The 129297-nt window shown below is 57.7% G+C and overlaps 5 protein-coding genes across 8 annotated transcripts in view; 4 read left to right on the top strand and 1 right to left on the bottom strand.

The window, feature by feature from the left end:
* Positions 1 to 3036: 3036 nt before the first annotated feature.
* Positions 3037 to 15640, top strand: LOC123036114 (bactericidal permeability-increasing protein-like). The gene is made up of 13 exons (XM_044455118.1): positions 3037 to 3190; positions 5952 to 6066; positions 6371 to 6499; positions 7161 to 7316; positions 8522 to 8585; positions 8832 to 8892; positions 9012 to 9103; positions 9826 to 10002; positions 13399 to 13566; positions 13692 to 13780; positions 14490 to 14532; positions 15447 to 15491; positions 15632 to 15640. Exons 1-13 carry the CDS (start codon positions 3037 to 3039, stop codon positions 15638 to 15640), a joined length of 1302 nt encoding a protein of 433 aa, XP_044311053.1.
* Positions 15641 to 21970: 6330 nt separating this feature from the next.
* Positions 21971 to 34657, top strand: LOC123036081. Its single transcript, XM_044454976.1, has 5 exons — positions 21971 to 22062; positions 24212 to 24308; positions 29936 to 30097; positions 30413 to 30544; positions 34207 to 34657. Exons 2-5 carry the CDS (start codon positions 24212 to 24214, stop codon positions 34341 to 34343), a joined length of 528 nt encoding a protein of 175 aa, XP_044310911.1. The 5' UTR covers positions 21971 to 22062; the 3' UTR covers positions 34344 to 34657.
* Positions 34658 to 36627: 1970 nt separating this feature from the next.
* Positions 36628 to 78966, bottom strand: BCL2L1 (BCL2 like 1). 2 transcript variants are annotated; one of them, XM_044454975.1, is made up of 4 exons: positions 78946 to 78966; positions 73430 to 74100; positions 38121 to 38286; positions 36628 to 38074 (listed from the first exon to the last, which is right to left on the bottom strand). In XM_044454975.1, exons 2-3 carry the CDS (start codon positions 73973 to 73975, stop codon positions 38149 to 38151), a joined length of 684 nt encoding a protein of 227 aa, XP_044310910.1. In that variant the 5' UTR covers positions 73976 to 74100; positions 78946 to 78966; the 3' UTR covers positions 36628 to 38074; positions 38121 to 38148. The 2 variants fall into 2 exon arrangements, with proteins under 2 accessions (XP_044310910.1, XP_044310909.1); XM_044454974.1 differs by lacking the exon at positions 78946 to 78966 and adding an exon at positions 75372 to 75424.
* A 4522-nt stretch (positions 78967 to 83488) lies between these two features.
* TPX2 (TPX2 microtubule nucleation factor) lies at positions 83489 to 110988 on the top strand. Of its 3 annotated transcripts, none has more exons than XM_044455771.1 (17): positions 83489 to 83554; positions 93126 to 93277; positions 94722 to 94841; positions 95556 to 95676; positions 97114 to 97242; positions 98349 to 98438; positions 98612 to 98745; positions 100743 to 100903; positions 102479 to 102650; positions 103984 to 104131; positions 104280 to 104493; positions 105895 to 105999; positions 106351 to 106527; positions 108322 to 108468; positions 109238 to 109349; positions 110059 to 110225; positions 110597 to 110988. In XM_044455771.1, exons 2-17 carry the CDS (start codon positions 93181 to 93183, stop codon positions 110705 to 110707), a joined length of 2205 nt encoding a protein of 734 aa, XP_044311706.1. In that variant the 5' UTR covers positions 83489 to 83554; positions 93126 to 93180; the 3' UTR covers positions 110708 to 110988. The 3 variants fall into 3 exon arrangements, with proteins under 3 accessions (XP_044311706.1, XP_044311705.1, XP_044311707.1); XM_044455770.1 differs by having other exon boundaries at positions 110038 to 110225; XM_044455772.1 differs by lacking the exons at positions 83489 to 83554; positions 93126 to 93277; positions 94722 to 94841; positions 95556 to 95676; positions 97114 to 97242 and adding an exon at positions 98124 to 98171 and having other exon boundaries at positions 110038 to 110225.
* A 17928-nt stretch (positions 110989 to 128916) lies between these two features.
* The window catches only part of MYLK2 (myosin light chain kinase 2), a 13958-nt gene continuing 13577 nt past the window's right edge, over positions 128917 to 129297 (top strand). Inside the window, exon 1 of the mRNA XM_044455117.1 lies at positions 128917 to 128928. Within this exon, the coding sequence (XP_044311052.1) occupies positions 128917 to 128928 (12 nt within the window). The remainder of the gene's footprint in view (positions 128929 to 129297) is intronic.

Here is a 129297-nt window from a genome sequence, read left to right as displayed (position 1 = left end):
GGGGGGAGCCAGGTTGGGGAAGGTTGGGGAAGAAGACCATGGGCTAGATAAATCCAGCGCCACGTGCCTTTACGGCCGCTTGCTTGCATTCCCTTCACGACTGCACTGCAGGCTTAATTTCTGAAATGCACCATGCTTTAATGCGCCGCTTCCTGTCCCAGAACCTGGAAGCTGCTCAGCCCGACTTGGGGAGTTTCTGGGAAGGGCTTTGCAGAAGCTGCGTGCCAGCCACCAGCTCGGACGGCTTTTAAAGGGGCCTGGGCAAATTCCTTGAGGAGAAGGCTGTCAGTGATATGCTGCCTCCAGGGTCCAAGGTGGTTTCATGCCTACAAACCCCAGTTGCTGGGGAACATGGGAGGGTTACACCCCTGTCCTGCTGGTGGACTTCTCATCAGTGAAATGGATTGGACTCCCTTGGATCTGATCTGGTGTGGCTGCAATGTTCTCATGCTCTGCACATGGTCAGAGGTTATATCACATCACTTTGTAGCACTGGAAACAAATTCAACCAGCCTTTCACAGCCTGGTGGCCTTTTCCAGATGTTCAGGACTTCAGCTGTCCTCCCTACCGATCATTTTGGCCAGTGGTAGAAATACTGGGAGCTGCAGCCCAAAACATCTGGAGCAGGCACCAGGGAAAGTTTGCATTAAAAACCTTCTCTTCGTTAGTGCAAGTTCTTTTAATTTGGGAGTAGGAACTGGTTTGGGTTTTGAGAGGCTGAAGCGATTGAGTTGCTACGTAGCACCGTAAAATACATGCACAAAAGCAGAGTAAGGGTCCCTACGTTTTGACAATGCTTGATTTATGCGCTTTTCCTAAAAATGCAAAAGAATCAACCGGTTTGAAGATAGCTTGTTTCTCAGGCTTGCTAAACCGAGCACCTTTCCTCTCTGGGTGCAGCTTCTGTCCTCTCATCTGTTTAGCAATAATTATCACATCTCTGTGCATGAGAAGCTCTTGCTTAGGTTGATCTCTAGGCTAGCTGGATCTTAATGTCTGATATTAATTTATTATGTAGGATTTAAAAATAAATTAAGCCAGGTTTTAATATTTTTAGTGTATAATTTTTGTATAATTTTGTATGTTTTTGTTTTTGTTGTGAGCCGCCCCGAGGCTTTGTTGTGATGGGGGCGGCATAGAAATGTAATAAATAAATAAATAAATATTAAAGCCAGATTGGTCCCTTAGGAACTGCACAAGAGGAAATGCATCCCCAAAAAAGAGAACAGAACAAGACAGGGTTGCACAGAACTAGGACACACTCATTCATGCACATTGATTCATATTTAGAAATAATTAATATTATTATATTAACAATGAGAATGATCTAGGGATCTTCTGCATGAGGTGTTTATTCTGTGCCTGTCATTCCCTACTTGCGGTTGTTTATGGGTTCTGGAGTTGAAGATGTGACCCCTGGTTTCACTTCTGTGTCGAAAGAACTCGTTCGGCTCCTTTTGTTTCACTGCTGTTCTGGGCTGTCAAGTTGTCTCTGACTTGTGGTGATCCTGAGGATGAAGCCCCTGCAAGGTTCCCATCCAGGACCGCCCCGCTCAGCGCTTCTAAGTTCAAGGCTGCAGCTGCCCTGATGGCATCCATCCATTTCTTATCTGCTCTTCCTTTTCTTCTCCTCTCCTCAACTTTCCCTAGCATAAATGTTTTCTCCAGGGAGTTTTGCTTTCCCATGATATGCCCAAAGCACAGCAGCTGTAGTTCCTTCTTTTTTGCTTCTAGGGAAAGCGCCGGCTTGTTTTGGTCACGCTCCCTCCTGTTTGCCTTTCCGTCTGTCCAGATGTTTGTTTAGAGAAGGGAAAATGCTGTGTTCAGTGTGCAAATGACAGAAAGGTTCCCTGAGAGTATTTGCCCGATTTCGCTATCCCAGAGATCTCGGTGCTGTCACAAAACCAAAAGCAAGCACAGCGATTGCCCAGCACAGCTCACACCCTGCAGAGGGAGAGATCTTTTCTGTATGAGACAGATCATCCTCCGCATCTTTTTCTGGTTTCGAGTTCCAGGTGCCGCACAAAGAGCATTTCCTTTCCCGCTTCCCGCTACGGAACCCCAAGGTGGCACTGTGCAATAGCAAAATAGCCCAAATGCAAAAGCATCTGCTTTCACTTGGAGAAGAAAATATGGCATTTTCTCTGCTTTATATAAGCTTGTCAAAAGTGCTAGTCTGATGAAGAAAAAGTCAGGCTGGAGTGTTATGAAGTTCTTTGAAGCAGGGCCATCTTCACGCATGGGCCTGATGGGCCCTTGCCCGTGGGCCCCACGCTAATCTGTCCATGTTAACCCTTGGAAAATTGGAAAACTTCCCAAATTAACAGTAGTTGTAGTTGTCGTAGGGGCCCCAGAACAGTGCTTTGCCCGAGGCCCATAATGCTGTTAAGACGGCCCTGCTCTGAAGGACCCATAAACAAGGAGTGAGTAGAAATGGCAACTGCGTGCGAAATGCCTCGTGTGGGAAACTCCTGGGTCCCGGGGCCCCTGAACCCTCCCACGCAGTTGACTGCCCAGGCCCTAACTGTTGGGGGGCAACAGGTCCCGTGGCTTGCAAGCTTTGGACCAGAATCCGGGAGGGCTGCTTTTTTGCAAATGCAAAATAAGGGAACCAGAGTGCCTGGTTTTAAAAGAGAACCCAGTCAGAGTCTGCATTAAGGGATCCTGGGGGCACTGAGAGAACGCTGCCACAGGGTCTTTTAGGCAGGCCAGGGAAGGAAACAGCGGAGGAGGTGTTGCTTCAGATGTCTCAGAGGGCAGACACAGAGCAAAGACTTGAAAATCTAAATGCTTCAGACCCTTCACAGGGGCACTGTGGCTGACAACACCAAGTTCCAGAGCTAACTGAGTCCTAGGAACATGTTCAGGGTGATATTGAGATGGAATATGAAATCTGGGAAGTCTTCCAATGAGGAAGTGTTGTAACAATGGGCGTCTGCCATTGCCCACCCGCCATCAATCGGAAAAGTGGATGTTCTAATCATGAAAAAGAGGTTAAAACTCTTGAGGCCCTAAATGACTGACAATATTTGGTTATGGCATTGGACCAGGTGACCTGCGGACACCCCCTGCACCTGCAGAAGATGCTCCAGCTCCTTGCCCTGCTGCTCTTGGCCCCCTGCGTCCTGCAGGCTGCAGGCACCAACGGTGGTGTGAAAGTTCGAGTGACCCAGAAGGGGCTGGAATATGGTGAGTGTCGTGCGACCTTCTCCCCGATCCCTCGCCATGTCCTATGAGCGTTTTGGCCCAGGCGACTTGTGGGGTCTCGTTCGGGGGAGAGACTTGCGCCTCCCTTCCCCTCTTGCATCCACAGAAGGCCCGGCATTTCTTGGTGAGATACCTGCCCGTCTAGGGGCCACCTTCCTTCCTTGGGGCAAGGCTTGCCTCTTCCTGCAGGAGTGGCTTCCTGAGCGCCTCTGCCCTCGAGGAGCCTTTCCTGCTTCCCCACCAGGTGTTAAGCCCCGGTCTGGATAGACCTGCAGGCCCTTGGCCTCTTTCTGCTGGGCTCTTCCCGGCTCCTTGCCAAGAAGCCGGGGCAGGGGGCTGAAGAACAGATCCTCTGCTGTCTCTGCTCGGGACACGCAGCACCTCCCTCTCTTTCTCCCAGCCCCTTCTCTCCCCCTCCTTTCCCCCTGTTGTTCCTGGGTTGAACAGCCTGCTCCTGGAGCTTCACTCTCCCCCAGCAGGGTCCCCCTAACCTTGCTGGCCGAGGCCCCACCAGGCAGACCTTCATTCTGCCTTTTTCCTCAGACCCAGTTCCTTGGGTGTCTTCAGCCAGAGCCAGAGGACGGCGTGGCCCAGTGAAACCTGGCAGCCTCTTACACTCCCCTTCAATGTCCCCAACTATGAATTGCACGTGTGAATGGGCAGCAAAGCCAAGCGTGTCCTTAAGCTCAAAGTTTAAAAATTGGCCAATTTCAAATTTAGCAAAATGTTCTTGTAGCTGTGGACCTGAGCTGTGTGAATGACTGGGCTCAGAAAATACGATGAGCTTGGATGATCACTGAACTGTAGTTTATTGTTGAAATGTGGGTTGTGGTGATGTCTGAACCCAACTGCAGTTACAAGCCATGGCTGGTTAACCACAAACAACCCATGCAGAGAAGCCATGGATTGTTCTTGGGTTATACACTGCGGGTTGTTCAGCATGGATTGTTATCTTGGCTGTAGCTCCTGAAGCTTCACTGTGGGGGAGAGTGAAGCGCCAGGAGCAGGCTGTTCAATCCAGGACAGACAACACGAGAACCCACTTTTGGCAGTAACCCATGATTCAACTACCCTCAGTCCTTATTCAGCTCTTGAGTGTGTTGTCCAAGAACAGTCACAGGGGGTAAACATCTTTGGAGATGGAACCAAGCTTCCTTCCCCAAGCTGGTGCCAAAAGGTACCTGTTTGGAAGGCTGAATTCCTCCAGACAGACCCACATCTTCGAAATCCTTCGTTACTTCTGCAATTCAAAGTAGCTGTAAGTGGTTACAAAAGGGGTGAAATTACAGCTTCAGGGTAATTCCCCATCATCCAATCACCCTTATCTTAAAACCAACGGTTTTAATCCCAGGGTCCTGGTCCAGCCAAGGCACCTCACTTCAGATTCTAGGAAACTCAGGAAGGAACAAAATCACCTTTGTCCAAGATGATTTTGACAAAATTCAATGATGAAATACGGATGCAGAATTTAAGCAAGCAAAATAAAGTTTGCACTGGCCTTCTCTGTGGCTGTTTTGATTCCCTGAATAGGCCAGGGGGCTTTGCGGGCCTGCAAGGGTACCTGGCCAAGCCATGCATCAATTCCTCTTCCCAAGTCAAGAGGAGTGTCTCTTGCCATGGATTTTACAGTGTTCCTCTCTCAGACTGTTTCAGGGTCTGTCCGTATACCCTGGGAAGCTGTGAGGCTGGCAGCTGCTCAAAGGGAACAGATTTGGTTCTCGCAGCATCAGGAACTCCTATTTAAGGAACATCCTTGGGAAAGCAGCTTCTGGCAACGATTGCTGGTGCTCTTCCTGACAAGCCAAAGGCCATAAGAGCTTGGCGGGGCTTCAGGAAACGACCTTGACTCTGGCACTGGGAGTGCTCACATTGCTACCTGTTAATACCCCCTCACCATTCTTCCCGCAGGCCTCACCCTGCACACCTCCGGTCCTTAAATAGCACCAAAGACGATTTCCCTGATCTGCTGCTGTAACTGTGATAACAAATGCAGAGAAACGGAGACTTTATTCCCTCCTGAGGGCAGTCCTTGCATGCCCTTGGCAGACCCTCTGGTCCCCGCTTTAAAGTTGCAACTCACACCTGAGCTCTTTGTGCTAGAGGGACAGTCCCATTACTCTGAGTGAAACGGGCAACCAAACCAGGATTGCATGACCTGCCAGCATCTTTTTATCTAGAGCTTCTTTTCCAGGTTTCCTTGAGGGATTATCTCCTAATCCTCTATTTAGTCCCCTTCGTTCTTTTCTGCCTGCATCCCAGCTTGATTCGGAGGTTTCCTGAAATGGCTTTTGGGATTGGTAAACTCACTGCTTGCTGCAGTGTCGAGTTCGGTGCAGAGCTCCCGTCTCTCTGGTTTCCTTTCAGGTTCCAGGGCTCATGTATGCATTATAGATCAAAATGATGCAGAGGGCATGCAGAATCCCCCTTCTGCTGCAATTTGATCAGGGCCCGTGTTTTCCCACGTAAGGAGGGAGTGTGGAAAGGGCACTCGGGAGAGTCTCAGGGACCTCCATGCCGCCTGCAGTGCCTCCGTGGCCAGGGCTGGGTTGCTCCTGGGCTGCCAGTGGGGAAATAAGGCCAGAGGAAGGAAGGAAGGAAGGAAGGAAGGAAGGAAGGAAGGAAGGAAGGAAGGAAGGTGAGGTGGCTGCAGTCGTATCAAGATGCTCCTGGTAGATACGCCCTTGTTGCCCCGAAAGCGACCACCTGGCACCCCCTGATCTCACCCTCCGTTGACTTTTGACAGGAAAGGAAGTTGGGCTGGAGAGGCTGAAGCAGATGCTGAAGAAGGGGAAGATCCAAGATGTGAGCGGCTCTTACAATGTACCGATCCTCGGGAGTGTGGATTACTCTATCACGGGGTAAGAGGCAGCGCGGTCCCGCCCTCGTCTTGGGTCCCTGGGTCAGGCTGTGCCAAGCTGCAAAGCTTCCCCGCTGGCCCCCTCCGCTCGGACCCACCTGTCAGGGCAGGACCTGGGGCTCTGCTGCAGCTCACGGGAGAGCAGGGAACGGCCCTGGAGCTGCGGACCGCTCCGGAGGCCAGCCGAGACCAAGGCCGCCCCTGCTCCCGTGCGGAGGCAGCCCGTCTGCTCGCCTTCGCTCTCAAGCCTTTCCCGGACCGTTTTATGGACGCGTGACAGGTGCTTCTCTTGTGCTTTGCTTTAGGATCCGGGTGGACGAGCTGCAGGTGAGCAACTCAACCGCTGCCTTCTCGGAGGGGACAGGCCTAAGCCTTGCGATCGGAAGTGCCCAGGTCGTGCTCAGCGGCAGCTGGAAGGTGGCCTCTGTGCTGGGGTAAGGCTCGACCCGCGACTGGGGGCAGTTCCGAGCAGGCAGGCGGTGCTGGGGGCCAGCATGCAGAGATGGAGCACGGTCCAGGCATGCCGGCACTCTGCTAGGAGAGGAGCGGTCCGGAACCCAGTGCGTACTGCCAAGGGGCTGGCTGTGCGAGTCCCCCGAGTATTGGCTGGCTGGCTGCATTTCCATCCTGCCTTTCCTCCAAGGAGCCCGAGGTGCATCCCTCGTCTTCCACCTCCTTATTCCCTCCTCGCAACAACCCTGCGAGGCAGGCTAGGCTGAGTCTGGGCCTGGCCCAAAGCTGCTCAGTGAACCTCATGGCCAAAGGGGGATTCGAACCCAGGTCTCTCAAGCCCGACACTCTCACCACTATACCAAGTGGGCTTCTTGGGCACGAGGGCAGATGGGATTCCCATCCAGTCCAGGACCTGGATGCCAGACCCGTTGGACCGAGGGAGCCAGGGGCCTTGGGCTGCTGTGGCCAGGAGGACTGCTCCATCAGCCCCGTGAACAGAGTCTGCCTGGAGACACTCCCAGGCTCTCCCAGGCCACCGTTGCCTGCACGGGACACGCTCCAGCCGGCCACCGTTGCTCTCCCTGCTCTGCTCAGGCACTGCAAGTGCAAGCGGCGTTCAACAGCCAGCCTCTTTCCCCACAGAAGCGATCGCGGCCTGCTTAACATCAGTGTCCGAGGGCTGTCCGTCTCCACCCTCCTGGGCGTGGACAGGGATGGCAGAGGACGGCCGAGTGTGTGGTGTGCCCAGTGCGATTCCGGGATTGAGGACTTCAGCCTGACGTTCTATGGGAGAACCAGGTACGCAGACCCTGCCGGCCAGGGGTGAGAACATGGAAGGCCCCACATCCATTCCGGGAGAGCATCCCAGTGCCATTAATTGCTATTATTTTATTGATTTCTAATGGAAGCTCTCAAGACAATACAGGAACACACATTTCACAACAATGCACAGGCCACAAATACAACACAACACAATATATTTTTCAGTATTTAACTTTCTGAAACAAGTTAACAGCTAAAGCCATTTCAATGCAAACTAAGTCTCTTGAAACAGCAGACAGAGATGCCCCGTCATGCCATTAAATATCATGAAATGCTTCTAAGCGCCTGGGACTAGAAGGCAGCAATGAAGGCACCATGTGGAGAAAGCCTTCTGGAATCCAGAAAGGCTCTCTCGGTTGCTGTCACCTTCCGGATTTCCCTCGGAGGAAGGCTGGCCGGGGTGTGTGGGCAGATGTGGGACTCTGTCACTTACTGCAGCCCCGATCCATGTACCCCCTCCTGTCTTAGGCCAGGGGGTGGCCGGCTTGCCCCCGTCCCTTCACTGCAGCCAAGAGTAGCTCGCTCGATTTTCAGTGGGGCACGCAGAGCCCAGTGGGTGGCCTGCGTGCAGGAAGTCTGGGGCTCAGTCCTCAGTACTGTCTGCTGGATGTCTGGGAGCAGGTGCTGAGGAGACCTCTTCTCGATGGGGAGGAGAGCAGCTTCCCGTCAGGGCACAGGGACAGCGCGGCTCCCAGCGTCGGAGGTCAAATCACGCCTTCACAGGCAGCAGGCCGAGTGGCACGGATGCAAACGCATCAGGCTGCTGGGAGGCACGCTGGACCCAGGGTGTAAACTCGCTCTCTGTGCCTGGTTTGAGCAGCCACCCCAACCTGGCACCCGCCAGCTGCCTTGGACTACAATGCCCAGCATTCAACACATCCGGTGGGCACCAGGTTGGGGAAGGCTGCCCAATCCCCAAGCGATTTGCTGGTGGTACGGAAGATGCAGGACCTCTTTGTAAGGCCAGGAAGCACGAAGAGCTCGGTTTCGACATAAGCAGGCGCATGGCAAAGTCCTGACGTTTTGGGGTGACTTTCCAAAACGCCCCCCCGGAAGGCTCGCTCAAGCACCCCCGGGTGATGATGAACCGGTGGTGCCCCCTGCTGTTCGCCCGAAGAGAGGGCCTTCGGGTTGCTGGCCGCAGTCTTCCTCGGCTGATGTTTGCTCCTCCTTCCCTGCAGCTGGCTCTACAACACCCTCGCCTCTGCTCTCAGGGGGACCCTGAAATCCGAAGCCAACAGACAGGTGAGATCCGGAGCTTCTCATCTCGCTCCCTCTTCCTAGAACACACCCTTTGCATGGGTGCCTTTCTGCACTGGCCGCCCAAGCCCTGGCCCAGGAAAGGCATATTTTGGGGGATCAAGCCCCAAGCGTGTGGCTCCAGGCTCAATCCACCATGGCCGGGGAGACCTTCAGCTAGAGGAGTGTCCCCCATAAATGGCCACCCCGCTCTCTGTCCTTCGTAATGTTCTGGGTTCTGTCCCCTTCCAGATATGCTCTGAGATCCGGAAAGGAACGGACAAGCTGGCATGGGACCTACAGACCATGGATGGTAAGCATGCATGCCCAGGCCTGCAAATTCCAGAAGGGGTTCCCGACCCTGGGAAGTGACTGCCAGGCAGAAAGGGTTCCCGACCCTGCTGAGCCCGCCTCTCTCCCGTCCTCCCGCAGTCTTGGCCCAGATGGACCCCTTTGTGGGGATTGACTATTCCTTGGTCAGCAAGCCGCTCTTTGGGACGGATGGGTGCAAGGTGGAGCTCAAGGTAACCGGGGAGGCAGGAATCCGGTGGATCTTTTCAGCGGGTCTGTGCATCAGTGAAGGCTTTTCCCCCCTTTCCCCCTCCCTTTCTCCGGGGCTCGTGGAAGGATGAGCTCCCGCCATGCAGAGTCCGAAGGAAAAAGGGCGAGGAGCAGGCAGAAGCCTTCCCCAGCATGGGTGGACTACAACTCCCAGCATCTCCCAGCAGCATGGCTGGTTGGAGATGCTGGGAGCTATAGTCAAGCCCACCCCCCCCTTTGGATGCTTGCAGGGGGCTTCCACGGGCCCAGTGCAGCTCCCCGCGGGGGGAATGCCAGGCACCGACCGGCCGAGCCGCATTCCGGCCATGCAGTCGGCTGCCCAGGGACCAACTGTGCAGGGACCCCTTCCCACCCCCAGCAGCTCCTCCTGCATCTTCTAGGGTGGCCCTTCAGGTAGAGGACTGTGCCCTGCAAGTGGCTCCCCTCCTGTTTGACCTTCCTGATGCCTGGGCTGTGTTCACTTCCATCTCTGTTCTGAGCACCAAAAAGGAACTGGCAAGCTTGTCCCAAGGGGCACAGTACGACCCTTTGGGCTGGGAGTCGGTTCCTTCCGGCAGATTTGGAAGGGCCCGTCCAGCCTTTCAGCCCCCCGGGGCATGCCACTGGGTGGCCTTCCTGAGGAAGGGGCTGATCCGGCGGTGAGCGTCTCCGCTAAGCCAGCGTTCTTCCTGCCCTTGCTCTTCAGGGAGAGGTTTTCGCCATGGAAAGCTCTCGCAGGCACCCTTTCCTGCCCGCCCCTTTTGCCCTGCCTGACCAGTTCGACTCCATGCTGGTCGTGGGCCTCACGGAGTCCGTGGCCAGCTCGGCGGCTGCTGCGTACTTCAGTGCCGGAGCGCTTCGTGTGAATTTCACGGACAGCATGGTAAGGCCGCACGGAGAGAACGGGCCCAGTTCAAGGTGTTGGTGATGACCTATAAAGCCCTAAACGGCTTGGGTCCTGGCTACCTGAAGGAGCGCTTGCATCCATATATGCCCGACCGCCCCTTGAGATGAGCGGGAGAGGCCCTTCTCCGGGAACCCTCCGTGAAAGAAATTAGGAGGGTGGGTACCCGGAGGAGGGCTTTCTCTGCGGTGGCGCCCAATCTATGGAATGTGCTCCCCAGAGAGGTCCGCCTGGCACCGTCGCTATTTGTTTCTCGGCGCCAGGCGAAGACCTTTTTATTTAAGTGTCATTTTAATTGTTAACAGTATTTATTTTATCTGGCCAGGGCGACTTCTTTTATATTGTTATTTATTTTATAATGTTATTTTTATATTGTCACTTTAGTAGTTTTCTTCATATTGTGAGCCGCCCCGAGGCTTCGGCGAATGGGGTGGCATATAAATGTCTTAATAAATAAATAAATAAATGGAGGCAGAACTCCGCTGGATCTGACGTGGGCAACGATGTCCCCAGGAAGCCCCATGTGCCACAGCACCCTCCTGCCCATGTCCCCCAGCCCACTGCTGGGGCAATAGATAGCCAGAAATCACTGACAGCCGGATTCCAGCTCCCCCTCCCCACAGCTGGCGCCGCTGCTTCTGGGGGAAGCAGAAGATGCCGACCTGCCGCAGGCACGGACGTCCGGTCGAGCAGGGACCAGACGGCTTCGGTCCAGGGTCGGGGCAGGGACCGATTGGCTCCTCAGCTTGGGCGGCAAGAGGGCTGAGCTGGCCCGGGATCCCCCTTGGCCTCTGCTATGGTCAGGCTATTTTCCTGGCCTCTCCGGTCTCAGCTGGGTGGGGCAGCCGCCGAGAAGCTGACGGGGCACCTCTGCAGGAACGAGCAGAGCGTTGTTCCGGCCGCAGCTTAGCGAGGCTTACCTCCAGAAACTGCCGGGCATGAGGTTCTGAGCCAGGAATTTGCAAAATAGCAGTGCCTCTGAGCATATGCAGAAGGGTCTGCTCCCCCTTGGTTCTATGTACCCTGCTAGAAGGCGAGGCTTTGGGGTGGGGTCCTTGCACTGCAGGGGTAGAACATGGCTGAAAGATGGAGACAGGGACTGGGAAGGCTTCTGTCCCAGTCTGGCCCTGCCAAGAGCTCAGGAGTTGACCTTAGGCAAGTGAGCATCTCTCGGCCTCAGTTAGCCCATCTGTGTTATGGGAAGAAAAAGACTGAGCTACCTTTACTTTTGTTTCAGATCCCAAAAAGTTCCCTGATCCATCTGAACACCAGGGATGTTGGCTTGTTCTTGCCAGAGGTGAGTTGAGAAATGTGAAGGCCTCCAGGATAAACACAATGTGTGTCTCCTCTCTCTCTGGCCTTGAATGGAAAAACCAAAATAGGGAATGCATGAATTATTTCCTCTTTTAGAATGTGGGGGATGATAGAAAGCAGCGAGTTAAAATAACATTGCTGCAGCCAATTCACACAGCTGCAGATCTCCCAGATCCAAGATTCATCTGCGGCGATGCCCGTGATGCTTCTGCGTTTGGGTGGAATACTAATCTGGCAATCTTCTTATGGCTTATTAATGCAACCGTCTCGCCAGACGCTGCTCTTCATCTTTTGCTGCTGCTCACACATTTATTCTGGAAGTCTGTGAGCATCTCACCTGTGGCAAGGTGCTTCCACAACATATTAATTTTACTTTATTTATCTTCATTTATCGTATTTATATTCTACCTCATATGATTCATTTCATTTCTATACTGACCCGTAGCCAAAGCTCTCTGAGTGGTTTACAGCAATTCATAAAAACAAACCAATAAAATGCAATACAACTATCATAAAATCAAAGCAGCATTAAAATGAATTTAAAATAGCTGAAACATATTTTAATGACCTTGTAAAAGGAAAAAGGAGAGCCATGTGGGGTGGGCAGTATTGTATTGTATTATAATAGCCTATCTATTTCTTATGTTTCTATCCTACCATTGTTTTCCTCCTGCAAGGATCCCAAGGTGGCTTATGTAAGCCTTTACCTTCTCTCCATTTTATGCTCACAGCAACCCTGTGAGGTAGGCCGGGCTGAGGACCAGGGACTAGCTCAAGGTCAGCCAGTGAGCTCTGCGGCTGAATGAGCTTGGGCCTGGCCCTCCCAGGTCCTAATCCAACACTGCAACCCCCATGCGCCCCCTTCCTCACAGTCTTGGGCCCCTCTTGCTTCTCATCCTTGCGAATATGTGCTTTCCAGCCTCACTAGACTACATTTCTCATGATCCTTGACCACTAAAGATGCTGGCTGGGGCAGATGAGGGTTGGAGCACACAAGGTACCCCACAACAAGTTAAAAAAGGGATATTTGAAAACAGTGCTTTCTTTGTAAGAAAAAAGGTGCCGGAACTCATGAAATTATTCACCTTTTGCATGTAGTCAATCACTGTACACACACCCACACACGTCAGTTGTGTAACAAAACATAACGGTCACCGCCCGTAGTAAGCACTCAGCGCGCGACCACACGACCGATCACAAGCTGAGCAGCACCACAAGCTGAGCAGCGCCATCACAACCAGTGCGGACGAAGTGCGCACACATCGGATTCGACACACAAGCAGCCCGCATGCACCGTTTTAATGATTTTGCCGCCGACCTGCTATGCTTGACAGGGCGAGTCAAATCCACATGGACCAAACATCAAATTTTCAAAAGTTACTTATAAAACTTGGAAAATCTGTTGGAAAAAAGTGCCGGAACTCTGTTCCGGTGCGTTCTATGACAAAAAAAGCACTGTTTGAACATTCACACAACATCATCAAGGAGAAAACCACATGGAAGTTTGGTCCCTCTATTTTTGGACTCCAGTTCTGATTAGGAAAATAAAAGTGCTTAGGGACATATTGCTTAGTAGGCTGGCATAAAATATTAAAAATATTAATATTATATAATATTAAACCATTACAAATATGGTTTCAGAATGCTCTCTTTGCATTTGATGTGTGCAGCAATGTCAGGGGACATTCCCCATGTACTGCTTCTCCATAGTCACATAGCAGAATTTTTGTAACGATTTCTTTCCACATGGAGCCGAAGGCTCAAAGATGCACGTCCATCACCGGATTGCTGGGAGAATATGGAGGGAGGGATTCTGCCTGCCATTCTGGGCTCTTTGGACAGAGGGTGGGCTAAAACGGTGAAAAATAGTTTTCTTAAAAATAGACCAGGATCCACCCACAGGCTGGCTGGCATGAAAGATCCTGCCCTGTGCCAGATGTGTAGAAATAGCGATAAAACAATATGAGCCACGGATATCGAAAGCTTGACGAACCCTCGGCACTGCCCGATGCATGTGTCCGCTCCACTCCTTCCCGACGCGCTGCTTTCTCCCCTTCCCAGCTGAAGAAGCGGTTCCCAAACATGCCCATGGAGGTCCGCGTTGCTGCCCGGAAGCAGCCGCTGCTGAGCATCCATCCTGAAGGTGTGCGGGCGCAGGTCTTTGGGTCCGCAGAGGCCTCCGTCATCCTTCCGAATGGCAGCCTGGCCTCTGCGCTCCTGCTCGATATCGTAAGTGCCTGCTCTGGGGGTGGGGGCTGCGGGGGCCTTGCTTGGAGGGGCCTCTGGCCTGATCCAGCAAAGCTCTCCTTCTCCTGAGGAGAAATCCAACCAGCCGGTTCTCCTTTGGCCAACAGGACAGCAACCTCACGGCACAGCTCTTCCTGGAGCCGGTCAAGTCCCGAAACTCCATTGGCAAAGTCAGCGGCTCACTGGTCCTCGAAGAGTGAGTTCCTCTGCGCTCGGGGTTCCTCCCGCACCCCGGAATCAGCTGCCCTAGGCCAGGGGAACAATCACCCGGTGCTCAGTGCAGCGTCGGCCAGCGTTCCCCGCTCTTTACGGAGCACCTCCACAAAGCGGTCCTTCTTCTTGTCTTCCATCCCATGTCAAATATCAGAAAATCCCATTTACGGGGAAAGAATGGAAAAGGAGAAAAAACTCCTAGTACAACCGTCTTGGATCTGATGCCTTCCAAATGTTCCGGACAACAACTCCCCAACGCCTGCTCAGGATGGCTGTGGCCGATGGGAGTTGTAGTCCAAATGCCCTGGAGGGCACCAGGATGGGGGAGTCAGTTTTGGTTTTTTGACAAGGTTTTAATATTTGCGACAAAGTTTTCAACTGCACGAGGATCCAGAGTAGCTCCACGGGCACCTCCCCGGAAAACAAGGAAAGGCTTTGTCCTTTTGGGCTCCTGGCTGCAAACCCTGTGCAAGATGGCACGGCATGGGCACAACTTCCCAGGTGAAGGTCACCTGGGCCACAGCCTCCTGCTGCAGACACACCTTTGTGGTGAGCACCTTCCACGCGTTGCAGTGAGTGGTCTGGGGCTGCGGAAAGATGGAAGCTCCCAGTCCCGACTTCGCAAAAACAGCTTCCCCCAAAAAGCACAGCGAGGGCTCACTTGGCATTTTCTCTCTCTGTGTGTCCAACAGTTTTCACCTGTCCCAGGTGTGGTCCAGCGTCGGAGATATCAAGGTGAGTCAAACAGAGCATGAAAGAGGAGGGAAATGGGGTGAGTTTGGATCGTGGAGAGTTGTGCTGGGGACCCTGTCGTGAGGTCGCGTCACCCTCCGTTTGAGTATTCCTAGTGCAATGCTAAACTCGCCTCTGCCCCCCAGTTTGGGTCTTGTGGCAGGGGGACGAGGGTACCTTTGCCCCTCTGCTCCCCAGCGCCACGCCTCTGCTCTGGGGCAGGGGCCCAGTTGGACAGGCTATTGGCCACCGCGACCCCACATGGCTGGTGGCTCCCCCCCCCGGGCCAAGACCCCCCCACACACCCCACAGTCCAGGAGTCATTCCGATGGCAGCTGGCCCCTATTTCAGCACCGGCCCGGGAAAAAGCATTACCTGGGGAGCTGGGAGGGAAAGGCGCAGGAATGCTGGAGGGGGCAGCTGCTCGCCGGAGGGCGGGAGGCTGCTGGGACCCATGTCTACCTAGCGGGTTTTAGCCACCTGGGTAGGAAGTGCTGCCTCTCCCTGGGGGGAGACAGGCCGTAGCGACCTGCCTTGCTGCAGATGTTATCTTAAGAAATAGCGCAGCCTTTCTTCCCAGTTTCTAGCTGCTCCGTTCAGGGAGTTTCTCGTTGCTGCAAACTGAACGGCTTAGCACAGGCTCCCTTTGGTCCCCCCAGCAGGATCTTTGCCACCCTGAAGCTGGCGGGGGTCCGTGGAGGGACATCTGGGGCTGGCTGGGGGGTCCACGAGGAGGGGGAACGAGCCGATGCCACGGCCGCTGCACCCAGCGGCTCTTTGGCTGTCCAGCAAGCAAGGGGCAGCAGCCACGACGGGGGAGAGGCGGCCCCCTGTCTTGCTCGGCCCCACGGAAGGGCCGGCGTTGCCCCTCGCCCTGTCTCCCCGCTGCCTGCCTGAACTGCCGTTCTCTCGTCCAGGGGACGTTTCTGGACAAGATCCTGAAGATGGCTGTGCACTTGGCGGTACCACGGATCAACAGTGAGTCCAGAACAGCGTCCACCCCCATGCGCATGCCCCCCCCGTTCTGCTTCTGGGTGGGAGCGCCCTCCCCCTTCCTGAGGCCCCCACTGGCCTCTCATGACCCTCCTTTGTTCTTCTTTAGAGCGCCTGAAGAAAGGGGTTCTCCTCCCCTACATCCCCAACGTCAGCTTGCTGAACCCCAAAGTCACAATGCACAAGGTGAGCCCCCCGATGGGAGAGGCGCGGCAGCTGCCCCCTAGCTGTGGCATGACTCTGTGCTGAGCGGCTGCATTTTGCACATGCTCAGAGGCACTGTCCGGAAAGCCTGAAGATGCAGAGCAGTGCTGGGGAAATTTCCCTGTGCAGAGGGGAGGGGGAATCAATAAGGAGGCACAGCTGGACCCAGAGCCGAATGGGACCAGAGTTTGGATGGTCAGGCACCGCAGGGCACATGGTCCCACGCTCTCTCTGCCACAAAATCTGCTTTTTGCATAATATTCAGTGTGAATTTGCGGCAAAAGAGGCTTCAGGGTGTGTCCAGAGGGGCTTTTATCATGCCATCCATGTGCCTCATTTATGGACTTGATGGAAGGTCTGGACACCACCGTCTTGCATTTCTAACCCTCCTGGGTTTTCCCACTGCCTCTTCCACCTTTCTTCTTACAACTGGAAGTCACAAGGAGGAAAAATGGGAAGAGGTCGTGCTAGGAGCCACCCATGTGGAAGTGCTGGTAGGCACAGCCGAGCAAAGCAAAAGCACGGAGCAGGAACAGGGATGGAGTCTGGGGGGATCGGGGCCCCATGGGTGAGGCAGGTCCCACCCGCGAGTCCAGCTTGGGGATTGCTTTTAATCTGCTTTTAATCATTTGACCATTTGAAGACTCCTTGCCTACATTAAGACCCCTCACATGTTTATAACCTCAGATTTACCACGTCAGATTTTAAAATACAACGCAACTGTCATGAACATGCTGAAAAACAGAAAATATAATGTGTCTCGGGAAAAAACATTTCAAATCCAAGGATAAATGAGGCCTTGGAGAGTTGTGCCACCTGCATCGCATCCCCTCCTATCGGATAAACATCGTTGGTCATTATCTCCCTTCAGGGTGTTCCGATCGGGGTCAGACCCTGTGGATCAGAAAGGCACTCTGCTTTCTCCCAAGTGAAAAGGGGAATCTTTAAATATACAGCAATGCTCCACAGAGCGAGATAAGGGAATTGGCAATCACGTGCAGAGCACGCTGCCTTCTCCTTTATCCGGTTTACGGCTTGACTGGATTAGTTGGGGTGGGGGACAAGGCCTGGCATGTCCCAGCTAACTCTTGGAAGTTTAGCCTGGGCAGTTCACGAATTCAGAGAGCTGAGAGGTCTTTGGTGGTTCCTCTGGCCAGATCTCAGCTGGCGCTTCCGGATGGAGGGCTCCTCACGCCAACCAGTCGGAAAATGGCAGCCCCGTTCGCACCATCGCCACGGCTTACACAAGCTATTGTGGTTTGCCTAAGCCACGGCCCCCGCCGGGCCCCATTGCAAATCTCAACCCAACAACAGGTCATTCGATCTTTTCCTCTTTTCCTTCGCAATGGGTTTTTTTGTCCCAAAAAGGGTCAGGGGAGACAGAAGGCACAGCGAGGAAATGAGGGAGGATTGCAAATAGAAAACAACCACATCTGGAAACACCCACTGCATAACCTTCTGTGAATGGGGCAGGCAAATGCTAGAGAATAAATGCTTTCCAGGGCATTAAAACCAGTTGGGAAATAGAAAACAGGAACGGGAGCGGATGCAGAATGGGACCCGTGAGACCAAGGGCTGCAGTCAGTGCCTCACCCAGGCTAGACCGCCAAGTGCCCAACATCTGCTTTAAGGGTAAACAAAGAGGAAAGGAAATCGCCGCAACCTTGACGTGAGGCGCGAAAGCGATAAAGGCACAGGGAGTTTCCAAGGCCTCCTTCCCCGAGGCTTCGCAACCAGTGCAGGAATTTGGCTGCATGACCAAGAAGGAAGGTCCGGCCGAGCTGTCAGTGGTGCTGTAGGCCCTTTGGGATAATCTCAGTCAAGCTGCCTTCAAGGCCACACTCAACTTTGGGAAATTTGTCACCATTCTTGCAGGATAGCCTGTCTTACCCCGTGCGCGATTTCACGACATTAAACCGCTTCGTGAACAAACAACACAAGGGCAGCCACCCCTCTTTTAGACGAAATGTCAGAAAGGACTTCCGAAATGAATTATTATTATTATTATTATTATTATTAGAACATTTCTATGCCGCCCCTTGCCGAAGCCTCGAGGCGGCTTACAACACAATAAAATACAATACAAAAATAACAATATAAAATTAAAATTAATAATATAAAATAAATAAAAAATATAAACGATATAAAAGAAGTTAGAAAAGTTATAAAAGAAAAGAAGTTGCCCTGGCCAGATAAATAAGTAAATATTGTTAACAATTAAAATGATGTTTAAATAAAAAGGTCTTCACCTGGCGCCAAAAAACAAATAACGACGGCGCCAGGTGGACCTCTCTGGGGAGCACATTCCACAGATAGGGCGCCACCGCAGAGAAAGCCCTCCTCCGGGTACTCACCCTAATAATTTCTTTCACGGAGGGTTCCCGGAGAAGGGCCTCTCCTGCAGATCTCAAGGGGAGATCTCAAATATAAAGAAACTTGGTGGCAAAGCAGTCTAGAGATGTGTTGTAAACAGCCCAGAGAGTTTGGGCGATCGGGATTGTTATTATTCCATAATGATATTATTAATAATAGAGATGATGTGTGACAGAGAAATGGTGCAGAAGCCTTCACATCTTGCATTTCCCCTACAGGGATTCATGGTCTTAACAACAGACGTGCAGCAGCCGTTATAATAGCTGTGAGGAGCGCTAAAAAACCCAGGCGACAAAATTTATTTACCCCCTGCTCGAGGGTGGAGAACTTCCAAGCCCAGGTCTCACCTACTTGGGAAGATTCCCAGTCCAGACTACGCCCATCCCAGGACCATCTCCGGAACATCCTCCAGGATGGAGGCCGTGCCCCCTTTGACCTCGTCAACACAGGGCTTCCGGGGCTGCTGGCTCGGTCACTGGCTACGTGGCACTGGGGGAACTGCCCTTTGCTATGGCATCTTTTGCTGACAAATGGCATGTGTCCATCATCCACAAGTTAAAATGGAGACGTCTCTGCCCATCAGAGGAAACTGCATGAAAGGGCAGAGGCTAGCAGGAGGCTGTGATGGTTTCTCGGGGGGGGGGCTACCTGTGAGACCCCCCAACCAAAGGGCACACTCCTCCTCCCAGCCCTCATGGAAGATGCTTTGTGAGCGCTGCAAAACTCTTCCAGGATTCATTGGAGGCCAGTATTGCTAGTGGTGAAGCGCCCGCTGTCCGATGTTGTTTAAAAGTTGGGGAAATGCCAGCTCCGGGTTTCCTCAAACGCAGGGATTCACGTCTCCTTCTAAGCAGAGTCATCCGTCCTCTGGGCCTCTTCAAGCTGTAGGTGTGTGTGTGTGGCAGGGATCACCTGCAGTTGCACACTGACAGTCCCTGCAAGCACAAGAGGACCTGTGGATATATAGCGGGTTAGTCCAACATGGGATTAGAATCCTGCAGCAAATAGGATTTGGGATAGCATCCTGCAGCAAAAAGTTGCAGTCATTCAGGGCTTTCTTCCACTCCAAGACTGTCCCTTCCTTTCCCCACCCTGATTTTTCTGTCCTCCAGTTTGCCAGCGGATGCGCTCTGACTCCACAGAGCTGTTCTGGACTTTCCCTTGGAGGTTTTTCCCCCCAGACTCTTTTTAACTTCTGCAAGCCTCTTCTTACCTCCTCCTTGTGTGACTAGTGGTGTTTCCGCTGCATGTAGTTCCACACTCAGAAAATTAACTCACTCTTGGTATAGAGTCATCAGATTTCATCGAACAGTTCCCAAAACAAAGCATTAGTACCACGGAGACAAATCATCTTGGGGTGTGCGTAAAAAGTTTAATTGCTGTTCCGGCCTCCCCCTCCCTAGGAAATCAGCTCCCTCCATAGCACAGGCCTTTCTCCTAGAGGGTCTTCTCCAACCTGGGGGAGCCGCATCCCTCTCCAGCAGCACGGTCAACGATGGCAGGACTCAGCCCCCCAAGGCATGTGGGGGTGACAGAAAGCCCCTCTCAGACATTCTCTGGTGAGGTCCATGGCCTAAACTCATGACGCAATTCCTCGTTTGCGAGCACTGTGAACCAGGAAGGATTTTATTGTTGCCAATAAAGCTTGCCTTTTAAATGTCTGTTCTTCACTTGCCTTGGTACAGCGCATCTCCTGTGATGAAAAGGGTCTAGTCCCCCCCACACCTTCCCCAACCTGGTGCCCTCCAGATGCATTGAACTGGTGTTTGGCCATACTGGCTGGGAATGCTGGCTGTTGTAGTCCAAACCTTTGCTTTGTAAGCCGCCCCGAATAAATTAAAAAAAACCCTCTGGAAAGAGCCAGGTTGCGGAAGGTTGTGCAGCACTATGAAACGGGATTCTGTGAGCAGGCCTTCCGTTCAAGCCCAGCCTTCTTCGGTTCAAAATCCAGTGTGATATACTGGGAAGATCTCTTCCCGAGGCCCTCTGGCAAATGGTGCCAATGAGCGTGTGCAGGCAGTTCAATTTCTAGTAGCCTGGCGGAAAACTGGATGCTGCAGTTGTGATGCGCCTGCAGGCTGGCTCTCCCTGCAGGAAGAAGGAAGGACTGGGGGTCTAGAAATGGGCCAGAAATGCCTGTCTGCTCCCCGCTACTCCTGAAGCTTGTGGCATCGATCAAATTCAGGTCACATAGTATGGCTCCCGCTTAGGAAGCACCAAAGCAGAGAATGCCGATTGGCTTGACATGGACACCTGCAAGGATATATTTACCAGCGCAGATTCAGAAGGCATCATGGCATGCATTGCTGCAAGAGAAATGCCTGCACTTTGCAGAGTGGGAACGGCCGAGGGTGGCCAGGAGTCTCTTTGGCAGGGGGTGGTCCTCTCTTTGAAGGGCTGTCCAGTCCAACTCCAGTGGAAAGAGAAAGCGACCCGAGACCTGCAGCCCATCCGCAGGTAGCACTCGGGCAGCCAACTGAAGGAGTGGGCACACAGGTGAGCTGATCTCAGACTTCCAGGTTTTTCTCTTTAAATTCTAGTACTTTCTAGATGTACACCTGTGCAGGTACATTGCCGCACCTGCATGTGATGCCAGTTGGCATCCCTTTTTGGCAACCCGTAAGCGGCCACCTTTACCCTCTTCAGCTGGCCCAGCACTGCTGGCCCACAGAATTTTCCAGTCCATATTCTTAAGCCGAGGGAGAGCAGTCCGTAGAGCAGAGACGGTCATGTGCTCCAGTCCAGCTTGGATTTGGGGGATGCGAAAGTTCGCAAGAGCAACTGCCCCGCTAGCTCGGCAGATCAGGTTGGTGTGGCCACGGCCCAAGGCGAATGACGCCCGGCAAGGGTAGATGACCAAATGACCGCTGGGGTTTTCCTGCTTGCCTGGGACTGCAGAACCGGGCCTGGCCTTGGCCAGTCTAGCCGGCCCCGACTCAAGCCTCTATGGGCCCTTGGACAAGACGTCCCAAGACACCTCAGGCAGGCACCTGCTCACCACCACGGCCGCCACTGTGTCTCGGCCCACCAGGGAGCAACCTGGCCGGCCGGGCACCTCCTGCTGACCACTGCCATGGCCCAGGCAGGAAAAGACGATAATTCAGGAACCTGATGCTGCCTCCAGGGCCAGAGGTTGGGGAACATGGGCATGGGGGTGCCTCTGCATTTGTGTCCTGCTCACCAGTATCTGGGGAGGCCATGCTGGGCGAGATGGGCCCCATCCACTCCAACAGGGCTCTCTGGATGTCCCCCAGTCTCCTTGAGGTGTGCCTGGGCTGCAGCCACCCTGCTGCAGTCCTGGAGCCAGGGGGCCACCGCTGTGCATGGCAGACACGCCTGTCCCGCCAGGTTCAGAGAGGGGAGGGCTGGGCCAGGCGCCCAGTGCGAGGCGCCCGGCCTGGAGAACGCGCAGGCACCGTCCTTTTCTCAGCAGCCCCTCGCCTCGGTGTTGCGTCTGTGCAATGGGCATGAACTGGACGGATGCAAAGCTCTCTGGACGGGAGGGGCGACCAGGGAAGCAGCAGGCACGGCGGGCCGCTCTGCCTCTGCCCCCCCCCCCCCGTCCTGCCCCAGAATCGGCAGCTGCTCCGAGGACTCTTAGCATGGAGCGCCGGTCCGTGCGCGCAAGGAACGGGGCGGGCTTGGCCCCCCGGCTTGGCACTCTGCGCCTCGGGGGGGGGGCTGCTCCTGCTCTCGCAGGCGGCGGGAGGGGGCTCTGCAAAGGGGCCGCGGGACCCCCTCCCCGCTTCCAGGCGCCCGAGGGTGGGGGGGGAGGGGCGGACAGGCGGCGGCCCGGTCCACCCCCCGCCCGCTCCTGGCGCTGCCCGCGCGGGGTCCTCGCCGCAATAAGAGTCCCCGGCCGCCGCCGAGCGCTGGCCGCCCGCCAGGCTCCGAGCAGAGCTGCCCGCGCTCGCCGCCTCTGCCGCGTTCCCCGCCTGGGCGCCGCTCCTTCCCCGCCGCACGGTAAGTCCCGTCCCGCCGGCCCGCTCGGGCTCTGCCCGGGACCCGCCGGGCGCGGCTGCCGCGGGACAAGCCGGCGGGGGGAGCCGCCCCACTGCTGCCGAGCGCCCCGGCTGGAGAACTTCCTCGCTCGCCGGCGGGCCTGCGGGGGAAAGCCAGGCTGGCCGCAGCGGGCGGACTCCGTCGGCTCCGCACCGAAGTTTGGCTTCCACGCCCCCCCCAGCCCGGGGCGCGCGCGGCCCCCCAGCCCCATTCGGACCCCCCCGCCCGCGGCGCAAGGCGCTCGCTCGCGCGCACCCGAAGCTCCCCAGGCCCCGCGTGGCAGAGGCGCCTCCCGGGCCGGGGGCTCCCCGAGGGTCCCGCCCGGCGCGGCCCCTGCTCGGGGGCTTTTCCCTGCGGCTGGAGGTCAGAGAGGACGGCTCGCCCCCTCCAGCCACTTCCGGCGGCCGCAGCCACCTTGCCGAGGGCCCCGTGGCCGCCTGCCAGCTGGTGGACAGAGCCGGGCCCGGGTCCGGGCCCGGGCGGCGGCCGGGGGCAGTCGCCCCTCCAGCCCCGGGGAAGCGACCCGCTGTGGGTCTGCGGCCGCCTGGCCCAGGCGCACACGCACCAGCTCCGGGGGTGCCCGGGGCGCCGGACCCTGAGCTCCCCAGGGGCCTTGCCTCCTTCCCCTGGCCCGCTTCTCTCCTCTCCCCGCAAAGCAGCCATTTGGTGGGTCTGCTCGTTGCACTGCCAGAAAGTGGGGGTGCCGCTCTTGAGGGCCAGTTTCTGGCAGCCGGAGGTCAACGCCACGCTTGCCTGGCGCACTGGCTGCTTTGGCATTGCCTCGCGGCCCACCCGCTTTGCCCTTGGCCTGTCCCACGCCTAGGGCGCCGCCGGCAAGTTTCTCCAAGGGCGCCTGGACCTTGGGGGCGAGGTTCCCTGGAGCGGCCCAGCCGCCTTCCCGGGAAGCAGCCTCCTTCTCGGAGGCCAGCTGGAAAGGAGGCGCGGGGGCCAGAGTCGGTCGGGTCGCAGCAGCTCGGCCAAGCCAGGGCCTGCCGCTGGGTGCTCGGCCCGGCCTGCCTCCCCTTCCCGGGAGCCGGCGTGCTTGCTTCCCCTGCAGCGGGCCTCCAGACGTGTGGGCCTGAAATGCCCCCAGCGCCCGGCATGGCCTGCTGCGGAGGACGCTGGCCGGGCAGCCCAGAGACGGTGCGCGGCAGCCACTTTGGAACAGATCGGGGGCCCGTCCGGAATCAGTTTCACGCAGTGACCCCGCTGGGAGAGGGAGAAAAGGGCTCAAGCCCCAGCTCAGCTCCAGAGTTCAGCAGCCACCGACTCTCAGCCCAGCCTACCTCACAGGGTTATTGCTGTGAGGATGGAATGGAGAGAGCGGGGGACCCGTGTTCGTCGCCTCGGGTTCCTCACTAGCGGAAGAATGGCAGGATAGAAATGCCGTGTAATATTATTGTACGGTTTTAATTGTTATGAGGCACGTACACGGCTTTTGCTAAGGGCAGAACAGAAATGAAATGAAGTGGAAAAATAGATGCTTACATCCCCAAACGGACCAAGGTTCATTTTGTTCTGCATTCCAGCCCCTGCGTGGCGGGGCCATTTCCCCCAGAAGGCACCGACCGCGTAGCCTGCTAATTGGGTTTTTGCATGGCCTTGTTAATCCCCCATCGCTACTCCCTGTTTCATAGCAAAAGTGAGACCCAAAGTGGACGCAGTGAGCTTTTGTAAATGAAGCAGTCACTGTGTGTTCATCAAGCCATGTTCGTGTTCGTTGACGGATTCTTTGGACAATGCCATGACCCTCCAGTTTCCTTCCATTTTTTCAGGAGAGCTTCCTCAGTTTATATCAGAATGGGGAAAAGGAATATTAGTTTTGAAAGCAAAGGAAAGCATATTTTTGTACCTGCATAACGGCTTTAGCACAGTGCCTTTTAGAGGTTATATGGGGAAAGCAAAACAGGAAGAGAGCTTTGCATGGCGCTTGGATCTCCACCCTGGGTCAGAAGGGAAGTGGCGGACGGCTTCGGGCAGCAGAGCTCAACAGGCGAGCGAGTTTCCAGTGGCCGTCGCCTGCTTGGCCAGCGCATCGGGTCTCTGCCTCCGTGGCACTGCGGCCCCCACACCCGCTTGACAGAGGCGTGTCTCTGCTTGGGCCCTGCAGATGCTATCGGTGCCATCCCTGCGTGTCGGCCTCCTGGCCAGGAAAGGGATCCTGGGAGCGGCCAGCATCCGAGCAGCCCATGGCCACGGCGGACACGGTAAGAGAACAGCCCCCCAGCCCGTCCTCTCCTTCGCTCATCCAGGGGCAGCCATGGCCTCCTTCTAAAGAAGACCCCCGTCCTGACAGTCGGCTCCCTTAAGGGACTTAATGGCAGAGAGAAAGAGAAAGGAAGATCGCGCGAGCAGGACCTGTCACAAAATGTTGCAGCGCAGGTGCGCCTGCTCAAGCCAGCCAGCCAGCCAGCCATACCCTCGCCCAGGATACTCCGTTCCCTCAGCCAGACCAGTTTTCCTGCCCACTCCATTGGGTCGGCCAGAGACTGGTCAGTGCAGATGGCGCTCTTTTGAGGGTTCCCCCTCTTAGAGCCCTTCCCAAGAAGTTTGTGCTTCTGCAAAGCTTTCCTGAGACGCCCCACTCTTGTGCACGGATGATTCAATTCGCCTGACATTTGTCAGATGGCCATGTGTCCTCCCTGACGGAAGGCAGTCCTCTGTTTGAAGCCCAGGTCCTGCGCAAAGTTAAACCACCATGAAGGGGGAAAGCTGCTCTTTCAGCCATGCTTAGTATTTCTAAATCTGCTTCTATAGGTGCATGTTTCAACACGCATATGCTGTGCAAATCCGCATCCCCTTTTGGGAGAGGTATTAGTGGCAACCCTAGAATGAGTTTGCTCTTCTGAGCTGTGATCTCTCTTTCAGAAATTGAGCATATGAGGCAAAACTTCCCCTCGAACCCCAAAGAGGCTTTTTTCCTTGTGTGTCCCCCAGATACGTTTTCCCGCTCTTGCAACAGAACCTGTGATGGTCTGTAACAGGTCTTGTGTCATCCCAGGATTAGTCTAGGAGTGACTCCGGTTTGATACTTTAAACTTTGCTATTTGCTACATTGCATCTGACTTCTTAAAAAACTGTTAAAGGTTGGGATACTGGCCCCTCTATTTAGAAAAAGAGTCCTGGACTAGGCATACAAATAGGTTTTCCCGGAAAAAAGAAAACAACTAAGAAGGATAGCTGATTTTGTGGAAATAGGGGCTCTTCCTGAGATGGGAAGATCGCATGCTAAATTCTCCAAACTGAAGCTCCTATGTCTCCTATTAGGAATTAGATACAAAAGCCCTCAAGCATCAGCGATCTGCTTATAACCAGATCTTCATATTATCCTCGGGTTGTTAAAAGCGCCATCAGGTGCAATCCAGTGCAAGGCCTCCAAGTTACAGGCTTTTCTGTCCGTGCTTGCATGGGATCGCACCCTTAATGTCCGCGTCACTTTGCCCCACTGGATGTGCACCTGTCTGACGAAAATCACCTGAAAAAGTGAAAGTGCCTTCAACCATGAAGGCAAGTCAGCAGCCCCTGCTGGTGCAAATGAAAATGAAATCGACCCGAGTCCCTTTCCGTATCCAGGAACACACAATTAATTGGATTAACTCGCCAGAAGGCGCCCTGTGGGTTGGACGGTTGCTTGTTTTTTCCCGACTGCAGTGGGCTAACTGGTGGCAATCCTGCTGGAAGGATTCTCCTTTGCAAAGGTGCGGATCCTTGATTTAGACCCCAAAGTGAGCGGCTGCTTCCCGCAGGCCGGCTCGAGGCTGCCGGTTCCCGGCCAGTCGCTTGGGCCCCCTTGGATGATGGAGCGATGCTGCACCCAGTACCTGTCCTTTCTTCACGGTCCCCAAGCAAAAAAGAGGAAAGGAGGGAATGAGCTAGCATCGAGCAAGGTGGGGGGGGTAGAGCACTTTGCACCCCTGGGGTGCCTGGTTCCAGCCTCTCAGTGCAGGATCCTCTTGGAGATTCCAGAAAGCCGGCAGGCCTCTGGAGGGGCCGAGGTTTTTTCAATCCCAGGGGCTCGAACTGGGCTTGCTGACGAGGGAGTTGACTGATAAACAGCATACCTTGTGTCAAGAGGCAGCGAACGCAGGTATGCCGGGGGTGCACATTCACAAGAGCATCATGGTTCATTCAGACATCCAGGAAGTACATGCAGCTTGTAGGTAGCTCCAAAAGGAGCCAGCGAGATGGAGCCTGGATGGGAGGCGTGCGGAGCAGGAGGGGGGAGGGGGAGGAGTTTGCCAGAGTCACTACGGCCAAGGAACAAGGCCATGCTGTGGCTGATGGGAATAGGGGAAGCTGACGTGCGTGGCAAGCCAGTCAGCTTGACGAGCAAACACCTGCTCATTATTTCTCACGGTGCTGCCCTTTGTCTGTCTTCCCTGCCAAGAAGCGTCAGCCGCAAGGACTGAAACCAAGCTGAAAGGACAGAAGACACCAGCAGCTTCCTGCTGCCAGCCCGTGCCAGTGATACTAGCTAGAGGAGCCAAGGGTCTGGCTCCTTTTGCAGCCTCTTCCTAAGCACATGAAGTAAGAGGCACAGAAAACCAAGCAGCCAACAGAAAAGCCAGTTAGGCTGTGATGACACAATATAATTAGGGGCACGAGCTACGCCGGTAATAATAGAGTTCAGGCAGCTCCAAAAGACAACAGAGAAAACACTGCGCATGCAGATCCAGCCCCCACCCCCGAGGACTGGCTTCCATAGCGAGGCCCACGCCTGGAAAGGTGGACGATGTGGACGTTGCTGGTCCACACGCTGCCATTCCCGTGTCCCGTTCGGATCCTCAGCAACGTTGCATTAAAATGTGCCAGAGTGACACTGCCCTCTCACAACTGCTGATAACGATCAATGGTTCAAAGTACCCGGTGGTGGCAGTGCTGTGTGTGGCCAGGTGGCCTGCCTGACTGAAGAAAGGACTGTCCAAACCGAGGCTGGTTTAAAGGCCAAGGGGCCTCCGTGGAAGTCTTGGATTTGCCCGTCAATCGTTGCCACCTGGGCAGCGGCTGGCCACGGCTTCCTACACCTCTGCCAGGTGGATGGCATCCTTACCTGAACCATACTGTCCTTTCTGCATTCCCCCCGTGCGTCTGCATTAGCACATGCAGATGCTCCGCAAACCCTGCTTGGTGTGCCTGTTGCAGCGGTAGTTGCTTCGAGTGGATGAGGCAGTTCTCTTTCACTCCCGGTTCGCCTGTGCAGAGGGGGGGCAGTCGCTCCTGGACCTTGAGAAGGACCCTCTGAGATCCCCCAGGGCCAAAGGGCACCTGTGAGGATGGAGCAGAGACACGCGCCGGGCGGCCCATGAAGAGCTGCAGTGCCTGTGGGACCAGGATGAGGCGCGCCCCCCACTTGTGGGTTCCAGGGCCAAGCCAGCCTTCATTCCATCCTGCCCGTGCTTCGTCGCGTAAGCAACAAAGAGTTTTGTGATGCAAGAAAGACACTCGTATGCATGTTAGACAGAGCTGCTGGGGCATGCTGGGAGTTGTAGTCCTTTGCTCTCTAAACATGCATAGTGACACACTTTCATTGTTGCACAAGTTTTCATGGACTGTGGACGGGCTTCATGAGAGGCAAAAAGGGGCATCCTAAACGTTGCGAAATGGAAAGAGATGCAAAAGGTCCGGTTTGTGACAAGGCTCAACCGAAGGCACAGGCACTGGGGCCCTTCACAAAACCCTGCCGGTGCCCGTGGAAATTGCACGGCTGGGGCGAAACATGTTATTACGGCCTTTACGGGGTTAAAATCCACGTTCTCGATCCAGGCCACACACAAGGGACGTGCGTTTCTTGAACAGCCGCCGGTTCATGCCGGGGTCTCCACTGCAGGGTGTTCAGGAACGGCTCCTTTTAGCGGAAGGACAAGAGACGGGGACGAGTCTGGCTAATTGCTCTGGACAGTCGGACTGGGTGCCCAGCTGGGCCTAGCAAGGGATACCTGTTGCCTCTGAAGCGTGGATGGACCACACGCCCCAGGCCTTAACGCCACCAAGGCGTTCAGCCTTACTCTCCCCCAGACACGAGGTGTTCAAGGACAGGCTGGACGTGCACACGGTGGGCATGTCGTGAGCGGAGCCGGCGGGTGCTGGGGGTCAGACTAGATGGCCCGGGAGACCCCTTCCGACTCGCCCTGTTCCTATGTTTCTATGGCTCGATTCCAGAAAGGAGGCCGCAGCCAAGAGGCCACAGGAGCTGGGCAGGGCTGTAAGGGAGGGCTTTCATTCCTGGGGTTGCCCTAAGTCAGAGACGACCTGACGGTATGTCACAGAAACAACTCTCTTTCCACAGAGCAGGAGGGCTGGCGTGGCCGAAGGCTGCTTTCAGGCCAGAATGGAGAGGCCCTGTGAGAAAGGCTTACGAGTCTCTCACACCCCCCAGAAGCCTGCTTTTTGCTGGTGGTTTTTGGTTTTTTGGAAAATTTAACTGAACTCTGGAGGAAGCTGGAGGATGCCCCATAATTTCTTAACATTTCTACACTGCCTTCTCTTCCAGGAAGCCCTCAAGGTGGTGTGCAACCATTCTAAACAGTGAAGCCTTAAAGCAAGAACAACGAGAACATTAAAAACAGTAAAGATGCCTATTTTAGGGGGCAAAATTGAAGCGATGCACCTTGTCACATCTTTTCTAAAGGCCAAGAGCGTGGGGGTCAACCACAGTTCTGTGGGGAGAGCATTCCGTTGCTTGGGGGCAACACGTGGGAAAAGGCCTTCCTTTCAGGCTTGCTGGGGAAGCGCTGCCCTGTCCATAAGGTCCCCAGGTTGTTACCTCTCTGCCCAAGGCCCAATCTAGTGGTTGCCGATACCTGAGTTTGTGTTTTTACGATTCTGTTTTATGGCTCTCCTTTATTGTTTGAACTGTTTCAGTTTTGCTGTGATTTATTTTTGTTCCCTTTTCTTTTTTTCCTTTTTTTGGCCTCCTTGAGATTCATTCTCTCAGAGCAAGGCCAGAGACACGGATCCAGGCAGATAAGTGTTAGGAAAAAGAACTGCTGTGCCAGATCCTAATGCTCCCTCTGATGCCAGTGACCCTTGGCCAGGAGAGCTGGAAGGGGTCACAGGGCTGCCAGGCCGTGTGGGGCCCGGCAGGCTGCTGCTCCTGGGAAGCTTCTCGGTTCTGAAACCAGCGCGTGACCTGCCCGGCCCCCTCCCAGCCCCCAGGGTCCGTGGCGTGCCTCCTGGTGTCCAGCGAGCTCCGCAAACGGAGAGTCGCATCAGGAAGGACTTCCACTGCCCCTCCTGAGCAGACCAGCTTCACAGAGTGCTGCACGTGTCCTGGCATTCATTTGACGAGTAAATTGGCTGCCCCCTTAAAGACTTGTAAGCGGAAACAGGGCGGCCACCCTGCAGTGGCCTCCCTGCATCAGCAGGTGAACAGACCGGAGACCTTGGGCACGCCTCCCTATGCTGGGATCGCTTGTTATCCACAGCGCATGCGTGCACGCGTGCACACGCAATGCCCGTTTGCCAGCGGCAAACTGCGGTGTCGGTACTCTCCATGACGGCCCCCGTCCCCCGGAGGGACCCGAAGGCAGGCAGCCCCGTGGCTCCTGATTGGGGCCGGAGCCCTTTCCACCTCCCTCTGGACGCCCACCCGCTGCAGAGCAGGCCACCCCAAAAGACCCCATGCCAGCGCCAAGAATAGAGGGGACTCGGTCTTCCCACACCGGTGCTGCAGGGGGCGCAGCTGAGCCCGGGGGAGCGAGGAGTCCTGAGGCCCCGGAGGGCCGCGTGCACGCCTGCCGGCCCTGCTGCCGCTGCTGCTCGCGCGGGGCCGTGCCGTGCCGTGCCGTGCCGTGCCGTGCTGAGGCTGCCCCTCGCTCTCTCCCTCTTGCTCCAGTCGTGGCCCAAGAGGACTTCTCGGTGAGCCACTACTACGACAGGCGCATCCAGCCGTTTCCGGACGTGCCCTACTGCAAGGAGCTGGATTCGGCCCAGAAGGCGCTCAAGGAGAAGGAGAAGGGCTCCTGGACGCAGCTGACCGATGAGGAAAAGGTGGCCTGTAGGTCGTGGCAAGACCCCCTCTTTGCACCTGGGTGTGGGGGGCCCCCGGGGGGCTGGGAGGGAGCCGGGGCTTGCCGCTGGGCCGGGGCAACCACAGAAGTGACCCTTCGGGGCAGCATGTCCGGGGGACAGAACTGGTGCAGCCTTGCCCCACTGGAAGACGTTTGCCCCCCGAGGCTGCCCTTGTGAGTCTGCCACCCCCGCCCAGGAGCCCCGAGCCGCCAGCCCACATGTGTGGATCCAGCCAAGGTTGGGGCGGGGGCGGAGGGGGCGAGAGGCCCTGCCGGACCCTGACGCTGCCTTTGCCTTGCAGTGTACCGGCTGAAGTTCCACCAGACCTTTGCCGAGATGAACAGGCGCAGCAGCGAGTGGAAGACCGTGGTTGGGGGCGTCGCCTTCGTCCTGGGACTCACGGGGTTACTCATGTGGTGGCAGCACGTCTACGGTATGGAGGAGGGGGAGGCGGCCGTGCGGGGGTCCCGGCCCCGCCATAGGCCCGCCCCTCGAGGCCGGGGGCCCTGTGCCTGCCAGACCGGCATGGTGGGCAGAAATGGCCGCCGTGTCCCTTGCCCCCCGGCACGGTGCTGGGCCACGGATGCCTCTGCATCAGACGAGCCGCTTTCTCTACCGGGATGGGAGCCCACGGCAGCCCCCGGGTTCTCCAGGCCCATGTGCCCCCTCCCCTGGCTGGGCGGCTTTGCGCCCATGCCGGAAGGGCTGAAGCACCCCTTCGAGGGCTTGGCGAGCCTTAGTGGCAGTGAGCACCTTAAGCCAACATGGGGGGCGGGATTTGGGTCCCCCACGGAATCAGAGAATAGTACAGCTGGAAGGGGCCGAGGGGGCCACTGCGTCCAATCCCTGCTCAGTGCAGGACTCCAGTTCAAGCATCCCCAGCAGAGGGCTGTCCAGCTGCCTCGTGGATGCCTCCAGGGCGAGAGCCCACCTCCGCCCCAGGCCTTGGGTCCTGCTGCCGAACTGCTCCAACAGTCGGGAAGCCCTTCCTGCTGTCCAGCTGCCTCGCTCTTGAGCGCGTTGCCCTGTGCCCTGCATTCTGGGGTTATCCTCCCTCTGCCGGGGTCTGCTGATGAATGGGCTGGGCCGTGGCGACACCCTGCTCCTTGCCCCGGGAGGGGGGGCTACCCCCTTCCCAAGGCTCTGCCACAGCACTTGGAGCCACGACCGGCACAAAGCGGTCTTGATTTTGCCAGCTTCTGCCCCACTTCCACCTGCCCCAGGCTTTGGCCAGACGTGCAGGTGCAGCAGAATGGACCACTTTGGACTGCCGTTTCCAACAGATACCTTATTTTAATGCTCCAGGAAGTGAATGCTCCATGATCTCTGCAAGGAGAAAGTTAGCACATCAGGGGAAAGGTTCACTCTTTCCTGCCATGCTAGCTTTCCATGCAGGGAAGTCCCCGCTCCGATTTTTCACAGGCAAATGCAAAGCCCGGGATGGGATCTAAATCTACCTGGGTGGCATCAGGGGAGGGAGGTGGCTTTAGCCTGCCCTGTTATGGGAGGGTCTCCACCCGCTCGGCCGCTGGGCTCGGCCTCGGCTGCGTCGCTTCTGTCTCAGAGGACAGCGACGGGGCAAGAATGGTCCTCGGCATTTCGAAGCGCAAACACCCCATGAACGCAGCCAGGCTAGGGGATGCTGAGCCCCGCACAGGGCTGAGCATTTGGTGGAGCACTTCCACCCCACGACAAAACAGCCGGGAACGTCAGCCGCAGCCGGTCTGTTCCCGGCACACGGCTGTGCCGGAAGGCGTTCTCCAGCAGGGGGCGCCCGCGCCCATTCCCAGCGCAGCCCTCTGCCCACGGCTGATGTTCCTGGACCTTTGGGGAGTAAACAAGCTGCAGCCAGTCATGGCAGCTCGAGCTCCTGAGCGCCGGGGCGGGAGGAACAAAGGGGCCGCTGTTTTGCTCACCCTGGTCCGGTGCCCACGGAGCTGTTTTCTTGGATTTGCAGTAGCAGCCCATCTGTCAAGCGAGGGGGTGGGGAGGGAGAGCTGGGGAAGGAGGAGAGAGGGCCAGCTCCGCTCCTTGGCTTTGCAGGAAGGATCGCTCGGGCTGGGCTTTTCTCTGCTCTGGTGCGTGGCCAGCCCAGAGGCCTGTCGGCCCGGCTGCTCCTCCCTGCGGACAGCCAGCGCCGCGGAAAAGCTCTTCGGGCCCTCGCCCAGTTCGCCTGGTGGACGCAGGATGCAGGAGAGCCGTGATGCAGAGTCGTGCTCTCTGTGACTTGACGTGTTCGACGGCCCTGTGGAGCGTCTGGGCTCGATCGCTTTGCGGCCGTCTCAGCAAATGGGTTGTAGGAGGGCTGGGTTCCTTCATCAACAGGAGGGGAACGCTCTGATCGAGGAAGCGGATCACTTTGCCCTGAGATGACGTGGGGGGCCCTCGACATGGGCTAGACTATTGGCCAAGCCGATTGGGGTTGATGGGAGTTGCAGTCCAACCACCAACCAAGCGGAGGGGTGCAAAATGGATTGAGTGGGTGATTCTGCAGCGAGCCTAGCCTTGCACCCGCTTGGGACTCCCTGCTGCTCTGGCCTACAGCTCCCAGCCTCCCTCCCCCCTCGCTAAACTGGCCAAAGATCTGGAGGGCTGCAAGGTGCACACCCCAGTCCTCCCACCGAGCGGGAATTCGCTCTCCTCAGAAGCGGCTTGAGCTTCGCAGCCCTGAAATGCCCGTGCTCCGCTCTGTGCTTCCAGTTAGAGGTGGGCCTCGGCCCCCTTCCCTGATCTACTGTGGGTCCACTGGATGCCTAAGATTAAGTTCAGGAAACCCCTTTCAAAGCAGCCCACGAGCCTAACACCGCCCGCGAGGGCTGGCCTGAGTTCGTCTAGCCCAGCCCACCGGGCCTGGGGCAGGGAGGGGGCTCTGGCAGCCCTGCCTTGGGAAGACGCTTTCGGCAGACGGCGGGAAGCTTGAGGCTGGGACCTGCACGTGCCCAGTGCCTGCCGCGTTGGGCACCCGTGGGGTGGTTCTTCCGTAAGAGCCCTCAGGGTAGCTCCCATCGCCTGGTTCTCCACTCGGAGCCCCGAAGGCAGGGTGGAATTCCAGCGGTCTTCCACACCAGGGTGCCCTGTGGGAGCCTTGGATGCCACTCCCAGCATGTTGCTGGGGGATGCTGGAACTTGCAAGCCAACGATCCTGGAGGCTGTCAAGTGGGAGGAAGCAAGCCAGTCTGGTGTGTGCAAATGTGAGCACACACAGGTTGTGCGTTGCCCGTGACGGGCAGTCCAGTGAGAGCGCACGGCTGGGGAATGGCGAAACGCCAGCCAGGCCTTTGGCTGCAGCCCCACTGTGAGGGGCGCCCCCGGGGCGGGGCGGGGGCAGAGAGGGCCTCGTTCCACAGGTTGCCAGCATGGGTGCTTGGCTTCAAGCTCCAGGCTTCAGCTTCCCACCCTCCTTTGAGATGTGCCCATCAGAGATTGCGACTCGCCCCCAGGTGACCTGGGCGGCCAAGGAAGGAGCTGAGCATGACTCTGGGGGCACTGCCTGCTTGGGGTGCCCCCCCCCCCTGAATTGAAAGGAGGCACCTTCTGCTCCCAGCGCAGGCTGCCTTCTAGAATGCCCAGGAGCAACCTCTGTGCAGGAGGTCAGGGGGGACCGGCTGAGCAAGGCATCCCCCAGCCTCGAGCCAGGACTCCTGCTGCGGGGGCACCACAGGAGGTGCTTCAGCTGCCTCCATGAAGGGCAGCTCTCTCTCATCCAGTGCCCTCCAGGTGTGCTGGACCACACCCCCCATGGCTGGCTGGGGGATGCTGGGAGTTGTCACCCGACGTATCTGCAAGGCGCCAGGTTGGAGAAGGTTGCAGGAGCCCTCCCACCACTTGCCCAAGGTGGGGATTTTCCGCTCACAGGAGCCTTTCACGTCCATTTGTTACGACCCCCGGCCCAGTCAAGGCCACCCTGCGGCCTTTGCGAATGCCCTCGCTGTTCCTCCATCCCAGCAGGGAGATCCCGTGACCGGGTGCCCCACAAGTCGCATGCTCTCCTTCGTGTCCTCCCTGCCCCCTGGCTGGGACATCCGGAGGCGGCTTCCCGCACCCCGTTCCCTTCCCAGGTCCCTGCCTCACCGGGCCTCTCTGCTTTGCCTGCAGTGTATCCCCCCAAGCCGCACACGATGGAGGATGACTGGAAAGCCATGCAGCTCAAGCGGATGCTGGACTTGCGCATGAACCCCGTAGAGGGCCTCTCCTCCAAGTGGGACTACGAGAAGAACGAGTGGAAGAAGTAGGTGCGAGCAGGCGGCCCCTCACGACTGCGTCCGGGGCAGCGCCGGCTATCTCGTGGGCACCAGCCGGGACCCCCCCCCTCCTGCCCCCGCAGCCCCGCTTGGGCCCTCTTCCGTGACCCAAACCTCCCAGAGCGTCCCGTGTGGCCTTGCCCGAGTCTCGCCTGCCCGGTCCTGGAGGCAGCGGCCCGGCGTGCCCAGGAGATAGCCGTTCCGCAGCAGATGGGTTTTGATGCAAACCCTTTCCAGGGCCTTTCCCTAGTACCTGTGACGTGTGTCCGATCACTTCCTGCACACAATAAAACACGCTGAATTCAGGCAGTGTGTTGCGCCTCTTTTCAGTAGCCCGAGAGCAGAGGAGAGTAGCCATCTCGGCTCTGACCACATTCCTCGCCGGGCAGCTCCTCCCATGAACATTCGTGCCCTGCCCGGCGTCGAAGGCAGGTTGCCCCGGCCCCGTCCCACCTGGCAGCACCTGTACAAGGTCTCAGCACCCCTGCTGGAGATCCTTTCAGGCCAGAGCAGGGGTACAGCAGGCCCTCCGGGGTCCCCAAGTGTCTGCCCAGCATCTCCTAGATGCTCCCCATATTATGACTCCCAACTTCTGCACCTTCCCGCACCTTTTCCAGAGGCCAAAACGCCTATCTGAAGGCCGAGTTGCTGACAGGAAGGGCTTTAAGCTACGACACGCTCGCTCTTTTGGCCTTCCTGCCCCTTCTCCTCAGCCCTGCCCTCTCGGTCCCTGCAAACAGCCAGGGCGGTGCTGGAGACGGTGCCCACGCGCAGAAAGCACAAGCGCATTCCTGAGCATGGCGGCGAGAGGTGGGCTGTGGCTTGGGTGCACATCTGCCAGCCTCTGAGGCCTCGTGCCTGGCCATGCGGGGGCCCCTAAGAGCACCCTTCAGAGCAGCCGTCCCGAGGAAGCATTCCCTTTCCTCAAGAGGGGCTTCCCGGCACGGACCTCCTGTCCGGGGCAAGCAGGCCCTGATCACGGAGGCGCTGCCCAGAGGTGGCCGCCCGGCGGTTGCGGGATGCCTCTCCCAACCCATTTTTGGCCAGGGTGCGGCCACTTCGGCATCCTTGGGTTTCTCAGCTTTTATCTTTCCCCCACAAGCGCCCCTCTACATGTAAAACTGGGTATGATTCTGTATCATCAGTGCCTGCTGATGGGTTACAGAAAGCCTTGGGTTACAGAAAAGCTCACCCTGCAGAAAAGAGGAGACCCAAGAACCAGACGGGGCCTGCAACTCAAACACCACAGTTTTATTAGCAGAATTCAACTTCCACCTTCAAATCAAACTTCTTTTCCTAATAAGAGGGTCGGTGTGGGGGCCTGAACACAAGCAGGTGGGTGGGAGGGTGGGCCGAAGGGCAGCCATCCCCGCGCGAAAGGGCGCGAGACGGGCCTCCGCGTCGGGGATCCGCCTGCCCTCGGCCTGGCCCACCGTGCGTTCCCCCCTCTTCTGCTGGGGCTGGTTCACGGCCGGGAGAATGATGCGGAGCCTGGCAGGGCAGCGGAGCACACATAAATACAGACATACAGTTAACAAAAATAGTATTATCGTATTCACAACTGAATAAAAACTACTCTCCAATATATACAGCTGAGCCTGTACAGGGCGGGGAGGGGCGGGGGCGCAGGTGAGCCGCCAGGCCCTCGGAGCCCCCCCGGGCGAGCCACCGGCACGCGTGTGCCACGAGGGGTGGCGCGGCGTGGCTGGCTGCCTGGGGGGCGGCCCGGGTGCTCGGGACGGGCACGGGAGGGCGGGCCACCAGTGCTGCCAGCCCCGCCGCGGGCCCCCTTCCCTTGGCTGCTGCAGAGGCCAAGGGGGGCACAGGCGGGCACGTCCTCCCTCGCAGGGGTCTCTCCCCCCTCCAGCCCGGCCCGAGAGCGGCTCGCGGCCCTGCAGCAGGCGGCCCTGTGGGAGCGGCCGCCACCCGGTTGCCTCCAGAGGCCCTCCCTCGACCGCCCAGGCCACGTGGGCCCGGCGGCCGTGGCAACGGCTGGATGGGGCCGGCAGGTAGGGCAATGCACCGGGGTGGCCCCCTCCGGCAAGGGCCAGCCTTGCGTCTGGGGCTCCCCCGTGCCCGGCACCCCCCGGCCCGAAGGCCCGCGACGATCTCGCTGCACCGCCTTCGTCCATTTCCCGAACTCCCACCCCAGGGGAACGAAGGGGGCTGCAGCACCCACCTGCTGCGGGGGGGGCGGACAGCCTGCCGTGCACCTGCCCCTGCCAAGCCCGGGGAAAGCGCAGGCGTGCCCCCCCGCCCCCCTTTCCCCCCCCCCCCCACAGCGCCTGGCCCGGCACACGCTGTTGATTTCTGCTCTTCCTGGAAGTTCCTTGGGCAGCCGCCACGGCGTGTCCCCCGGGAGCCAGCCCTGCAATTAGCAGCTGATCGTAAACACCTTCCAGGGCAGCTCGGCTCGGCTCGGCATGGCATGGCGGGCCCTCTTCTCCCCCCAGCAGCCCTGCGCTCGCTCTGCCGCCCCCGCCTGCTCCTTCCGGCAGCGAGTGGAGGGCAGGCCCGGCTGCCTCGGAGGGCACTCCGGCACGGGGCGAGGGCGGGGGGCTCTGTGTGCCAGCCCAGGGCCCGGCGGCCCCACCCGGTCGCTCCCCCGGGCTATCCCGGCCCTGGCCCTGCCCACCTCACCAGCCACGGCCACGCTCTGGCCACTGGCCCCGAATCCGGGTGCAGAGGGCGTCCACAGCAGCGTGGCGGAGGAGCGAGGGCCGCTGGAAGGGTGGCGCTCTCGCACGCCGGGGCACCGTGGCTGCCGGGGCTGCAGTGCCAGGGCTGGCAAGGCGCGAAGGGGGCACGTGGGTTCGGTGGCCAGGAGGGGGAGCGGGCGAGCAGGGGGCCTGCTGGGGTGGGGGGCCTCGAGGAGGCGGCGGCCTGCAGGCCTCTGGGGGAGCACACAGAAGCCCAGAGAGTGCTGCGGCCAGGAGCTTCTTCCCGAAAAGAGAGGCCCCCCCACCCCACAGCTCAGCCTGCCGGAGGCCTTGCACGGTCCAGGCAAGCGTGGGGCTTTGCCAGGACTGTGAAGCGCCAGGCGCCCGCGACAGGTTCCCCCGGAAGGGCACCTAACGCTTCCCAGGACATGACTCTTCCTGGGGGGGGGGGGGGGCTGTCCATGCAGGCTCTGTGCCCAAACACCCCTCTTCCCACCCCTGGGGGCGTCTGCCTCGCTGCCCCTCTCGCCCAGCCAGCCAAGCGCTGCCCAGGGGGACGAGCGAGCGCTCTGGGGAGGTGCCACTTCCCCACACCCTTCGCGGCACCCAGGCAGCGGCTGGCGCGGTCCTTGCCGGGCCTGGGGGATGCATCGAATGCGACTCTGTGTGCCTCGGGAGCGGAGCCCGGAAGACCCACTGCAGACCTGGGGGGGGACTTCCTCCCTGGCAGACGCCCCACGCAGCAGCCCCTCCCCAAGCGCCGGGCTTCTCTCGGAGGGCTTAAAAGGAGCAGTCAAACCAAACACCCAGCTGGTGAGTCGTGGTGGCTAGAAGAAGCAGGCTCCGGGGGTGGGGGGGTTGGCAGCCCAGCACCCAGAAGTGGGGGCACGGGGCAGTGACGTGGGGCTGGAGGGGTCTGGGGTGGCGGAAGGAGGCACCAGAAAGAGGTCTGTGAGTTGCTTTTGGGGGGGGAGCTGGGTCAGAGTGGGGGGTTACAATGCAAAGGCCCCTTGCCCACCCCCTGGAATGATCGCAAGGCTGACAGGCGGAACGCGGCACCCGCTCGCGGCCGGTGTGGCGGAGGCCGGCCGGCCGGGGCGGGCGGGTGGGCGGGCGGGCGAGCGGTCAGTCTCTGGCTACTTGCGGCTCAGCAGCGAGCCGAGGAGGAGCACGCCGGCCACGGTGGCCCCCGTCAAGAGCCACCTGTTGAAGCGCTCCTGCCCTTTCCTGCTCTTCGCGGCGGCATCGTTCCCATAGAGATCCACAAACCGCTCCTGAAATGAAAGGGGGGGGGGGGGGGGAGGGGGGGGGAAGGAGGGGGGGAGGGGGGGCGGGGGGGGCCGGGGGGGGGGGGGCTGATGATGAAGATGGCAGAGGGGCAGCCTTCCCCAGGGGCTCGCTGGGAGTTGGAGTCCAACAGCTCTGGAAGACAGCAGCTTGGAGAACACGGCCCTTGACTGACCGCGGAAGCCCCCCCGGACCGTCCAGCGTCTCCCCTCGGCCCCTCTTGCAGGCCTTGGATTGCCAATGGGGTCCTAACCCATTCCAGCCGGTTGCACAGGAACGCCAGGGCGCCTCTGAAGGCTCCTGACTGGCAGTTTATCCAAAGTCCTCGCTCAGACTTCCGCATTCCGTGCACTTTTCCCAATACGTTACACTGCATCGCACGCCGTGCTTCAAGTGTGTGGGAGCCAAAGCAGCGGAGGGGGCCGAGGACCGGACTGCTGGCTACCGAGCCGGAGACACATTGACACGGCCTGCCTCTCTTGCCCAGTGGCTGGGGAAGGAAATGACTTGGGAGTTTGGTTTGGGGCCCGAGTGGGGGGCTTGGTGTTGGCGGGGAAGAAGACGCTGCCGCGTCATGCCCACTGCACAAGGCACGAAACCGGGCAGCCTCCAACCCCGGCTCGAGGCAAGGTCTTCACGTGTGGACCCCGGAAGTGCGTGGCCCGTCTCCTGGCCGCTGGGGGCCTACCCGCGAGGAGCAGCCCATCACTGGGAAAGGGTGTCGACTGGAGGGGACAGAAATCACGCCCTAACGAGTGAGCACACCGCGCCTTTCCAGTGCTCCAAGCGCCCCTGCGCCTTGCCTCCCGGTATCATTGCAACCACCTGCACGCCTTCCTGCAAAGTCAAGTCAGGAGGGCTTGCTGGGGAGAGAGACCAGTGTGGACAAAGCGATCTAGGAGTCGTGGCTGGCGGGAGATTTGGATGGGGATCCTCCTGGCCCGCACCTTGCTTTTCTCTGCCCACATTACAACCTCCTTCCTGGCCGTCCTGCCTCTTAGCCCCCTTCTCCCCAAAATGTGTCTTTCTGAGTTGTAATTTCAGCCACAACTTCTTCACCCCCGGCCACTGGAGTATGTGGGAACATCCCATGCCGTCCACCGGCTCAGCCGGTCGGAACTGGAGCTGCACCACAGGCACAGTGCAAGACAGGTTCTGTGTGAGAAACCATGCGGGCAAATGCTTCCTTGCAAAAACCAGCCACAACACAGGCGTTTTCTTTAGTGCAAAGTTCAGCGTGCACCCGGTGCCTGGGGGAGCGGAGCGGAGCCCAGGCCTTGCTCCCAAGGCAGAGGACACCGCTATCCAGAGAGGGCAGGGAGGCTGCAGGCACTTGGAGCACAAGACCCATCACGAGTGGGGCCCGTGGGAGGAAAGGGCACAGGCCCAGGGCCACCACGAGACCCGGCTGGCTCACCACGAGGCTGCAAGGAAGAGAAACTGGCACTTTGTTCCGGCCTGAAGAGAGATTTGCAGGGGCAGAAGATACTCCAGACAAACAGCGCATGACCTCGGGGTTAAAGGGAGTCACACTGTCCTCCTCCTGGGCCCGGAGAGGCGGACAGAAGGCTCTTGGAGGCCTGCCTTCCGCCGGAGCTGCTCTGCAAGGCTGCACCGGTCACGCTGCAGACCACTCGCCTTCGGGAAAGGGCGGTGGGCTGAGAGAGATGCCAAGGGGCGAAGGCAGTGCGCTTTGCTGTGTGGCTTTCCGGCCTCCCCTCGGCCTCCTTGCCACGCCTTTCTGACACTTTCCTGCAAACCTTTCCAACTTGGCAGAATCCTTTTGCGGGGCGGAGAGCCCAGCGCACGGCCGGAGACTGGAGCAAACGCATGAGGACTAGGCGCAGGAGCCCAGTGGCTGTGGGCGCAGGGTTTCTGCTAATGCCACTCAAAGTAGCCAGGCCTGCAGCCCCCACCTCCAGCCGGCAAGAAGACCTCTCCCGTCTCCTGCCCGGCCTGACCATTTGCAGCCCCCAAGGTCCTTCTCAGCAGAGAGGCTCCCCCCTCCCCTCCCTGCCCTGGCGTCTTGCCTCCAAGTTCAGCCACCAGCCGAACAAGCGCAGAGCCGAGCTCCCTGTGGCCACGGGTACGTCTGTCGCGAGGCTGACGAGGACAAAGGCCGATACCCGCTCGGGGCTTTGGCCAGCCTGGGAAGGCCTCCCAGGGCAGCATTCCAGGGAGCAGGAGGACGTTGCCCAGGGTCTGTCTCCTAGGTTTTCGCTCAGCTGGGCAAGAGATCAAGCAGATTCCGTAAGAGGCGTCTTGCTTCCCAGCCCAGCCTAGACACACTGGTCCGAGTGCTAGGGCCCGGCTTTGGAAGAGGAGCCACCGGAGATCAGGGGCGGCAAACCCAGGCAGCCAACCCTGGAGCCGCAGAGCAAAGGATGGGCCGTGCAGACGGGCCAGGCCCTCCTCTCGGTGCTCTCCCCCCGCCTGGGGAATCCAGTTTCTTAACGCTGGTGGGGGTGCCAGGGGAAGCGAGAGCCCCTCTTCCACCCAACACCAAGAAGTCCCGCTCTTCCGGGAAAGTGGGGAAGGGCTACCTGGCCGGCTGCTTGCGAGGGGGTGGGCAAGAGGGCCTGCGATTCTGAGCTGCTGGCTTTTCTGCGCAAGCCGAACTGTTTCATGCGGTCTTAAAAATAAGTCTTTCCTAAGCTGCCTGCGGCACGTGGCCCCAAAGACAGATCAGCATGCAGCACCTGGGAGCGCTCACCTACCCCCATCCCGCTGCTCCAAAAGCGGAAGACGAAGAGAGCCAGGGGCCGGAGCACCTGCGGCAGGGTCTCCAGGCCCCAGCGGGACACGGCTCGGCTTTGCCTCTTGACGGATCAAGGACGGCATCACTAATTTAACTGGCTTGGAACAGGAAACCTGCGAACTCCACGCCTCCAGCCTTGCCATCTGCTCCCGCACGGAGCGCTTGGGGCAACTGCCACCCCTTTCGAAGGCCGAGCCTCGGCGGGGCTCGCGGCTTGCCTGCGGAGCGGCCACAGGCTGCGTCACGCGCTGCAAGGCCGCCGGTGACGTGCGCAGCTGCCAGGGATGGGGGTGAGGCACTCCCGGCCTTGAGATCACAGAGGGGGCCTCAGCCCGCCTTTGCGGCGCAGGAAAGGGCAGGACGGGGACAGCAAAATGACTGAGGGGCTGGAGCACCTTCCCTGTGAGGGGAGGGGAAGGCGCCTTCACCTGGGGAGTTTTCAAAAGAGGGTTTTGGCTGAGGGTGGTATAATGGATCACAGTGTGGAGAAAGCGAGTACTCCCTCCCTCCCTCCCTCACCGTGCTGGAACCTGGGGTCACCCAATGCAGGTGACCAGCAGGAGGTGGTCCTTACACCCACCAAGCTTCGCGTGGGCATGAGGAACCCGGGCTGTTTGCTGTCGGAAGATGTCGTGGTGGCCCGGATGGCTTGGGAAGAAGGGCCGCGGGGGCAGGGAAGCCAGGCCTTGGTGGCACAGTGGAGCTCCCCTTCAGGAGCTGTGTACCAAACACTGCACACAAAGTGAAGCGGAAGCACACCACTCCTGGGCCCGTGGGATGGGGCTGTGGCCGGAAGCAGGATGCTGGACGAGAGAGGAGGGCGACAAAAGTGATCCAGGGTTTGGAAACACGGCCCTGTGAGGAGAGACTGAGAGAACTGGGCATGTTTGTCCTGAGAAGAGAAGACTGAGGGGATCCCTCTAGAAGTCCTTTAAAGGCTGCCACAAAGAGGAAGGCCACGATCTCTTCTCGTAGATGCCAGAGTGTATAATCAAGTCCAGTTGTGACAGCCCAGGTTCAGGCAGATATCCAGAAAAGTTTCCTCACCGTCTGTGATAGAACAGTGGAACCAGCTGCCCAGAGAGGCGGTGGACTCTCCCACGCTGGAGACACTCAAAAAGAACCTGGACAGCCGTCTGAGTGGGGTCCTTGCCGTCCTGCAACAGCAGGGGGCTGGACCCGATGGCCTTCCTGGCCCCTTCCAACTCTGCTATTCCATGATTCTGTGGCCAGAAGGGCACCAGCAGTCCAGACTCTGAACCTTTTCCATGTTATGTTTCCACTGATGCTAAGAAACTGGACAGCCACCTGAGTGGGATGGTGTAAACTGGTGTCTTGCAACAGCACGGGGCTGGACCCGATGGCCTTCCTGGCCCCTTCCAACTCTGCTCTTCTATGATGCTACAACCACTGGCCCAGCCACGGCAGCGGCGCTTTCGGCAATCTCACACGCACCGGAACAGACACAGGGGGGCCACTGGTGCCAGCCCACCCTGCCCTGCCCTGCCCATCTGCTGCCGGTCAGCCGGCCCCACGTGGCACATGGGGCCTGCGGCACAGCTCACCCCAGTGCTCCTCCTCTTTGGCTCTTGCAGGCTTGCTGTGATCAGCACCCAGAAGCACCCCTACGAATACCGGGCATGCAGTTTGCCAGGGGCTCTGCACTGGCGCCCTCCTTGGCCGCACAGCCACCATTCCCGTTTTGCAGATGGGGAGAGGCGGAAAGTCACAGAGAAGCTCAAAGAAGTGCCTTGCGGGGTTACGATGCAGGTTTCTCCAGCCCACGGCGTGGACCCGACCTTTGCACAGGCAGCTCGCCCAGGGAAGCTGGCGAAGAAGGCGCAGTGAAAGTGCCTGCTCCCGATTTCTTGTCCCCGGCATCTGATAACCGGGGAGGGTAAAGAGCTTGCCCAGGGACACAGAACAGAAGAAGGGTCTGAATGCAGGTCCCTAAGAGCAGAAGTCTAGATTTAAAGCTGCTTCTAGAACTCCACGGTGCTGGCAATTCTCCAGCTGCTCTGTTCCAAATAAGCGCACACAAACCCCCAGGAGCACATGACACCCCACTTCCAGCCACCCTTGCCCCACAGGATGTGGGCTCAGGGTGGGCTGTTTTCTCCAACTGCCTCTCTGCCTCTCATAAACAGTTGCTCCCAGCTTCAAAACAAGGCCGCTCTCCATGGTCCAAGAATCCAAGTATCAAGAAGGCAGGATGGATGGCATCTGTCCTAGAAACCAGCCCTGGAAGCCCCCATGGGCAACCAACTTGCATGGCCCCTCCCAAATTGCTCCGTGGGTCTCCAGGGAAGGGATCTGAGGGCTGCTGGTCACCCGCAAATACCCCCCTGCCTCCCCAGCCCACTTAAGGGCAAGAGGAAAAATGAAGGTGAGCATGGAGCTTGGGTAACGCGACAGCTATGATGTGCAAAGCAGTCCCTTAGTCCCCAGGCTGTGCAGGGGCTATTTATGCCAGAAACAAGCCCCTTCCAGTGTGCTTGGGAGGGGGTAGAGAGTCTTGGGGGCACAGACTCAGACCTCTCTGCTCAAGTTTAAAACAGGAGAAAAGAAATACTTGTCAGTCACTTACGTCGATGCTTTTATCTCATGGCTACAGCTGTGGCCTACCTTTCAGGGTTGTTGCGAGGACCAACTAGCTAAGAACCACACACCAGCACCAGCCCTATTTGAAGAGGCACTTTCACCTGCCATGCCAGCTGGCAGCTGGTGCGAGTGTCGTTCAAGATTTTGCACAATCGCTCATGTCAGTGGCGGTGACTGTTCCTATCAGGGAGGGGGCAGGGGGCCTTCCAGGAGAGCCCCCCCTACGGAGGACACATGATTCCTGCGTGATGACACGCACGGGCAATTAGGAAAGCTGCTGGCAGAGACATCTGCGTCAGACTGACGCTCGAGCAAACTGGAAGAGCACAAAATGTGAAGATTACGCAGGGGATATCCTTGTTCTCTGGGTAAAAGTGCTCTTTCAGCCTTCCTCCCCCCACCCACACGGATTTGAGGCAGGGGTCTTCCCACCCATGTAAAGCCACATGGTGCAAACACGGCCTCATTTCTCGACACAGCACAGCCTGCCATCGTGGGGCTCAGAAGTGACCCCCTTGCATGGGGGGGGGGGGCGCTTCCCAGCCAACATCAGGTGGGCAGAACCATGCATGTCCCCCGCTTTCCCCCACCACAGCCTGCTCTCAGGCCGCAAGTAGGTTGGGGGCGGCACGCACAGCGTGACGTTTTGGGGCACGGAGACATGCGAGGCGGCACGTTCCCGACACATGGGCTGGGGGAAGAGAAATGAGGATGAAGCGGCAGGCGGCGAAACACCAGCGCGGAAGCAGGCAAATCCCGAGGATGGAGAGCCCTCCGTACGCAAACTGAGACGTTCCAGGGGGGAACGCGGCGCTGAGGCCGACCTCGAGCCAGGCGGTGGGAGGGCAGGAGCTGGCCCCGTGGGCGACGCAGGGCTCCCTCCGAGGCCGGCAGCCCTGCGTCTCGCGCTCTCGCCCTCACCTACAAACAGGAGGGCGGCGCTGAGGGGTCCTCCTGCGCCAGGTCTTCCCGGCAGCCATGCCAAGTGACGTGCGGCCGAGGAACCCGGGCCCTCGTGCTTAGCAGTGGAGGGTCCAGGCAAGAGAGAAAGAGGTGCGGCAGCTGGGTTTGGGGACAGCCCCCATTGGACCCGAGATCGCCCCACCTTTAAATGCAGGGGAAGTGCTGAACAGGGATGAGGAGAGGAGCAGGTGCCAGAGGTTGGAATCTGTGGAGCCGGACGGGCCCAGGGGGCACCGCGTCGTCTCCCCCCTCCCCCAGCTCAATGCAGGACTCCCAGTTCAAGCGCCCCAACAAAGGGCTGCCCACCGGCCTCCTCCTCTCCAGGGTGGGAGACCCCACCACCTTCTAGGCCACTGGCTCCGTTGTCATACTGCTCTTCCGGTCCGGAAACTGTTCCTGCCGCTCCGCCGGAACCTGGGCCCATTATTCCCTGTCCTGCCCTCTGGGGTGGTCAAGAGGAGAGCCTGGCTCTCCGCTCTGCAGCAACCCTTCAAGTGTTCGGAAAGTGCTACCGTGTCTCCCCTCCGGGCCTCTCTTTTGGAGGCTAACCTTACCCTTCTCTTCCAATCGCTTCTCACAGGCTTTGTGGCCAGTCCCCTGCTCATCCCTGTTGCCCCGCTCTGAACCCTTTCCAACTTGTCTGCATCTCCCTCAGAACTGTGGGGCCCAGACCCAGACCCAGCGCTCAAGATGGGGCCTCATCAGTGCTGAGCAGAGGAAAGCAACCCCACGCCCTCCCTGTGGTAGCTTTGCTGTTCTAAACAAAAGCAAAAGATTACGGTCCTCCAGTTACTTTTGGCTGGGGAGGCCCCACTAGTTTGAAGAGATGGGCAAACACAAGTTGAAGCCACTCTGCCAGTATGGGCAACATTTCGGCTCAGCACCTCCAGCTTCCTCTCTCGTGTTCTTCCAATCACCTGTCTTATTCTGGCCAGGCAATGAAACAATCTCATTCTGGGTTTTGCTTTCAAGAATTGTTGTTAGTTGCAAAGTCGTGTCCGACCCATCGCAGCCCCATGGACAACACTCCTCCAGGCCCTCCTGTCCCCCACCATCCCCTGGAGTCCACCCAAGCCCACACCCACTGCCCCAGTGACCCCATCCAGCCACCTCATCCTCTGCCGCCCCCTTCTTCTTTTGTCATCTATTGTTCCCAGCACCAGGGCCTTCTCCAGTGAGCTCCCAAGAATAGCTAAAAAAAAGATCGTTATGTCTTTATCGGAGATAAACCTAGAAATGCAAACCTCAGCCGAACTGCCCTCTTATTTATAGCATGGGGCATAATTCTACTGGGAAATTTTAAGAATGTTTAGGACATGAGAAGCACCTAACCTCAGATCATTAGCAGTGAACTGGGGTGGGGGATTCTCCCTGACACATTCTGGGACTGGAATTCAGATTTCAGTGTCGGTTGTTCCCCTGAAGTGGCGAGTCCGTTTCCACAACACAGCCCATTGTTAGTTCACTTTCCTTTTCAGGAACGAGGCAAGTGGTGGTGACAAGGAATGATGTTCTAGACCTTATTGACAAAGTGAAAACAAAGAGAACATAATGGGACCCTTCCAAGAGTTCTTAAAGAACTCAAACAGGAAATGGTTGATCTTCTAACCACAACGGGTATCATGATGCAATGAGGTCCTTGTGCCGGAGGACTGAAAACTAGCCAATGTGCCATGCATTTTTTTAAAGGGAGCTGGGTGATCCAGGGACTCACATGCCAGAGAGGTTAACACTTGCTCCAGGAAAACTGGTGGACAGTATTACTAAAGGCAGCGTGACTGAGCACATGGGTCTTGATGACTCGTCTCACGAATCTTTTACAGAGCTTTGAGACTGCAGGTGAACATGTGGATTGGAGTGGTCTGGCAGATGCTGTTTACGTGGAATTCCAAAAGAGTTTTGCAAAGTCTTTCACCAAAGACTCCTGAGCAAACATTACCAGCCATGGAATAAAATAAGAGAGCAGATACTGCAAAAAAGGAAAACTAAAATTATCAAGTGACTGAAGCAACCCACCTACAAGGAAATGTTATCATCACTGAACATGATAAATGCTATCATGTTTAGCTTAGAAAAACGGTAAGGAGAGACATAAAAACAGGTGCTCATAATTACGCATTGTGTGGAGAAGGCAGAGAGACTCTTCATGCGGTACAGGGTTAAGCAGTGGAACTCACTGCCACAAGAAGTCATGAGGGCTGCTGTGACAAACCCCTGTACCCTGATGCAGCTTGGCAATGCCCCCAGCGCATCTGGCACCTTGCAGTCCCCATCTGTGGGTCCTCATCTGTGGGCTGGACCACCTGAGAGCAGTCCCAGAAGGTATTGTACACTTGCACGAAGGAAGAACCAGCCTCCGCCAAGAGCTCCACTTTATGACGTTGGGCCTGACAAAGCATCAAGTATTCTGGAAGGAATGGAACTGCATTTTTCAAAGGAGGATGGCTGTGACCCAATCAAAGAAGGAATCACTTTACTAAGATCGGAAGCAGCTGAATTAACTGAATTCAGAGACCATAAAATTTTGCCCACTCCTCCTGAATAACCTTTTGACACCGTCTAACTGGGAACCAAGATGCTTTCTCTCAGATCAGCCTCTCCGTGTTCAATGAACTCTGTATATACTCTGGAACTCGAGTCTCTCCTCAGATAGGTAAGAACACGAGGAGAGCCGTACGGGCTCCTGCAGCCAGCCGCACACAGGAATTGTGCACACATGGAAACAGCTACGCTAGATGGCTTCACCTGGAATTCTGCGTGCGGCCCACGTTCCACCTCCTCCGGACAAACTCCTGTTTCAAGTCTGAACATCTGACAGTGTTAACGGACAGGGAATTCCTCTGCAGGACCACAGAAGGGCCCCGCGCTTGCAAAGCTGCTGCTTGCGTCCTTCGGCTTTTCACGAGGCTGTGCCAAGTTCTGCGTTTCAGGCTCTGGGCGAGCAAACCCGACGCGCCCCCCCCCCTTTCTTTCTGCACTGGGGCTGGGCCGAAGGGAGGTCCTTGGCGGAAGGGAGCAGGCAGTCCTGCTCTGGGGTGGACAGACCAGGGTGTGTCAACCGGGGGGCGGGTGCAACCGTCAATCAGTACTCTTTTGGGCAGAGCCCCTTCCAAGTGGGTGACCCCCAGCAGGAAAAGTCACCCTGGTCCCTGATGCGACCTCCAGCAAGTTGGAGGGCTTCCAAAGGGGAGGCAGGCAGGAGAGGGCTAGGGCTGCCCATGGCCCCTGGTCCTGATGGCCACAGGCGACCTCCAGGGTCAGAGGCGGCAAGTCCTGCATATCAGCCGCCCGCAACACGAGTCGAGTCTCGTGCCCTGTCGCCTCATTCAGTAGCAAAGGGCAAGATGCAGCCTTTATTGAATACATAAATCTGCTTGGCCATGGGAGGAAAAGAACACCGGGCCGGGAGGCCTTTGCTCCGACCTGGCATAGCTCGTCTCTGTTATGGTCTCATGACTGCATTTCTGTCATAAAAAGAGAGGGGGACCTTCCAGTCCGCAGAACGGAGGCGGCTTGCCACCTGACATCACCTGGCCCCCACCTGAGGAGGGTCTGAAAGCATCACTCAGGTGGGCGATCCACTCCATGCCCTCAGAGCTTTCCACTTAGGGGAAAGGAGGCCGTCTGAAGGGGGACGCCTTGGAAAAGGCTGGGTAGCCGGAGCTGGTCTAAGCACACCTTCAAGGTGAGGGGGCTGGCATCTAGTCCCTTTAGCCCTGAAGACGTGGACTGGCCACCTTTTCAGCCACTGATCCGCAGGAAAAAGAATCCATTTCCTCCCACTGATCCCGCCCCCTGCCCTTTTGGTAGTCGGGTGGTCCAGGATGGAAAGCAAAGTTCCTCCCAGCTGATAGAGCAGCTGCAACATCTCATTCCCTTTGTGCTGGTTCTTTTCCACTTTGCACACCTGGGTGGCAAACAACCGCCAGTGTCCAAGCACACAAGCGTTCATCGCTGCACGGAGCGGAGCCCCGCTCAGAAAATGTTGCTCCCCCCGCAGTACGATCCATAAACGCCTCTGCTGTCGCCCCAGCACCTGCAGCTGCGACGTTGCCGTCAACCCGCTCCAGCTTCATTACATGTCCTTCACGCAAGTCCAGACTAATGCCATAGGACCGATTTAACTATGCTACCACATACATGTGAAAGCACCTGAAGGTAATATACAAGGAATGGCCAAGGACTACTCTATTAAAGGTCCTGTGAGCACCCATCTCAGGACACCTAAGCAGTCATGATCGGTAACCCATGTCAAGAAGCAGCGAAATGACTAAACGACATCACCATGGTTGACAGAAGCGTCAAGTATTTTGGAAGGAAGAGGGTGGCTTTTTTTCAGTACAGGATGCATTGCGCCTAATTAAGAAAGAAACTGCTTGGCTGAGATCTGGAAGCAGCTGAGTCAAAGGTGACGTTGCGTTTTATTTTACATGCCTTTTCACGGGAGGATGGCCTGCCAGGACCACACTCAGCCTCTCATGATACAACGTCCTGATGACACATCATGAGCCATGAGACAACTAGGAAGCAACTGATCTCACAGCCACCCAACCAGGAGAGCACTGGGGGGATTGCATGCCAGAGTGGACCTGACTGTGTTTCTTTCTTTTTAAGGGAAGAAGGACATCACCCTCTTGTTTGATTAGGGTCATCTTGGAGATAGTAGAAGTGCTGCATTAAATGCTGGATCTGCCCTCCAGCACAGCGTGAAGCCAGAAGAACACCATGCGAATAAAACCCAAAGAAAAATGTTGAGCAGACAACGGAATACTGCCTTTATCCCTGTCCCCACCCCCCCGTTGCCAACGGAATCTAATATTACACATCCCTGAGCGATGGAGTCTCTCTACTGCAGCAAAAATGACCGCGGTCCTTCCATGGATGGAATGAGGACATGGGAGTCAAACCAGTTTGAATTCTCTATTTTTATGACCTCCCGCAGTTATTTATTGATGGCGGTTTGAAAAACACCCACGATATGAAGAAAACCAGTACCACACTCAGACATGATGACTCTGGTGACAAGAGTCATTATCATTAGGTAATCATACAGGGTGGCCTCTGCTGCAGAAACAAGGCTTGGACCAGCTGAGCCAGGATGATGGGAAATGCTCCATAAAGATGGTGCTGTTCTTATATGCTGGTAACAGACCCGTGTCCCTTGTTCTCAGTGGGACCAAGCCTGCATCTGCTTAGCCCTAAAACAGCCCACGGGTCGCCCAAAGGCTATTTAACCATCACCCAAACGGTGCGTCCGAGTTGTACAGGTGGGTCAACTTTGGCAGGCTGCGGCCATCTTTCAACTTGGGCCGGTCATGGGGGTTCCAGAGGAACCATTGGTGGGTGGCCAATGCCCACCGCACGGGGGACCCTTGGCTCCTCAGGACAAGAGAAGCAGCCCATCAAAGCAGGGATTTATTTATTTATTTATTTATTTATTTATTTAAAACTTTTGTATGCCGTGACCACGTGCCTCGGCATCTTGGGACGGCTCACAACACATACAATTAAAAAGAATAAAACAATAACAAATTCCATAACGTATTATATAAAAACGAAAAAGCAACTGTTAATGATAAAATATTAGTTTTTAAAATAGCAATTAAATAAAAAGGTTTTAACCTGGCACCGAAAAGAATATAAACTTGGCGCCAGGAGCACCTCTCCAGGGAACACATTCCATAATCTGGGCGCCACCAAAGAGAAGGCCCTGCTCCGGTAGTTGTTCTTTTTATCTCCTTTAAAGAGGGTTCCTGGAGTTGAGCCTCTCCCGCAGATCTTAAGGGGCATGAGGGCATGTAAAGGAAGAGGCGCTCCTTCAGGTATCCTGGTCCTAAGCCCTTCAGGGCTTTATAGGTAATAACCAGCACCTTGAATTGGGCCCGGACTTCAACTGGGAGTCAGTGTAGCTGGTAGAGGACTGGCGTTATATGAGAATAACGACCGGTCCCCGTCAGCCACCTGGCAGCTCTGTTCTGGACCAGCTGAAGTATCCGGACCGTCTTCAAGGGTAGCCCCCTGTAGAGCACATTACAGGTTTGAAGGGGAAAGCAGTCTGGGTTTGAATCTAAGACAGAGGAGAAACCAGGATTTTCTGATGTCTGCCTTTCCTTGGTGGCAAGCCCTACCTGAAACTCATTTGTGCAGTGGATGCTGGGAAATGTTACCAGGATTTCCACCAAACTCTTTTGCTCTGGAACAGCCTTCTTGCATAGCCTCCAGAGGGCACGGGTGCCTCGGATGGGAGTGCCTTGCATTGGCAAAGTCTGCTCTGTCAGCCCAACCCAGAGAGAAACCCTCTTCTGCTCAGGCCACATGATGCAACACCCTCGTGGTCACTCCCCATTCTTCCTTTGAAGTGTCAGGACACAGACACCCTCCTAGAAATGTGAACCGGCATCAAAACTGCATGTGATTTGCTTTCTGGGTGGGGCATCCAAATATTTGCAACAGCTTGGCTATTCAAAAGGAAAAAGCCAGGCTAAATGTTGTGCTTTGGCTAAGGAATCATGCACAAAATAGCTGTGCCATGCCATGCAAATATAATCCCGGAGGGCTCTAGGAAAGCACTGGCGAGGCGCATCACCGCCGCTTGCTCACTTGCTCAAAGGCGCTGTTACTCGGTGGCAGCTGTTCGTGCCGCAAGAAGCCAGTTGGTGCCTCAGCAAGCTTTGGGTCGCCACTGACCCACGTGGCTCGCAGGCGAACATGCAGCCAGACCGCCATGCAGAGAAGGGCTTTCCAAAAGACGGGACCTTTTCTGCTTTCTCTTACGGGGCTTGTGAGATGATGGCCTGCCAGGCCTTTGTCCTGGGGGGCCCTCCCAGCTGCCCCCGCCACGTCTGCAGGAAAGCGCCAGTCCTTTGTCCGCAATGGGACCAAGAGCCAATGGCAGAGGAGGTACAACCCCCCCGCCCATCCCCTGCTGTTCCCAGAACCCACCCCGCCTGCTCCCTGCACACACACTTGGCCCTGAAGAAGGTCTAAAGGAAGAGCCATCCCAGGATGAGGAACATGTCGGGAGCAAGCCTTTGCAACAAGGCTGGATGCAACAATATCACGGCTCCACTGGCTGCTGCCAGGCCTGTCACCCCCAGCCCATTGCCCCTTGCATGCCGGCAGAAACAGCGCGAGTCGGAAGGGGCCTCCCGGGCCATCCAGTCTGACCCCCGGCTCCAGCCACTCCACGTATGGCATGCCCACCATGTGCGTGTCCAGCCTGTCCTTGAGCACCCGCACCGATGGGGCCTCAACCTCCTCCCGTGGAAGCCCATTCCACGCCCTCGGGGCCCTGACTGCCAGGAAGCGCTTCCTGACATCCAAACTGAACCTGGATTCCCCGAGCTTGGCTCTGTTGCAGCGCATCCTGCCCTCCTCCACAGGGGAAAAGAGGTCACAACCCACCTCTGTGTGACACCCCCTCACTGATACCCCTTTCCCAAATGCCCCTCCCACTTCATGCTTGCTTCTCCCAGCAAACATCCTCTGGTCATTGACCAGCTTTGCTGGGGAACCACTGCAGGTGAGTTGAGCCCGATGGGGCAGCCGGGAAGGGCAGGACCCAGTCCCAGCAGCAGCCTCCGTGTGTGTGCTCAGTCGAAGGGACTCCTGGGAAGCCCCGGAGTGCCGCCAAGAGCGGATTCCGACAGCCCCGTGCAGTGCGTGACAACTGCAACCATTGCGTGACGATTTGGCAGTTGCAAACTTTCATCATCTGGCGCCAAACACGCAACATCCTTCGGCAGGAAGACTCGGCCGTGCAAGAGGTTTTTGCCTCACGGGCAGAATGCCTGACGCGCAACGGTGTCAAGGCAGAGCAGCGATGGCGGAGGAGCTGGCGCAGAGGTGTGGGGCCAGACCCGCCGCAGGAAATGGGAGGGGTGGTCCGGGTGCCCGAAGAGGAGGAGCGCCTTCTGAGGGGCACAGAGAAGAGGAGCACGAGGCACTGGGACGGAGGCACAGGGACCACGCAGAAAGGGGCCGGGAGCGTGGCGAGACGCGGCCAGAGGCCTTCCCCCTTCATCTGTGGGCTGCGCATCCTTTCTAGCCTGGAATCCCTCTCGGCTGCTTGTGCCCAGTGTCTGTTGAGCGAGGGGGGCGGGGGAGAAGACGCCCCCGGAGCACTTCAAAGCACAAAGAAGTGCTGGGGCGGAGCCAGCTGGGTTGGCTCTGCGCAAGTTTCTGATTCTACATTTCCGGCTCGTGGAAATCAAATTCCAAGAAGGCCGCCTTCTAAGAAAAGGCACGCTTGCGGGGCAGGAGATAAATGTCTTCCAGCAGCAACAGAGAGCTATCCAAGGGCCGCACGCTCTTGAGCGGTGCTGCAGCCGGGGCCTGCTTGAGCTGCGGTGCGGAAACACGCAGAGGCCGGCCGACGGCAGGCCCTTGGCGCACGCCTCAGTTCTGATTTTGGTGGGCCGGGGGGAAACACCTATTTCTGAGAATGGGCTTCTTTTGGCTCCATGCTGATTCGTCCTCTTATTTCCACCCAGCATTGGGCAATGGTTGGCCGACGTGCCCCTCTCCCAGACAAAGAGGCACTCTGTTGTCACTCAGGAAATGATGCCATACATTACAATAATGGGAAAGTGCAACTGCCGAGAAAACAACAAGGCACCACAAATCCCACACTGGGCAAGGGAGCCATAAGGACATGAGCTGCACCCCTGCCGCTGCAGCAGCGCTGGTGGTGCCCCAGTCAATGCGCACGCTTAGAGGACGGTGGTGGCGCCGCCAGGGTCATTCCTAGCGCAGGCGCTTGCACTGCTCCCCAGCAAAGCTGGCTTCATCCCAAGGCTCATGGGGATGGCTGCCTCCGCTTGCAGATTTTGAGTACTAATAAGGACAAAATCCGAGCGGCTCCGGGGCCAGAAGAAGGCTCCCCTGCCGCTCCAGTGCCCTTGCAAATGGAGCAGGAAGGGAACTGGCCATCTCTGCAAATCAGCCCTGTTATTAACCCCCTGAAAGTTACTGACCAAGACATGCTTTTCCTCGCTTTCTTTTTACACACGCGGGGGAGCCTTCCTTGTGAATAAAAAGCAGGCAAGTAAAAAATCGGGAGGCTCTTGCCAGCCTGCTCAGCACTTGTCCAGGCCATGGAGATGGTGAAGCTCCTTCCCGGGCAACTCGTAGGAAACGAAGCACGGTCCTCTTATGGATCACAGAAGCATGTGCAGGGGAGAAGAGGTCTCTCCCCACCTCCATGTGACATCCCCTCACATACCTGTGTGTCGCCAACAGATCCCCTCTGAGCCCCCTCTTCTCCAGGCTGAAGAAACCCAGCTCCCCCAGTCTCGCCTCATACCCCACCTGCAAACCGGCCACCAACCCTGTGGCCCTACGCTGCACTGACTCCAACCTGGCTATATCCTTCCTGCAATGAGGGGCCCAGAACTGAGCACAATTCTCCAGTTGCGGGCGCACCAGAGTCCTATAGAGTGGCAGTAATCCCTCTCTTGGTCTAGAAGCCACACTTCTGGCGATGCAACCAAGAGTCGCCAAGTGGTTGAAGAAAAACAGAAGGCAGAGAGCGGGAATAAATGGCAATTTCCCCTAATGGAGGGAGGGAAGCAGTGGGGTCCCACAGGGTTCTCTATGAGGACCGACGCTTTGCAACCTATTCATAAATCACTTGGCATTAGGAGTAAGTCGGGAAGGGGCCACGCCTGCTGATGACATCAAAACGACCCGGGTGGTTAAAATGAAAAGGGCCTATGAGGCGCTCCAAAGGGATCACTGCAAGCTGGGAGAAGGGGCATCAACACGGCAGCTCAACCTAAGCCAGCGTAAGCTGATACACTGGGAGCAGAAAATGTACCAATGGGATCTGAGCTAGCAGTGACCAAGCGAGAAGGGGATCTTGGGCTAGTGATGAACAGCTCAATAAAAATGCCAGTCCAAAGCCCAGATGCTGTGAAAAAGGCAAGCTCCGTGTTAGGCTTAATTAGGAACAGAATAGAAAATAGAACCCCGAGATCATACTCCCTTTATACAAATATGTGGTGTGACCACACTTAGAATATTGTGTACAATTCCGGTTACCACGCCCGAAAAAGGATATTACTGAGTTGAGAAAAGTGCAGAGAAGGGCAACCAAAGTGATCGGGGGGGCTGCACTTACTCCCCTCTGAGGAGCGGCTACAACAGCTGGGATCGTTCAGCTTAGAAAAGAGGCAAGTGAGGGGAGACATGATCCAGGTGTGGAGAAGTATTCCCGCTGTGGAGAAAGTGGAGAGGAAGTCACTCCCCACCCTCCATAATACAGAACCCAGTGGGGTCATCCCGTGAAGCCCATTGGTGGAATAGTCAGGACAGATCAAAGAAAGGACTTCTGTACACAGCATATAGTTAAGCTATGGGATTCGCTGCCACAGGGAGTGGTGCCGGCCACCAATCTGGATGGCTTTAAAAGGGGACTGGAGAGATTCACAAGGAGGGGGGAGGCTATCCGTGGCTACTAGCCTGACTGGGCAGGGGCTCCCTCCTTCCCCGGAAGCGGCCTGCCTGCACACACCAGTTGCTGGGGAGCTGGGGCAGGAGGAGGCCTTGCGCCCCTCCGGCTGGAGGGATCCTGCGGGCAGCTGGTCTGCCACCGTGTGTGCGGAGCGCTGGGCCAGAGGGAACTTTGCTCTGATCCGGCAGGGCTCTCCTTCTGTTCCCACACTCGCGCAAGCCGAGGAAGGAAACGTCTGAATGCCCGTGCTTTCACCTCCAGCCCACTCATTCCCCTCGGGAGCATTCCATGGGCTCACCTGACGGCTGCCGACGGCAATCAGGCAAGTGCTACGCGGAGAGCGTGGCCTGGCCACGTGCCCGGGCGGCCCCTCTCAGGCACAGCCGTGCACCCTCAAGTGTGGAGGGCCACTCCTGGGCTGAGTCTCGCTGCCGCCGTCTTACAGCCCCGACTCAGTGTGGGATGGAATGAGGCCGAGCGTTTACGAAACCACGGCTTATCACCCTTGCCCGCTGTGAACAGCTCAGGGCCAGGGGGTGAGCCTGCAGCTCTCGGGTAGCCTCGGACGTGTGGGGAGCGGGCGCGGAACCGATGCGCCACCGCACGATGTGGGTCGGTCGCACGCACGGGTGCCTGGCTGCACGGAGCGGTGTGTGGACACGGGAGTCCCAGGCAGGAGGAAGGGGGCGGCCCAATGGGCACGGCCAGGCTGTAGGAGCGGATGGGGCAGAGTCCGCGAGCGAGCGCCAAGGCCTTTCGCACACAGCCTCTGCCAAGGAGAGAAAACAGGCCGGCCCGGGAGCCACACCTCAGCCCTGCAACACCGGCCGCACGCCTCCCTCGGCCAGCAAGCGACAGTCTGCCTTCCTGCCCTGCACAAGCACGGACAGTGAACCTCCTCTGCTGTTGGAGGGGAATCCGGGCCTGCCTTCTTCCAAGTAATCTGGGGTGGCTCCTGCCAGGCATCCCTGCTGCCAGAAAGTGCAGCTGGGCCACCCAGCCAACGACGAAAATCCCTGACAGCACCCAGTTTGCTGGCTGGGGTTGCTAATTTCAGAATGTTATTATTTTTTTATTATTATTATTACATTTTTATACTGCCCATAGCCAAAGCTCTCTGGGCAGTATACAGCAATAATCATAGAATCATACACTCAAGTCACCCATCCCACTTCTGCCCAGGCATGACCCTGCTTAGCTTCCAAGATTAGGCAGGATCAGGCACTTCAGGCTACCGGAATGGCTCTGCCAACATACACAGATGAGCGTCCATCTCTCCGCACGGCCCCCAGGTCCCCGCCCTGGCGGGTTCCTAACCCTAACCCTAACCCTGGAGCGCAGACAGGCATGCTGGGAGCGCCCTGGTTTGCCCAGCCGGCCATGCCCACATTTCCCAGCAGGCCCTAGAACCACCCCAGGGAGGCTGGGACTCCCCCCAGCCCACCCCCCTTGTCCTGCAAGGATGAGCCAGTGCTCCCCCTGAACAGACAGGCGTCCGCCAGCCAGGAGGAGACCGGGAATAGCTGCCATGGCAAAGCCCTGGCAGCCAGGACGGCGCGGAGGGCAGGCAGCTCCACACCAGAGGGACTGGAAAAGAACAACGGGGAGCTTCCAGGAACGCCAGAAGACATGCCGGGCCCTAACCTTGGTAAACAGCTAGAGGGGGGGTTGCCCCCTCCAGGGTTCCACCTTTCCCCAAATTACAAGGTTAAGCAAGTGCAAGGCGAATCCACCCCACACTGACCAATAATCTGCCACTGCCACCCCCAGGGGGAAGAGGCCAAATTTCACTCCAGGCGGAAGCCTCAGGCAAGCGTCCACAGCAGCCTTCTTGGGGGCCGCGCCAGGTGGGGATGGCCCACCCTTCAGGGCTGTTGTAAGCATCATCGCAACAAAGAGGTGCGGACAGGGAAAAGTGCTACACAAGCATCCTTCGGTCTGTCTGGACTGCCATCCCTTTCTCCCTCTCCCCCCCCCCCGGCCGTATCACGTTGGGAGGGGGGATCCAAAGCCAGCGAGAGCCCCTTCCCCTCAAAGCTCTGCTGCTCAGCCCCAGCTGCACTCCCCAGCCCCTCCCCACACACTGAGAGGCAGGATTACAGGGGAGACACCCCAGCCCCCAGCCTGCCAGCCCTGCAGGTGCAGATGCTTCAAGGACTCCGTTTAAACTGTTATGCAAATCACCGACCTATATGAGCCCAGCTGGCGCATTTCAATGACAAAAGAGGGAATTCTGGGCTCAGCAGCCACAGAAAACAAGCCCTGAGCGGGGGCAATTAAGCGACTCGGGGCTGAAAGAGACTCAGGGCTGAAAGAGACGGGAGTCCACAAAGGGGTTAAAGCATTCAGGAGGGTGTCCCCCCCCCCCCCCGCTTTCCATTTCTCTTTCCCTGCGCCTGCCACCCAGCAGCCTGGCTCCAGCAGACCACACTGGGTCCTTCTGGCTTGGGCTTCAGGCTCCAGGCTGCCCCCGGTGCCCCGGCCCGTCCTCTTGCCCTGCGCCACGGCCCGACCCTAACAGTCCGAAGGCCAGCTGCCTGCTTTCCTAGTTCCCTGTGCCCACGCACCCGGGCTGCTCAGAATCCACTCAGGTGCCTGGGAAGGTTGCATGGGAACCGTCTTGGCGAGGCAAGGACACGCGAGCGCGCACAGGCCACCACAGGGTGAGGACTGCACAGGCACACATCCTGTTGCGTGAACAGCGCGGTGAGGGCTTGCTGGGAAGCTGCAGCGGGACTTCTTGGTTTCCCTGCTCGTGACCATGCAGCGACTTGCTCAGAAACACGACTTGTGAGGCGCATGCAGCGTGCAAGCTTTCACCTGTTCGCACGCGCGCACGCCGGCCGGCTGCAGAAGGGTGGGACGCCTGCGCCCGGGCGGGCTGGCCACTCATAAGGTCACGTGCGTGTTTGCAAATCAACCCTGATCTAACACTTTACTAGCCTTCCTGTGTACATTTATCTTCAGGGAATGTCTGTCCCTGTCTAACACCCACCCTGCGTGGTAGGACAAGAATACACCTATCCTCAGAGGCAGAACAAGGCGACAGCCTGAAACAACCCAGTGTACTCCAGATGGCCTGTACTACAACATTCATAATCCCCAACCACAGGCCATATGGGTTGGAACAGATAGGAGTGCTATTACAGAAGGTCACACAGGGAGCAGCTTGTCTGCCCTTGTATGAAGGCTTTCAAATGCAGCTTCCGTCCGTCCGTCCTTCCTTCCTCCCAGAGGGGCTTGGCACTGGAGTAAGTTTCCTCAGAAGGCTATGAGAACTAAATTCTGGGACATGGCAAAGAATATCTCTGACTGGAACCTGTCATGAAGGTTTCTGATAGGCTGGGGAGGCCTTCCCGGAATTGCAACTATTTATTTATCGTTAGTTATTTTATTAAAAGCTGTTCTAACCCGTCCACCACTAGCATCTTGGGACAGCTTACAATGAAAAACAAATGGAATAAAACAAAACATGACAGCATCCAACAATTTAAGATAATAAAACCCCAGTTTAAATCAATTAAACATTAAAATGACAGGAAAATAAAAAGGGTTTTGCCTCAAGTTGAAAAGAATATAATGTTGGCACCAGGCGAACCTCTCTGGGGAGCATATTCCATAGTCAGGGCGCCACCACAGAGAAGGCCCTCCTCCGGGTAGCCACCCTCCTAATCTTCAGGGAGGGCTCCCGGAGCAGGACCTCCACCTCAGATCTCAAGGGGTGGGAGGACACATAGGGAAGAAGGCGCTCCTTCAGGTATCCCGGACCCAAGCTGTTTAGGGCTTTGTAGGTCATCACCAGCACCTTAAATTGGGCCCGGACTTCAATCGGCAGCCAGTGTAGATGGAAGAGGACCGGCGTGGTATGTGAACACCTGCTGGTCCCCATTAACACCCTGGCAGCTCCACTCTGATCCAATTGCAGTATCTGGACTGTCTTGAAGGGCAGCCCCACATAGAGAGCATTACAATAATCCAGTAATAATAACTAGGCGCTGCAGGGCCATTCCTGTGGAGGAACACCAGCCCTTGGGTGGCTGGAAGCAATCAGGAGGCACGCAAAAATTTGAGGGTGCTTCCAGGGCTCCTGGATCTACACTGACCTTTGCCTGAGCTGAGGGGCTGCAGGCCAATGGGACACGGAGCGCACATGTCGAGCGGGAGATTAGCACCTGCCGGTGCGGGACGGTCTCCCCACTCGTGATCCCAGCTAATGCTCTTCAGAAAACATTCGCTTTTCCTCTCTGTGCTCCCCACCCGCTTTCCCAGACATATGGCGTCTGAGCCATCCTCCCTCGCCAGAGGGGCACAAAAGGAAGGCCCTCCAGCCCCCATCCTCCACAGCCCACCTGCATCTGGCAGCACTTGGGCAGACAGGCAGCGGCGGCATAAGCCTCTTACCAGTTCGAATCTCTAGACCCTTTCAACGTGTGCAGAAGCACCGATGGCCTTTGTGTTGCACTGAAGCACACGAGGACAACCCGCACAGGAGGCCACTCCCACTCAGAGGCCGCGGCTGGCTTGCCCGGGCCACCAAATCGGTCCTTGGTGGAGCTTGGCCACGAACCTCGATTCCCAGGGCCTGGTCACTCTTTAAGGTCCCACAGAGGCACTTGCTTAGGACAGGGATGGGGTGGAGCTGGAAGCCTGCGGTGATTTTAAAAGTGTGTCACTGTATGGAAATCAGGCGAGCACAGCTGCTGGTCCAAAGGCTGAGGAAAGAACAAGGAATCACACGTTTCCGTTACAGCAGAGGAAGAAGAACTCTGCCGCTTGGATGGCCAAGGAACTCTCTTCTCTGAGGCTTCCGCGAAAATCACAGCTTGGCACCTGTTGGAAAGTTGTGGCTGTGCCAGCCCCCCTTAAAAGGCAGGGGCTGTTGCCCCTTCGCTGGGCTAGCTTGCCACATTTACAGTGCCCAGTTGGGCAATGCAAGTTCAAAGGCTGCTCACCCGCAAAGCTCCGTGGACGGACTGTTAGCTACAGAGCTAATTTTGCTGCTGACGGAGGAAGCCCTTCTGGACCTGGATACCATATACCTACTCTAACCGTGGGGTCCTCTGAGCAACCCCTCCTGGTCAACCCACAGGCAGCGGAATGGCCCCCGGGGGCAGCCGGCAGCCAAGGCTTCCCAAGGGGCCTGCCCTCCCTTTGCGACACTCCCCGCACGGGATGCAGGAGACGGAAATGGTGGGAAGCTTCAGTGCCTCTGGAAAACACAACTATTCATGCAGGTTCCCCTTTGACCGGTGGAAACTGTCTTACCACCCAGTTTTATTGTTATGCAATGTAAACTGCTTGGGCAATTTGCTATATTAAAACAGAATCACAGAAGAGCAGAGTCAGAAGGGGCCATGAAGGCCATCTAGTCCAGCCCCTGCTGTCACAGGACACTAAGGTACCCCATCCCACTCAGGTGGCTGCCCAGTTTCTCCTTGAATGTCTCCAGTGTGGAGAGCCCCCCTCCTCTCCAGGCAGCTGGTCCCACTGTCGTCTTGCTCTGGTAGTGAGGAAGGACTGTGAATCAATAATTACGGTAACAGAAGATGACACAAAGGGAGAGAGGCTGATGGGGAGACAAAGGGCCAGTCTGCAGGTCACAGGGAGTCACCATGGGCTTGCTAGGTTGTTTGACCCTCAAATTACCCGATGCCTGGGTCTGCACAACAGAACAAGCTGCAGTGCCGCTCCCCTGTGGGAGACATATCCAAAATGGTGGCCAGCACACATCCTGGACCCCCGCGGGTTAACCAACTCATCACGATTCATCAAGATGCGTCCTGGACTGAGTCAAAGAGAAACCAAAGAAGAAACGCAAACATATCCAGCGACAAGTTGCGGATGGGTTCCATTTTGCAAGCTGGCGTGAACGTGAGGCCTGGATCTGACAGGCTGGAGAGCGGTCCTCCTCACAGGGCTGTTGTGAGGGGGCAAGCGGGTTCGGTGCAGCGAGCAGCGACGTGGAAGCAATCCGTCGCCAGCTTCCCCCGTGGCGGGCGTGCAGGCCGGCCGGCTGGCTGAGAGCCCTCTGCCACGGGGCCACGGGCCTCCCGCTGGTGCCGTGCTGGAGCAAGGAGCGGAGAAGTCCGGCCTCCCAGTGACACACCATCTGGCGGTCCTGCTGCCGGAGATGGCCAGAGATAGAGAAATCAGCAGCGTCATCTGCACCCAGCCATTCCTCCTCCTTGCGGCTCGCAGGAGATCCGGTGCATTCAGCTCCTCGTGAGAGAGAGACGGGGTGGGGCAGGAGGAGACGCCGCCCGAGCAACCTGCCCGCACCTCCGGCAGTGCAAGGCCATCCTCCCAGTCGCTTTCTGGGGCACAGCTGGGGAGATGCTGCTCGGGGTGGAGTGCCTGCTTTGCCTGAGGAAGGGCCCCATGCAGACGCATGGATCCTGGTGTCTGGCAAACGTGCACAAGCCACGTGAAGTGGGGGTGAGAGAGGGGTTGAACAGATTTGTCGGGGGCTGGGGGATCTGAGTTTTGCCTTTTGTTTCACTCTGCATCGATTAGATAGGTCACAGGATTCAGCTGCTTGGAATTTTGCAGGCTTTGAACCCTTTGGGCACTGAATTTCCTGACTGCCCACTGTAGGGTACACACCCCCCATTTCTGGGCATCATGAGAGATCAGACAGGAAAAATCCAGTAGGGACAACCTTTTTGGGCTCTTTGAGCCTCTGGGGGGTGCCTCGGAATAGGAATCGGTTCTCGCAGGCTGCCCGCACATTTCTACCAAGGACGGGGCGGTCTCCCCCAGAAGCTCATCAGCTCCTCTGCTGAATTCCCAAGAGTGCCAGCTGCTTCTTCCTCTTGCTCTGGGCGAGGTGAGAGTTCTTAGCATTATGAGTTGCAGGTTTTCAGGTAGACACAATCCTGCAGAATCTGTACAAGTCTTCGTGGAAGATGCTGGAAACAGTCGATTAAAGTTCACTATACAGTCACAGGCCTGTTCAACAGGCTGGGGTTCGAACAGGCTCGTCGTAAACAGACGGCACATGCTCTCTTCCTAAAAGTCTCAATGCAGGGCGTTGCAGGCCAGGGACGGCTGTGGACACTCACCCAGGAAGGCTGCTAGGAAATCTGCAGAGCGGAGCGGAGCGAGCAAGACCTACAGTACCGCAGGGCGCCTAGAGGGGCAGCACAGAGCAAAGGGGGCCTCGGCTGGGCTTTCTGGCATGGGGATCTTGAAAGATGGAAAGCAAAAAGTCTCCGGAAAGGAGGAGGCGGCGGCTCTATGGCTCCTGCTGTTACAGCCTGGGAGCAAGCCTGCAACAGGAAGGCAATGCGGGGAGACCAGGCGAGAAAGGAAGCGGGCCTTCGCACCGCCATCCCGGCCCTGTGCCCCATCCCCTCCCTTCGGGTGGAAAGAGGCTCGGCGTCCCTCCCCAGGTCTCCGAATGGACCCATCCCAGGCTCCTTGGCGCAAGCGTGTGCCGGGTCCCTTTCCGCAGGAGCTGCAGCAAGAACAGCCGGACACACGGCCCGCTGACGGCCGCACTCCACGAGAGCATCTTCTGCCACAGCGATGCTGCTCCGGGTCGCGGCTGTTGCTGCCCTGGGATGGAACCGCCCCGGTGAGGAGAAGGGCGTGTGCCGCTCTCGGCTGCCGCTTCTGTGAACTCTGCCGCGGCACCATTCCAGGCACCACCGGCGGAGAAAGAAGCAGCCAAGCTGCGAGGGTCCAGAGGAGGGCAACGGGGTGATCCGGGGACTGGAGACAAAGCCCTGCGGGGAGGGACTGAAGGGCTGGGAATGTCTGGCTTCCAGAAGAGAAGGCTGAGCCGGGACAGGATAGCACTCTGGGAGCACCTGAAAGGCTGCCATAAAGAGGAAGGCCAGGAGCTCTTCTCAGTCACCCCGGAGTTCAGGGCACGTGATAGCGGGCTCAATTCACAGGAAGCCAGGTTCCAGCTGAACATCTGGAAGAACTTCCTGGCTGTTGCAGCAGGACAACCATGGAACCAATGATCCCAGGAGGTGGTGGCTCTCCTGTACTGGAGACATTCAAGAGGCAACTGGACAGCCGCCTGAGAGGGATGGTTTACCTAGGAGCCCTGTACTCAGGAGGGACTTGGACCCAATGACCCTCTGGCCACTTCCAACTGTTCTTCTAGGATGCTACTCAGGGGTGTCAGGCCACTGAAACGCTCTCGGCCTACAGCCTCCTGAGGGCCACTTCTGCGGAAGAGGCACGGCTGCTGAACTCATCTGAAGCTCACGGACAGCTCCCTTCACGGCCACCACAATCTGCAAGTCCAACCAAGGGAGACGTACGTCCTCACGCGCCAGCCACACCCGGGAAACGCAGGCCTGCAGAGAGGAATTCTCACTATCTGGCTCACAAGTGTGGAACTCCCTTCCTGTGGAAATTCTGCTGGAGTCCAGGCCCAAAGCTTTGCTGGAATCTCTGAATGCCACAGCTTGGGTTGGGCAGAACAATAAAGTGCGCGAGATAAAACGCTTCCTCCCCACCGCTCCACACCAGCTCCGTCCCAGCCTGTAAAAACCCCACAGCGAACAGTTCTGGGCTGTAAGAGCCTGGGGGTCATATGCTGCCCAAGGCTCAGATGGACACCCCGCCGAGCCAAAGAGGACTGTTGCAAGTGCAGGATCGCAGCCTTAAGCTCTCAGAGGAGCGCAAGATAAAACGCCCCGAATTCCACTGTATTTTCAGTTGCTCCCCAAGACGAAACCTGTGAGTGGGTGAGGGTCCGATGGAAATATGAATGCATGCTGTGGCACGGTTCCGGTTGGTGGCCCCTGGCCAAGCTGCCTGCTGGAAAAAGGAGCCAGGCATGGGCTCCAGGCACGGAAGGGTTAAAGCCAGAGGCAGCTGCCACCAGGTTCACAGGGTGCACAGTGCCACTGAAACAGGCCACCTCTGCAACTCCCCGCATGCCTCAGAAGAGGAAAAACACGGCGCGGAAAGCACCTCAGGGACACTTGGGGCTGCAGCCTGGTTCACTCCCCTTTGCTTCTCCTCTTTCCAGCTCCACCTTCCCCGGAGAAAACGCAGCCGAGCACGGCTCCAGTGCCAGCCATGGGAATCCTGAGAGATGGAGCTGGCAAGGCCACGTGAGCGGCTCCCGGGAGCGAGCACGTGTAACTGCATGGATGAGCAGGCGGCGTGCGGAAGGGCTGCACCGGGTGTTCCTGCCCGGCAGCTCCCCTTCCCTTCACTAGTGCTCAGTCTGGTTAAAATAAAGCGGGAGGTAAAAATAAGCCAAACGCCTAAAAATACGAAAAACAAAAGCTTGTCACTTTCTGCGCAAAAACTGGGTCAAGCCGGCTTCCCGGCACTGCAGGCGAGCAACCTCACGAGCGCCGTGGAACCACTTCGGTGCACCCTTCCGGGCCACCCACCTGCTCCTGAGGCCCCCAGCTGCAACCATCTGTCACCCAACGGCCGTGCCCGGCGGCCGTGCCCCCCCGCCCTACCCGCCCCCCACTTCTGCTTTGCCTGTGCGGCACAGTGTGACTGCAGCCCCCACCCCACCCGCCGGCTTCCCCCTCCAAACGCAGCCGGCATGACAACAAGCACACGCCAGAGGGCCCAACCCGAGGCGGTCCTCCGGCAAGCAGGGCCCCGCTCGCGATCTCTCACCCCGCTGGGGTGCTGCCGGGAAGGCAGGCCGAGAAAGGTGACCGCTGCCGACCGGAAGTGAAGTCTGACACGGGCTCGCCAGCAGGCAGGCGCTTCTCGAGCGGTGCCCGCGCTGGCGACCATGCTTGCTTCCCAGGAGTGCCGCAGCAGTCCGGGGCTCTCCAGGGGGGCTGGACCACCACTCCCAACGCGCCTCGATCAACAGTCTGGCTGGGAGCCGGGAGTCCAGCAGACGTGCAGGTGCCCAGTTCAGACAGGCTGGCCAGCAGCTTCGAACGGCAGCTCCAGCGGGATGAACGGAGCTGCCCAGCTTCCGCTCCAGCCTCAGCTGGGCCAGGGCACTGCATCTTCTTGTGAATGCCGGCTGAGCGTGGGTTAAGGTCTACGTCAAAATGCTACGGAGGAAATCGGCCTGTGGGCAAAGCGGGGATAACGAGCACGAGCATGCCCCGGCCCGAACATCATGCCAGCCACCACGGTGCCTGATGGCCGGTGCAGGTGGTCCCATCAACCCAGCGCACACGGTTTGTGGTGGGGCTTGGAAAGTGCTCCCTCAGTGCTGCTCTGGGGAAGGGGTGGCCACCCGGAGCCCACGGTTTGGCTGGAGGCCCATCTCGCTTGCCTGGGCCAGGGCACTCTCCCCGGTAGCTCTGAGAGCTGCTGGCCCCGCACGGCCCCGCTCTCTGCAGAACAGGGAGGGAGCAGCAGGGAGAGCGGGGGGGGGGGCGCTCTACAAATGGCTCTGTAAGTAGATGGCCCCCAGTGCAGCTGAAACAGGCCTCGGGTGGCAAGTGATGCAAGAAGTCATGCCGCCAAGATCAGCCGGGCCACAGCCTCTCTCGAGACAAGACTCCACCAACTCAGGAAGGGGTGCAAACCGCCTGGCTGTGCAGTTCACTCGGCAGCAGTCGGAAGCATCGGCTTGGAGGGGCCCGACCACTCAGCCACGCTGCTGCAACGAGAACTCAGAGAGGAATCGCTGGAGACACACCGAGGAAACTGGCAGATGTGTAGCGCTCTGTGGCCCCGACCAGCCAGACCGAAAGGCCGAGGCTCCGCAATCGCCCCTGGCCACTCCCTCTGCCGCCCCCAGGCCTGAACTGGGGCAAGGCCTTCCGAGAGCCCGCAGACCCACCACTGCCGCTGCCATCACAAGGACAATCAAGACCAACTGCCTCTCTCTTGCATTTCCCCGAAGATTCACCAAATTCGTCCCCCACCCCAAGGTAAGATCTCCGGAGCGACGATCAGCACCTTCGAGAGGAGAGCCAGTCTTCCGAGCAAGAAAAAGGGCGAGAAAAGCAAAACGCAAGCAAACGCTCAGCACTGACAGTCGCGCTGCCTCCCGCCCCATGCGCCCCCGGGACTCCAGCGCACATCCACGGTCCTGTTATATAACAGCGGCTGACATCGCTTTCTGAGGCACTGCCTGGCGTGCCGGCACATGGCGCTCGCTCTCTGCGCTGTGGAGGGAACCGGAGCGCCCGCACGTGCCGCCGTGGCGTCGGGCGGCCGCCACGGATTGGCAGCCGGGACAAGGGGCCGCTCTTGCTCTGGGACCGGGCGCTGGGTTCAGGCAGCACCAGCCTGCAAAGGCCCGGATGAGGAGGGTCGGCCTGTGCAGCAAGCAGCTCTTCGTCCAGGGATATTTGTGCGCAAAAGCTCTCCCTGCCCCAGCTCTGTGGGCAGCACCAGCCAGTTGCCTTTTGCAGCAGCAGCAGCAAAACCAACAAGAACGACAACAACACCTTCATCATCATGGCCTGGGCACATGAACGTCACATGTTCTCGTTCTCATGAACTTCACAGAACTGAAGTAGAAGGAATGCGGTGCTGCTCACTGAATCTTCCTCTCTATTTACACAAAAAATAAACTAATTCACGGAGAAAATTCAGCAACCTTGCCCAGGGAAGCAAGGCCCCTGCAGAGGGCTTCCGAGCAAGCACGAGGGGGCGAGAAGCTGAGGCTCACAAAGGGCCCTTTCCACGCTCACATTCTCCAGGGCAGGAATGCTATTTGGGAAAGGAAATGGCTGGGGGAAGTCATTTCTCTGGCATTTCCTGAAGAGCTCTGCAGAAACCCCTCCCACTTCCGAATCAGCTTGAGGGGCTGCCATCCGAGGAACAGAGCCGAGTGAGCGAGGCGGAACAATCCTGTCTCTCGGCCTGCAGGACTTACCTGCCGCTTAGGGCTTGGCTGCCCATTGTCCCCTGCAGAGGTAACCGGATATTCTTGGGAAACCGAATCCGAACCTAGTGCAAAACGCACAGGGAGCCAGAAGGAGGAAAGGCAAAGGCACGGCTCCCGGGGCGAGACTCCGTCCATGGAGCAGGCCTGGCAAGGGCTGGGTTGCCAGCTGTGTTGCAACTGCCCGATCACACGGTGCTCTTGGGCAAGTCTCAGTCATGGGACGAAGGACATCTTGGGAGAACGCAGCACGCGGGAAAGCACTCCAGCCCTGATTTCCGCTGCTGAAGGGCCACGTGCGGAAGCCATTCAGAAGGGCTGCCCCGAGACCCCCTTCAGGCCTGGGACATGGACTCGCTGCACTCCCCACGCCTCCCTTGCCGGGCAGGCACATCGGCCGCAAGGGGAGGATTGTGGGGGGAACAAGTGAGGCCTTCGGTCTGGGACCGCTTTCTCCCTGGGCTGTACGAGACCCACAGTTCTTGCAGCGGTTCTCGTCCAGCAGCCTGCGCGGACACAACAGCAGCTCCTCACCTGTCCCAAGGCCCTTTTCTAAGCTGCTGCAAAGGCAAAACAAGGAACCATCCCAAGGATCCATTCCACGGGAGGTGGCTGAGGCCCCATCGGTGCGGGTGTTCAAGGACAGGCTGGACATGCACATGGCGGGCATGTCATGAGCGGAGCCGGCTGGTGCCGGAGGTCAGACTAGATGGCCCGGGAGACCCCTTCCGACTTGCTCTGTTTCTATGTTTCTATGAACCAAGCGGGTCGATGACTCCTTGCGTCACCCGAGGAAGTGCAGACACGGCTGAGCGGAGGAAGGAGGATGGTCGCCTGACAGAACAACATGACTTGGGCTTGGTGTCTTGACTCCCACAAGACCGGGAAATTGCTGACGGTGGCCGCTGGCTGGAGTCCTTTCTGGCCAAGGGCAGCCAGAGTACAAGGGAGGGGAAGGGGTCCTGGACGGAGGGCAGAATGAGCCTCCGGCAGTACGGGGGCAACAAGGCGTTCTCTTCTGGCAGCACCTGCGCCCCACAGCCCTGCACGGCTCCTTAAAGACTCACTGAGCCGACTCTCTTCCCCGGCTCCTGACTGCGGGACAGACGGCTGCCTCCCGCTAGGCCAGGCCTCGGCGAGTGGAAGAACCGGCAGCGACGTCCACGGGTGAGCCCCTCGGCGAGCCGGGGGTGCGTCCCGTCAGATCAGCCCCTTCCCAGGGCTGCAGGCAGCCCCACCTGGCTTCTGTGCCCGCGAGGGCATCCCTGCGCCGGACCAGAGAGGCGCGAAGGAGCGAGGGGCTGGAATCTGAAGTGGCTGGCTGCTGCTCCGTGCAAACTTCGCGAGTGCGGCAGGGCACGGCTAAAAGGCATGAATGCCAGAGTTCACCTTGCCACAGCGCTTGAGCAATCCTGCTCAGAGACACGCCTGGCACATTCCTTTCCACATACCACTGCAAAGGGAAACAAGAGCGTTGCCGATTTGCAAAGAAGGCATTCGGACTGACAAAACAGCACAGTCCTGTGGGTGTGCAGACCGAAACATCCAGCAGCCCCCCCTCCCCCAGATGCCCGGCCTCGGTTCCAGCTGTGCGCTTCTGAACAGCTGGTCACTTGTGCCGTGCAACACCAGAGCTGGCCGCTGCTTCCCATCCGCACCTTCTGGGAGGTTGTGCTCATTTGTGCTGCCCGCCCAAGGCAGGAGAGGGACCCGAGCCGGCACTGCTGCCTGCGGACAAGGGCCTTGGGCACGGAAGCAGTCGTGTCCCTCAGAAGGTGCGAGACCCCCTCCATGAACGGATTAGGAGGAGAGCTGAGCAGGAAGCCCGCAGTAGGACCGGGACCCCTTCCCGTGGCGTCCAACTACCCTGCTTCACCGCCAAACGTGCCTCTGCTTATCTGCAGACGGACAGCCTGGCTCTGACCTCTCGGAGGTGGATAAAGCCACAGATTTATCGCGGCAGCCCCTCTGAAGTGTGCTGCTGCCCAAGCACTCTCCCAAGACATAAACCGCTGAGCGACGCTGGGGAATGTGCACGAACACACGGAGCCTGCTCGCTGCCAGGCAGGCCTGCCAGAACTTGCAGGCCTCTCTGTGGGTCCTTCTCGCCAGCAACGCCTTCTCCACAACAGCAGCGTTGAAAGAGGCTGGCCGAGGCTGCTCCCCGGCCCCCAGGGAGCACTAATCCTGCGCTAACAAGGCCACGCTGGGCAGAGCAGGAGGGCAGCGCCGGCGGGAGGCTGGCAGAGGGCTGCCTCTGCGGACGGGGAAAAGAGGAGCCGCCTCGCGAGCCCGCCGGCTGGGGGTGGAGCAGTGGCGGCAGGGCCCCGGCCCGCCGTGGGAGGGCTCTGGGAGCGAAGGTGCCGCTTGCCCGTGGCTGCCTCCAGGCATGAGCCTGGGGCTGTGGCTTCCTGCACGGAGCTGCCCTGCCACGTTTTCCAGGGCCGCCCGGGCTCTGCAGCCTCCCAGCAGGCGCCTGTGGACCCCGGCCCGAGAGTGGCCATCGCCTTTGGCATCCACCAGTGTCCCCGCCCCGCTGTGGCTGTTTATAGGGGCTTTCTAAAAATTAAAAAGGCATTTGTGGAAAAGAAATATGGTGGATGGCTGTAGGCCAGGCTCTGCTGGAAAGTGTGCCTAGCCACTGGGCGGGGGGGGGGAGGACGGCTCCACTGGGGGTAACGTGGCACGTGCAGGGAAGGGGAGACGGACATGGTTTGTCTGCACATACCTTTTGTCCCCCTACGTACGCATGCGCAGTGATGCTTCTTTGCATATTTAATTTATTTATTCTTATACATGATTTACAAAATGCCTTATAAATACAGATCCCTCCCTATTTTACAAGGATCCTGTACGAACATTTGCACTCCATGCACGGACAGCAGGGAGCAGTCAGCCTTGCCCTGTATTTGACGAGCGTCGAGGGAGACAGGGAAGGGGCAAGACCGTCTCCCCGACTGCCCCACCTCTGGCCCACTCTATCTGCGTGACGCACGCTAACGGGGCAGGGACCCATTCCAGATGTTGGACTGCAGCTTCCATACTCCCCGGCTGGCCTGGCCATCGGCTGTTCGGGGCGATGGGAACTGTAGTCCAACAGATGTGGAAGGTGCTGGATTAGGGAACACTGGGTTACCTTGCTGGACAAACTGAGGAGGTGAAGGATTGGCCACGAATACACTGGACGGCACTTGCTTGGCCTTCCTGACCTCAGCGGCTGCTCAGAGGATTAAAAAGTAGGAAGGGAGCCAACCTGAATCCTTGGAGGAAGAATGGGATCAAGTCTTAGAAATAAGGAAACGTGAGACTCTTGTAGGGTCTTTGCAGATGTGTCCACATGGATGCCACGAACCACAGAGAGCCCGTGTGGGGTCCTGGTTAGAAGTGCAGGACTGGGACTCAGGCAGCCTGGGAGCCCACTGGGTGCTTTTGGGCCAGGCACACCCAACCTATCTCGCAGGGCTGTTGTTGCGAGGGTAAGACTGACAGGAGGAAGAGGATTATGTAAGCCACCTCGAGTTCCTCGGAAGGGAAAAAGAGGCAGGACGAAAGCAAAACACACAAATAAGACTGCCTAGCTGTGCTTCCTTCACGCGAAGTCTCCACCACCCACCCAGGGCCAGCATGACCTTTAACATCGGCCAGGCGGAGGGAGATGCTCCAACCCAGAGGAGGCCAGGCGAGATCTCAGCGGCAGCAACAGTGGCTGTGCCACCCCCCCCCCCAGCGAGACCTGCCCCCCTCCCAGTGGCTGCACAAATATTTGCCCGAACAATGCATTTGCGCTTAGACACAAAAAGGGCCGAGTCTGGTGCGCGCTGGGTGGGGGCGGGGAGGGCTCCCACCCTTCCGACAAGCAAGGGCCAGTGACTTTCCATCAGCAATTTAATCTAAATCCCCCTGGGGAGTTCGTTTACAAAATCAGATTACATTATCGCCTTGGTCTCCAGGATACAACCCAATCGTCACCAGCGCGACAGGGATGTGGAAAGCTCCATTGGATCCTGGACTAATCTGAGAAGCTGGGGGGCGTCCATCCGTCCGTCCGTCCGTCCTGTGGGCAGGGGAAGAGGAAGGTGCTAATGGGACGGGGCCAGTGGGCAAGATGGGCTTAGGAAGGAAGCGGAACTAGTCTGGTCGGTCTGGGCAGACACACCCCAGGCTGTGCCCCAGGCCAGCTGCATTCCAGGCATTCCTGAGCTGAAAAGTGGCCCCTTCCAGCGCTCCCACCTCTCACCCCGTGACCCTGGTTCAGCACCGGCCTGGCGACCCCTCTGCTGTAGCATGTGGGTGCCGCATTCACTCCCAAGTGGCTGAGGGCCCCCATCCACACGCATCCCTGCCGCTGCGCTGAGAAGGCCGCTCAGCAAAAGCGAGCTGCACGGGGCACCGGAAGCGTTTTCCAGGGGACGGCGGGATGGGTCCACTGGACCAAGCCGGGGCGAGACCCCCTCAAGCACACTGAGGGGCAGCCGGGGGCTTGCAAGCCCAGGGCCCTCTTTTCAACCAAACTCCACGGGACGGAATCTGATCCCCCTGGTTTGGGTAGCAGCCACAGTTGGGCCAACCCTCACTCTGCACTGCAGTTCCTGGAGGAGGAAAGCAGAAAGCCATAATGGGGGGGGGGGCACTTTGCCCAAGGACCTGCGGCTGGTCCCTGGGGGCTCTCAGCAGCTAGGCACAAAGAAAGCACGGGGCGACGCTTTCCAAGGAGGGAGCACGCCTCCACTTTCGCAGAATGCAAGGGGAAAGCAGGAGCTGCGCACGGGCTGAACCTGCCCCGAACGCTGGCCACGGGTCCCGCTGCCCACGACAGCTCCAGCCGGACGGGGCCCGTGGCTAGCAAAACGCCTGGTCCCTACCGGGGTGGATGTCAAGATACGGGTCTCGGTTTCCCCGCAAAGCACTCTCTAGGAGGTAGGGCAGCGCTCCATTGTGCCGGCACTGGCTTGCAGCTGCCGCACGCCAAAGGGACCTCCTGTCCAGCATGAAGAACACCACAGAGTTGCCAAAGGCGAGCGCCGGGCCCCACCCAGAAGTCACATCCTGCCAGGCCCTGGGCAGTCCCAGGACCTGCCCTTTTCCACAGCACATCAGCAAGGCACCAAAACGCGCCTCGGGAGGGCGTCTCTCTCACAGCTAGGGACAACAGGAGAAAAAAGGCAGGGTCGAGCGCAGCAATCAGCAGATTCAGTGAGCGGTGCTCTTCAGGGGCTCTTCCCCAGCCAAACGAGGCAAGGAGAGACCTACCGGAAAGAGGGCCTTTTCGAAGGTGGCGTCACACCGGTGGATCCCCCTTCTCCGCGAGGCTCACCTGGCAGGTGTGCTCTCTGGAGGAGTGGATGACGGTATTCTCACTTTCCCAGAGATTTTAGTGCCTGCAGATCTTTGCACGGTTACATCCTTCTTGCAGGTTCCGCTTCTGATTTTATCATGCGTTACTCACTGTTTGCTTTATCTTAGCTTTTTATCTGACTTGTTTTATTGTGTTATTACTTCTTCATGCTTTCAGTTTGCATACTGGCCAGAGAACATAGGTTACTGGGTAGTTTAAAAATTTAGTAAATAACCAGACTACAGTTGCCTCATGAGCCTTTCCCTGGATACTTCGGTCCCAGAAATTCACCCCCCTTACAGCGGATTGTGAACTGGATGAGAGATCAGCCTCTTGCTTCACTTCTTCATCTGCTCCCGGTTCTGCACAGGAGCTGCTGCAACCCCGGACCAGCAGTGCACTGACCCAGCCTTGCGGGTGGGGAAAGAGAAGTTCATAAGCGGGTGTGATGCTTACCGGATTAAGTCGCCATTCTTTTGTATCAGGTCACCATACAGACAGAGTGGACGAAAAGGACCCCAGAGGCTTCCCTCGGTGGTCCTTGTGTGTGGAACGTTCCAGCAGGAGTAGGTAAACGGGTGCCCTCCAGATGCTTGGACTAAAAACCCCAAAGCCCCTGCCCATTGGCTGTGCTGGCTGGGGCTGATAGGAACCGTAGCTTGGAACATCCGGCAGGCACCCGGTAGCACGGCCCTGCCTGAGGAATGAAATCCACAGGCAGGCCTGTAGGTGACCAGAAGTAAAGGACACGGCTCCATCTGACACTGGTCAACCATTCAGCTGAGAAAAGAGCTTAGTACTGTGCATCCTGTACTAGACATGAAGAACCCAAGGAACGTCTAGCCAAGCCTCCATCAGAGAGCTGGAGGCCACAGATGAAATGGATCACAGCCACAACTCCTGTTGGCCTACTCCCAGCGTCTGGCAGTCCAACATTTCATAGGCACCTTGACAGCAGAGGTGTCTTGAAGCAGAGGTGCACGCACAGATATTCCCCCTTCCCTGCGCCAAGAGGGGCAAACACGCACAAGCAACCCAAGTGGTCCAGACCGATAGCAACGCCTTCCCTGCTGAAGCCCCCCAGGAGAAAACGGCTGTGCCGGATGCTTCACTGTCACACCAGCCCCCCCCCCAAAACTGCGCCAGGTGTCGCCGCTCGCGCGAGGTCACATGCGCCGCTCTCAACATCGAGCGGTGCCCTTCCCCCACCGCTGCCAAACGCTTACCCAGCCGCCGTTCTCTTGGATCCAGGGGTCCAGGTGCTCGGTCAGGTAAGTAGCCATCCAGCTGGCAATCCGGCCCACCAACACTCTCATCTCCTTGTCGACACTCTCCACGCACAGGGCCCCTCCGAAGGAGAAAAACGCCACAATCCGCCCCCAGTTCACCCCGTCGCGGAAGAGTTCGTTCACCACCTGCTCGAAGCTCTGGTACGCGGTGCCGGGGGTGATGTGCAGCTGGGAGGTGAGGTCGCTGAAAGCCCGCCGGTACCGCAGTTCGAACTCGTCGCCAGCCTCCCTGAGCGTCTGCCTCACATCCTCCCGGGGACCGTCTTCCAGGTCTTCGAGGATGGTCAGGTGCCCCGTCGCCCCATTGACGACCGGGCTGCTGCCGGTGTGCCAAGAGGGGCTCCCGTTGAGGACGCCCCCCATCTCGTCGGCCAGCTCAGTCCTGCTTCCCTCGTCGCCTTCGATCTCATTCCAGCTGTGGCCCCGCTGAGACAGCTTGTAGGAAATGAAGTCTGTCACAAGCGCCCTGTTTCTGCTCGACATCTTTACACCTCAGGGTGTCTCAGAGAGTCCATGGCCCAAAACACGAGCCGACCTGTGCGTTTACCGGGCCAGGATGCCGCTCCTCTCCATCCTCGTGGCAACCATCCAAAGGCCAAACAGGGAAGCTTCGCGAGAGAAAGAGGACAGAGAAGGAGAGAAGGCGGTTAGAGGACCAGCCTTCACCACCACTTCCTGGCACAGAGACAGAAGCTGCATTTCACCACCGCAGGAAGCTCGAATATTCGGGAGCATCCCGATGGCCCATCCTTGAACTTAGTCTGGCCAGCACCGAGACTGCATGATCCACCGGGGTTTATTCCACACAGCTCAGGTGCCTCCTCTGGGATCCTTTGTCCCAAAGCCCTGTGCAGCAGGGCCACGATGCTCGCCACCCCCCCGTGCCCCCCACATCTGAGCTCAGCCTCTGGGAGCAAAACCAGCCCCGGCTGGAGCGATCGTGCTGCCTGCCAGTCAGAACAGAGGCTCTGAAAACCCAGGAGGACTCCTTCTGCCACCTTGATTGAGTGCTGCGGATCTGCTGCAGCAGCGAGGCATGGAGGCGCCTCCTCCTTCACGCCCCTGCATCTCCCCCTCCCCGGGATCAAAGCCCTTCCTGGTTGCTTTAAAGGGACAAGCGTCGCTCAACAATAGCTCAGGTACCGGGTGGGCGACGCTGCCGCCTCCGGTGCCGCGCCTTTCCCGAGGGTCAGGGGAACCCTGGCATGGCAACAGAGAGCAAACCGATGAGGGAAAGTATTTTTAAAAAAGAACAACTTCGAGGGCGGGCTAGTGGCTGGTTTCAGGTGTGCTCGGGCCAAGTGCCCAGGTACATCACCTTGACTTAGATTTCAAGGCCACGAGGGGTCCGGGGCGTTTTGATACGCAGCCTTTCCATTCCGCCCTGGCAAGCCAGCGCGGGTTCCACTTTTTCTCCGGAGGCAAAGTCAGAGGCGAGAGTTTCCTGCCTCGAAGTATGTTCTGCATTTGCTCGGGGAATTTATTGGCTGCTGTGGGCGATAAGCAGGCAAGGGAAAGACCGCGGAGGCTGAGCGGACCTCCGCCATCTGGGCCGCCGCCGCCGCCGCCGCCAGCCCGACAAACAGGCATGAGTCACGCGCGAGAGATTCCAAGAACTGGGAAAGCTGGGCCCGCACACGCAGCCCCCGCGCGGGACCAGGCGCAGGGCAGGCGGGCGGGCGGGCGGCCGCGCGCCCCGCGGGGTCCGACTGAGCGCGGGATCGCCCCCGGGGTGGGCCGCCCTCTCCCCGCGCCCCCTGCGCTTGCAGCGGCCACGCGCGGCGCCACGGAAGCGCCCCTTCCGCCCCGCCAGGCCGCCGGGTAACAATGGCCGGGCTCTGCCCTGCCGGGATGCCGGGAGGGAGCTGCGCGCACTTACCCCCTGGAGAGGGCGCCGACTCCCGGGTCTGCGAGCCTCGGCAGAGCGCGCCCTGCCGGAGCGAGCGCCCAGGAGGCGGGGCGGCGGCGCAGATAGGCTCCGGGCACCGCCCGCCCCCCGAGGGGTCCCGCCCCGCCCGCGGAAGCGCCCAGCGCCTGGCACCGCGGCGCGCTCCCCTGCGCTGCGCTGCGCTGCGCCGTCGCGCGGAGGGTCCCGGGCGCGCGCTCGCAAGCACGGACTCCCCGCGCTGCGGACGCGCGGGGGCCTCCTTTTGCGCCCGCCTCGGGAGGCGGGAGGGACGGGACGCCGCCTGCCTGAAACTTGCAGCATCCGCCCGAGGAACTTTTCGGGGAAGCACGTCCTTCCAAACGCCTCCCAGCAACACCCCCCGAGAGCCGTTTCTGCTCCGGCACAGAAGCGGGAATTGTGGCAGCCGCTACTTTGAGAAATAGGACACCGAACGCCAGTCCACGCTCACCTCCGGGACCCCAAGGTTTAGATAATGCCCCTTAAAATGGCTGGGCTGCTGCACGGTGTATTTTCTGCCTGGAGTTCTGCAAATGATCTGCCGGTCGGTCCGGGTGGCTTGGCAGCCCCTGCAACCTGGCGCCCTCCAGTTGTGGGGAATTTAAGCTCCCAGAATCCCCAGCCGGCATGGCCAGTGATGAGGAAAGGTGGGAGATACAATTCAAAATATTGGCAAGGCACCGAGTTGAGAAGGCGGGTGGAAAGCGGGGCCCTCTGGCAACAGGACGGGTAGTGAGCAATCCGCCATCAATTCGGCATCCCAGGGGTCAAAACGGCACTGCTGCAGGAGTGAAAACTGAATGGGCAGCAGCGCCATTTTCTCCCATGGAAGCAACCACCCGGAGCCAGCGAGTGCAGAGGTCAGACTGCCTGTGTGGCACTTCGGAGACCAGGATCCACTTCCCACCCGGCCACGAAGCTGACCAGGTGAGAGTTCTTGACCGTCAACAAATCTGCTACACACCGTTGTTGTGAGGATAAAATGAGGGGAAGGTGCCTTGCGTTCCTCACAAAAGGAAAATGACAGGGTACAACCAATATCAAACATCTCTCCACACGGCATTAAAAAATGAGGGGTGTGAGGCGTGTCATGGTCTCCCTCCGCACGGTACGGAGCCTTGCTGTCCCAGAGCAGCGCTCCTTACCCACAGCAGCGACCCAGCCGCCCACAGGATCCCTCCAGCAGGATGGGGGCAAGCCCTGCTCCTGCCCACGCCCTGGCAACTGCTGAAGGAGGCAGCTCAAAGTCATCTAGCCTGGCAGCCATCACCTCTTCTTGTGAAAGCGAATTCCATAGTGCAGGAGGACTTCCTTCTATCTGCCCTCAAACTCCCACCCATCAGCTTCCTGGGGCGACCCCAGGTTAGAGTGTTATGGGAAAGGGGGGACGTTTCTCCCTCTCCCCTTTCTCCGCACGATGCATTATTTTAAACACCTCTATGATGCCTCCCCCGACTTGGCTTTTTTCTAAGGCTGCTGAAGCTTGGTCAAGCCCCTTGATCATTTTTATGTCCTTTCGCTGTATCTTTCCCAGCTCGTGGGGCTATGCTTATCCTTTCCCAAAAACCATCCTATCTAGTAGATCTGGATGGGAGAGAGAGACTGCCTCAAGATAATCCAAGCAGAAGCTTCAGCTCACGTAGCCAGCGCTGCCTGGCCTCAGAGACGGGCTCTACTGGCAACAGCAGAGCTAATGTTTGACCTGTGCAGTCGGTCATTTTGGCCCTCTCTGCAGCCAAATAAAACTGGCGCTCCCCACTGACCCTGGCCCACCCCAGGAAGAGGCAGGGGCCCCTCCCTGGTGCCGTGCTGAAGTCCTGGAGCCTGCTCAGGAAACCGTAAGATAACTTCTGCGCCACCAAAGTTCATCAGAATGTCAAGAAAAGGCCTGATGAAGTGGGGTGTGGAAAAGCAGGGGCACCATTTTCTCCCCCCTTGCACCATGCTTGTCTCTCATCTGCCAGCGAGTATGTTTACAGAGGTGTGCCTGCAGTCTTCCTTTGCTTTTTAAATCTCAACGTACCCTGTTTGTTACAACATGTTCATGGCAAGATAAAATATGAAAACGTTGATGGGTGTATTTTTTTAAAAGATCATTAGAAGCCGGTTACTAAGCAAGGAATTAAGGAATTGCAATAAGAAGAAGATAGGTATTCAAACACACACATTGTAATATGCAAACATGAGGTGCATATTGTGTTGTAAGCCGCCCCGAGGCTTCGGCAAGGGGCGGCATAGAAATGTTATAATAATAATGATGCCTGAATAATCGCTGGAATAATTCAAGCACAGCAGTGTCCTGGAGGCCTCTGGTAGACCACTGCGGTAACCAGGATGCTGGACAAGGCGAAACTTTGGCCAAATCACCGGGCTCATCCGATGTTTGTCGGAACGATGGACCCTGCTGGGCTCAGGCAAACGGAATGCCTCTCTACCCGTTACACTTCCCTTCAGACAGGGCAGAGGAGTGCCCCTACTCCCGCTAGCCCTTCCACTCTCCAACCCACGTATCTTTATGTCCACCATGTCCTTCCACTGTTTGTTCTTCAGCTACAGCACAGCTCACTGCCATCTGCTCTCCCCACCCACCCACCCACCCAACACGCCATGTGATGTCATTTAAGAATACTTTAGGGATATGGCATGGAGAGCTTTTCAAGACAGAAAGGTCCGTTCTACTAGCTGTGGCAGACCTGCAGTATCTCTAGATACTCTGGAATACAATTTCCATCAGCCCCAGCCAGCATGGTGAAGAATGGTGTGAGCTGTCATCCAAAAAGGCTGGAGGGGTCAGGCATCGTGCAAATGGGGTGGAATTAGGGAGGCAGGCCAGAATACACGGGTTAAATCCACCAGCCAGGGCGGGAGGAGGCCTTGATCATGGCCCCCCAGTGCACAACTCTGCCAGTGCTCTCTTTGCACGCAGATTAATGCGCCATTTCTTCACGGCCGCATTCGACAGGCACTTACGGATCCCAGAGCATCCCCTTCCCGGGCAACATGGGCCCATCGTTTTGACGGAGTGGCCTGGTTTGCAGAGGGGGGTGGGCTCAGCCGTAAGAGGCGGCGCATGCCGGCTGGCACCACTCCGAACGCACAATTAGACGCCGGGCCCTTTAAGCGCTGCTGAACCCCGAATGGGCACCGCGCCCGGGCGAGATGCGCGAGGCTGAGGGCCAGGGCCGGGCCTCAGGCCACCCGGCGCGCACCACGGCCAGGCTCCCAGCCCCGGCCCGCGCTCTCACCACTGTGCCCGCTGGCCGCCAAGCGCATCCGGGGCCAGGCGCTGCAGGGCCGGCCGCCCGCCCCTCCCCCGCCCGCCCGGCGTGCTTCTCCCCAGGGCGCCGCTTCCACGCTGGCCCACCCCCACCGTCGCCGCCCCTTCCTTTCCTCCATTCATTTCCTCCCATTCAACCCCCAAATGCCAGCATAAAGTATGGCCCCGCCCCCAAGCTGAACCAATCACAGCGAGGCCAAGAGCGTGCCCAAAGTGGAGGCCTTCCCATTGGCCGTCCCTCCTGCCAATTCCGACCGGCCCCGCCCTTACCTCGGAACCTGGCGAAAAAGCCCCGCCCCTGCCCGCTTCTCCTCCCCGGCCCCGGTCACCGGCTGACTCAGGGGAAGGGAGCGGCAGACAGGAACTGTGAAGGAGAAGGCGCCGAAAAGGTTCGGTCGTTTCGGCGGCGATGGCAGCGCCTTCCCCGCGCCCGTTAGGCTGCGGTCTCTCCGCCGGTGCTGCCTTGCTCCTTCACCGGCCGGGGGAAGGGAACTGCGCATGCGTGAGCGGCCGTTCGAGCCTGCTGTGCGCACGCGCGGCTCCAAGGCAGCGAGGTTTGCGTTGATAGCGCGGAGTGCGCATGCGAAAAAATGTAAAGTGGCCAGGGAGGAGACGCTCGCCTACAGAAGGAGGGCGCTTGCGCAATGCGACGCCCGCAAACGAAGGGAAGGGCGTTGGCGCCCTCTCCTGGTTGAATGCCGGCAACACATGGGGAAAAAGCGTCTTAATTATACGGCAATTCTTAATTATGGCTGTGATGCTGATGAATCACCGTCGGAATAAAGGCGCTTTCCAGCGCAACGTCGCCAAAAGGCAGTATATAACGAATGACATCAAAAAAGTTTCCCCGTTCATTTGCATCAGGGCGCCTTAAGTTTCCCGACGGAGAAACAGCGAGACATATGCTAAAAATTCGTTAACCGCCCAGAGAGCCCTTGGGCTCTTGGGCAGGATAGAAAGGAAATAAATACATAAATAAAATAATCTACGTTTGCGATATTAGAAGCTTTATGTTTTTCTTGCTCAAAATTTAGCAAAAGGTAAATAGACTGTGCTGGAGCATAGAAAAGATGGAGGCAGAAAATTGTAAGCAACCAGCAGCAAAAGCTATTCGCTATAGATACTGGAGGTAGAATAAGCTTCTCGGTAGGGTAAACTAACAAACAGGACAGCTGGGAGGCAAAGACATTTCCCAATCTTACCAGTGACTACTGAACAACCACACACATTGAATTCAGTGGGAGTTACTTCCGTAAGAACAGCCAAGAACCATCCAGTCCTGCACTCTGTACACACGGTGGCAAAACAGCTGCCCGCTGGATCCCCCAAGCAGGACGGGTGCAAGGCCTCCTCCTGCCCAACTCCTCAGCAATGGGGGAATGGAGGCAGACCACCTCTGCAGAAGCAGGGAATGCATAGCCAGCAAGGCAGTAGCCACGGAGAGCCTCCCCCCGCCCCATGAATCTGCCCAATCCCCGTTTAAAGCCCTCCAGACGGGTAGTCATCACCTCTTCCCATGGCAGCAAATCCCACAGTTTAACTATGCACTGTGTGAAGAAGTCCTTCCTTTTATTTGTCCTAAACCTTACCCCAAACAGCTTCATGGGATGATGCTGGGTGTGAGCGTAATGGGAGAAAAATGTCTCCCCCTCCACCTTCTCCCCACCGCGCCCAATTTTAAACTCTATCATGTCTCCCTTTCCTTGCCTCCTCTCCTGGCTAAACTACGCCAGTTGTTGAACTTGTTCCTTACGGGGGAATTGCTCCACCCTCTTGATCATCTTCATTGCCCTTCTTTGCCCTTTTTCCAACTCAATAATGTCCTTTTTCAGGTAAGGCAACCCAAACTGTACATCAAATATAAGCACTGCACACCAAAGATTATATATAGGGAGTACGACCTTGGTAGTTTTATCTGTCCCAGAAAAGAAGAGCCGCTATAGATCATGTCGCAAACATATGGAGGCTAGTGGAGCACAGCAAAGAATTTGCAAAGATCACTCCATGCTTTATAAACCACAGCAAATCCCTTGACTGTGTGGACCATGGGAAGGAGGAAAGGGGCTGCCCCAGCACTTGATTGTCCTGGTGCATTGTGGACAAGAAACTACTGTTACTAAAAATATGGAGAAACGGAATGGTTGTAGGGTGTAGATTATCTTTTTATCTGTTCGATCGATATGCAGAACATATAAGGAAAGCTGTACTGGAATCAGAAGAAGGAGTGAAAGTTGGCGGAAGACGCATCAGGAATGTAAGATATGCAGGTAATACCATATTTGTGGCAGAATCAGCAATGAATTAAAATGACTCCTGGTGAAAGTGAAAGAGGAAAATGCAAAAATGGGACTGCAGCCAAACATTACGGAAAGAAAAATCATGGCTACAGAAGAATTACAGAACATTCCTGTTAACGACGGAGAAACTGGAATTGTGAAAGATTTTGCATTCCTCAGCTCAGTCATTCATTCAAACGAAGACTGCAGCAAAGACATTTGAAGAAGACTGGAAAGGACAGTGATGAAAGAACTAGAAAAGATAATCAAATGCTAAGGATGTTTCACTGGAGACCAAGCCAGGACCACATTTGGTTGTGAAAGCTGAACAGTAAGGAAAGTTGACAGGAAGACTATAGAGGCATTGAAACACGGTGCTGGAATCGAGCTTGGTGGGTGCCCTGGACCAACAGAAAGGCAACGACTGTAAGGGGGCCCTTGAATAAATCAAGGCAGAGTTTTCCCTAGAGGCAAAAATGACAAAGCTGAGATTGTCCTGATATGGGCCCCTCACGAGAAAGTACAACTCTCTGGAGAAGACCAGCCTGCCAGGGCAAGTCAAAGGCAAAAGAAGAGGAGGACCAAATGCAAGATGGATGGACCCCATCAAGGAAACCACAGCCTTGCATTTGGAAGAGCTGAGCAGGACTGTCAAGGATAAACAGTTGGAAGGCTCAGGGGGTCACCGTAAGTTGGAGATAACTTGACAGCACCTCACAACATGGAGTTTATCCTTTTCACAGCTGCCACACACTGGGTCAAAATGTCAATCAAGTGTCCGCCACAACCCCCAGATCCCTTTCTTGATCTGTCACTGCCAGCTCAGATCCCATCAGCCTATACCTGAAGTTGGGATTATTTGCAGGGATGTGCATTACTTTACACCTGCTTATATTAAACTGAGTTTGCCATTGTATTTGCAACTGGGCAGCCACCTGAGACTTGGGAGTCATGTACTGAGCAGGGGTGCAGACCCGTTGGTCCCTTCCAACTCTACTATTCTAGGGATCCATGATTTTCATGCCCTCTCTCCCATCCTGGAGAGATCCTTTGGAGCTTCTCACAATTCCTAAATAATGTAGTAGCCTCAGCAAACCTGCCCACTGCTTACTCCGAACTCCAAATAAGTGATGGATAGGTTGATAAGCATTGATCCTAAAACAGAACCCTGAGAGACCCCACTGGTTACATCCCTCCGGTTGGAGAAATTACCATTTATTCTGCTTCATCTGTCTCACACACCCTGCTTTCTACTTTCTGCTTTATCCCCACTCTTTCTAAGTAAGTGTGCCTAGGACTGCATCCATATAGCCCACCAGTTAGTTTCCGTGGGACTATGCTTTAGGCCTACTGTGGCTTGGACACCTGTGATCCCTCTTCCAAACTCCCTGGCTATAACCTGCTTCGCTCGTTCTGAACAAAATTGAATAGAATTAGATGTAATACCAGAAGGAACGCCTCTGCCCGTATCAGTGGGGATGGAAAGATTCTCCTTGTTGTGACTGTGGTGCCGCAGTGCAAACCATCAAACGTATTTTGTAAGAATGCCCAAGATGCGTGTTTCCTGGCTCCTTAGAAGATCTGCACAAAGCAACACCAGAGGCGATCGCCTGGTTAGCGGAACTATCCAATTATGAGGCAATTCCTGTACCCCTGCAGAAGTTTTGCATATATTTGTGCGGATTGTGTGTTATATATTCGCGTTTTCTCTCGTCGTGGCCTCATCCTACGCTAAATAAATAAATAAGATCCGCACAAATATATGCAAGCCTATGATGACAGCCCTCTCGTAAATTCAAGGCTGGGGCTTCTTCCACGGAGTTGATCCATGCGGTGTTCCTTCCTCGAGCTGCTGCCTTCCAGAATTCTGGAGGATCTTCTGCTATGCTGGCTGGGAATGATGGGGGTCGCACTCCAACACAACGTGGCAAGTGAGTTTCAGGGGCTGGCAAATTAAGAGCCTCCTTTTTCCGCAGTGCAACCCGAATGTCAGCCCCTGCGCGGCCCCGGCCGCTCGGCAGCTTCAGGACCACAGAATCCGCCCGAAGCGCTTGCGGACTCGCCCTCGGCCCCTTCTCCGCTCCCGTCGCCCCGCCCTCCCCCCTCGCGATGGGTCCCGCAGCCCGTCTGGAGGGCGGCTCTTGCGGGCGCCTTTGCCCCGCCCCCCGCCCCCGCCCCCGCCCCCGCCGCCGCCGCCGCCGCCGCGCTCTCTGGGACTCGTCGTTTCCTCCGAGCGTTCCTCCCAGCCCCGCCTCCCGCCCAGTCTTCCGTCGCCCAACTACGCCTCCCAGAGGCCTCCGCGAAGGAACAGCCCTCGGAGGCGGGCTCCACACCCGGCCCAGAGGGGCCTGTTCCCCGCCCGCCTCACGCGCTTCCGTCCCGCTCGCGGCCCAATCGGCACGCTCGAGGCGCCCGCCGGCCGGCCGTGATTGGCCCGTTTGGAAGCGGGGCAGAAATTTGAAATCCCTCAACGGCGGCGGCGGGCAGCGCTCGGGAGCGGAGCCGAGCCGAGCTGAGCCGGGCGGGTGGCTTGCGGCCCCGGGGCGCCTCCGTTCTCTCCTCCACTGACCCGTCCGGGGACGGCTCTGCTGGGCGCCGAGGCGGTAAGGGCAGGCCGGAGGCCCCTCGCCGGGCAGCCGCGCTCGGTCGATGCCGCGGCCGAGCTCGCGGGGTTTCCTCTCGACATGCCGGGCTCGGGAAGCGTCTGCCCCGGCCCGGCTCTTTTTATTTGCCCGTTGTTTGCCGTGTCAACTGATGTCTTTAGCGGCGAGTTGCATTTGCTGAGCGATGCTGCGCCATGTTGATGTTCGTTCGTTTCGCGGCGTGGCCGCCCTGCGACAGGGTGAGGGGCGGGATGGATGCACTTAAATAAATAGATTTTCCCGCAGAGGAGACTTGGGGGCATCCGTGAGAAGGAAGGGCCGAGGTGCAGCCCGCGGGTTTCAAAGCCGCCTGGCGAGTGCAGAGCTAACGCAGACCGCACGCTGTTCGCTCCCGGTCCGTCCCCAAACCAAGCGAAGCGAAGAACTTGACCATTAGACGCGCCGAAGCGATGCGGTGTTGTCCTCGTGGAAGTTGGTCGGGGTGTGTCTTCTTACTGCTTCATGGGGCCACCTTTACCTACGGATTGATGTTCCCATAAATGAATGTCTCTCTCCGCCTAGTGAATTCCGTCTGCGAGAAAGAGATCTAGCCCGACTGTCTTGCAGTCCTGCTTTCTGCATGCAGGGAGCTTTTCTGTATGGAAGCGCATTCATTCATAAAGGTGGGCGCGCACAGGTGAAGATTAAATCCCCAGAACCCTGGGTAAGAACTAGGCTGTGCAACCTAATCTTTAAAAAAAACTTAGAAGCAACTTTCATTCTGTTTGATGAGGCTTGCATGGCAGTCTCTGTAATCCTGTTAATATTTACTTCCTATGAGTTGAATCCTATGAGTTCAATGCGACTTATTCCCAGGCCAGTGAGAGTAGAGCTGACTTGTTCAAGTCTTGGGTGACAGGTATAGCCTGCGTTAAGATATTCCTTCTGTGGTGGAAGATACCTCTGTGAGGGTTGGAATGTTCCTGCGTTAGGTGAAAGATTGTTTTTGGATTACTTAGCCAGCATCTCGGGCAAAATTCCTTTCATAGCAGTGCCTCAGGTTCCAGTTTTGTCTTGCAGATAGTGTTAGCTTGTCATGTAAAATGTGTGGGGTAAAGATAACATGGTGGTCTTGCCCATATTCTGCCTTTTCTGCAACATGGGGAGGTAGAGATAAGAAACTAGTCCAAGGTATCCTCAAGATAGGATTGCTACTGTGTCTGCGGCTGCCCGTAAGGCTAGTCCAGAAGTTGTCAAATGCCACAGCTTGGCTGTTGTTGGAAGCCACCTTTTTCCAGCATGTGACGCCTTTGCTGTGGGAGCAGCATCCCCACCACCCAGCCAGGCTTAAGATTTTAAAACCAGTGTATGAAGTCCCAAACAATTTGGGCCTGGATGCTCGAGAGAGAGTGCCTTCTCCCCCGGCAGCTTGCCTGCTCACCGGGTTCATCAGACGGCATGTCCACAGTGGATCCACATGGACCTATGGCCAGACTGGAGCCCCCACAAGAAGAGTGCACAGAAAGCCTTCAGTGTGGCAGTTCCACTTCTTTTGCGTATATAGCAAAATGGTATTATTTGGGCTTAGACCCAGAAGATGAATGTTATTTGCTGTTCAGCATTCACTGTTTAAATTGATGGGATGGAAATCTGGCCATCCCAGAATCACCGAAAGGTTGCATCCCCTTCCCCTCACCCCTCCAGCCAGTGCTTTGATTTTCCAGTTTTGTTTAGGATTTTCTCCCCATACTAAAGTTGAAGTGCCTCTCTTCCAGTGCAGTCATGGCAAGAAAGAATACTCAGCTAAAATATGCTGGAACCTGGCCTTCCCTGTGCCTGTCTTCAACAGGAAATTATGGCCTCTAGCCAAAAAAGATTTTGCCCTCCTCATTCAAACAATCCCTCCTGTTTCTGATGCTCAAGGAACATCATTGCTTATGGAGCTGAAATGATGCTGTTTATGCAGAAGAGGGAAGCAGTTGCAATCTTGGGGAGGAGGCATGTCAGCTTTTGCATGAGTGTAAAAAAAACCTTTGGAGGAAACGCCACGAGGCAGTGGGGCCAAGGGAAATCTGAAAACAGCCCAGAGAGTGCTTTGTGTGCTCACAGGCCCTGGAGCGTCATCTGGTAGGGTGCAAGCGAGGCAAGAAATGGAGGGCCTGGCTTGCTGGACAGCAGACAGGACCACTCCGCACTGCAAATCCGGTTAGTATCCCTGCGTCGCTTAGCTTTGAAGCGACAGTATCTGTACTCCCTTTTTCTTGTGTCAGCCTGGGGGAAGAAAGTGACTTTCACCTTAGAAACACAGAAACAGAGGAGTCAGAAGGGGTCTCCCGGGCCATCTAGTCTGACCCCCGGCTCCAGCCCGCTCCGCTCACGACATGCCCACCATGTGGACGTCCAGCCTATCCTTGAACACCCTCACCGATGGGGCCTCAACCACCTCCAGTGGAAACCCATTCCATACCCTGGGGGTCCTGACTGTCAGGAAGCGCTTCCTGGCATCCAAATGGAGCCTGGGTTCCCTGAGCTTGGCTCTGTTGGAGTGCATCCTGTCTTCCTCTGCAGGGGAGAACAGGCCTCTACCCACCTCCGTGTGACCTTCTCCTTGTGCAGGCAGGCAGAGTATAGAGGGTGTTCCAGTGCACGGTGGCCTTCTGGCTCACTGCAATTTTTGCCCTTTTAAAATTGAGAGGTGGCGCCTTACACACTAGAAAGCAGTGCATGTGGTCATGGGATCCTAGAAGAGTAGAGCTGGAGGTGGCCAGAAGGCCATCAGGTCCAACCCCCCGATACTGCAGGACACTTAGTCGCATCGTCCTGTTCAGATGACTATCCAGACACTTGTGTCTTCTGTGCAGCAAAGCCAGCATTTGGGTGAATGCGGAAATATAGAACAGCTTGCGAAATAGTCACATCTTTCATGAAACAAGCAATACGGCAGTATTTTACCTGATAGTCTCTCTGTTAGACACCCTCCATCTGATCTTCGCTTCTCCAAACTCATTCAACCATCCAGTATTTGAAAAACTCCTTGGCTTGTTGTGAGATCACAACCAGGCTATACGCCCTCCCTCACTCCAGGGTTTCCATCTTAAACATTTCCACTTTTATGGATAGCATGAAGTTTCCTCCACAAAGCAACCCCAGGATCCATCGCGGCAAGCATGACTTCAATTTCGGCCATGCTCAAGATGCCTTAGAGAATGATTTGTGTTCATGGAGGGTACAGGCCACTTGCCAATGTGTTTGGGAGCCCTGGGCTGCTCTCCTGGCGGTTCCAGCACCGGGAGGAGAACGGCTGCAGACGGAAGGCTTTCGGTCATTAGAATGGCTGCTCTGTTCATCCAGGAGGAGAGGATGGGGACAAGGCGCACAACTGGGATGAATGTTATGATTCACGATTCCTAGCCGGCGTTTTCAACACGGTTTGTGCAGAGATGCATTTTGTTGCGGCAGTGAATCTGGCTGCAGCTCCCCTGCCCCCATGTCCGGCACCAAGTGTACGCAGGCGACTAGGTAAAAGCTGCCCCTGCGTTGCGAGCGGGACTCTTGGAGGCCTCTGATTCTGCCTTGCACCAAGTTCGACACATTGGCCCCAAATCCTCTGCTGTCCCTTTAACACCTATTTTTAGCCTGTCCCATCTTGATGTCTCCCAGAGCTTGTGGGGTCTGGATTACAGGGCATGCCGTGTCAGGGGCATTTATTTTTGGGCTGCTGGGAAGGGAGACACAGATATTTAACAGTGGCAGGGGAGAAGGGGCTCAAAGGCCTGGGGAGTCCTGGCACTGCTTTTATTTCTCTCATTTGACTGCCCCCGTTCCACAGATGGGTCTGTTGCAACATCAAGCACGATGGATAAGCAGAACTAGTTGGGGATCGTATTGCAGCCCAGCAAGACTTCTGGGCTGGCAGCTGCAGGCTGGCACATGGGCCTTCCGATGCTGGGCTGCCCAGATGTTCATGTTGGGGCTCCGTGGCTTTGCACTGGGAGGAGCTTTGCCCAGCGGAGAGGCATCCAACAGCAATGCGATGTGGGAGACTTGGGGGTGCTGGACATATTTTCTGTTTCTGCATCTGTATGTTAAACGTATCGTCTGCTTCTACGCCCAAGTAACACGGCTGTCCTTTCGCAACGGGTGATGGGATCTGTTTTCAACTTATTTTTCCTGCCAATGACAGTGAAAAGAAAAAAAAAATGAGGACACAGCTGTTGCAGTTCTGCCTGTATTTGAAATGACCCAAAAATCTATAGACCTCATACCGCAATATAACGATATCAGTATTTGTACACACCGAGGGGCTTAATACACGTGTTTTTAAAGTACCTGTTCGTGTCCTTCGGAGTTGCACAATCACCCAGTGGAGTAGAAGAGCCGGGGAAGTAAACAGAAGTGCCACGCTGGCGCGGAGGATGGGGCAGAGGGGGGTGACTTCTGCCCTTAGCTGTAATTCGGCCTGCAGTGCGGTTGCGTAGCCTCTGTTTACTGGTGGGGATTGTGCTCACCCTGCTGAGCACAGCTGCTGTGGGGACTGAGTGCATGTAAGTGCAGGAGAGGCCGAGTGCGGCCGCTAGCGCCTTCAGACCGTGGTGCCAGGGACCGCTGGTATCTGAACCTCACTAAGGGGCTGGGTGCCCTGGAGCATGTCGTCCTCCAACGTGGGGTGGCAGGCAGGGCTTTGCAAGAGCATCGGAATCCGGGGTGCTGAGGAAAAAGCAGCCGGGTTAATACCCTGACTGATTTTCCAGGGGCATCTGATCTAGTCCAGCGGGCTGCTCTCCTGTTCAGGCTGCTAGAGAAGCACATGCCTGCCAACCCAAGCCAAGTCAAATTCTCCTCCAGGCAGCCTTGGAGGGAAAGAGCAAAATTCAGCGGCAGGGTATATGCTCTGCGTGCAGAACCTTCCAGGTGTGTTCCCTGCCATGTCCAGGAAGGACTGGGAGAGTCCCCTTCCTGAACTCCCAGTTAACAACTGCCAGTCAGTGTTGGCAACACTGGGCTGGGTGGAGCAAGATCTGGCCTGGTATGAGGCTGCCTCCAAAGAAGTGCTTCCATACGGGAGGAGGGCTGGGCCTTGGTGGGGCTTTTGTGTGCTGCCAAGCGCCCGCCCTGGCGTGTGTGGGCTGGCGGGTTGCTTTTGCAGACTTGTTTGGGAGGACAAACTGCAGTGACTCCAAACACTGCATTTTCTTTGGGTGGGCTTTAGCGGGGCAGGTCTCCTTCTTTAGATGAAGGAATATGAAGCGGCCTTTGCAGCAGATACTCATGTCTTCAGAGTAACGGGGCAGATGGAAGGGGATGCTTGCGTCGTGGTGGGGCAGTGAATATGTGCTCTGGGCTTCCCCTTCTCTGTCAACCCACCTCTCTGGCCTGGCTGCTTCTGTCATGGCTGGTGTTTTGGAGGGAGATGGCCAGTGGTGGTGGATGAGCTAGTCCTTGACGGCTGAGACTGATGTGGAGGGAGGAGCCACCAGGTAATTTCGCCATGACCTAGGGTAGCATTCACCAACCTGGTGTCCCCCAGATAGTTAAACAACAATTCCCATTATCCAGACTGTTGTCCTGTTGGAAGATGCTGGTGAACCTTGTAGTCCAGAAACATCTGGAATGCTTGTTTGGAAAGACTGGGCTAAAAGAAGCAGTTCATGACTATTTAAGAGAATCCTAGAAGAGGAGAGTTGCAAGTGACCTCGGAGCAGGACTCCAGGCTGGCCAGCCGTCTCTTGAACGCCACCCCCTCCCTAGTCTTGGGTCCCATTGTTGTGCAGCTCTAACAGGTAATAGACTCCCATCACTGTGCTCCTTTTATTCCTTGCTCCGTTTATATTCATCTAGATGCTCTTGATGGGCGACTAAGCTTATCCTGTATTGCTGTGCAGAACCATGTATCTTTAACATGGCGTGACTCCGCTTCCTTCTCTGTTCTTCTTGAACAAGTTACATCCTTCCGTTGTTGATCGTCATGGGAGTCATCCCACCAAGTTCCAGTTATACCTCTCAGGTTGTATTCCCCCTCCTGAGTGAGAAGTTCAAGTTCAGGCTGTTTGTCTCCTATAGTCTGGGCATTACTATGTAGGCATTGAAGAGCATGTGCTTTCTCAGCTACCTGCATTTTTTGGGTGGCTGTCACCGGGCACGGCTAGAGCAGGTCTTCCGGTTGCGGTGCACAAGCCTTTGCTTGCTCTTATGGCCAAGTGCGCTTCTCTCTCCCTTATGGGATTAACTCACTGGTTCTAGTAAGAATATTCCTTCTTCAAGGTCACTTAAAGTGTCCAAAAAGACAACATTGTGTTATCCTTACAACAACTCTGGAAACGGGGTGGTTGCGGATGGGGAGGGTAGAATGCTGAGCTATTTTGGCTTCCCCGAAGCTCCCTGGTGCGAGTTCTTGGCAGCGTTGCGTTTGATGCAGCCTGCTTTGTAAGTTGACCTTACTGCTGCTCGGTGCGAGGTGACAAAAGGCTATCACCTCTTCGGTGTGCTCCTGCCCAGCCCAAAGTGGGTGACTGGGGTTCTACCCGCAAAATGCAGTCCATACCCTCAGTCCTAGAGGTTGACCCCGTGGCCTCTGACATGCTCTGCAATGGTAGGGCCATTGCTTCTGCCCCACAGGGGTGGGTTGACCTCCCTCCCCTCCCCTCCCCTCCCCTCCCCAACATTGCTTGGAAACCTTACTCTTCCCTGGGGGGGTGGGATTCCCCACATGGTCCCCCAGCGAATGTGTCGCTCCGGCTCTGGGTGCCCCACCATCTCCTCATAATGAAATGCCTGCTGTCACCCGATCTCTGAGCAAGAGGCTGGGGCACCGGCCGGCCTTGGATCCAGCCATGGCTGAAATGTGACGCCCACTCCGCTTGGCAGCTTGGCTTCTTGGGCCGAGTGGGCCAAAGGAACGTCGGTGACGCACTTCGTTTTTTTTGAGTTAGTAGTGTTGACAGAAACACGATCTGGTCAACAGGGCGAGGAAGGGGTCTAATTCCAGCCAAGCCTTGGAGCGCCATGGCTCTGGTTTGCGGCCCTCCCTTCCCACTCTCCTTGGGTATCTTGGTTTCTTGTCTCAGCTTCTCTGCAATCCTGGTAAGCTGCCTGTGGGCCGAGGCAGGTCCCCCGTTTTGCCGTCTTTGACGAGTTCAGGTGCTCCGAGAGCGCCATCCCCTTTGGTATGTGGCAGGCTCCATGCCTTGGCAAGGGGAGGGGATGGGTTATAAATTAGAGTGGCACCTGCTAATGGTGCTGTAATTTATATCTGGGCAGCCTTCCCACGTGTGAGCGAAGCTGGCGTTGTAGAAGTGCATAAATGGGCCATAATCCCGCCTGAGGCTTTAGCTGATGGAGGAGCCCGCGCACCCGGAATGCTTCCATTGAAGCCACTGCTGGGAGCCCATTGACTTAGCTCAGGCCGATGGGCTTTGTGGAAACTCTTGCTGCTGCAGTGTGCCAGTCCCAGTGGAAGATTTTGGATGTTGAAATAGGGTCGCTTGCACCAGAGAAAGTTCGGCTTGCGCCAGAGAACTTGTCTGTGCCCTAGAACAGGGCTGGACAACTTGTGGCCCTCCGGATGTTTTGACCGACAACTCCTGTCCTCTTTACCTCTGGCACAAACTGGCTAGAGCTGCTGGGAGCCATAGGCCAGAACCCCCAGGTTCCCACGTGTGGCACAGGTTCACTTCTTTCTGCACTGGCTGCGCTTCAGGGCAAGCGTAGGGAAGGGGGAGAGTGACGTTCTCCAGTGACAGAAACAGAGCGAGTCAGAAGGGGCCTCCCGGGCCATCTAGTCTGGCCTCCGGCACCAGTGATGTGATATATCTCTGCCCCAGGCCTTCCCGTGAGCAGAGGCAAAAGACTGGGGTGCCCGGAAGGTGTCTCTGCTGTGTCTTCTGCAGAGGGAGGGGAGTACAGAGGAAGCCCTGCCCACCCCCCTCCCACATACTTCTCCACCCCTCCACCAGCCGTCCACACTCCTCCACGCTGGGGGGGTTCTGAGCAGTCCTCTTGCGTGGTGCCCTGGCATCGACTGTGCCTGACTGAGTTTCCTGGGGTCGCCCACAGCCGTTCCAGTGGCCCATGGCCTAGAGAGCTGTGCAAACCTGGGCGTCCCATGACTCTCCGCTCACCCCAGGGGGCTATCGAGCCGCGTGGCCAGAGAAGGGGGACTACTCCAACTGTCTTTTCAGGAAGACGGCCCATTTTCCCCGTCGCTGCTCAGGAGAGGAGGGAAAGGGGCCCTGGGCGTCTTCTGCTGGCCCGCTGCCTGAGCAAGGAGGGGGCACGGAGGGCCCAGCACCAGCCTCTCGGGGCGTTGTGCTGGCTGGTGTGAGGAAAGACGCCCCTTCGCCTTGGTCTCTGCCCAAGGGGCAGGGCTGTGGGTTGGGTGGTGCCGACGCTGGTCTGCTTAGCTGCCCCCAGCTGGTGCGATGCCCTTGAGGACCACGTCAACGGAGGGCAGGAACCGAGTGCTTGGCTGGGCCTCCTCCCGGGGGAGACACCCCATGTGCCCCTGCCCGCAGCTGAGATGGCTGGGTGATCCCACGGGCAAGCAGAGGGGGTTGGGGCCAGCCTCAGGAGGAGGCCACTGAGGTCCCTCTGCTGGGCGTGACAGAGGCACCGAGAGGGAGAGGCGGGCCCGTCCTCGCGGCAGCGGCCAGCGTGGGGCTTCCGCCGAGCAGTGGCTTGGGCCGCCTTGGGCCAGCCGGCACCCGGGAAAGCCCGGCATGGGGCCATTCGCTGCCACCTTCCCCTGGGTGCCTCAGCCCATGCTCTTGCTGATGCCAAGAGAGCGGGCCTGCTCATGAGCAATCCTGCTGTCCCAGCATCCGCCACCATTCGCTTAAGAAAGGAAAGAAAGGTACTGAAAGCTTCTGACACACTAGTTTCATTTTCACAACCCAAGGATCTGTGTGTGATTTGCTGACAATCACAACCATCTCCGCACAGTTGGATCCTCCGCCAATTAAGTTGGTGACCTTCACTGCTGCTGCCGCCCCTCTTCTTTTGTTCCATTTCAGTCTGAGATATTTGTTGTCGAAACACACGCACGTGTATTCTCGCATGCTTGCTAGCGAAAATCTTCTGGAAAACCAGATTTTCAGAAAAGCTGACAATTTCCCTTGAGAAAAAGAGAGCCCTGGGCCATCCCGCCGCACTGCTGTGAGGCAGCAGCCTGACCGCACGTACTGGGGATATTAATGCTCCACCCCAATCCAGTGCGCTCACAGGGTTCCCTTCATCGAGTAATGCTCCAGGTGCACACCAAACCTGATGCATGGGAAGTGCCTGTTTTGCGGAAGGTGCCCTGCACGAGGCTGGCATTGCCCGTGCGTCAGGGAGAGGCGTTTCTGCTCCTGGCGCTCCGTTCCTTGCTGGAGAACACTCCGGGGCTCAGGCTTCCGTTCTGGTCTCGTCTCTTTCCTGGAGTTTGTGGTTGAACGGTACGCCCGCTGCGGTCATCCTGGCATGGGCGTCGGATGCACAATGTCCAGTCTCAACCACAGATCATTGACTGGCTTCGCCAGAACTATGGGAGGTGAATGAGCGGGCATCTGCAAGATACGTGCCATGCTAAGGATCCTGTAAAAATCTCGTTTCTCAGGACTCTTCTCCAAAAGCGCCAGGAAGGGACCTGCTTCGGCAGAGGAGGGGGCAAAATGTCTCAGGAGGCGTATTCCTATGACGTCCCCTACACTGGTGTCGACTTCAATGACATGGATGACGATGCGTCCGTCGGCGTTGACGCTTGGTTTGGTGAGTGTGCTCGCCGGGTAAAGGTGGGCACTGTTCCTGGTGGGTGTGGGGTTGCCACCCTGCTGACCGGGGGCTTTAGAGGCTTGGGAGGCCCATCTGTAAGTCCTTCCCTCCTGCTGTATGATGTTCGGGGAGTGATGTCATGGAGCACGCCGTCTCTGAGTGCCCGAGGTGCGTGGCGCGTCATAGCGACAGGGGCACTTCTTGGAGGGGGTGGGTTATGCACGTGCTGATCCCTCCTTTGGTGAGGGCTGTTTGCACCACACCCAGCCTGTCTTTGCTAACATCGAGCATAATCTTCCAACCGCTGTCAAAAGATGGCCAAGCCTCTGCAGACGAGCTGCTGCCAGAAATGTCTGTGCCATGTGCTGCGGGCCCGGCCGCCTTTGCTGCTGCCACCGCTCAGGCCACCGGAGCCCCCATGACGCAGCAGCTCCGGCTTGGGAACAGCCGAGGGTCTGCTGCTTTGCAGGTGCACAAGGCCTGGATTGATAGCCGTAAGACAGCCGAGACAGGCTGTCCAGTACCCTGTTTCAGTGATATATTGTGCAATGCTAAATATGTAAGATTTCTTCAGTGTCACGTATCCGGGTGAGACATAAATCTTTCAAATACCTTGAAATAGAAGTGTGCTTTTAAAGAAAGGCTCTCGGTGGGAGATCCTGATCGGTGAGTGGGAGCCTTTTAAACCAGGCCGCAAAGCTGACCGGAGAGCGGCTGGGTGGGAAGGGGAGTGGAGCTGTTTCCCCGGCCTCACTTGCCTGTTCCAACGTGGTCCTGACTCCCAAGAAGCCGTTCGGGGCGGGAAGACATGGATGCTCCTGTTTTTTAACATCGTTGGCAGATTTGCAGAGCGGCTGTCTCACCCGCCCACTTCACATCCAGACTCTTGTCATTCCATTAGCAAGACGTGCCTGGGGGGACTTGGGATGCCAGGGCCTTTCCTGACTGGCTCGGGGCGCTGCCTGGCTTTACAAGCGCTTTTTGGCCACGCAGGCAGGTGCCACTGCTTTGGTTCCACCCAGGGCTGGCATGGCTGCCTGGTCAGCCCCCACTAAGATGCCCCAGGAGAAGCACAGCAGGTTCAGACTGGGAAGGAACGTGCAAGAGAGACAGGCAGGAACAGCACGTGGGATGGGAATTCCTCTGCTTGGTCACATTCTATGGGAGTGTTTCTTCACTGCCCAATAGACAGCACTCTTTGGGTAGTTCACAGCAGTTAACGTTATAAAATCCAGCACAATGAAATAAGGTCTAAAAGTTAAACATTATTGTATGAAATGAAAATAACCACTGGGGGAAAACCTAGCAGTAGCACAAAAATGTAAAAAGCAGTGACAGGTTTAAAATAGGAATCGAAAGACTAAAATTTCTGGGAAATGGAGGAGGTGCCAGAAAGAGTGTTGGGGGGGCATCCAGCTTATGCTGCTGTCACTTCTTGCAGACATCCGAGCTTCCCCTCTGCGTACCCCAAAAGAAAAGATGGCAGCTGGCTTCCACAAGAAGGCATCGGCCTCGAGGGCCAACATCCCACACGCTATTGTTTCGCCAATGATAAAGTCCAGTAAGTTGCAGCAGCTCAGAACAATGGCATTTTGTGAAGTTGTGCTGGCAGAGAGAGGATGTGCAGACGAGCCTCGTCCAGCGGTGACCGGCCAACTTGTCCAGTTGGGCCTTAGCTCTCTCCTTCCTGGTGGTGTCCCTAGCGGCCCAGCCTGTGGTCCAGCTCGAGACCTGAGTGGCTCTTCCCCAAGCCTGTTTGGTCCCTTTCCTTCCTGCCAGATTCATAGCAAGCAAGGGAGGGAGGGAGGGAGGGAGGTGGTCCATTCCCCTGCACGCCTCTTCTACACTTCCGTGCGCTTCATCGACTGCTCTGCGATGCATGTTCCCACCTTGGAACGCTTTAGCGTTCTGCCTGGGCTTTCACCGTTCTGCATATTCTGCAAACTTGGCGGCCCCCTGACTTGCCGCTCACTGCTGTACAAGTGAAATAGCCTGAGTCCACTAAAGCAAGTCAAAGCCACACAGTGGCAGCTGGGCTTGAGCATCCCTCTGGGTGCCCGCGACCAGGCCGGAAGCCTCAAACGCGATCAGGGGAACAGCAGCCCCCCAAAAACTCCTCCTTGCTGAAGAAAGCATGGGCGGGGGCTGTTTTCCTCCGCGGCGAATCGTTGGGGCCTTTTGGTTTGCCACACGAGCTGCTGGTTGGGTGGGAGACCACGAAGAGAAGATGGGCTATAAATCTTGAGACATCAGGCTGGGATACCTTTATCTTCAGGTGGAAACTGCAGTGAAGGCATGGAGGTGGAACACGGAGCCCCGCCGAATGTGGTGGGCTCTTTGGCTGCGTGGCACAGCACCTCCACGGAGGCAGCAGCCCCCGCGAGGGACCCGGGGAGGTAAGGTGCCGATTGTGTGTTCCGTTGAGCTTCCCACAGGAGTTGGCCCTGATGTAGCTGGCACGCTCGCATCTGGACGCTAGCTGCCCTGGCAACAGAGTCCCCCCGCCAGTGCCGCTCCCCCTGCTTTCCCCAGAAATTTCCCGCCGAGACTTTCAGCCCACCTTTGACACCTGCGCCCTCTGCTCTGTTTCTCCACCGTCCGTCTGTGGCATTCTGTTCCGGGTTTGTAGTTCTGATCCATTGCAAAATGAGCCATATGGGAGCGAAATTAGCTCAAGTCACAGCCCTTCTTGCCTAAGTCCACTGGAATTGGCTTGTTCTCTGACTTAGCTGATACCGGGGCTTTTGTAGGACTTGTGAGGACTAGAAGCTTGCCATGCCATTTTACGAATGTGGTGCTCTTGTTGGCACAAAATACTACTCCAGAATTTCAGACAATTCTGGCAGAGAATTAATGCAGGAAATTATGTGTAATCAGCACCCTGCTTGTTACCCATAAGCCAAAATTCTCGACAGTAAATGATAAGAACTTCCGTATGGCGCGAATGCCCTAGTTCTGAACCCAGGTTGCCTGTGAGAACTGCTTCAGCACAAATGAGCAACACTGGGAGCGTCTCTCCAGGATCTAATTCAGTGCTGGAGGGTAAAGGAGGACATCAAGCAGATTTTTTTCCCATTACCTCATCAAAACTCACGCTGAGGAAGCCCAGGTTTGTGGGTGAAGAGAGGAAGCCGCCTCATGGATTGCCTCCTTGTGAAGCAAAGCTGTACTTTCTCCTGACTACAAAAAGAGTCTTTGTCACCCATATGAGAGTTTTTGGACTGGTCTCTTTTGTGCAGGATTTCAAAGCCAGACAGATTAAAACCATATGCTGCAAACCTGAAAAATCCAGAGTAATGAAACTTTTCTGGATCGCTGTTCCCAGTTCGTCTCCCTCTCCAGCTGGGCATCCCCAAATATTTGAATGTCTTGTGTCTTAAGCACATGAGAAGAGCTGCCCTGGGTCAGAGCCAAGGCCCCTCAGGTGCAGCAGGCTGCCTCGGCCGGGGCAAGCGAGCTGCCCGGTGTGGAGAGGCTACAAGAAGGGCGGGAGCAGGAGCCGCCTCCTGCTCTAGCCCACAGCACATGCTGGTGCAAAGCACGGAGCCTCTGGTCCTGGAGGAAGGGTGGAGCCGCCGTGCGTAGCAGCCGCTGGGGCCTTCTCCGCGACCCCTTTGTGGGATGCTTCAGTCTCAAAGGGGTGGGCGGCAGCCCAGGCAAGACCTGTGAGGCGCGGCCACCTGCTGCCTTCTGCCTTTACCTGCTGGTTAGAATGGGCTTGGCGTCTCGATGGGAGGCGGGGCCCGTGGGCCGCACTGAGCCCCCTCTCTTCCCCTTCGCGCCATCCGGGGGCTTGCGGGCGGAACGTCATCTCGGGGTCTCTTCTTCTGCAGGGTGGCCAGAAGGCTGTCGGCCCAGCGCAAGAGTGCCCAGCGCAGGCTCGTGGCCAAGAGCCAGGCGGAGAGAGGTGCTGCCGCCGCAGCGGACAAGCAAGAGCCCCCGCCGCCCAAGAAACAGAAAACGTAGGTCTATGGTGTGGGGAGCATGTGCTCCGGCTGGCTGGTCATGAGTGCCCTGCCCAGGTCAGGCCCTCTGCAGGCGCAAAGCGCGGGGTGCCGGGCATGTGGAGCGGAGTCCAGATCCCCCGGAACTTGCCCTGCACCCGTCTCATGAAAGAATTAGAGCTCTGCGAGGAGGATGCCAGGACGGGCAGCGCGCTGTGATTCTCCGCCAGGCCAGGCTGTTTCACTGGGCACGGAAGGCAGTTTCGGCGGAGCCTCGGTCATTAATTTGAGCTCCGGACGCCTCCAGGCTCCGCGTGTGCGCAGAATGGTGGAATTACCAGAAAGCAGAGCTGAATAAGGCCACTTGTGCCTGCAGGCGGAACGCCAACGTCTAACACGCCCCTGCTGTAACCAGCAGAAAAACTCAGCCAATTGACAAGTGGAATTCTCCACAAATTATGTGAGCCCCTGGCTTCCACGGCGCAGTTGTGTGACCCTCGCAGAGAACACCTGGCCCCCTTTAAAGGAAGGAGCTGGCAGTGTCAAGGGCAGGTCAGCATCAGTAGAAAACGGGCCAAGCTGCTGGGTTGGGTTCCCCGCCACCAGTCCTGCCTGTCTTAGCTGCTACTCAAAGAGGCATCCGATCTCCATCCGTGTCTTTCTCCTGCCACCCCATTTACTGGCAGAACTAATAAGGCCACCCTGGAGTCGACGTATTCCAGCGGCTTGGCCCCAAGTCGGCTGCAGAAGGCAGGCAAATTCCCCCTTCGGGAGAGGGGCAGAGGGTGCCCTCGGGGTGAGGGGGAGCCCATGCCAGAGTTGCACGCTCAGGAAACGGAGGGGGGCGGGCGGCCAGCACTGAACTGAGCGGTCCTGCACTGTCCTCCCTGCAGCAACGCCAGGCTTCCCAGGAAACCTCGGCCCGGCATGCCGGCTCGTGTGTGGAGGTGAGGCTCACCTTTTGCACTGCCTTTCAGCACAGGTGTTTGGGCCCCTCTGCACTGTGGTGACAGCCGGGAAACTCGCACCCAGGGGGCCCCACGGTGGCAACCAGCATGCCTGACCTTGAGCCTTTTCACGCTCTCCCTCCCTCCCTCCCTCCCTCCCTCCTTCCTTCCCTCCAGGTCTAATAACAGCCGAGAGAAGCTGAGTGAAATTTCCTTGAACTGGGATGTCACCCCAGCGAAGGCGCCCGTCACACCTGCAGCACCAGAGTAGGTAGCCGGACCTTGGCTGGCCTGTGGCAGCCACAGCCTCCGCCCCACGTGACGCCGAACGAGCAGCGTCTTCATGGTTCTGGGCAGCAGCCGCCTGTGAAGCGGCTGGGGGAGGCCTGGCCTTCGGTCCCACTTTCTTCCTCAAGGTGCCGCTGCGCTTCCTTTCTCAGGAAGCAGAACCTGCCTGCCAAGGGGAAGTCCACGGAGGAGCTGGAGCTGGAGAAGATGCAGCAGTCGCAGCGAGAGGTGGCGGAGATGCGCAGGAAGAACGAGGAGTCCCTAAAGGCCGCCCTCGCTGGGCCAGGTGAGCTTGGAAGTCACTCCTGTGGGGCCAGGAGAGCAGCTCCCAGGGTTCCTGTCGCCACTGTCACTCTAACATCTTTTTCATCATGCCTGTGTGCTCGCTCGCTCTTTGCGTGTGCATGTTGGCACCAAGACATTTCCCTTCCATGCACATGGTCCCAAGGGCAGCTGTCGAAATACGTGTAATAAAACCAGGAACGAGCACAACAGCTACGCCAACACACCTCCAGCGGCACGATACTCATTTTACCTCGCTGCCGTCCTGCACTTCCTCTTAGCTGAATCTCTTTGGGCGCATTGCAAGGCACTGGTAAACCGCCCCCATTGCAGGTGGCTTTTGAAACACCAGAGGGGGCTCGACATGACCACAGTCAAAAGCCTGGAGAAATAAAAGGGAGCTTTGATGCTCTGCATGCCAGTAGAAACCAGCCTGTGATACCTGTTCGGCACCTGCTGCCACCTATTTTATTGGGTGATTCCAGATTCTCGTGCCGTGAGCCGCATTCCTCCGGCAAATGGGGCTGGTGCCACAGAGCTCCGGTGACCCTCCTCCTCCACCCCGAATGCATGTCCTCATCCTGGCTTATTTATAGAAGCACCTGCGCTGTGCTAGGACCTGCACATGCATTGGGTGCCCAGGTCTCTCCCTTTCAGCCAAACAGTCCGGATGCAATGCAGAGCCCGAAAGAGGCGAGGGAGGGAGAAGATGGAAGGGCTGACCTCCTGGAGCCTTCCTCCATCGGGCAGCACGCAAGCTCGGCCTCATTTTAGTTCTCTTACCTGAAGGGCTACGTTCCTTAAGCTGCACAGGGCAGCGGTGTGACCCGTCGGGCAACTTGTGGAACGCGTGGGGCAGCAGCACTGCTCACCTGTGGGTCTCCCGCCTGCCGTGTGCTTGGGAGCGCTTTCTCAGGTTCGGCTGTGCTGTCACCCATCCCGTCACAGCAGTTTGCCTCGATGGCACTCGACCAGGCAACTCCGTGCTGGCTGGGCCTTGCGCCCTCCAAAGTTCCTGGACTAGCTGGCTGGAGAAGGCTAATTTGGTGTGCTTGCTGCCGCCTTCATCTTAGAATCCCAGAAGAGAAGAGTTGGAAGGGGCCTTGAAGGCCATCAGGTCCACCCCCTGCTGTTGTAGGACAGCAAGTCACACCACCCCACTCAGACGGCTGTCCAGTTTCTTTTGAATGTCTCTAGGCAGCTGGTTCCACTGTCGCATTGCTCTGACAGTGAGGAAGCTTTTCCTGATGCCCAGCCTGAATTTGGGTTGTCGCAGCTTGACTTGATTATTCCGTGTCCTGCACTCCGGCATCAGCAAGAAGAGATCTTGATCTTCCTCTTTCTGACAGCTTTTGAGGGACTTCTAGAGGGACACCATGTCCCCCCTCAGTCTCCTCTCCTCAAGGCTGAACGTGCCCGGTTCCCTCAGTCTCTCTTCACAGGGCAGTGTTTCCAAACCCTGGATCATTTTTGTCGCCCTCCGCTGGACCCTTTCTAATTTCCCTGCATCTTTCTTAAACCTTGGTGCCCAGAACTGGACACAGCATTCCAGGTGAGGTCTGACTAGTGAGGAGTATAGAGGAACTACTACTTCTCGTGATTTGGAAGTAATACTTCTGTTAGCGCATCCCAAAATAGCATTTGCCCTTTTGGTGGCTCCATCCCATTGTTGGCTCACGTTTAGCCTATTGTCCACAGTTACTCCAAGATCTTTTTCTGTTCGGTTCTGTCGAGCCACATATTCCCCTTCTTGTATCGATGCCTTTGGTTTCTCTTTGCCAGGTGGAGGACTTGGCACTTGTCCTTTATGGAATCTCCTTCAGCCCAGTGTTCCAGTTTATCAAGACCGCCCTGGACCGTCCTTCTGTCCTCTAGGGTGTCTTAACTGATGAGACATCGCTGCTTCAGCCTGAGCCCCCCACATGCAGCGACTTGCCCTCAGAGCGTTGCTGGGGTCGCTGCTGGTCCCTGTCACATCTTGGGCTCCCGTTTCTCCCGCAGGAGGGCCGTCTGTGAAACCAGTAAGCCACATCACCAAGCCGGTGGACTTCCACTTCTGCACAGACGACAGGATTAAACTGCATGCAGGGGACACCCGGCCTTGCACGGATTATAAGGAGGTGGATTTCACGGCGATCCTCAGGAAGCACCCCCCATCTCCGGTGAGAGCAGGAGAGCAAATGCACCGGTTCGGGGGCCTTCAGCTGTGGCAGTTCTGGTGGGAGGTGAAGCCATGGATGGACATCCATGCAAGTTGGAAACCCTCTGAAAGTTCATGAGGTCTAGTACCTTTGGACTGTGTACTGGGGCTTGGGCTTGTGTGGATTCAGCATTATTAAAAATTATATACTTCCCCAAAATGACACAGATTCTAGAATGCTGAGCAATGAAAGACAGACAGAACTAATAAACCACAATATTAAAAATGGATTATCAATCCACCTTGGTTGGAAACCAAGTAAGACTTCCTGAAATAAACACATTTTCAGAAGATGATTACCAAGATTCAATTTGCCTTGCGGGGCTTTCGACCCCTTCAAGGCTGAGTCTGGAGTGTCCATACCTGGCCCTGGGTGATTGAGACAGATTGGGGACTCTGCTGGTGTACCGTGCACACTTCTGCCCTGCAGACTCCCTGCCTGAGCTGACGGAGACCGTCTCGGACCTGGTGTTGAGGACCCCCAGGATGTTGGTCTTGGGGGACTTCAATCTCCATGCCGAGACTGTTCTGACCGGGGCAGCTCAGGACTTCATGGCCGCCATGACAGCCATGGGGCTGTCTCAACACGTCACTGGCCCAACGCATGAAAGAGGCCACACTCCAGACCTGCTTTTCTCGACAGGGCAGGAAGGTGGTGATCTGGAAGTGAGGGATTTGGCTCCAATCCCTCTGTCATGGGCAGATCACTTTCTCTTGAGGTTTGAACTGGGGGCCAGTTTCTCCTTCTGCAGGGGTGCGGACCCTATTAAATGGTCCGCTCCCGGTGTCTTGTGAATTCGGACGGATTCCTGAGGACTCTGGGGGATTTTCCAGATAGGGCTGGCACTCCTGTCGATGCCCTGGTTGATTTGTGGAATGGGGAAATGACCTGGGCAGTCAACACGATTGCTCCTGAGCGTCCTCTCCCGTCATGCAGAGCCCGCATAGTGCCATGGCACGCGCCTGAGTTGCGGGTGATGAAGCAGGCTGGGAGACGACTCGGGTGTAGGTGGAGGAAATCCAGTGACGAATCTGACCAAGCGCATCATCTGCTCCGCCTCCATCGCATCCTCCCGGTGCGGTCCAGCGGAGCTTTGTCGAGTGGTGCAAGCCTTTCGCACTCTGGCCTGGGAAGGATCTTACTGCACCATCCGCAGCTCGAGGTTGGACACAGTGGGAGCAGCATCCTGCACTGTGCATTTAAAAAAAACAAAGGGAGGACTCCAGCATTCCCCTGAGACAAGCTCCTGTCTTTTCCTCCACTCTGGGCACAAGAAATCATAAGCTGCTGATGTCAGTAGATTTCAAGGCGGCATGCACAAATCCTCACATATAAGACCTGTAAAATATAGAGTGAATGCAGTCCTTTCGAAGACGGTTTGGATGCTGAGGCGTGACGGATCTGAACAGACCTGCGGGCCACGTCTTGCCCATAGCAGGCGCCTTGATGCTTGGGGGAAGGGCTGCTCGTCTTCGTCCCGTGCTTCCACTGTGGCTCGGCACTGACAGCCCTGTCGCCATCGGTGTCGTCTTTCAGGTCCGAGCACCAAAGGGACCCACGATCCCAAAGCCCTTCAAGTTATCCCAGGGCAACAAAAGGAAAATTGAGGACGTTGCCACCGAATACGTGTCCTTGGCTCAGCAGGTGCAAAACTTCCAGAGACGCACTCCGTCGCGCTACCACCTGCGAAACCGGAAGGAGGAGGAAGGTAAGGCCACGGTCGGTCGGGTGGACGGGGAATCCCTCTGTCGCCGGGAGGGAAGCACCACTAGCCCCGCCCCTTTCCCTGAAGCGCAGGCATGGGGTGCGACTCTTCACCCGCTCCCTTTCTGGGTGCTGCTGCTTGCCAAGCTCTGCCCCCCCCCCCCCCGCCGCCCCCCGATGCCCAGGGAAGCACAGGGGCTGTGCGCTCAGATCCAGCGAACTGCCTTTTGGTCTGAAAAGCGTTAATCCTAAATGCTTAAGCCCGTTAGGTCAGTCAGTCGCTGACCTTAAAGCTCACTGGGGATGCCAAATTATTCCGGGGGATGAAAGCGAAAGGGGCCGTCTGAGGAGCACCAAGTGATCTCTCCGGCCAGGGGAACGGCCACCAAAGTGCCGCCCGTGGGGGTGCTTCAAAGGGGGCTGGGCGGAGGAGAGGGCTGGCCACTGCTGTGCTGCTGGCTTGGGCTCCCTCCGGTACCGGGCAGCGGGCCTCCCCACGCCGGCCGCCGGGAGGCTTGGTGGGAGGTGCTGCTGCTGCTGCCCTCCTCCCTGGGAGCTCTGGCTAAGCACACTGACCTGGGCGCTGGATGTGGCGAATCCGTGGCCTGATGCAGCAGGGAACACAAGCACTTCAGAGGGAGAGGAGGGCGAGCAACTGTCCACGGGTTTCGTTCCACTAGGCTAATTCACTTGCCAGTGCCAGGGCGTGTGTGTTACCGGGCACAGCTGCCCAGGGAGTGACTGCTGTCAATAATGGGACGTGTGCCTTTAGCGTCTCGCCTCACTGTTTACCATTCTCTCCCGGCTCCCTCCACCTTATACACCGCCTATCAACCTGACATGCTCCTGATACTCGGCGCATCTGGTGAAATGAGCTCCAATCCACAGAAGTTCTTGCCAGAACCAGCTCATTAGTCTCCAAGGCGCCACTCAGTTCCCCGTGCGCACCGTTCAGCTGTGCCCTGGTGGGGGGGAAACGAGAGCGTGGCAGGCGGCTGGGGTTTATTTGCAGAGCTTCTCCCAGTGCCTCCACCTGGAACACTGGCCTTGGTTTAATTACCTTAGGAAAAGGGCTCGCTCAAAGCCCGGCTGGAATACGGCACGCTCATCTGCCGATTTAGAGCTGTCCCGAGGGAGGAGGGCTGGGGCAGCAGGCCGAAAGATCCAGTGGGGAAAGAGGGCTGCCCTCGTGCCGGCCGGAGACCCCCGGGCTGCCATCCGACCCTGCATGTTTCTCCGCTGACCGCAGCGATCAGGGTCCCCTTCCATGATGAGAGCGAGCCGCGTGCGCCCCTCAGACATTTCAGAACGCTCGAGCACGTGCTGTCTTTGTTCAGGAACGGCAGGCCCGGCTCAGAGCAGGCCCGTGAAGCCCCCGCTGACCCACCCGCGGACTCCCTGCCTGGAGACCAAGAACCGCCTGAGGCCCGTGACCTGCAAGAGCAGTGCCGAGCTGGAGGCGGAGGAGGTCGCCCGGCTGCAGCAGTGAGTGCAGCGCTTTGCCCGAGGGCCACGCCTGGTGCCTGCCCTGCTGCCCTCCGGCGTCTCTGCTGGAGGGCAGCCGGGAACACCTGGGAAGGGCTGGCGCCCCCTTTGCGCTGGGGATCCCCTATCCTGCCCCCTTGTCTGACAGGTACAAGTTCAAAGCTCAAGGACTCAACCCCCGGATTTTGGAAGGCGGGCCCATCTTGCCCAAGAAGCCCCCGGTGAAGGAGCCCACGAAGCCCATCGGCTTCAACCTGGAAACAGAGAAGCGCATTCAGGAGCGCGAGAACAAGAAGCCGCAGGAGGAGTCCTTCACGTTCCACTCGAGGCCGTGCCCAACCAAGATCCTGGAGGACGTGGTGGTGAGCCTGCAGCTCGGCGGTCCCTCGAAAGGGAGCGCAGAGCATAGGAAGCGGCCAGGCCGCCCACGCAGCCCCTGCCAGCCCAGGGCCGCACACCGGCTCTCTGGCTGGGGCTCATGCGCCTGCTCAGGGCTTCCCTGTCAGGGCAGGGCTGAAAGGTCCCACTTCGCCATGGCGGTCCCCTGCCGGAGCCCGGCTTCTGGCGCGCCTCGTCGGAGGCTCCGCTGGTGACCAGCGAAGGCGCCTTCCGCGTATGTTTGGGCTGGAATTGGAGGAGAGCGGTGGAGCGGCAGTTCTTGCTGACAGCAGCAAACTAACTTGGGTGGTTAAAGCAACACGGCATTTCGAGGAGGCCCCCAACCAGGGCGTCAAAACGGCCCACACAATTCGATGCACAAAGTGCAAAGCGGCGCATGTTGGAGCAAAGCGCATTTACTGGCTTCAGGGATCCGGCGCTGGGCTCCCAGCCAACCGAGTCCGGCCCAAGCGAGTGATCTTGGGCGCGTGGCAGGCAGCCGACTGGCACAATCGGGGTGCTGTGAGAAAAGCGAGCGAGCGCCCCGTGAGGCACCATGAGGAAGAGGGCTGCGAGCGAAGCTGGCAGTAGCTCTCTGCCCTCCTGCAAGTCTGCGGGACAGCGACCCCGATCACCGCACCCGGAAGGGATGCCGTCGGGTTGGGAAAGGGGCCTCTGGGCGAGGGGAGGGACTGGGGCAGCCGACCCGTGAGGAACGGCCACGCCACCGGGACGGGTCAGTGCAGAAGAAGGGTGAGGGCCGTCCCGGAGCAAGCACAGTGTGGAGAAACTGGTAGGAAGGCCTCGTCCTCCTTCTCACAGAGCAGGAGCCCCTAAAGAGCACATCCCTTGGCTCTCCGATCTGAGAGAGAGCCAAGATACTGAAAGGGCTTCTTTTATCCAGCGTGTGCCTGAACGATAGAACTCTCTTCCACGAGATGCAGCGACGGTCGCCAGTCCAGATCGCTCTGCGGAGGAGGGGGAGGAGAAGGAGGCGGCTCTCAGTAGCTGCTAGCCCTGCTGGCTGTTTGCCACGGCCCGTTTCGGAGCAGTGTGCCTCTGCACGAGCCGCTGGTGCAAAGGACGGGGGTGGCTCTCCGTCCTGAATGTATGGCAGGGGAGAGATGAGGATGCTGAGGTGCATCGCCCAGGCGCCTGGCCACCGTGCCAGATAAGCCCTGTCCGTGCGGGCAGGCAAACTTCCAGGGACAGCATGTCCTTCCGCTAGCATTTGTTCTCTGGCATGCGCCAGCCCGAGGAAGCGTTAGGAGGGCTGTGACAAGTCCTTTCGGAAGTCCAAGCTGCTCCCACAAAAGCACCTCTTCCTGTGCTGGCGCCCCCAAACAAGCGAGGAGGCCTCACTGCAGCCTGCTCTCTCCCCGCAGGGCGTTCCGGAGAAGAAGCTGCTCCCCATCACCGTTCCCAAGTCCCCCGCCTTCGCCCTGAAGAACAGGGTCGGCGCCCTGGCTCGCGAGGAGGAGAAGGACAAGGTGGCTCCTGCTCCCGGGTGGGCGGTGGGGGCTCCCTCGGCCGGGGCGGCCGGGGCAGGCGTGCTGCACAGGCTGACGGCCAGGTGGCCCTCTCTGCTCCTCCGAGGGCAGACCAGGGGCTTCGCTGCACCTGCCTCACCGGCGCACTGCTGGGCTGCACGGGCTTCGGGGACCCGTCTGCAGCCCCTCCTTGAGCCAGCCTTGGGGTCCTGCTCTCGGCGGAGTGAGCTTTCCCACTGACGTCCGTGGCCCTTCCATCACACTCTCCCGGGGGGGAGGGTGCCAAGGAGCACGGCTGTGGGCTAAGCCACCATTCTCCACCCCGCTTCTCATGCATTTCTGACGCCATAGGAAGAGGAAGCACCTCCCGTGATTAAAGCCAAGCCGATGCCGCACTTTGGAGTGCCCTACAAGCCGAAAGCTGCGGAGCCGAGGCAGGTGGAGATGTGCCCCTTTTCCTTCGACTCCCGGGACAAAGAGCGGATGCAGCTGAAGGAGAAGAAGATTGAAGAGCTGAAGAAAGAAGAGGTGGGTGTCAAGCTACGGCACCGTGCTTGCGGGCACGTTCTGGCTGGGAGGCCGTCCTCGTGCGGCTCACCGTGAAGGAGATGAGGCAGTTACTGGCTCTCCCCTGAGCGCCGCCATCTGTGGCTGAGCAGAGTGGGGCAGCCACCGGGAAGGCCGCCTCCGCCTCCCTGCCGCCTCCTTGGGGTGCCCTGCGCAGCAGCCGCTGAGGGGCAGCTGAGCCGGATGGCGCTCTTGCACTCGCGCCCCACAGCCGGGCTGTGCGCAGTGCTGGACCGGAGGAGCCGTGGCCGGACGGCGCGCTGCCCTGCACCTGCATGCTGACATGCTTCCGTCAGCTCGGGTCACAGGGAGGGCCGTTTGTCGCCTTTGCCTTCTGCCCCGTGTGCGCAGGTGGGGGCGGGCTTGGCCACAGGCTCCCACGGTCTGCCCAGCGGTTGGCTGCGGGTGGCAAATGCACAAGGGCAACCGAGCGCCAATGCGCCGCCGAGTTCTCTGCCTGGGCTCGGCCTGTTCTTCCCACGTGTTCAGTGACCCAGTGGCCACTTTTCGTCACAATTTAGTAAATTGTGTGGACTGTACTCACTCCATCCTGACTTGGAATTTCTCCTTCGGCTGCCTCCTTCAAAAGGGCGCATTATCCCAAAGAATTCTTTGAGTCTTTCCTCAGGGCTCACACCTACATTCGGGCCATGCGCAAGCAGTGTGACTTGCTCCAGAAAACCACTTTTTGGACATTGGAAGGACATCCTAACCCTGATCTCAGGCATGCACGAATTTGTTCAAAGCAAGGAAGTGACATGCAGGCAGTGCCGAGGGTTTTCTGGGGAGTCTTCCTTCCACGTAAGTGTGCAAGTTGGCATAGCCACCCAGAGAACCTCCAGGTCGTGGGGCATTATAGAAATGAAATTAGATAAATACATAGGGGAAAGAGAAGAAAATTTCTACTAGCCTAAGAAGTATTCATATAAGCCTTTTAACAATTTATTTATTTATTTATTTAAAACCTTTGTATGCCGTCACCACATGCCTCGGCATCTCGGGGCTCCCAAACATACAATTAAAACTAACAAATTCCATAAAATTATATAAAAACAAAAAAGCAACTAATGATAAAATATTAATGTTTAAAATAGCAATTAAATAAAAAGGTTTTAACCTGGTGCCAAGAAGAATATAAACTCGGCACCAGGCACACCTCTCCAGGGAGGTTTTAGTAAACAAAACAGAAGCCCCACATGCGGCGTGCTGGGTCAAAGACACAACAAGCATTCGACCTGAATTATTTGAGAGAAGGGAATAGAAAGGGAATAGAAATAAGCACTTAATGTGATTTAAATATTGCATAGAAGATTTTCTTGTAAAAAATTGTAAAAACTGTAAATTCATACCGTCTACTCCCCTGAAATTCAAGAAAAAATAAGTAGTTAAAACACTTATTTTGGTAACCCAAAGAGCTGTGCGTGATTTTGTGACAACAGCTCATCTATTCTAGAATCCAGTTCTCTTCCCCTAAGGCTTCGGGGCATTTGTGAGCTCGGTTTCACACTGAGGCGCATGTGTCCTCTTGTACACTTGCCAGAACACACAACCCCCTGCAACACACGATTACAATTTTGGGACCGCCAAGCTTGCACGGGGTGGCCCTTGCCATTGGCATCCACCTGTTCCTTGTGAAATGGAAACGCCTCTGCAGAAAAATAAGGCCGTTTGCTTTCCTCAGGGGTGGCCCAATGCCCCCCCCCCAGCCTTCCTTCCAGCCACTTTGCTCAGCCCGTCCTGTGTTTGGCTTGGCAGGTGCCCAAGTTCAAAGCACTCCCCCTGCCTCAGTTCGACCACGTCAGCTTGCCGGAGAAGAAGGTGAAGAGCCCCACCAAACCAGAGCCCTTCCAGCTGGCCATCGACGTGCGCGGGGCCGCGCGGCACGAGATGTGGCAGCAGCAGGTGAGTGCGCCGCGCACGGGGCCCTGTGGCGCAAGCCGGGTCCTGTTCGCTGGGCTCGGGGTCCTGACACGCCCGCCGCCTCCGGCAGTTTTGCTTTGTCGCTCTAGCGCACGAAGGGCTGCTGCTTTTTGCCCCAAGGAAAAGGCGGAGTGGGGGCGTTTGGCCAAGCGGACAGCACTAACCTCTCAAGACATTCAAGTGCTCCATTCGCTAGGAAGCTGCCTAGCAAAGCTCAGAGCGGCCTGTGAGGTCTGAAACAGGCCCTTGCCGATCGGTTTGCAGCCCTGCACACAGCCCTGTGAACCAGGCTGCGGTGTCTTCGGCACAGATGCAGAAGCGGGGCTTAAGGGATCCCTTGCCGTGCGTCAGCTGAAGCTCGGAACTGCCAGGCCCAAAATACGCACCTTCCTCCTCATATCATACCCGAAGAGTGTGCAAATCTTGACCCAGGAGGTGCCCATCTAGAAAAACACTTGGAAGAGGGGGTTGGCTGCATCCCCGGCAGGGTTAGTGGTGATCTGAAGGTGCCCGTGGGGCCATGTACATGCCCCGACCTGTGGCAGGACGTGCGTTTGTACTGAAATGTTTGCATGCGCACTGGCCCTTAGATAATGCATGGTGCTCAGGAGAGGCAGAGCCCAGCCCTTCCAAGATCAAGGATATTAACCCCCCACCCCCACCCCTCGCTTTTGCTTCACTGCCTGCCCCTCTCGGGGCCCCAGGGTTTGCCGGGGCGGCTGTCTTCATTCTTCCCACCCTCCCTCCACAGGTCAAGGAAGAGATGAAGCGGCAGAAGGAAGCCGCCTTTTTCAAGGCACAGCCCAGCACCGTGGTGCACCAAGAGCCCTTCGTGCCGAGGAAGGATACCAAGCCGCTCGCAGGTGGGCTCCCGGGCCAGCCCTGGGTCCGGGACCAGGCCACCTCGCACGGGATGCACGCCCCACCCTCACAGCCTTGGGCTTGGGGCAGGGGTGGAAGAGCCTGTCCCCGCTGCCCCCCACCTGCTGTCAGGGCAGTAGCACAACCCCACAGCTTTGGGCTGAGCACGGGGCTGCGTGGTGGGTGTCTTGGCTGCTGCTTCACATCCTCCCACCTTGGCCTGCTCTTTGTGAGCAAAGGGCTTGGCTGAGGGCCCAGCACCTTTCCAGTCGTGTCCTCCAGTCCAAAGGTGGGGTCAGATTAGGGTCAGACTTAGACCTGTATTGCGGTGGGGAGCAGAATCCCACATAATATCGTGCCCGCCAAAAAAGCCCTCTAGCCCCTTTGCGGCGTTCCATGAACGTGTCGGTTTCTGCAACTCCAGGGCGTATTGGCCACTAGAGACGAGCTCAGCCTCGTCCTGCGGGGCTGCCCTTGCAGTGTGAAGACGCCCCCTTGCCAGCCTCACATACCCTCTCGCCAGCTGCACGCGAGACGCTGTCACACCCCGCAGCCATCAAGCAGAACCCCTGTTGCTGCAATATAGATGGCCAGATTGCCTTGCATGTTGCTTGGGCTGCTCTGCCTGACCGCTTTGCTGGACCTCACTGGGCTGGTGTTGTGTCCCCCCCGCTTTATTTTTACACTTAGAGGGCCTTTCTGGTTCCGCAGCTCCCGAAAACTTTGAGCTGGCCACGGAACGGCGTGCCCGAGAGAGGCAGGAGTTCGAGAGCCGGCTGGCGGAGCTTGAAGGGGAGAAGGCGAGACTCCAGGAGGCGGCGAGGCGTGCGGAGGAGGAGCGTGCGAGGGAGGAATTGGCCAGGCTCAGAGACGAGCTGGTGAGTGAGTCCCCGAGCAGGCCCAGCGGGGTGGAGGTGCGGGAGGCCGGGTGCCCAGAATCCCAGCGTGAGAAGCCACGCATCTGGAACAGCGCCCAGGAAGGCAAATGTCTCTGGTGCCGGTACAGCCCGACATTTGCTGGGCAAAGATGGGAGTCCCAGTTCCCAGGCTGCGGGCGGCTGCCGTACAGCCTCTGGCAGCAGGGCCGGGAGGGGCGGGGATGCTGGGATGACTCCTGGCCATGAACGGTTGCCATCAAACTCTGTTGTAAAGCGCCCTCTTTCTCCTTGGGGTGGGCAAGGGGGCTTTCTGCTGGAGACATGGGCCTCTGTCCCCAGTCCATCGGCGCCTTCCTGCTTTGTCGTCTCAGGTACACAAAGCCAAGCCCATCCGCAGGTACCAGAACGTGGAGGTCAAGCCCAGCGAGAAGCCCCTGACTGTGCCCAAGTCGCCCAACTTCTCTGACCGATTTCAGCGCTGACGTGAGACCACGTGGAGAGGCGATCTGTCCACGGGCACAACGGAAAGTGAGATCTCGTCTCCGCCTCTGAGGCGCTTCCTCGCACTGGCCACACTGACTTTCTCAAACTCCGGCTCAATGGTGTGTGTTGTAGTTTAATTTTGCAAGGCAAAGGACTGGACTTAGTTCCAACTTTTTCTCACTTTCAGAGCCCACTTGTAATTTTTAGCAGCTTTGTCTTTTTCAGGTGGGCCTGTTTGTATGTACACCAATAAACTATTGTATACTTGAGAAAAATCAAATATTGCCACTTCGAAGGTTTGTCTTGGCCCCTTGGGAGGAGTCGTCATGCTGCTGTTTATTCCCAGTATGAAACACAACCCCCCAGACACTTCAGACAGCCCCCGCCCTGTGAATAGCACCCCTGAGCTTGGACTGACGAGAGCTGCTCTGGGTCTTTGTGCAGCCTCCTTCCCTGGGCCTGGATGGCTCTTTGTGGCGGGTTTTGCGCAGGGACCGCATTCTGAATAAACATGTACTACATAAACAGAAAGAATCGGGCTGGCGTGTGTCTCTTGTGGCTTGGAGGGCGGAGGGCAACCCTTGGGAGCTGAGCTCGGCTGCATGACAGAGAAGGGCCCGGGAGCTGCCCCGCGCTGCACAGAGGGGCTCAGCCAAGCCGCCTGCGAATGTCACGCCGGGGCCCACGGGATTCCCCTTCTCAGGCAACAGGCCGCAAAGTCACCCAGGCCACGCCGCCCCTTGCTGTTCCCTTTGCCCACTGTCTGGGCTCCGCCTGGGTCTGTGGGACGGGGGTCTTCCACAGGGCAGGGTCCCTCCCTCGGATGAAGAGCTGTGGCGCACCAGGCCTCCCGTGCCCGCCCTGCCCCACTCGCTGGCCAGCGGGTGACTCCGGCAGTTTGGCTCGTGGCGGGCCCCCTTCTGGCCCCGCATCCCTTGGGAACCCCGTTGCTGTGGCATGTGGGTTACCAATTCAGGTCCCTGCTGGCGTGGCAGGTCCCAGCTGGGGCGTCCTGTGGGCAGGGCTGGGAGTCCCCCAGATAAAAATGCACCAAGTTGCCTTTTTGCAAGCTCAGGCTGAGCTGGCCCTCCTTTGCCCCCAGTTTACATATCTAACTTAAGCTGGTTCAGACTGTCCGGCTGGCCCCACGTGTAAGTCGAGCGGCAGGGTGCAGGTTTGACCAGCCTGGCCACTCCTGCTTTGGCACGCAGCAAAGGCTGCTGGGACACCAGGCGCCAGTGCACGGCCAGGAGAAGCAGGCATGAGGGGAGCCGTCTTGGGTCAGGCCGGCATTTCGTTTCCCTCGTGGCCAATCCAGAGCCCACAAGCAGGACTTGGGCGCATCACGTCCTCTTTCCTAGCCACACAGGCTAGTCGCCCTTCCTCCAGTACCGGCCCATTTCTAGGGCTGAAGCATTTGGACCCTGCACCGAGTGGGACATTCGCTCAGCACACCCACGCAGTGGCGTGGCTCATCCTGGCCCTGCTCCATTCCTAAAATCCGATTCTAAAGCCTGTGGAAACTTCTGCACAGCAGCTCGGGGCTGCGGGTCAGTGACCCGCCGCTGCTTTGGCCTGGGCCTGGCAGAAACCTCGACCGGCTCCGATGCCATCGAATCCTAGAACAGTGGAGCTGGAAGGGGCCACGAAGGCCGTCGAATCCAACCACCTGCTGGTGCAGCTCACAGATTCACACCATCCTGCTCGGACGTAGCCCAGGCAGCAAGATCACCGGCTTGGCTACCCCGACGATGGCGTAGCGCTGGACCCTCCTGGAGCGCAAGGTTCATGGTTACCTTTCAAAGCCTCACCAAGGCAGTTTTCTGCCCCGGATAGTGGCAACAGCAAGACGGAGCCGGTGCTTCCCAGCCACTCTTACTCATGCCAAGACCAGTTACACCAACGCGACCACTTGACCGAATCCCAGTTTGTACTGGGGACAGCAGCGGGGAGGAGAGTGCCGCAATCCTTCCGATTGTGCCGGCTGTAAATAGCGCTGCTTTTTTTAGTGCTTCAAGAGTGTGCGGCTGAGTGTCGTCTATCAGGACGAGTGTTATAGACTTGTTCTCCCACCCTCTTCAGGAGTTGTCAAAACACGCTCGCGGAGCTTTTCCCCCGCCGGGGAAGTCCTCTGCACGCAGGGAAGTAGCTGAGAAGCTGCTGACTACCTCACAGAGTTGCCCTCCGCGGGCTCGCCGGGCTCAGGTTACGGATGGGGCAGCGGCCGGGATTCAGGTAAGGGCCACGCATCTCCTTTCGGATCTTGAAATCAGCTGCCCTGCTGAGTGGCCCAAATTAGCCGAAGGATTGAGTTTCCCTTTGGAGGGGACAAGGCCTGGCTGCCCAGCCAGCTTTCTCAGCCCAGTGGAAAGAGCGGAAAGGTTAAAGTGCGTCCTGCCGGAGGCTGTGACGGCAGCGTCGCCAGGGGAACGGGCATGCCTGAGCCCTTGCCAGAGGTGCCCGGACACGTGGGGCACCAGGCTGCCGCAGGCTATGGCCACCCCGTGCTTGTCCCCCTGCTTTCCCCTCCGCAGCAGGGAATGGCACGATCACGCACTCCGCAAATCCAAAATCGCGTGTGTGCCGGAGGAACGGCTGCGTGCGCCAGTCCTTCTCGAAAGATACAGGACCACGAGTGCTGGGGGCCTCGGGGCCTCCGGGAAGCGTCCAGCTGGCACTGGGCTTGCAGCTCTCCTTCCTTGGCAGCTCACGACTGACAGACGAGCAGCCTTCCTGGGCCCTCCAACGGAGGCAACCAAAGCGTCCGGGAGAAGCCGGCCAGCAGGCGGGCAGGCGGTGATGGAGACCCCAGGCTGTGGGAGTTCGCCCAAGGCACCCTCCACCAGGGTGGCCTGCAGCGCGCACAGCGCGACGCATCCAGAGAGCGCCTGGCTGGGGAAGGCTGCCCGAGGGCTAGCCGGCTGCCCATCATGGGCCTCTGCAGGGCATGACCTGGTGAATGCGCTTCGCTCCGTCTATTGTCCACGAACTGTGTCTGTTGCAGAGAAGATGCGGCCCACTCAGCCGGAGAGCTGTGGCTGGGTTTGGAGAAACCCTTGCAGGGGGTCATCCAGCGGTGGGTGGGGGCAAAGCCAGAATCTGCAGAGTCCCCCCCCCCTTTCAACATGCCAGCATTTCTTAGTTCCTTGCTGCCAGAAACAGGACGGCATTGGGGCTTTTTAGAACGGGCAGAAAGCGTGGGAAGCCCCCAGATGCTGAGCAGTCAAGAGAAGGTCTGGCTGCCGGCAGGGGGGCAGCCGGCTGGAAAACTTGGGGTTGGGGGGCAGAGCTGCATTTCAGGAGGGCCGGCTTGGCTCGGGGCCTGAGATCTCCACTCTTCGTCACCGCTTTTTTAGCAGCCTCGACGCTGGAAGCCATCGCCCTGCCTGGGGAGCAGGGGGTGCAGGCATACCCCCACCCCAGCACACGGCAGTGCTTTTTGGTTCCTCCCAATCTGCCAGCCTTGTTAGTCTTGTGCAAGCCAAGGCTAATTAGACAATTGCTCCTATGCTGTTGTTCACTGGCTGTCACATGGAACCGTCCGATTAGGGCTAATGAGGTGAGCCGAATACTTGGGGGGTGTTAATTCGCTGCTATGCTGCAGAGAACAGTGTATGAATCACGGTTCTGTTCTTAGCTCAGGCAAGAGCTGGAGAAGATTTGGTGAAGCGGCAAAGCTCCTGCTTCTGCAGCAGCTGGAAGGGAAGAGCCGCTGGCCCGTTGCAGCCAGGTTGTCCTAAGGGTCTGGCTTAACCTGCCTGCCCCTGGTCGTGGCCCTGAGGCTGTGGCTGCTGCAGCGTATGGGTTGTGTGCAGACGGGGTCCCCGTTGCGAAGCACCTTGAGCTGCGCTCCTGGGAAAAGCCCCCCAGAAGCAACTTCTGTCAGGCTGGAAAAGGGGCCACATGTTGAGTCTGAACATAGGAAGCAGCTGCGCTGTTGGCATTCATGTTTTGCAGCTGGAAACACACACTAGGTAGCTTACAAAATTCCTAAAACTGTATGAGCACTATTTTAAAAGCAGTTTTTAAAAGGCTGCAATTTTAAACAGGCATCCCGTTAAAAAGAATCTGTCTCTAACAGACTGAAAAGCCAAAGCTCATCCGAGTGTTTTCCAGGCAGGGAGGAAATGCTATAGATGTGGTGGAAAAGAGCCACTGGATCATCAAGACAGGACTAAGAGGAAGGTGGCCAAAGTCCCGGTTGGTTCATGTGGTATAGGCACCTCTGTGGTATAGGCTGAGAACCCACTGCCTGCCACAGGAGTATAGGCTGGAAATGTGGCTAGCTCAAAAGTGGCCGACCGAGATGGCCCAGAAGTACAGAAGCAGAACCCCCACACCGTCCCAAGCTAGGCTGGGAAAGCCGTTTCCACAAGTCTCCAAAGATCCAACCCTCTCAGCTCAGACCAAGTTGAAATGGGGGTGGGGGCGCTCATGCAGAGCTCCCTGCACAGGAGGCGTGGCGTTTTTGCATGGGGGGAGCTGGTGATCTGGCTGTGGTGCCTCCCCCTCTGTGTTCAGCAATGCGGACGGGATGCTGCATGGGGAATACTGCTCAGCCCCATGGATTCTGCGGCGTGGGGTTCCCCGGGTGCCGGCCTCATCCCCCACGCTATTCAGCATCGCCATGAAAGCGCTGAGGGGGGTCACACGGAGGGAGTGGGGGCGCTGACGGTGGCACACTGCGGACGTGGAGCTCTTCTCCTCTCCGAGTTCAGCAGCAGGTGAGGCTGCGGATGTGCTGAATCGGTGCCCGGCTGTGCTGATGGATCGAATGAGGACTAAGACTGAAGCTCCATCCAGACAGGGCTGAGATGCTGTCAGTGGTGGGTCCCCTGACGATATGGGGGGTGTGCAACCTGTTCCGGGTGGGGCCACACTCCCCTTGAAAGAGCAGGTTTGTAGCTTGAGGCTCTCCTTGGTCCCTCTTTGGCGCTTGAGGTAGAGTGCCTTCCACCAGCTTCAGCAGATGACTCAGCTTTGTCCCTCTCTGGACAGGGATAATCTAGTTTCCGTCATGTACCTTTGGTTGTCTCTAAACTAGATTACTGCAATGCCTTTCATGTGGGGCTGCCCTTGAAGACTGTCCAGAAGCTGCAGCTTATGCAAAATGCAGTGGGCAGATTAATAGCTGGAACAGAAGGTCTGAACATATAACAGCAATTCTGGCCTAATTGCAGCCTATATGCTTCCAAGCTCAATTCAAGGGGTTGGTTTTCACCTACAAGGTCTGAACATATAACAGCAATTCTGGCCCAATTGCAGCCTATATGCTTCCAAGCTCAATTCAAGGGGCTGGTTTTCACCCACGAAGCCCTGCTTGGCTTGGGATCACAGTACCTGGTGGGAAGTCTGTCCCAGCCGCCGTCTACCCAGACATTGCTATCAAGTTCCGCAGCCCTGCCCCGGGTGCCACCTCTGAGGGTGGCTTAGTGAGGTGCAACAAGGAGAAGGGCCTTTTTAGGGGTGGCCCCTCCCAGTTATGGAACAAGCTCCACAGGGAAGCCCACCCGGCACCAATTTTGATATCTTTTTTGTCCCCAAGTTATGCCATGGCATTTGAATAGTTTTCTATGTCACTGAAGCATTAATTCATCTCAGGTCTCATGACTTAAAGTGTGTAAGCTATTTCAGCTTTATTAATTTGGCTTTATGTTTGGCATTTAAACTCTGCATTCTACTTTATATGATTTTTTTATTATTTTGTACTTTTACTGTATTTTATTGTCTGCTGTCATTGCTGTGGCCCTCCCAGAGAGCTTATTTAGAAAATATTTAAACAGTCCGCACTCTGCCTTGAAGCACACTAGGCGGCTTTGGGCCAGTCCGAGTCTCCCTGTACCCACCTTGCAAGGTTGTTGTGAGCTAGAAAGGAGGGGGGTTTGCATGCTCCTTTGGGCTCTGTGAAAGAGAAAAAATTGAGGTAGAACCGACACAACAATGAAATAAATAATGTGTGCATCTCGGTGCACGTATTTGTACACAATTTTGCCTGATCAACGCATTTCTCGCACACAGCTTTCCCCAACATTGTACATTTTCTACCATGTTTGCACTAAAATGCACATTTTGATGCAGCTTTCTTTCAAACTTGCCCTTTTTAATGCATATCACCGCCCTCAGGGGCACACAGATACCAAAGGGGATCTGCGGTTTGGGTTGCTGACCAGGTCAGGAGCTGTGGTGCGGACTCTTCGTGCTCAGACCTCAGCAAATCCATCTCTTCCCCTCTGCTAGCCAGCGACCGCCCTCCCTCCGCACTCAAGACCCCCGGAACGAGGGCCGGAAGCAGCCAGTCCAGGGCGATGCGCATCTTTCCCTTGCAAGCAGTGGTCCTGGGGGGCCGGCTGGGGTCTCTGGGGCCGGTGGAAGAGGCTTGCTCAGTGGTTACCGGCTTCTGCGCATTCACACATGCAGCCTCATGTGCGCTCTGCTGGAGCCAGACCAAAGCAAGTGGCGCCCCTGAGATTCCATCCGGCCAGAGCAAAAGGAGCTGGGAATGATGGGAGGGGAGAGGAGGGGAAGGCCCGAATCGGGTGCAGATGGGGAGTCGCTCACCAAGCGGCCCTCTTTTCCTCCCTGCGGGGTGTTCCAGCCCCCCAGGACGTGCAGTATCCCCTCTCCCCGGCTGGGGGAGGCATGGCGCTGCCCCTGGCAGTGCCCCAGAGCGGGGGCTCATGCTGCCTCCGGGACAGGGCCCGGCCGACAGCTCGCTCAAAGCCCCTGCAGCCTCCGACCCTTGGCATGCTCGTTCGCTGAGCGAACCCGACTCCCAGCACGAGAGCAAAGGAAGCGGATGGATGACTTATTTAATTAGCCTGGAGCTGGCAGCCGGACAGGATGTGATCCCCGGCCTGTGCTGAGTCCCGCTGTGTGTGCGTGGGTCCAGCAGAAATGAGCTGAGTTCATTTGGTCCCTGCTAAGCGCTCCCTTCTGTTCGCTGCATCACTGGGGCGCACGCACACCCCCCCCCCCAGTGTGGCGGCAACGAGGAACGAGCTCCGGGTGGAATCGGAGCTTGTCCCTTGCCAGGGCTGGGCTGGGGCCACTGGTGGGAAAGCATGGCGAGGCCCGCTGCCTTCCCTCGCCGTGTCCAGGGATGCTGCCGGGCGCCGGCCGAGGCGGGCGCCGGGCGCAAGTCTGCCCCCAATCTGCATGCGCTGACGGACCGCTGCATGCAGAAACCATCCCCAGGATTTAAGCTCCATACGAGCAGGGCTGGTCCGCATTCCTCGCTGAAACCACCTCCGACTGATGCATATGAATCTCCTCGATTCATATGCACAGTCCAGTCCTAAACCTACGGGTGGGTCGCTTGATCTAGGTGCATCAGGGAGAGGCCGGCCCGGCCCTGGCACGCTTCTCCTTGAGAATCACACCCTGTGTGGACAGACGGGGCTCTGGAGCGGCCCCACGGGCCAGGAAAGGGATCTGGGGCCGGCCAGGCCTGGCAACACCCCTCCGAATGACCCAAGGGAGTCTCCTGCTTGAGAGACCCTCTTCAGCTCCCCAGCCCAGCCCGGCCCTGGTCCATATCCAGGCTTATTTTGGGCCTCGGCTTTTGTGCCAAGAGCCGCACAGGAGGCCGTGCCTGACATTTTGCAAACAAGGAGTTCCTTCCTGAGCAAGCGCTAAGTGCAGCTCCTCGGCCAGGCCAGGGCGGCTTCCCGGAGCTGAACCTCGAAGCTCGCCTGTGCGGGGCCGGGATGTGGCTGCGCAAAAAGCCAAGCGCCGGGGGCACATCTGTCCAGCATTCGGTTTTGAACCTCGGCCGGGGAAATGCCATGGAGGTGCGATGGGGGGCTAGCCCCTGGCCCCCGCTGCCTTCATGGTCTGAGCTAGACCGCCCAGGAATGTGGGAATTCCATTTTTAGACTGCATGGCTAGCGAACTGGGGTGGAGCCATCCTCCCTTCGTGCAAGAGTCCCACCCGGGCCCCAGACGAGTGCAGGAACTGCCCCGCGGGACCAGGGCCATGAGGTCTAGAATGCTGATCTGCCCCAGGTGCCTGTGGAAGGTCGGAAGCCAGGCAAGAAGAGGGCGATTTGGCTCAGCATCTGCGGTTCTGACGCACACGGTCTGCACTCGGGGGTCCCAGTCACCTGGTTATGCACAGGGCGGGTGGAGGCCTCCCCCATCCCTGACCTGCCAAGTGCCGGGTGCCCTTCCGGGGGCATTCCTCTCCCCTAAGTGAGCTCCCCGAGACGTCGGGGGATCGGCTCGCTGTCACCCCCTCAGCCCAGCCTGCAGGGAACTTCTCTCGGCCCCATGGAGAGGCTGCCTGAACATGCCTGCATCAGATGCAGCGCGGATGAAGACGACGCCCCGAGTCGCCTTTCTGCCTTGGCCCCCGGGCACCTCCCCCAACGGGGCCCCTTCCAGATGTGTTGGACTCTGGCTGAGGATGATGGGAGCTGCAGTCCGACGCATGTCCGGGGAGGCTCCTGTAGGGTTTGCATGTGGGGTGGAGGCATTGGGTGACCCCGTTCTGCTCAAGTGCTGCTCTCGGTGCATTTTTGTCATCGACGGAAGAGGCTGCCGGGGAGTGCCTCGCCTTCGGGATCAGAGAGATAACGTGGGGTGTGTAAGCTGAAACCGAGCAGGCCTGAGAAGGGCGGCTGGGGGGGGGGGGGGCTCCGGAGGGCTGGGCACAGCGTCTGGGCTGGGGACCGGGCCGGGTGGTCGGCAGCCCATCTCCCCGTGTGTCGACAGCTGTGCCCCCTCCAGGGCTGCTTCCAGGGCCATTCTGTGTGTTAGCGTACTTACCTGTAAGGTCCTGCACAGCTTGGGGCCTGGGGCCTGAGAAACCACCTCTGCTGGGGCAAGCCTGCCTGTGCACTCAGCTCATGCTCAGGAACCCTTCATCCATGGCTTTTCCTGGCTGACCCCCAGGCTTCCAAGCGAGTGAGCATGATGAAGCGTTGGTGCCCCTGTGGCGGGCATGGAGCATGGAAACTACCAAGCTCCACCCGAGAAATGTGTGGGTGGGACCTGGAATTGCCCCTGCCTCTCTCAGAAGGCGCTCCAGGCAGGACACCGCAGGGCTGCGGCACCCCAGGAGCTTTGGGGGTAGCCCTTTTAGAACCTGCACAGTGGCTTGGTGGGCCCCCCGAGCTGTGTCATCAGCTGTGAGGCGTGACTTGAGGGGTCGCCCGGCCCCCTTGGAGGAGCCAGGCTGGGGAGGGCCGCGCTGAGGTTCTGCCTCATAGCGATGAAGGACTCCTGGTTAGGTTTCAAAAGGCTGATTCAGCTTCGATGGGAGAAGCCCCGGGATGGGTGGGGAAAAGAGGGCCGGCGCCCCCAGTCCTTGTGAGGCAGCTCCTGCGGGGCCACTATCCAGCGCTGGCCTTTGGTCCAGTCCGCAGGGCTGTTCCTCGTCTTTTGCGCGATTCCTGCCCCACAGGTGCTTCACCTCGGAGGCGTGTGCAGGGAAGAGACACCGCCCTTCCCGGCACCACTGCAAGAATCGCCCCTCTGGACATGCTTCTGGATTGGGAAGCGGCAAACGTGCCCCAGGGCCCTTCCGGAAAGCAGCCCCCCCCCCGCCACATCGGCCCACCCTGTTCAGCAGGGGGAGGGCTTGAGGCAGAGTCACTTGGCCTGGGCACAGGCTGGGGGCCTGTAGCCGCCTGGACCAGTGGCTGACCTGTGCACGACCCGTGGGGCGGACGACTCCTGCTGCAGCTGAAGGGCACCGGGCTGGCCTGGGGCACACGGGGGCCGCGTGGCACAGGCGGCTCTTTCCTCCAGCGCTGGCCTCCGCCCGGCATGTGCCGCCTGAAGCGGTCGCCTCACCTGGCCTCAGGGCAGGGCCGGCCCTGTGCCAGGAGCCTGTGGCCACCTTGCGTAATGGTACCTTGCGGCAGGGAGTTCAGGAATGGCGACCTGAGCTGATCCTCGGCTTCCCCATCTAAAGCCCCCCTTCCCCTTCCCCTTCCCAATCTTAATATAGAGCGCAGTCCCACCGAGCAGCAAAGAACCGTCCCTGGCAAGCTCTTGTCTGCTTGGAGTGCAAAGCCAGCCTCTTGGCACCACACAAAGCCGAAACAATCGCAATTCTGCCCACTTAGTCTGGCCCGATCCCAAGGCTGCTGCATGTCGCGGGAGAACGACGGGACACCCTCGCCCGGGAGCTTGCGCAGACCGGAATAGCGCCTCCAAGAAACCCGGCTCTGCCCCGGCTTTGCGACTGCTGGTGGGGCGAGGAGGGAGGGAGGGAGGGAGGGAGGGTGGGGTGGGCGTGGAGGCCGCCCCTCCTTGTCGGCCCCCTCCCAGCATGAACGGTGACAAGCGGCGGGTTCAGCAAGGGTGGCTCGGTCATCTGGTTTCTGTTTGTTTGAATCCCCATCTCCTCCAAGCAGGAGAGAGACGGTGGCGGAATGGAGTGTCCTTTGAACGGGAGCCAAAAGGAACAGGTGGCCCAGGCAGCGCGCAACCAGCTCATAACAGCCTCGGTCTGGGGTAAAAGATACTTCTCTCTCCCTGCACCTAATCCAGCTCCGTTACGCCGAGTATAGAAGGGGGATAGCTCTGTCCTACTTTTAACACACTGCTGACGGCCCTTGGCGGCAGAGACAGTAAGTACGAGCCCCGGCTCTGCTTTTCCCAAGGGTAGAGCAGGGAGGCCTGTCCGCTGTGGGGAGCTGCCCGAGTCGGCCGAGCTCCTGCCACCCCCCCCCCTCCGCGGCTTCGCTTGCAGCCCGTCTGGCAGGGCGCACGGAACGAGGGCTGCCCGTCCGGGGCGCCTCCGGCTTGGGTAGGTATCTCTTGCGCAGGTCACTTCTGCAGCCTGGAGGCATAACTCCCCTTCCGTGGGGCAGCGTGAAATGCACACAGCACGTCCTGGAAGGAGGAGGACGGTCGGGTCGCGATGCGACGTGGACGTGGTCCCGCCACAGGCCCGGCGTTGCGAGCCGGAGCTGTGGAAGCGCACTGCAGCGCGGGGAGGGTGCGTTCCCCTCGGTTTATCCGTCACAGCTGCCCGCGGTGCCCGGTTCCGTTTCTGGGGACAGGCTGCCGGCACTGGCCAAGGAGACCCTCTGGGCGCCTGGTTCCTCCAGGGCGTGCCAGCTCTGGGCAGAGCTGGGGCAGGGGCTGGGTCGAGGTCTCCCTGCTTGACCGCTGTCTCCAGGGGCTCTAGAGCAAGGCAGGGAATCTGGGCCAGCTTCTTGCTGACGGCAGCAGCCAGCCAGCAGCGCAGCGGGAGGAAGATCCTTCCTTCAGCAGTCTGGGCTGAGTCATCCTGCAGGTCCACCAGGTCTCTGCTTGTGGCCAGGATGACACGGGCAGGAGGCCCAAGGGGTTAAGTTGGATGCCCTTTGAGGATCTCCTGGCCTTTCGATTCCAGCGCAGCCCGAAGCCAAGTGCGGTTCACGTGCCGCCAGGGCCGTCAAAGGTGTGGGGGGGGGGCGCCCACCTTGCTGTGGATGGTGCATGAAGCAAAGGCCAAGTTTATGGAAGTCTGTGGCATCATCTACAAACTTGGAGCTTGTTTTGGAGCGAGTTTGGAGCTTCCAGTGCAGGAGCAACTGTCGCTGGGCCTCCTTTGCCACTCGGCAAGATTGGGCTGGCCACGGGAATATTTTGGAAGAGCCGCCATGTGCTCTGTGGATAGATAGGCATGGCTGCAGGCCAGCCTGAAAGAGAAGGAAGACAGGGAAGGCTGCAGGCATCCCAAACTGAGTGGCTCTTGAAGGGTCTGACTTCCTGGCGCTTAAGCATGCAATGATGGAGATTTCAACCAGCAGGACTGCAAGCTACAGTGCAAATTGCTTGGTTTGTTTTAAGTCATTTTGCTTCTGGTGTATTCCTGTAGGAGGAGCAGAGAAGGAGGTGATAATCAATATGGCCCCTCTTAGCAAAGAGAGGTCAGCTTTGTTCAACTCATGCTTTTGAGAATCTCAAAATCAGCCCAGAATTGGAGTTTTCACAGGCGGTGCTTGCAATTTAATTTAGCAAGACTTCTGTGATATGCAGATGAATGTATTTAAACTGATTAGTCAACTAACTAGTTTCATGTGTTAGAGTCACCCCAAGGACTAATTTTTCATTCCTTAAATATCATTGCACCTGGCATTTATATCTAACTTAGTAAGTGAGAGAAAAGTCTGGCACCAACGCGTTCCAGCCTGAACTTCGGTAACAGAGCAGAGGACGGTGGGAGGAAGCAGGAATGATGGGAGCCGACACAGATGCATGTGGTCCAGCTTGGGTACCACTTGGGGAGAGGACGGGGGGGGGGGGATGATGGAGACCAGGCAGGTGATCCGAACGAGCCATCGGTTCAAAGAAGGGCGGTTCCCGACCAGGAGGGGTGCTTGGAAGTGGTCGCTAGGCTGGCCCCCGGGGTCCCAATCCTGGCCAAGCCACACAGGACTCTGCGGCACTGTGCACCCCACCTGGGGTGCCCCCTCCAAGCAGGGCAGCCGACTCTCCTCCCCCTGGGCACAGCCTCGCCCGAGCGGGTCTCTCTCTGGGCAGCGGCCACCTCCCTCGTCCCAAGGCCATTGCTGGGCCGTTCCGGGTCCCAGGGAGGGCAGCCCCGAGTGAGACGGGACCAAGGGGTGAGCTCCTCTGGGCAGGAAGCGGTCCACACAAAACTGGACACGGAACGAGGAGTTCTGTGCATCCCGGAGGCCTGCACAACCTGTATATGAGCATTTTAATGCAGTTCGCCACACCCTCCCACTGCCTTGCCACGTTCGTTATTCTGATGGCGAGCATGCGTCTAGAGCGAGAATATTTCCTGCCTTCTGCAGCCTAGCATGCTCCGCATGGCTTGGACAACAACTCCATCATCCCCTGCAGTGGTTGCAGAGGCGAGGGCTGATAAAAGCAGTAGCCCAGCAGTAGCCCATCTGGAAGGGACCGGCTGGGGACGGCTGCTCGCGTGGAAATCAAGCATTTCAATTCACAGTCATGCTTGTGAGCAAGGAAAGTGGCAAAAGTTAGTTTTTCCAGGTTTACCAGGACAAGCCGGTGGGGGCTTTTGTGTGCTGGGACAGGCACAGGGTCTCACGGGGGCGTGAATCCGCAGCCTACGGGGGCTGCCCAGGCAACGAAACGCTCCAACCGGAGCTGGTTCTTTTGGGAAGCTGTAGCTATGCATTTATTTTTGTAATATTTCTGTCTTGCTCCGCACCAACTCAGATTCCAAAGCAGTGACCACTAAAGGGTAAGAAGAGAAAGCATAATAATAAAAAGAAAGAAAGAAGGAATAAAGGCGATGGCTGTTCAAGGAAGGTTTCCTGAAATAACAGAGGTCGAGGGAAGTGCTGGGAGCAGCGTGATATTAGGGCCCGCCTGAGCTCCAGGGGCAGGAAGTTCCACAGAAACTCCAGGGGCCACCACAGTGAAGGCTCTGCTTTGGGTGGCACCACCAGGAGCAGACCAGCCCACGACCTCTTCATACGGATGCCTGCCGGACTAGGGCAACCAGGCGGCCCACCTTGCGTGGAGCAGTCCTCCATTTGAAGGACTGGGAGAGGGCAGTCCTGTGTGGGGAGGGCTGCCCACGCCAGGCCCAGCTTCGCAATGAAGAGCTATCGGAAGCCAGGGCAGAGGCCTGCAAGGTGCCCGACCGCCGTGGGTGCCTGGACAGCAAACCTGCAGGCACAACGGACACCCGGCCAGAATTTCACACTGGGGGAGATCAGTGTGTCTTTATGTTGTAGTTATTTCACAAGTGCAGCTACGCATACATTAGTGTGTGCAAAGGTTGTGCACGTGGGTGCCCTCTGCGGTCTTCTCTTTTGGGAGTGCGTTTCCTCCTTTTTATAGCAATGCATGGCACAGGGTGTTGCTGCTGCTGGTCTGGGGGGGGGGGCTTTTCCAGGGGTGCTTGTGGCGGGAGAGCTCTGCGCGTCAGCGGCAAGGGTGTCACGGTGAGGCCGAGGGTGAAGGCATTTTTTCCTGGCCAGGCTGCTCCACTCCCCCGCTGGCCTCGCTCGGAGGGCTCCTGCCTCTCCATTTAAGGCCCAGGGCCAAACGGTGCAGTGTCAGGTTGGGACTTTGCTGGGTTTTGTGCCTGGCTGAGAAGCAAATAACTCACGGGGTGGACTAGGAAGCGCCAGACGGACTGTTCCGAGAGCAAGTCCAGGGCGAAGCGGAGGCTGGCAGGAATTCCTGGTGAGAGATTGTCTCAGCAGGGCGGCCCAATGGCGGCGGCTGCGGCTTGGGATGCCAGGGAGGGACTTCCTTGGCCGACGCGGGACGGTAAACAACCGTTCATCGAGAAAGCCACTGGGGGGGCATCAGCTGGGCAGGACGGGGGCAGCTCCCGCGGCCCTCCTCCAAGCCCTTTATCTCCCCCCCTTGTGATGGGCCTCCTTTCCACAGTGTGGATGTGTTGGATGGATCATTCCATGTATGTTTGTGCATATGCCAGCCTTCCCCAAGCTGGTGCCCGCCAGATAGGCTGGAATACAATTCCCGCACTTCCCCTCCAGGACCCCCTTGCTTTCTTGGCCAAGGGCATGAGCCGCATGATTTTACTGAGAGATCGGCTAGCCACAATTTTGCTCTGCATCCAGTCTTCCTAATCGCACGTCCTCGTGCGTTTTATGTGATTCGCCATCACAGTTTGCGCTTCCCTAAGTTCATTTGAGCAACGTGGGGTGTTTCAGGAACAACAAACCATAATTAATCCCTGGAGCCCAAAAGACTCAGCCAAGAATTATCCACCTGTTGCTTAGTGGGGATGGTTCATACAGCTGCAGTTTACTCCCTCACTCAGGTGAGTCCCAGGCACACCTGTCCAGGTAGAGAAACAAGCCAGTCTGATCAAGCAGGAATGCTTTGTCATCTCCTGGAGGTTTCCCACGGCTGGTTCTCTTCCCCCTGCAGCCCTGTCCTAAAAGGTTGCACTGCCTCTGCTAACGCTTTGGGTTCGAGTCCCCACTTGACCGTGAGGGGCCCTGGGGAACTTTGGGCCAGGCACTCGCTCTCAGCCCGGCCTGCTGTGCAGGGTTGTTGTTGTCAGAATAAAACGGAGCTATGTAAGCCTCCCTGGACTGCTCTCAAGGGGGAAAAGGCGGGATGTAAATGCCATGTTGTGTAATACCGTATTTTATTGGCGAGGGAGCCAGGAGAGAGGTGTTCAAAATATTTTTGGTGTATTCTTTGTGAGCTGCCCCGAGGCTTTGCTGCGATGGGGCGGCATAGAAATGTTTTAAATAAGTAAATAAATAAAATGATGCACAGTGTGGAGAAAGTCGAGAGGTGGACATTTTTCTCCCTTTCCCATTACACTTGAACCCGGGGTCATTCCGTGAAGGTGACTGGTGGGAGGTATAGTACAGAGAGAAGGACGGACTTCTTCACACAACATGTATTGAAACCGTGGGATTCGCTGCCGCAGGAAGAGGCGATGGCCGCCAATCTGGGTGGCTTTGAAAGAGGATTGGGCAGATTCACAGAGGAGGCGGCTATCGGTGGCCACTAGCCTTGCTGGCCAGGTGCTCCCTCCTTCTCCAGGGGCGGCCTGCCTGCTTGCACCAGTTGCTGGGGAGCTGGGCAGGAGGGGGTCTCGCCCCCTTCCTGCTGGAGGGATCCTGGGGGCAGCTCCCTCCCCCCCCCCCCCCCCCCCCCTGGGGGGGGGGGCTGGGGGGGGCTTGGGTCTGATCCGGCAGGGCTTCCCTCGTGTGTTTGTGCTCTTTTGCTCCCCCCGCTTGCCTTTCGTCCGCCTGGTTTGCCTCGGTCGCCACTGCTGTGCCCACCCCGAGGGTCTCCAAACGGGAATCTGGAATTTGTCCTTCAGGTTTGCAACCCCTCGGCCTGATTTCTTGCCGTCTCCCCAAACCTTCACGGTTTATTTTTATAGCCTGCAATATGGAAAAAATGCACTCTCCCGCTGACAGCCTCCTTTGGCTTTTGATCTCGCCTGTCGTGCAGGAGCTGAGCTGGCGCTCCTGCGCACACACCACTCAAAGAGACCCTTCCAGGACAGTGGAGGATGGAGAAGGACGGCGGATCCTGCAGCGCCCACGATACCGGAGGAGGCGGAGGACAGGCCCCGGCAGAGCCGAAAGAGGGGGCAAAAGTGAGCCCCGTGGCAGGAGACCATGCTGCAGAAGGAGAGGGTGCCCGTCCGAGTGAGGCCCAGGTGGCAGAGGAGCCGAGCCCAGCCGGGGCAGGAGGGGGCATCCCAGGGGCCGTCGAGGAGCCCGAGGGGAGCCAGGCCCCCGCTGCCAGCACCGCCCCGAAGCACCTGCACCTTCAGCAGAGCCTCAGCTGCCCGGCCAACGTGCCCAGGTACCTGTCCTGCTCCACACCTCCCTTTGCTCTGGGGTCGCCAGCCGGTGGGTGTCCGTAGTCCATTGGCAGAGCTGATCTCTGACACGGACACCGCGGCTCTCGGGGGCAGTGGGAGAGCTTTGGGTGGCATACTTTGGGAGGGGGATTTCCTCCACGGGGGCCAGTGCAGCAACGTGGGCGGATCTTGCGCACAGAGTGGCCAGTGACACATCGCCAAAAGTGCAGGATCGCCTCCCCAGAAAGGGGAGTGAGGAGACTGCCGATCTGCACACCCTGACATGCACGCATTCGTACTGTGAGGTGCCAAATTAGGGGGGAACCGTATTTCAGGTGGAAGTGTCACACGTCCAGGTGCTGCCCAGGTGAGCTGCATGCTGGCCCAGTCGCTGCCCAGGTCGATGGACCACTTCCAGCCACTGCAGCTCTCCCGTTGGGCACTTTGACCAGAGCCGGCCTTGGGGTTGGGTGTCCATCGAATAGATGGATGAGGGTCCTCTGCCAGCTCCCTCAAACGCAGGACACCCGCCCCGTCGTTCAGCTCCGCCACGTGTTGTTCAGGCACTTGCTGCCCGCAGGCGGAGGGACGCTCAGGGCCCGTCGCGGGTCGTGTGGCAGGACGATGGACAGGGGGCCACGGCACGGTGGCTCAGCGGAAGCACAGTCCATGGCCGGCCGGCAGCCTGGGTTCGGCCAACAGGGCAACCCACCTCCAGGGTGGCGTGTGGGTGGTCGAAATGGGGGTTTTCCACCATGGTTTATGATCTCGGCTGAGTCCAGACAAGATCATAGTCCGCGCTTCAACATCCCACAATTCAAAGGCAAACCGCAGTCAACCTGTGCTCATTCTGTGACAGGAAGAAGAGGGAGGAAACCACCAGAGGGTTCTGAGTGGAAGGTCTGGGTGCAAGGGCACATGCCCGGGAAATGGGGCCAAAAACTCTGGCTCCGGGAGCATCCCAGGTGGGACGTGGAAAGGTGCCACCTGACCCTTTGAGCAGATGCTGCCAGTTGAGAAGGTGCCAGTGAGCAAAACTGGCCAGTGCTCTGCCTCGAGACACAGCAGCATCCCAGGCCGTTGCAACTGTCACCTGTGATGACAGGTGTGTGGGACTCACACCTATTCCTGCGCAGAAAGGACTTCTGCGTGAGAATGCTGGCATGTCTGAACAGGCCCCGAGGCATTTTTCGTGGGGACGCCTGGATGTGACGCTGCGTTAACCCTCCTTACCCCCTTTCTTAACTCCTGGGAGAAAGATGCCTTGCCCATGGCCAAAGCACGTCACCCAGTGCAGTGGCGCTTTGCTGAGGAGCACGTTCCTCCATTTTGTGGCCACCACAGGGAGAGCCTTGCTCTGCCTTCTCATCCTGCCTTGCAGGAAACGCTGTGCTGCAGCAGACCCACGTCTGTAAAACTCAAATGCAGCCCAATCCTGTGGAATATCCTTTCCCAACCGGGTGCACTCCAGATGGGCTGGACTGCCGCTCCCAGTAAGGCCTTTGTCCCTGGCTCACGGAGTGCACCAAAGCAAAGAGCGTCTCCCGGCCACCATCCTCTGCCCAGGAAGGAGAGGTGAGGAAGGTCAGCTCTGCAAGGGCTTCTGCTGCCCCTGGAAAGGTTTCCGCAAGAAGACAGCTGGAACCGTAACAGTCCTAGCCCAATTCCCAGCACGGCGTGAATGCAGTTCTTCTCTAGGGAGAATTGTTCCACAGTTAGGAAAGGGAATTGCGCTTATTCCCCCATCTGAGAGAGCCCCTTTCAGCCTTCCCTCTTGCTCCCTGCAAACACAATATAATGCGTGTGTCCAGACATGGGAAGGAGACCTGCAGCAAAATGTTGCAGCATAGCTTCATTCCCTTAAAGGTTCCCGTGCAGCGCACCCACCGGCCCTGCCTTCTCCTTGCTCAGGAGCTGCAGTCCAGTCAGCACTCGCCCCAGCTTGCCACCTGAGGGGTGATGTGCGATCCGGTGCGTGCACAAGTGTCACCAGCGTAATATATTGCAAAGCAGCTCCGGCAGGTGCCACGCCAGTCCCCGCTCGGGGCGGCTTCCGCCCCGGCGGGCACCGGGTTCCCCCTTGCCCCGGGGGCCGGCTCGAGGCAGGGGCGCGCCGCCGGCCTTCCGCGCAGCCCCCCGCCAGGGCGCGGGGTCGCAGGAGCGCCGCGGAGGCGCCGCTCGGCGCGGATCGGGCGCGGCGCCCGGAGAGCTCAGCCGTGCCTGCCCGTTTCAGCTCGGAGGATGCTGCGGAGGGGGGCCCGCCCGTCCACGGAGCGCAGACACCGCAAGGGGCCGCCGGAGAAGCCGAGCCCCCGGAGGGCCCCGGCCCGGCCCAGGACC

The sequence above is a fragment of the Varanus komodoensis genome, unplaced genomic scaffold (assembly GCF_004798865.1).
Source record: "Varanus komodoensis strain SLA01 unplaced genomic scaffold, ASM479886v1 scaffold8, whole genome shotgun sequence".
NCBI lineage: Eukaryota > Metazoa > Chordata > Lepidosauria > Squamata > Varanidae > Varanus > Varanus komodoensis.
Note: the sequence above shows the minus strand (reverse complement) of the source record. Positions and strands in the feature narration are given on the sequence as shown.

What these genes read in the sequence shown, in the direction of transcription:
- LOC123036114 (XM_044455118.1), top strand. Translation starts at nt 3,037, where the DNA reads ATGGCATTGGACCAGGTGACCTGCGGACACCCCCTGCACCTGCAGAAG. An exon ending in AAGGTGGCCTCTGTGCTGGG is followed by an intron (nt 6,500 to 7,160) that starts GTAAGGCTCGAC and finishes CTTTCCCCACAG; the next exon opens with AAGCGATCGCGGCCTGCTTA. An exon ending in CTGCGCTCCTGCTCGATATC is followed by an intron (nt 13,567 to 13,691) that starts GTAAGTGCCTGC and finishes TTTGGCCAACAG; the next exon opens with GACAGCAACCTCACGGCACA.
- LOC123036081 (XM_044454976.1), top strand. Translation starts at nt 24,212, where the DNA reads ATGCTATCGGTGCCATCCCTGCGTGTCGGCCTCCTGGCCAGGAAAGGG. An exon ending in CGATGAGGAAAAGGTGGCCT is followed by an intron (nt 30,098 to 30,412) that starts GTAGGTCGTGGC and finishes TTTGCCTTGCAG; the next exon opens with TGTACCGGCTGAAGTTCCAC. An exon ending in GTGGTGGCAGCACGTCTACG is followed by an intron (nt 30,545 to 34,206) that starts GTATGGAGGAGG and finishes CTTTGCCTGCAG; the next exon opens with TGTATCCCCCCAAGCCGCAC.
- BCL2L1 (XM_044454975.1), bottom strand. Translation starts at nt 73,975, where the DNA reads ATGTCGAGCAGAAACAGGGCGCTTGTGACAGACTTCATTTCCTACAAG. An exon ending in TCCAAGAGAACGGCGGCTGG is followed by an intron (nt 38,287 to 73,429) that starts GTAAGCGTTTGG and finishes CTTTCATTTCAG; the next exon opens with GAGCGGTTTGTGGATCTCTA.
- TPX2 (XM_044455770.1), top strand. Translation starts at nt 93,181, where the DNA reads ATGTCTCAGGAGGCGTATTCCTATGACGTCCCCTACACTGGTGTCGAC. An exon ending in GGCCGCCCTCGCTGGGCCAG is followed by an intron (nt 98,746 to 100,742) that starts GTGAGCTTGGAA and finishes TTTCTCCCGCAG; the next exon opens with GAGGGCCGTCTGTGAAACCA. An exon ending in GCGAGGAGGAGAAGGACAAG is followed by an intron (nt 106,000 to 106,350) that starts GTGGCTCCTGCT and finishes CTGACGCCATAG; the next exon opens with GAAGAGGAAGCACCTCCCGT.